Source organism: Ictalurus punctatus, chromosome 18, assembly GCF_001660625.3.
Source record: "Ictalurus punctatus breed USDA103 chromosome 18, Coco_2.0, whole genome shotgun sequence".
NCBI classification, from domain to species: Eukaryota; Metazoa; Chordata; class Actinopteri; order Siluriformes; family Ictaluridae; genus Ictalurus; species Ictalurus punctatus.
This window is the reverse complement of record NC_030433.2, coordinates 13,290,664-13,421,029: the sequence shown is the minus strand read 5'-3', so window position 1 is coordinate 13,421,029 and position 130,366 is coordinate 13,290,664. Positions and strand designations below refer to the sequence as shown.

Below are 130,366 nucleotides of genomic sequence, written 5' to 3'. Positions count from 1 at the left end.
TTTAAAATTATTTATTTATTTATTTTTGTGTTTTTAATCATTACAAAGTAAATGGTACTAGATGGATGCCATTGATTTGACAGCATTTTTAAACAACCTTAATCATCTTTGTAGGCATTAAAGAAAAGTATCGTCAAACTCAGTTTAACGTTTTTTGTTTGATTATTTTAATAGTGTTTTGCACACCGTTTATTAGCTTAATAATATATTGTGATACGCACCATGTATCATAGAAATGTCCTCAAGTATCATGATATATTTTTGTCATATTGCCAGCCCTATGCTGTTATAGGAAAATCATCAAAGGTAGAGTGGTGAGATGCGGCCATTCATAAGTGGAGTTACTGTATACCTCACTGTAACCGCTCATCTTGAAGTGCTTTATTCCTCTTGCATCACAGCAATTCGCCAGCACAAAGTTTTCATTTATTAGCAAATGAGTCATTGTACTATCATTATTTTATAGTCACAGTTAATGTTGTGTAAAATCCATGAAACAAGTTTCTTTTATGACCTATAGCAGATGTCAGGAAACTTTTCAGCTGGTAGAGCCATAAAAGCCAAAAGAAAGTTGTGATTTTTGTTTTCTTTAATGAGCCAAAAAAAAATTAGTTTTTATGTTTTCTTATTATTCTAGTTATTATCTTTACTATTATTGCATAATTATAAAAAGTGATGTAATAAACACCATTTCACATTTTGCGTGTTCTTGACCTAAGAGCCTGCACTTCACCTAATAGGCCTGTAGATGGCACTTAGACGTCATTTAAATAACTGATTGTTTCATCGACTGGTAAATCAATATAAGATGTATTTATGTAAGACCAATTTTTTTTTTTTTACTTTAAGCTGTTTCATCTTTGTTTAAAAAAAAAATGAAAAAACTGGCTATAATTTTCAACCGTTCTATGAATTAGAGTGCTCTGCTCCTCATTGTCCAATGAAATGTGAGCTTGTTGTGCCACATCACAATTAGTTGGTGTATACATGACAAACAGGTATTGATTATGAATGATATAATTTTTTTAAATGTGTAAGATGTAGAGTTTAGATGGAATTGGCAAATGAGCTTTCGTGATAGGTTTTTTTTTCTTGCTGTTGAGCCATAGGCAATCACTGAAAGAGCCATATAGCTCACGAGCCATATGTTCTAGACCCCTGACTTACAGTATAGCAGTTACAAACAGTCCTCTCTCTCTCTCTCTCTCTCTCTCTCTCTCTCTCTCTCTCTCTCTCTCTCTCTCTCTCTCTCTCTCTCTCTCTCTCTCTCTCTCTCTCTCTCTCTCTCTCTCTCTCTCTCTCTCTCTCTCTCTCTCTCTCTCTCTCTCTCTCTCTCTCTCTCTCTCTCTCTCAGTTAAGAAGACAATAATAGCTTGTCATGTTACTGAGAAACCAGAAAGTACAAAGTCCACAATCTTAAAGACTTTCCTGAGTCGGAAGATATAGTTACATTCTTACCTCTGTTCCTGACAATGGAGACTCCTTCCATAAATATTTGATCAATGTCTCCATTCAGAAAGCTTCACATTGTTAATGAATGCATGTTCTTTCTTGATTCTAGTTTCTTTATTAGTCTTGTGTGGAGAATCCCTGTGAAACAGTTGTTACTCTGCAAATGATGTGTTACAACGAACACGTTCATATAAACCTGTGAATTGAATTACAGGCAGCACTATTGTTAGAGCTATGGTTATAGAAAATGGATCAATACCTTCTGACCAATCAGATTTGAGAATTCAACAGAACACATGCATAGTCTTGTGCTTACTCTCAACATTTCTTTTATGTTGAGTAAAAAAAGGTCCCTTTAGAAAAGTCCTGTATTTAATCCTGACTTTTGAATACTGCTACAATACAAATACTATTGGATTATATATTTATGTTTTAATTTTAGTACACTGCTCAGGAGCTGTATGAACAAGACTACTGTAGCATGTTAGGGAGTAACATTAAAGAGGAGTTTCTTTGTCTCTGAGCTTTGTCATACCAAGGTTGCTGGGAAAAATGGTACTTCAATTAATGGTTATGTGAACTGCAATATCTTAACAGCTTTCTTTAAGTCCCTTTCATTTTAAGATTGAGCTTACAATTGCTTAAATACACTCCCACAAACTTTCATCAGCTGCAGTCTTTTAATTGTGAAAGTAATATTTAATTTAGCAGTGTTTAAATGTGAGTTTCTAATATGGTGTGAGTGAATGATGGTAGAGGCTATGTTAAGTCTTTGATTGTGTAATTTAGAAGCAAAGAGCAGGAACATGGCAAAAAAAAAAAAAAAGAAATTTCTTTTTTTTTTTATCTAATGTCCTTAGTTTTGGAAACCAAAATAACTACAGAAAATGTATGCAATTTACAGTGTTTTAAGTAAATTTCATTTTGGAAAAAATCAAAAATCCAAACAAAAACCTATTAAGGTCTTGAAGCAATAAGTTTGACATAAAAAATTATTAATATGCTCAGTATTTTACTGAGCAACAGTAGTATAGCATAAAAGATAAATGAATCTGGGAAATCCCAGTCCATCAAACTATACATCATTAATTGACCTCTTTAATCAACTTCACTGACAGTCAGGCCGAGTACATTTCTGACTTATTCACACAGCAGCAAGGAGTATGCTCTACACTACAGAAGGTACAGTAAATATTCTGTATTTTAATGAGACCAACTGTAGCACCCCTATGATGCAGATCAAAAAACATCTAAAAACCTTGATTCAAATGCAGTCCCAATCCAAAAATCTCAGACAAATGAGCGCTTGATTAGAGAGGGAGTGTATATGATCTCGTTGTAGCACTCCTCTACACGGCCATCCGTCCATTTGCTTTCCTGAGCCGAGCGGTGGAGCCACAGCACCAGTGCCAACAGGGTCAGCAGCACCAGGCCCATGGAGAGTGTGATTAGCACCCCCTGCAGGAGGCCTGGGGCATTCTCTGTCGCTGCACAAGGAGAGAGACTGGCTACAACAACATACTGTTCTTACAGGCATGTTATAATCATGAATAGGGTAAGATGGTCGTGGCTAAAATGACATTATTGATTCAGCTACATTCTTCAGAAAAGGTGCCAGAAGAGGCTGATTAGAATTGTTCTATAATCAGTTCTGTTGGAGCACCCCCCCCCCCCCCCTCCCCCTCCCCGCACTAAGTACTTTAAACTAAAGTGATTACAAGCACTGGAGTGAATTCTAACAATGCACCAGAATTAAATACTCTGATTTATTCTGAAATACATGGACTGGGCAAAGCGATCTGGTGGAAACTCACGGGTGTACACTGAGAGGTTCACATAGCAGTTTTGTGTGCCCAGAGCGTTGGTCACAGAGCAGCGATACACACCAGAGTCCTGTGCAGACATGTTTGTAATTTGCACCAAGCCCATTAACTCCCCTAAAGAAAAGACACGAATACATAGAAATGGCTTTGATATCTTAGGGGCCTTTAAGTTCATGTCAAATTTTGCATCACATATTTAATCTGATAATGGAAATGTACTTGTTACCCCCCATACTGATGGGTAAGGTTATGTGATCTGGCTCCAGCTTCTCCCAGCTCATTTGTGGAGTGGGGACACCCTCCATCACAAGGCATGTCAATGTCATAGCGCCACCTACATCAGTCTCTCCCTCCCATATACACACAGGCAGTGATGGGGGTACTATAGCAGACACAACACCATCCAGTAAGCCAGATATATTGTACATTTATATAGCATGCACAGTACTGTGCAAGTCTAAGTCTTAGGCACCCTATTTCTTTATTTTTTAGTACAAATTTTGTTATAGATTATTTAATGACTTCTACATTATCAAGTCAGTACAAAAACATTTTAGATTTCCAAATGTTGATTTTACAGAATAAAATGAAATGTTACAGAAATATATTTGTATGTCAGTAAAGAAAGCAGCATGTCACGTAAGAGACCACTTTTCCAAGTCTCCAGAAGAACTGTGGCTGGTTCTGCAAGATGCTCAATAAAACTTACAGCTAATTTCCTACAAATTGTACTTGAGACTACAATTTTTTTTTGTCTTTGTTTAATTTCTTACTGTTTACTACTCTTTATAATATGTTTTTAAATGTAGAAACATTTCATTTCATTATTTTTGAAGGCATCTTTGCTCTATAGCATTTCTTTGCAAGACTTTTACACAGTACTGTATTTATGTATATGACTGTTAAAGGTGCAATTTGCAAAGATTAAAAATGTTTACAGACTTATGATAATCATAGAATTTCAAAGATACTTTAGAAATAATATATCTGGCTGTTTGTTTGTTTGTTTCGTTTTTTTAGGTTTGATCTTTTTTTCTGGCACAGAAATATGTCCCCACATGCAAAATCTGCTCAGGCAGCAGAGGGCTGTAAAAATGACAAACTGCTCCTTTAATCAGTCCTTTGATAAAGGATATAAGCAGGCACTCACTACAAAAGAAACTAAGACAGCTCTAGTGAGTCAGTGTAGAACCCTAAAACTAATATTTATCTAAAAGTGGACATTTTTGTTGACAGCCATCAGACTCTCAGAAGCCATGCCAAATTAGTGCTCAAGTAACAACATGCAGAGACACATGACCACATAAAGCAGTTTAGTTTCAGATTTAGTGCCACCTTCATAGGAGCTGAGGATTAAATGGTTCTTACCCAGGACTCTGAGGCTGAGTTCTCCGATTCCAGGGTCTCCTGTCTCTGGTGGATTGCTCACCACGCAACGATAGATGCCAGCATCAGAAACACGTGTATCATTTAGGATGATATCAGCGCTCCAGGGCATGTCAACAAACTCCACCCTGCTGGTGAAGGAGGGGCTTTCGATCACCTGCCCTTGATCATACGCGATCACCTGGTGTACACATGTAAACAATTCATCACTAACAAATACATGCGAAGAATGCATACTCCTCTTTTCTGGAAATTAGAGTGTAACAGTAACAGTAAGGTTAAGTAGCACCTAAAAAAAATCTAAATGTCCAACAAAGTAAAATTTCTTTCTGTAGATGATTAAACATAATTTTAAAAACCTTCATAACTTTATAATGTGTGACTGTTTTAGTACTTTTGCTGGTTTTGAGCTACACAAGTGACCAGGATAAATTGCTTACTGAAAATGACCGTGTCTATACATGATGGTGGAAAATTGTAGATTGATTTATGGTCTCTTTAATGTCATAAATACTAAAGAACAACATATTTGTAATACAAAGCTGTGATTGTTGATAACAGTAAGGTAATTAAGGAAATTTGTTTTTGATCTAAATGGAGTGTAATACCTGTGTGGGATTGTCTTGGTCAGAAAAAGGAGTCAGGGTCCAGATGATACTGAGGCGGATCAGGGGGCTCATGGTGAAAAATGAGCAGGGTAAAGTGATTGAGTCGCCCTGCACCACCTCCACAGTGGACTCCCTCACTGTGACACGCACTGTGTCTAGACATGGGAAAGAGAGACACTGTTACACTCCTCCAGTTAATTACCAATACTGAGCCAGCACAGGAAATTCAGGAGCCAAATGTTTTTCTCAACAGATATTAAAAAGTAGGATAAAAAGTTAGATTGGACCATAAAATTCATAGAATGCTACTATTACCAATCACTCAGTTACACAGAAACACACGTTTACATCTAACAAAAAATAAGTATGCATAAAGGTATTCAAAGGTAACTAAAAATCTTTTTCTTCATTTTCTTTCTTTATTTAATATTTGTAATACCTGTGTGGGCTTGTCTTGGTCAGAAAAAGGAGTCAGGGTCCAGATGATGCTGAGTATTATTTAGAGGTATTAAATAAAGGTATTATTTTTTTTATTTACAGCCCCCTAATACCAGTGACTGCACGGCCAAACATAGCTCCAACAAGCTGGTGAAGTTTGCCGATGTCACAGTGGTGGTAGGCCTCATCACTAACAACAATGAGAAACCTACCTAGAGGAAGTAGACGTCCTCTCCACATGGCTCTGCAATAACAATCTCTCCCTGAATGTCAACAAAACTAAGGAGATGGTTATTGATTATTAGAGGAAGCAGGTGAGGAATTACAGCCCCCTGATGATCAATGGGGCTACAGTAGAGAGCGTGAGCAGCGTCCAATACCTAGGAGTCCTACACCTCTCATGGACAACAAACATGAACTGCTTAGTGAGAAAGTCATGTCAGCGCCTCTACCATCTATGATGCCTGGCCAGGTTCAAGGTCTCCTACAAAGTGTTGAGGGCTTTCTACACTGGGACTGTGGAGAGTCTTCTCACAAGGAGCATCACCGTGGCCCAGGACTGACAGACACTATCAAGAGTGGTGAGGGCAGCAGAGAACACCATCAAGACTTCTCTCCCCTTCAAATCCTACTTCTCTCCTACTTCAAATGCATAATTCAAAAATAAATATGCATTCTGATAGGTCTGTGAAGCATTAGTAAACATTTAAGAGGTCAGTAAAGAAACATCTGCAAGACATAACAGCTCTGAAAAGATTACATTCTTACAACTTATATAAGAAATCAATGGGGGGAAAAAACCCCACAAAGACAAATGTGCGAAGGTAAAAATGCACAATAAAAAAAAACTACACACTCAACAGAGAAGTGTAAGGTATGAAAGGTATGGAAAATGTGAACTGATATTCATGCTCAATATATACTTGCACTTTTAACTTTCTTAAAATAAGTGTGCATCATTCACAACAGAGTGTTCCTAGAAAATATCTTCTGGGTACTTCAGTATAGGGTTTGCTTTAGTTTTTAATATATTTCCTTCAAAAAAAAAAAGAGGTGCAAATGGTTCTCCTAGAAATATAATATGCCTAGGGGCCATGTAAATAAATGGATATTATGACGTAAATAGTAAACCATGCCAGAGTTTAAAAAAAAAAAAAAAAAGCCAAATCTACATTATTAAGCATGCATCCTAAACAAAAACAGCTTTGCATACTCAGAAACAAGCATGGAAAATAAGTCAAAGCCTAAAGTGTGATTTGAATGTAGTTCAGAAACACAAAAGATAATGGATGAACAAATATGAATGTCTTTTCTTTCAGCAATCATGCCCTGACCTTCACCCTCACGCATGCCCAAGTCTCATTACAATAATAATGTGCCCCACCCCCACCACTGTACCATCTCCAGGCTCTCTCTTTGTGTGTGTGTGTGTGGGAGAACACATTGTGAATATCAAGCCATAATTACAGTTGACAGCTCAAGCTAGAAAATGCACACTGCATTACAAATAACAAGGTCCTTGTTTCGTGAAAATATCACAAATATTCTCTTAATAATATACACTGCCCTCCACTAATGTTGGTGCTCTTGGTAAATATGAGTAAAGAAGGCTGTGAAAAAGTCTTTATTGTTTAACATTTTGATCTTTGTTTAAAAAAAAAAATTACTAAAATACTCTGCTCTCATTGATATCAAACAATTACAAACACAAAACAGGTTTATCAAAAAAAATCTTTGTTAAATATACAACAATTATTGGCACCCTTTTAATCAATAGTTTGTGCTACCTCCCTTTGCCAAGATAACAGCTCTGAGTCTTCTATAATGCCTGATGAGATTGGAGAATACATGGCAAGGAATCTGAGACCATTCCTCCATACAGAATCTCTCCACATCCTTCAAATTTTGAGGACCATGCTGGTGGATTCTCTTCTTCAGTTCACCCCACAGGTTTTCTATGGGTTTCAAGTCAGGGGATTGGGATGGCTGTGGCAGGTCCTTGATTTTGAGGTCAGTAAACCATTTTTGTGTTGATTTTGATGTATGTTTTGGATCATTGTCGTGGTGGAAGATCCAACCACGGCCCATTTTAAGCTTTCTAGCAGAGGCAGTCAGGTTTTCATTTAATATCTGTTGATATTTGATAGTCCATGATGCCATGTATCCTAACAAAATGTCCAGGTCCTCTGGCAGAAAAATAGCCCCCAAACATTAAAGAGCCACCACCATATTTAACCGTGGGCATGAGGTACTTTTCCATGTGGCTACCTCACTGTGTGCACCAAAACCACCTCTGGCGTTTATTGCCAAAACACTCTATTGAGGTTTCATCTGACCATAAAACCCGATCCCATTTGAAGTTCCAGTAGTGTCTGACAAACTGAAGACGCTTGAGTTTGTTTTTGGATGAGAGTAGAGGCTTTTTCTTGAACCCCAAACAATTTGTGGTGATGTAGGTGATCATTTTCATTGCTTGTGCTATTTTCTTATAACCACTTCACATTTTGTGAAGCTCAACAATCTTTTGCAGCACATCACAGCTATCTTCTTTGGTCTTACCCATTGTTATGAATGACTAAAGGAATTTGCCGATGTGTTATCTCATATTTATACCCCTGTGAAACAGGAAGTCATGGTTGAAAAATTTCCTGTTCCTACTCACCCAGGTGCACTAAAAATGTAAAATATCAATGGGAATATATTTCAAATATATTTTTCTCATGTGAATGTATAGGGGTGCTAATAATTGTTGCACACCTATATTTAACTTTATTTATTTATTTATTTGATAAACCTGTGTTGTGTTTGCAATTGTTTGATGAGAGCAGAGTACTCGTAAATTATTTGAACAAAAGATCAAAAGGTTAAACAATAAAGACAATTTTTCACAGCCTTCTTTGCTCATATTTACCAAGCGTGCCAATATTAGTGGAGGGCATTGTATGCAAATACATAAATAAAGAAATACAAAACTAGTTTAAATAACAAATATGTCATAAATTACACAAAATTCGATCAAAACCAGTCTCTAAATCATTCTTTGTAGGTAGTAGATAGTTGTGTTCTTATAACATCAAAAAAGTTAACGTCAAGTTGATTAAAACTTGACTAACTTGATCAAGTTTATCACTGAATTCATTATTGCTGTATATACTATATATTTATCTAAAATTCTTTCAAGGACTTTGTTGATGTACACATGCAAATTGCTACATGTCGATTTTCATTAAATGACAATTATTTGAATGAACAGATACAAAAATGGACACTAAAATTTTACTCACCATACTGTAGAAATTCAAACACCAAGCAGGTGATCCTAAAGAGCCACTGTCTTGAGCCGTGCATCATTATGAGGATAAGAGTGAGAGTGAGTGAGAGTGAGAATGTGTGTGTGTGTGATCTATCCAGGTCTTTGCTCCTCACCCACTGCACAAACATAATCAAGTGATTAAGGGACAAACAAAGGAATGCTCCATTACCCCTCTGGCTGCAAAGTTGCAAACACTGATTTCCACTAAAGCTTTGTAGAAACTTTGAAGAGCAAATTAGCTAATTGGTTACAAAATATGATCAACTTGTCTAAAAGAAAAGAAAAGGTGTCATTTCCAGGGTTCAAGCACTGGTGGTCAAAGAAACTATTCCCACAGGTTTTTCTCCTTAATGAGATGTGCTGCTACTAGTTGGTGGTGAGCAAAGACACAACATCAAACTTGATCACATATCTTGAAAAGTATGTTCATCTATTTTCTCTTCAGTATCCTGTGTAACATGGCAATAACTGGTCACTGGTGCCCTACTTGTGAAGGGTGTTTGGCCCCCAAAAATTCCACTTGCAGCTGTATTTTGGAATTATACAGGGTGTCCAAAAAGTCTCCATACATAGGGAAAATTAACACTTTTTAGCAAAACATCCTCTACATGATTGCAATTTCTTTGTAAACACACACAGAGTCATCCCTCCCACTCATGATGAACTTGTGTCAACACATTTGGTGTTATTCATGTAACCGCATGTCCACTGCAACCTTGAGACAGCATCCCGATCTATCCACGAAAATGCTTTCAATACATTCTTATGTCAAAGGCATTCTTAAAGCCTATCTGAAAAAAGATATATAATATAAACCAAGCATGAAAAATTTTGGAAGACATTTTGCTAAAAAAAAAAGTGTTAATTTCCCATTTATGGAGATTTGTTCAAGACATTCATGTCTTCCGTACAAAAACAGCCAGATGAACATAAGTCAGGTAGGATGCATTTATTATCAGTGCACATGACTGGTGTAAATGTGAAAAGATAATTTTAAATTATAAAGACTTATGAATACATACCAACCACTACACCAGAATATTACAAAATTACTGCATGCAAAATATTTATTTGCATACAACAATATATATCAAAGGCAACAAGGGTTCACTACACATTTTTGACACCTGGATGTAAGTTCTTGATGGGTTTTGTAGGCTGTGTGTAGATTTCATCTTCAATCATCCTGAATTGTCACATTAGTAATGTGTTGGGGTAGGCTACACACGGACTTTTCACATTTAGATATAATTTTTTACTGTACAAAGAACATCTATAATCAACATCACAGAAGGAATGAAAGCAGCCAGGTCCAACCGTCCTGAAAGATCACTAAGTCAATGTACATTGTACACAATTAATATCTTCATTTCCTTTGCACTCTTCCATACACACACACATGCAAAGTATAATAACTTATGGCCTATTTTCAACATATAATACTATTTTGTGATAAAATATGTTTTACCCATTTTTACAAAATATTTGAGAAGCATCAGATATCTATAATATTGCAAAATTACTCTTATACTATACATATATATTAATATACTCAATTATACTTTGATATAAAATAACCACAAATGCTGAGCATGATCACTAAATTTCAGAACAAGTGAAAACAATGTATTCTTAAATTACTAATATTCTTAAAATCACTAATATTTAAAGGTGACAAAATAATTGCACAACCATACAGGATACAGGAGGAGGTTATTGCATTGTTAACTGCACGGCACAGCAGAAAATAACAGCACACAAGAATATTACCTTTGGAGTAGACCCATTCTTGGTCTCAGAACACTATAATTGCTTTTCCTTAATAAATCCTTCAGATGTTTGGTTTTTTTTAACCTACATACACCAACATCCAAAAGAAAAAAAAAAGGGGGGGGGGGGGATTTGTCCTTGTATATTGCCTGGAAGAGTGTTTGGAAATGACAGCTCCTGCAGTTTTCTTCAGGTAAAACACCATTAGGAGGCAATTTTACTGTAGCTGAACAGACCAACTGGCAGATATTTCACATGAGTGGGCCACTGGGATGCCAACTGAAAAAACTTGACATCATTCCACTCCATCCCATCAACAGACACTGTAATATAGGCAAAAAAAAAAAAGAGAAAAGATTACCTCATGTATTTGTGGTAACCAATTGTAGCTAAACATGTATTATCAAGTTTGCCAAGTATTAGGTTCATCTCAATATTGTGAGAAATATTGTTTTTAAACATATTAGGAAAGTGTGTTGGAACATTTACTCAGATGTCTCTTTACTAATAATAAGGTTCCATATAGTCTGTTATTTGAGTTGAAGAGTGCACCTAAGGGCTTTTACCTCTAAGACTTGTTTGCTGATGCTTAGCAGAACAGATGAGTCTGGTTATCCCCTCGATCACCTGGCTCTTGGATTCTGTGTCCCTCTCCTTTGGCTTCTTCCCCAGAAAAATAGTAGGGACTGGTGATAGACAAATGTTTGTGTGCTGTTTTTAATCAGAGTTTATAGGCTGACTGAGGCAAACAATAATTTTCACAGATGTCAAATTTAAAATATAATAAAAAGCTTGACTAAAAATATCACCAAGTGTAAACTGCCAAATCCAAAAAAATTAAAGAGAAGTAACTTAGCCCCGTTAAAAACCCCTTAAATATAATTACAGTTCCAAACAGCTAGCCAAAGTGTTCACCTTTCTTGTTCTTCTCCTTGGTGACCACAGTCATGGCCATGGTGCAGGAGCTGGGCTGGAGCTCGCCAATGGACGAATTGGGCAGTCGGCTGACCTGCAAGGATCTGAAAGCACTCTTAAGGGTGTTCTTGGTGTCCCTCCTCTCACCATCTTTACGCTTTTCAGCCACCCAGTAATCCACCTGTAGCCCTATGGTGTCTGTTCCATGAGACATGCTGGGACTCCTGGCCAAAAACAATGATATGTCTATTCGTCATTGTGTATGTGTGAACAACAAAACAATCCAGAAACCACGTTTTTTTCAGGCTCCATCTCTGTTTGAAGGTTTGTAAGCATTATTTCTAAACGTCATAATGAATGCAATACCCAGTAGTCAATTAATTAATTATAAATGCTTATACCACAGCACTGTGGTATAAAATATGAAGACGTTTTCTCTGAGCAAATACTTATTTAGCATTTCTGGAAGGAGTCGCCAGTGTCCGTACTTTGCAATAGTCAGAGGCATAGTACACTAAAGTCTTCAGGACAGAGAGTTTTTGGTTTCTCAGTAATCTAACAAGCTCCATTATTTTGTCTTACTAACTTAAAGAAGAGGCTGTTTATAGCAGTTATAACCCAAGTAATAACAGGAACAAAGACTGTTAGATCATCATCAAACCTACCCATGAACACCACTGAGAGATGGTGAAGGAGGAGGCGTGGCAGATTCTTTTATCATCCCAGTGGACATTGCATGAGCAGGAGGAGAGGTCGAAGGAACTATCAGACTCAAAGCCACTCCCTCTTCACAGTCTCCGCCTACTGTGGAAAAGAAAAGGACATCAATTTAAGAAATTTTACTTTCATGTTTTAGTGCAGGTTATGATGGTAATGCATCAGCAAAAAGCATTTATACCTGTCAATCCAAACATGGGCTCAATCAAACCGACTTTAACCACCTGATTAACATAAAACAAAACAAGAATTTAACAGTGCACATGACAAGGAATGGGTATTGTTAAGCACGCAGCGATGCTAATTAAAAATTTACTTACACCCACAAAGGGGACAAAATTTTGAAAGGAATCATCTTCTTGCCTGTAAAAGGAGGAAACAAGAACATAACATGCACTATATATGATTATGTCATACACAACACTGTGTGGACCAATAATAACCGATGTTGTACAGTATAAGCCATACATGACTGTGGTTCCACTCACATTTTGTGCTTGCAGGTTAGCATAGCCTCAGCAATAGGCAGCTGATGAGTGACTATGGCTCCATCAATATACTGACCGATACGTCCGGCCACGTCCACACCCTCTGCAGATGATAAACCTGGACACATACACAACCACATTCAGAAACAGAAATAAAGAAGCTGCTGTCGGACATAAGACTACTGAAAGCAAAGCAGCAACAGCAGTTACGTACCAGGTTGAGGAGGATCTGTACGACTGAAGAACTCCCGCCATGCACTGTCAAGGAAAGCTGAACGGTAGCGGTTATCTAGGGAGCCGAGGTACTTAGCTACTGGGTGAGAACCTGCACAGAAGTCGTCATTTAGTAAGCTTGACTTCCCAGTCAAAAGCAAGCCAATGTCTATTATTTTTTTATAGACCTTGAAAAACCATTCACCTAGTGGAACCACCAGAAACTTTAAATGCCCAAGCCAATCAGATGTCTTGTTGGCTAGCTGAGATACGAAGAAACGCAAGATGGCTCCCAGATAGTTGTGCGCTCCCACAGCCACCACTTTCACAGGTTTAGGTGTGACAGAGTTACAATTACAGCTGCAGAGAGCAGGAGCACAGAGGACATAAGAGTGGAGGTGCAGGAAAACTGTATTTTGTGTTTACTCAGGTTGCCTTTGTTTTATCTTAGATTTTGTTATAATTTCTGAAACAATTATGAGTATAGAACTGTATGTACAATTAATTACAAAATATGTGACTATATCTGGGTAAATGACTATATAAATGACTATATCTGGGTCATTCTACAGAAACGTCCACTTTTCTGTCTCCAGGGTTTGTGTAAAGTATGCACTTAAAATAGATTGTATAGTCACAACTAAGTTACATATTGAATTATAGAAAATGTTATTTGAACAATTATACCTATTTGAGCCATAAATTAGGTATCATTTCTTTTTAAACAATTATACAAAATTCCAAGTGCCAGAAAAGTGCTTGTCTACATGGTCAAGTCTGAAGCTTTAGGGGCATATTCGGAGTTTAAAAAATTAAAAAAAGTAAAAAAAAAGTATTTCTGGTCTCATTTTATATGCAATAATGTATATGTCACTATCAAATTTATGATATATGGCATAAAAACTAAAATGGCAAGTAAATATTATAAATAATATGATGAAAACGGCTGTCTCCTGGAGTCATGTCACTGGTGTTACCACTCAGTAAACATGTCTTATTCTGGAAAACAAAAATACAGACTTTTGACATTACTTTGTATTTCCTACATCCTACTTGATGTAGATCCTGGTATAACCAATTTAATTATAAGGAAATAAATAATAATAATAATAATAATAATAATAATAATACAAATTCATTAAATTACATACTTTCGAGAGTATAGCAAGATTAGCAACATGTGGTTTGAGGTATTGTAGCCGTCATTTAGTAAAATGCATTTTTAATGAAAATTGTCACTGGTTTTACAGTCAATGGTGTTTCTGCTCCTCATGTGAACACCATTCTTTGGTGTTCTTTGTCTCACTGGTATTACTGGGTTTTCTTTTTGATCACAATAAATCAAAAGGGTCCCATTTTACATATATTATTTCATATTAATTGACTGTTGCTTCATTCTAGAGTTAGGATTTTAACGATTGAATCATTACATTTTTAGACATGACCAAAAAAAAAGTATCATTATAGCAAAGATATGATTGTGCAAATGAGCGAACATCATGCAATCATACATTTCACCAACTTGATTGAAATAAATAAAAGCTTAATCTCCTAATTTTCTGCATTATCATTATACCTCTATGCCTGTGACTACATGTGCAGAATAGTTTGAGACATAACATATGTAAAATGCCTCTATTATTGGCAAAAGTATAAGGTAACATGAACAGTGTTGGGTAAGTTACTCAAAGAATATAATCCACTACAGATTGCTAATTACTACTTTTAAATTGCAATTTGATTACATTACTGATTACTGCATGTAAAAAGTAATCAGATTACTAATTACTTTCACGTTATTTTCTAAAACTTTTCAAACCTACAAAAAGACACTACAAAGTGTAAACTCATAGCTCTTTTAGCATGCAATGTACTACATGATCAGGAAAAGTTGGATTTATCATAAAACTTGCCTGGGGTGTTGTCTCTGTTTGACTACCAGACCGATAAAATATAAAACTTTTCTAACTAGGCTAGTTTGTCAAGGGTGTCGCTAGCCAAGGGGAGGCAAAGCTAAGCTATCATTGTCTAAAGAGCCATTCAAAGTACATTATCTTTTCTTATTCTCTGCTCATATCATGTTCACGTAAACTAGACCTCATATAGACATTTACACATCTTGTTTTCCTGCTCAGCATCAGAGAATATCCTCACACTGACTGTGAGCTAGCAGAATTGTGAGCTTTCAGCCAATAAGACAGAGTGTTCCCACGCATTTTCCTGTAAACCCTGTCTGATTGGTCTCTCCTCCGTTCATTGAGGACATAAAATTACAGGTGGTCTTCTTTTACTGACGTTCAGTTACGTAGTGACAAACAGCTCCAAGTGGAGAATTATTTGGGGCTAAAGAAAAAAAAATCTTTGGGGGAAAACGTGATTTATTTTTAAAAAATTAATTTTACTTAATATTATTTTCTTAACAATAAATTTGTAATTCAAGTAATGTAATATTATTGACATCAGTAACTGTAATCAAATTACATAAATTTAAAATGTAATGAATTACATTACTGCATTATCAGAAAAGTCATTATATTACAATGAGTCATTATATAGTAACGAGTTACACCAAACTCTGAACACGAGTGACAAGAAGATGGCATAAGTGTTCTTTAAATCAACGTAAAAACAAAATAATAAAATCCAATAAGCTGCCATTTATGTGGATTCCTAAAGTCAAAGGGTTAACCAATATTGTAGCTCAAGTTTAAATGTTTAAAAATTAAATAGATTTTAAGACATATTGCTACTCCAAAAGTGGACGTTTCTATAGAATGACCCATCTCCGTTTCTCCATGGTCTATCAACACCAGACAATAGACGAGGCAAAGAACCACTCAACGAAAAGTGGAGTGCATTAAAATCAGGTAATGCACCCTTGGCCATGGATTATCCCACTTATACCGTGGTCACTTGCCAGCATTGACAAGTTAAAGCTGGCATTGATGTTTACAGTCCAAAATTTGACCGAAAGGATAAAAAGAACGGTCAATTTTTATTTTATATTTTATTTTATATTTGTGTTGGTAGAGCTAGAATTCTACCCGCTCTAAATCATACACAGAGATAAAATAGAGTGATAAGATTATGTTTACTTGAATTAATTATAATAAATAGTCATGAGAGAGAGAGAGATTGTGTGTGTGTGTGTGTGTGTGTGTGTGTGTGTGTGTGCATGAATTACCTGCATCTGCGCTGCGTCTCTACATAATAATAAGCTGTGAGTTTAACTACTGTATGCAACTGTAATTGTATGCAACTATGGTTACTATTGTTTATAGGCAGAACATTAATTCAGAACAGTGATTAAACTGACTGGAACTACCTGTGTATTATAAAGTTTGAATGCACAACTTCCATCCAATCAGATTAGAGTATTCAGACAGAATATGGTATAAAATAATTTATGCATGAGAGGGTTTATACCTAAAATAAATAAATTAATAAATAAACAAATAAATAAACAAAAAAGACAAAATTACAAATGGTCTTGTCCAGTGCTTATACAGTGTCTAATAGTAATGCTGGTTTAGTGATGGGTATAATTTTTTTTTAGCCCTCCCTTGCAATATTGTGACTAGCTGAATATGAACATTAGCTAGACTAGCTAGCTGGGTAGTTCACATCCACTAGGACTGAACTTGAACTGAACTTGAACTGAACCACTTACAACTTCTGAATACGAGTGAGCAGAGCTGAGAGCACAGCCTGAATCTCGGACACTGAGCAGGTACACACCACTGGATGCTTCTGTGCCTGCAGGGAGTCTGCCACATACTACACACACACACACACACACACACTCAGTATAACTACATTAAAAGACCAGTATACATTGCCCTAAACAGATTTTGCTTTTTTTCCCCCTTCTTTAAAGCAGGTTTTCTTTAAACCTAATTTTATTTGGTTATGTTTCTAGAAGTTACCAGGACTGATATGGTTCCAGTTAACATAGCTTACATACAGTGCCCTCCACAAATATTGGCACCCTTGGTAAATATAAGCAAAGAAGGCTTTGAAAATGTGTCTATTTTTTAACCTTTTGATCTTTTGTTCAAAAAATTCATATCAAACAATTGCAAACAAAACACAGGTTTATCAAAACAGGTTAATAATACAACTTTCTTAAATATAGGTGTGCAACAATTATTGGCACCCTTTTAGTCAATAGTTTGTGCTTCTTCCCTTTGCCAAGATAACAGCTCTGAGTCTTCTCCTATAATGCCTGATGAGGTTTGAGAATACATGGCAAGCGACTAGAGACCATTCCGCCATACAAAATCTCTCCAGATCCTTAAAATTTTGAGGACCACGCTGGTAGACTCTCCTGTTCAGTTCAGCCCACAGGTTTTTTTTTTATGGGTTTCAAGCCAGGGGACTGGGATGTTCATGGCAGGACCTTGATTTTGTGGTCAGTAAACCATTTTTGTGTTGATTTTGATGTATGTTTTGGATCACTGTCCTGCTAGAAGATCCAACCACGGCCCATTTTAAACTTTCTGGCAGAGGCAGTCAGGTTTTCATTTAATATCTGGTGATATTTGATAGTCCATGATGCCATGTATCCTAACAAAATGTCCAGGTCCTCTGGCAGAACAGCCCCAAACATTAAAGAGCCACCACCATATTTAACCGTGGGCATGAGGTATTGCAAAAATGCTCTATTTTGGTTTCATCTGACCACAGAACCCGATCCCATTTGAAGCTCCAGTAATTTCTGGCAATCCGAATACCCCCGGGTTTGTTTTTGGATGACAGTAGTGGCTTTTTTCTTGAAACCCTTCCAAACAACTTGTGGTGATGTAGGTGACTTCGGATTGTAGTTTTGGAGACTTCTACAGTTCTCCAGCCGTGATTATTTGGCCACTCAAACCATCCACTTCACAGTGCGTTGAGACAATATAGACAGACATTTCCAGTTGACTGGAACTTCTTAATTACTGCCCTAATGGTGGAAATGAGCATTTTCAATGCTTTTGCTATTTTCTTATAGCCACTTCCTATTTTGTGAAGTTCCATTGTTATGAATGACTAAGGGAATTTGGCGTGTGTGTTACCACATATTTATACCCCTGTGAAACAGGAAGTCATGGTTGAACAATTTCCTATTCCTAGTCACCCAGGTGCACTAAAAAAAATTTAAAAATATCAATTGGAATACATCAGTTTCTCTTATGAATTCATATGGGTGCCAATAATTGCTGCTCACCTATATTTAACAGAGATTATATATTTTTTGATAAAACTGTGGTGTGTTTGCAATTGTTTGATATCCATGAGTGCAGAGTATTTTTGTGATTTTTTTTAACAAAAGATCAAAAGGTTAAACAATAAAGACAATATTTCATAGCCTTCTTTGCTCATATTTACTAAGTGCGCCAATATTAGTGGAGAGCACTGTATGTATAAAAAATATAATAAATATAGAGGACAAAGCTTAAGGCTTAAAATGAAGTGCCCATCGAAACACATTTCTAAAAGGTATATTGCTGAGAAAATCATTGGTTTGTTTGGTTTAAACATAAGACGCCATAGAAAATCTTATTAGCTAGTTCTGAGACACAGTATTTAGTCACTACCTGTCCTTGCCAGTCACTGCTATTAATGAGGATGAGACTGTCGGGCAGGGTCGTGTCAGACACCAGGATCTGGTTCAGCTGGTCATACACTATCTTCCTTGGCATCTACACATATTCGCAAGAGAAAAGGAGAGTTCAGTTTATTTAGAATAAGCACACAGCACTTATGATTCTGCTGATACTGGTTTGTCGGCTAAACCTGCTGACAGTTTCAAACATGCACCATTACAAGGCAGTTTTATGAATGCAGAAAACAACATTCGACATTCCAAATGCTGCTATTTATATATTTATAGCTGACAAATTGACAAACACATCAGGCACACCACCACAGTGGGAATTAAAACATAGCACTTCACCCTAACAAACATCATACACGCCAGAGAGGCATTTGGATATTTCTGTGCAACAATAGTGGCAATGTTAGCCAATTACTGACTCACTGCAGAGCCAATGTGCTGTTATATAAGCAGATTGAGCGCCCACTCTGCTCCACGCTCTGCATCTCTGCTCCTAACACACCCACTCAGAGTGTCCCGCGCTCAAATCCACAGCCCAAATGAATCACCATGTTTACTGTGGACCCTCCAGTGCTGTTTATTCTGCAGCGCTTTAGCGAGATTCTTTGGCACAGTGAAGGAACGCACAGTTTAAAGTGAAAATAAATTCTTAATGAACAAATATATAATATTTATTAATAAGTCAAATATATAATCATACTTTAACATATATATATTATTTACAGAATATATTAATAGTATAATACAAAACAGGTCTACATGATTAAATGTGATCACCTTTTTAACTTCCTCAATTAATCAATCATCAACTATGTACATAGCTAATGTCAGCCAATAATAATAATAATAATAATAATAATAATTATAATTATTATTATTATTATTATTATTTTTTTAATCCTAAATATGCATGCTGTATATCTTAATAAAGTAATTTGATTAATTTCTTGTGTTTGAATTTAGCATGCAAAATATTCATTTGTTTAAAGCAACATGTTTTGATTCAAAGTATTATGTGAAGAAAATTTTTTTTTCTATAATTGTATGCATCACTTTTGCCATTAAACCCCATATCACATTAAAAAAAACAACAACACATTAATGTAATGGTTTTGTAATGGTTTTGTTTGAATTGTGAATTTAACTAAAGCACCACAGGCAAAATTCTGATTTTGCTTGCAATGTGTTTAGATTCTGAATATTATCCATCTCTAACTTTCATACTTCCACAATATGTAAAAAGTCATTAACAGTTATTGATTAAAAAATACTTTATTTTTATTCTTCTGTCACAATGAAAAACGCAAGATTGATAACATAAGTAGGCATGTCAATAGATAACATACTGAAAAAGACTGTTTGCATGCATCACCTCTGTGATAATCCATCGAGAACTTTAATGCATGTGAGGAGGGGAATGAGCTCACCTGTGGAGTGAGGCTGAGCTCAGGTGAGCGCTCACTGTCTGAGCTGTTTGTCCGCTCGCTGAGAGGTTTAGACAGCTGCCTCTCTTTCATGGGTGTTCCTCGCTTATGCTTAGGAGTGTGACCACCATCTAACCTGGGAATGAGTTACAGTAGTATGTCACACAGGAGGTATTATACAGTGCATTTTTTTGTGTTTGTGTGTGTGTGTGTGTGTGTGGTACCAGCCTTGGGGAGGGCATGGTCTGGCTGCTGCTCCTCTGTGGGGTTCGTGGTCTCTCTGCCACAGAAACAGTGATGCTGGGGGTTCCATCGCTCAAAACCTCCACCTCATTCAGCTCCTACAGTACCAAATACACATTACTTACCAGCTATATGACACATGATCCAAAAGACAGACTAAACAGAAGTGGAAGATAAAAACAACAAAGACAGCCATTAAAGGAAAGAGGGATGAAAAGGTTATGATCCCACCACTGTGTCTGTTTCAGAGCAGGCGTCATCCAGGTGTGCACTACTGGAGCGTTGAATTTTACTTGATGCAGTCTGTTCCCCCTGCTTTTGGAGAGATGGACATACTTCGATTTAGATTTTTGATTTTTGGATGGGTACATAACTGAAAGTATGAATGGACAGATAGTTAAAGAGTTAGTTGTAGGTATGAATAAATTAATGAATGCTAGATAGCTACTTAGTTGGAAGTGTGGATGGATGAATAGATAGTTGGTTGGATGCTTGAATAAAAGATCAAATGGATGAAAGGTAACAGACAGATAGTTGGAGGATTAGATTGATAAATGGATAGTTGTTGGAGGTGTAGATGGAATGTTGGATAGTTGGACAGACTGAAACAGTAGATGGATAACAAATAGATGCATGGATGGATAGATACTTGCAGGGATAAAGGGAGGGATTCAATGGCTATTAGATAAATGGACATGAATGGATGATGTGTTGGTTGGATGAATGAATAAAAGATAAATGAATGAAGGGTAGCAGACAGATACAACCCCTGGTAAAAATTATGGAATCATCACACTTAGAGGATGCTCACCTGGCTTTTTTGCTTTGTGGCAAATAAACAAAAGAAATCTGACACAAATTTTTGTTTAATAGCTGAACATTCTGGTTTGTGAAACCTATTTCAAAGTTAAATGAAATTATTTTAATTACTGGCATATTTTTTCCAGATCAAGTAGAGGAAAGAAATTCCAGCACAAGTCTAAAATGCAATTAGTGCTTACAGACTTTAACCTGGGACTTATTGAAAGGAAACATGGCCTCAACAAGAGAGTTGTCAATTGAACCAATGAAAATGATTATAAAACTCCTTCAAGAAGAAAATCCAACACAAAGTATGGCAAAAGATGTTGGTTGTTCCCAGTGAGCGGTGTCTAAATTTGGTGCAAGTATAAACAAAATGAGAAAGTTATGAAAGGAAAATATACGGGTAGAACATTGAAGATGGCAAAGCGTCAGGATAGAAATCTCAAAGAGATATGCCTTGAAAATAGAAAATACACAACAAAACAAATGAAAAACAAATGAATGAAATTCTTAATTTTGAATGAAATGGGATTTACATACAGAAAAGCTAAACGAAAACCAGAACTAACACCTAAAGAGAAGAAAACAAGTTTACAGTGGGATAAAGAGAAGCATTCATGGAGTGTGGATGATTGGATGAAAGTGATATTCAGTGATGAATCAGGAATCTGCATTGGCCATTGAGATGATGCTGGAACTTTTGTCTTTTGACAGGTGTACATTGAAATTTTGGACACTTTTCTCATTTCATCGATAGAAAATAGGTCTGGGGATGAAGAAGTCATTTTTCAGGATGACAATGCATCTTGCCACAGAGCAAAGAGTGTTAAAGCATTTCTTCAGGAAAGGCAAATCAACTCAATGACATGACCAGCAAACAGTCCGGATCTCAATCCCATTGAAAATTTATGGTGGAAATTAAAAAAACTGGTCCATGACAGGGCGCCATCCTGCACAGCTGATCTTTCAACCGCTATTCGAGAAAGTTTGAACCAGTTTAATGGAGAATATTGTTTTTCCATTAGTGAAGTCCATGCCTCAAAGAATTCAGGCCGTTATAAAAACTTGTAACAAAGTACTAATTGTGATTTTTTTTTTTATAGAAGATTCCATATTTTATTCCTCAACATGCGTGATTCCATTTTTTTTTTTCCCCTCTACTTGATCTGGGAAAAAAAATGCCATTAATTAAAAACAATTTAATTTCTTTGTGGTATGTTTCACGAAGCCAGAATGTTCAGCTATTACACAAAAATTGTTGTGCATCATATCTGGGATTCGTTTATTTGCTACAAAGTAAAAATCCAGGTGAACATCCTCAGAGCGTGGTGATTCCATCATTTTTGAGGGATAGATGGATGGGTGGATGTATGGATGAACAAATAGATCGGTAGATAGTTGATAGATGGAGGATATATAGTTGGGTGGATAATAGCTGAAGATTTGGATGGATGGATAGATAGAGCAATGGAAATATTGACCTATAATGAAAGAAAACCTGATATAAATTTAGGTGAGATTTGCTGTTATCCTCCCTAAATATAACACTTACGGGATTCAGTGTGTCTCTGCCTAGAGAACATCTGCTGTTCAGACTGCCAAACTCATTGTGAGAGCTGGATTGAGACATAGCTTCGAAGAATGGCCTAAACAGACAGATAGACACAGACACACACACACACACACACACACACACACACACACGCACACACACACAGACACAGAAAATGGATGCTCAGTCAGAGGCAGTGGAATAATGTGTAACGCAACAGACACTTCTGAGAAGCCGGTGATTGGTATTTTTATCTTTGACTTTAGGACAGAAAAGCAAAACTGTACTCTGATCATGGTATAAGTTACACCTCCACATAGTGCAGGGGCCTCACAAGGGATCATCTAGAAAAATACTTGTATAAGATTTGTACAACAGCTTTAGTAGATTCTTGTTACATAAGACTTCTCGGAGCTGTGAAGTAGTGTGGGTGTGGTTTACTAAGGGTTGAGGTTAAGAGAACTGCTTGGTCAGTCTGTGAGATTCCATTTTCAACAATCTCACATTAATAGGGTGATTCTACAATTGCACTTACATTTAGCACTTTGTACTTTCAAAGTAACCTCATCAGTCAGTATCACAATCCCATGCCTTTGTTATTATGAGTTTGACAAAACTTTCTCTTCCCCACGTTGTCCAATTGATCATGAAGGTGAACAAAAGTATCATACATCAGAACCAGTGAATGTTATATCACACCTTATGTCTGATAACATTCTTTGTTTTCTATAATCTCATTTTATATACCTGAATGCCTTTAACTACACCATTTCATCACCATCTGTTCAGTTTTAATCCTCTATTCTTCCTAAACTATTGCAAGGCCTGTGTGATGTATGGGGTATTCCTACTGTCTTAAGGTTTTTATGTTGTATGGCTTTAATTAAATTTTATTTGTATAGGCTTTACTGTGCTTTTGTTCTTTTATTCTCTGCCAATGCAGCGTGATGTCTGGATTGTCTTCCTATTGTCTTTAAGCTGCAATAAGTGTTCACTTAATTCTGAGTGTGCATTTAAGAGTGTTATTGTATGTTACGGGAGTTTGGGCTTGGGCATGCTGAGGACACTGTCGGTCTCCTCCATGTCTGGTCCACTGTCACTGGGGTTGTACATCTCCAGACTGTTGTACAGCTCATCCAGGTCTTCCTCTACATCACGAATCTGCTCCTGAGACACATGGTCCAGGCCAAATCCCACCTACACATACCACATCAGCAATCAAACATTGCCATGCAAACTCCACAAAAAAAAACACTGAATAAAGGCAACGATTGTACAGATGTGAGATAAAGATTTTCAATAAAGATTTGCAAGTCTCATGTTTAGGGACGAACAAATCTCATACACGACAAATTAACAAGTTGGGTAGAGGATAGTACAGGAAATGGAGAAAGAGACACAGAGAGGGGCATGGAGTAAGATTAATATGGGTTTACCTCATCAGAAACCTTGAACCTTTTCAGCAGTGCCACAAACTTCTGCTTGATGTTAGGCTGCTGAACATAAAAGACTTTACGTCAGGCAGAAAAGTGTGAAAAGCAATTCCACACGAATTACGCTGTAGGACACAAGCAGCAAAAATAGCAGCGAGCAGAGGAGGAGGATAAAGAACAGTAACAGGCAGAATGCTTACAGAATTGGCAGACAATCCAGCACATCACCAGCTAGTAGACAGATCGTGCAGCTAATCAAAACAGCAAGCTGATACAAGCATGTGAAGAGAGATATCCCAACCTCGCACTTCAACAGAGTCAGTACATATTGACCTCCTTATGTCTCAGCACATTTCAAAGCACTCTAGCCATTCGAATGATCAGGCTCTGCTGAAAGGCCAACATGGACCTTAAGCTATCATAAACACGCAGGCCTGTTCCCTGGGATTAGAGTCAATTTGAAGAAATGGAGCCCTTCAAGTAGAGAAACAAACGCTGATGGGCATGTTTCCCAAGCTGTAATAGATGGGTGTTCAGCGAACAGCTTTGTAGTTGTGTGTCTTTGATAAGATTAACATTAAGCAGGTGAAAGCTTGCTGTAAACAAGCATAAAAAGGCCATCTAGAGCCAGAAACAGTAACCTGCTCCTTTAACTCACATTAGCTCTTGTAATGGAAGCAGCAGAGGTAAGTTTACGACGTGGCTTCTTCTTCCTTACTTCATCCTCATCGTCATAAAGGTACTGCCAAAGGAGAATAAAATAGATGGTCTCCATAATTTCACTAATAATCTCATGATTTTAATTGTTATGGTATGTTTTAATAGGTTTTATGACCACTAAGAACATGACAATGCAAACCAAAAAATTTTCAACCTATAACAACTTCAATTATACTGAGATAAATACAAGCTTGAATATTAGCAGTTTATTAGCTTGCCGACTAGCTAACTTATCTCATCATCCAAATTGCGTATGCATATTTAGAGACTGTGGTATTTTTAAAAATGAGGGGGTAGGGATGTTCCGAGGAAATTTTAGCAGTTTTTTGATAAGTAGGGTTTTTTAAAATTGTGAATGCATACTTTTACTGTTTTGAAATAAACATTCAGGTGTACTTTAAACCGGACCCTATTACCTCCTTTTACATATTTACATCTCTTTTTTTCTAACCTGTCCATGTAATGGGTCATCACTGCCATCCTGCTCAGATGAGTAGCTCTCTTCCTCCTCCTCAGAGTAGTTATCAATGTCAGGGGATCGATCTATATAGGGCGCATATAATATATTACATATGTATGTAATATATATAAATGCATATAGCATAAATAGATTAGAATCCATCAGCTTTTGAAATTGAAATATTGTGAAGGATTAAAAAATATTATGCAGACTTGGTATGACCACATTTACATATAGTCAATTAAATTATTTTATCACACAAGCTTACCCAAAGCCAGCAATGTAACATTATTATTCTTAATAGTTTTACATTTACATCTGCATGAAGGTGAAACTCCCTTACCAGACAGTTTGGCCTTTGGTCCTTCTGGGTCTATAGGTTGACTGGACATTGAGTAAACCCTGATCTCAGCCACGGGCACGGCCATGTCCTTTATTTTAGTGTGCAGACGCAATACCTGAGCACCTTCAGTGGGATGCTGCATCACCTTTTGCCAAACAGACATACAAAAAATTTCAATATAAAAGATGATGCATATGTATCTTTTAGGATGGTCAGGAAGAATTTCAGTGTTCAAATACCAGAAAATGTACATATTATAAGGCAAATTTCCAGATTTTAATTAGTCTACTTTACATGTGTAAGTTTATTGAAACATATTTTCTATTGAAACACATTTCAACTTAAAACCTTCTCATGGCCTTTGTAAAAAAAACAACAACAAACAAACAAACAAAAACAAAACTAACTACTGTTAGTGAATAAAATTTTGTTAACTGGTATGGGACATTTTAATAAGTTTGGCTAACACTAAGAATATGACCTTGCAAAATGAGACAGTGAAATCCCACTTGTGTCTACCTGTGCGAAATAAGAGCTAGTTTATTAGCAGTTAGCTTACTGACTAGCTAAACAGCTAGCTAAATTACCCGATTATGGACAAAACTTTGTTGTTGTCATTTATTTTAAAAGGTTTGGAGAGTGTTATAGAAATAATTGAGAATACCACAGTGCAAAGACTCCATTTCATTTGTATTGACAAAAAAAAAGCAAGTTAATAGCTGTTAACTAGCCGGCTAGCTATTAGGGATGGTAATTTTGTGAACAAACTTAGTGAAGTGTGTTGACTGTAGTATTTTTTGTAGTAGCCTTTTTGCTAATATAGTATCTAATGTTTACAGTAGACTGTGATAATATTGCTCACCTCTGCCATATTAATCAGGCCCACTGCTAGTGTCTTGTAGCCCAGGATTGTACGATTCTTGTACCTTTTCCTTCGCTGGAGCATGATCTGCAGCCTGTTGGCATCTCTCTTCAAAAAGTGTGGATACTTTAGGAATAAATAAGGAAAAAAATGTTAAGAAATGCTACAAAAATTGTTGTCTAGCAAAAACATAAACATACCTGCAAAACGACAAAGAAAACCGATTGATACAAACACACAAAGACGCACTAGAACAAACCTGAAGGGAGAAAGTGAGCTGTAAATCTGTCTCTGTGAGCCCAGGAGATGGCAGAAGGATTTCATTAGAGCGCAGAATCCGCTTTGATCCCTGCAAGGTCACGCATTAAGTAATGAGTTAATGCCTTAAGATTTTGAGGTGGTACCTTCAGTGGGATGCTGCATTACTGTTGTTAGGAATGATGGAATGGATTTGACTATTCAATATTCCATTTGAATTTTTGTACATTTTACATGTTAGAAGGCAAATTTCCACATTCAAATGTTTATGATAGTCTGTGTTATGTCTAATGTACACTACCAGTCAAAAGTTTGGAGACACTTAGCAGAAATGTTTCTCATGATCTTAAAAATCTTTTGATCTGAAGGTGTATGATTAAATGTTTGAAATCACTGTTGTATATAATATATAATATAAGTGTGCCAACATATTAATTTCTTTCATTAGAAAAGTAACATTTTATTTACAAAAAAATATTTTTTAATGGATGCAAAATATTCAGAAAAGCAGCCAGTAATTTGTCCAGCATAGGCGGGAACTCCTTTAATACTGTTTAAAAAGCATCTAAGGGTGATTCCTCAAGAAAGTGGTTGAGAAAATGCCAACAATACATTTCTGGAAATGCAGTCATCTGGAAAAGGGTGTCTACTTTGAAGATGCTAAAATACTAAATTATTTTGATTTATTTTGGATTTTTTATCACAACATAACTCCCATAGTTCCATTAGTGTTATTCCACCGTTTTGATAACCTTACTGTTATAAAAAATAATAATAATAAAAAAAAAATAGTGTGTCTAAAGTTTTGACTGGAAGTGTAAATCTACTGATACTGAAGATTCTAGTTTTATGTATGAACAGGATTGCAAATAAATACTTTATGTTTGAATTAAAATAAATAAATAAAAATAAACAAATTGTGTCCTCAAGTGAGATCCCAACATACAAGTAAATCATTTTCAGTGCACTTATTAAGGTCACACTGTTTCTGTGGTTGAATTTCAAATGGTGTTCTAGAGGAAAAGAGGAAAAAAAAAGTGCACTATGCCCTACAACTTCATTATGTTATATCCTATGAGGGGAGCACATAGTAAATAGTTAGCCATTTGGGAACTACTTAAATTAAAAAAGTATTCCTGATGGCAGATTTTGTAGAGCATGTGTTGCTTAAGAAATGCAAACTAAGCTAAATATTAGCAACAAAAGTTGTGTACGTATTTACTGTATGTAAATACATAAAAATAAAGTTTAAGCAAAAAAGAATTGAATCATTTCAACACAAACATAGACCAAGTACAACCACAAAAAATTGAATCAATTAAAAAAGAAATATTCTGGGGTTTACCTGAAGTTTGACTGCAATGACCACTGAGGTGAGGTCTTGGTCAAGGTCCTTTAACATCACCAGTTTCTTAAGAGTCAAACTGAGGAGCCTGAGAGAGAGAGTTGCAAAGTTGCTCTAAGAACATAAGAGCATTCTGGCAGCAGAAACAATCTTCTGTATTTTTAACATATACAAGGGTTACTCTGAACTCATTACTTTCTATATATGCATGGCTGACCCTGCGCTCTGACCCCAGATTCTTGACATGCTGGTATGCGAAGAAAATAATTTTACTGTGCTGTAATGTATATATGTGACCAATAATGACTCAATCATTATATACATACAGTGGGGGAAATAAGTATTGAACACGTCAACATTTTTTTCAGTAAATATATTTCTGATGAGTGTATTCACATGAAATGCGTCCCAGACATCAGTATTTAATCAAGAAATCTGGAAATATAAAGAATTCACAACATTAAGGTCTATAAATAAAGTTATGTGTAATAAAGTGGAATGACACAGGAAAAAAGTATTGAACACGCTAAGAAAAAGCAGTTCTCCTAGGCAAGGTAAGGCAAGGAACCAGCTGAAATCTGTAAGTAATTATACACCCTATCTGTGCAAATTAATATCAGTTGGGTTGGTAAATTGATGGTCTATAAAAAGGCTTTTTGTTACCAAGGTGTCACACAAGCGACATCTAATGATGGGTAAAAGCAAAGAGCTCTCCCAAGACATTAGCAACCTTATTTTTGCGAAACATATTGATGGAATCAAATACAGACATATTTCAAAACTTCTGAATCCTCCAGTAAGCACCATTGGGGCCATTAACCGCAAGTGGAAGCAACATCACTCCATCATCAACCGACCAGGCACAGGAACTCCTCACAAAATTTCTGACCAGGGAGTAGGATAGTCAGAAGAGTTTGGACAAGCCTATGAAATACTGGGAGAGTATAGTCTGGTCAGACGAGAGCAAAATTGAACTTTTTGGCTGTCATACTACACACCATGTTTGGAGATGAAATGGCACTGCACATCACCCTTAAAACACTATACCAACAGTGAAGTTTGGAGGTAGAAGTATCATGGTGTAGGGCTGTTTTTCATCATATGGTACTGGCAGACTTCATATAATTGAAAGAATGATGAATGGAGCCCTTTACCGGGAGATTCTTCTGCTGCCATCCACCAGAATGATGAAGATGAGACGTGGGTGGACCACATCATGTCAAAAAGCAGGTATAGCCGAGTATTCATGCAAACACAGTCGGTTATGTCTTAAGTGAATTTAAACAGTTGGGAAGAATCTGAGGTGTGTCAATAAAGTATACTGAATCTGTGCATTAGGTCTTAAAGTTAGAGATGCACCGAATGTTCAGCAACCGAAATTATTCGTCCGAAAATAGCAAAAAAATAAAAAATAAAAAATAAAAAATTTTTTTAAAAAAGGCACTTTCGGTGTTCGGCCGAATGAGTGAAAAGGCAGAATAAATTTGACCGAACAATGACGTGTTTGATGACGCGACCAAATAGCCTAGCAACCAGAGTGAGACGCACGAATGTCACGACTCGATGAGGGGGCGCGTGCATGCACAAGCTACGTGCACAAGCTACGTGATCTTCGGATGTTTACTGTGCGTTTGTTTTGTTTCCGTCACGTCGCAAGACGTAAAGGAGTAGAGTACGGAAGCAGATAAAAACGTATTTAATTAAGGGCAGGCAGACAAATCCAAATCATAATCCAAAAAAACATAGAACATAACATTAACAACGTATCTAACTATATCTACTATAATACTCCGCGAGGTGTACAGGGACGCGAGCGGTATATATCCCCAATATAATCAGCCACGTATAACCGAATAGAACCATTTTTTGCACTTTTTAATGCACTTTTTGTTGTAGGCTACAGAGTGTTACATTCATTCAGCAGTCAGTTATAGGCCCAACATAGGCTATTCAAGGGGGGCTCAAAGATGACCACATAAAAATATTTTTATTTTACTAATTTATTTATTTACTTAAAGTTACATTGTGCCTTGTTGGTAGGCTATGCCTGCTGGAATGAAAAAAAATGTTCAGTGTTAAATATTTTGAAATTGTAGTTTTTGTAATTGATTTTTTTCTTTGAAAAGCAAGACAAAATAGTAAAAAGCACATTTTGACTATTTAATTTATGCAGTGGTGAAAAAAATGGCAAAATAAATGGAAAAAACACGAAAAAACGTGTTCGGTATTCGGCCTAGTTTTTCATTATATTCGGTTTCGGCTTCGGCCAAGAATTTTCATTTCGGTGCATCCCTACATAAAGGGACAGCAGTCTAATAAACCTGCTGCTGTCAGGGTCATTAATGTTAATCAAACAACAAAAGACAAAGAGAAAATCAATCACTCACTCATTTGACTGAATAACTTCAGTAAATTTAATAAGAATCACTGTATATGTCATACAGTGAAGTCTATTTTATTTTACATTTAATTGAATTATTCAATTTCCGTAGTATTTCTTACTGATAGACCTACCTGAGAAAACTTATCGTTATCATGAAATATCATGAAAGATTGTAGTCATATCGCCCAGCCCTAAACATGAGCATCTGGTGACTCCAGTCTTGAATTTCACGTAAAATGTGAAATGTACTTATTAATGTAAATATCATAAACCTTGCTGATAGAGGGTTTTTTCCCTTTTAGGAATTAAAATGGAAAAAAGTTACAAGAACAGATCTGTGTTCAGAAATGAGTTTGTTGTCATGTATAGACAGATTAAAAGCAGTAATAAAGCATGAAGCTTGTTGTTATGACATGCTGCTAAATGTAACTCTACTCTGTACTCTCTCAGCCTATATAACTTTGGGGAGAGGCATCAATTACTGAAATGTCATCTCGAAATGGAGAACACAATATAGTGTGAAACAATAACAAAAGAGGTTCATTTGTATTTGTACACTTGTAATATAATAAAAGTTCTACATATACCTCTATATCACTTTTTTTAAAATAGGAAACAAGTTGAGGTACTGATGACATGGAATAAAAATATTAAATGGCAATTTGTGAAGGTTAAAATATTAATTGAACAGCTCAGGTGTTGAGTTTACAATTGTAATTTAAAATTTTTCTCAATTTAATTACTTTCTGGACTCGGCCTGACTCAACTCGGACTCAGTCATTAAGGACTCGGACTTGAGTCCAACTCAGCCCCTTTTGGATGCGGACTCGGTTGGTTAAGGACTTGCTCTCAACTCAAACTCAACAATGGTGGACTCAGACCAAACACTAGCAATATACCAGGGATGCACTGAAATGTCATCCGCAGAAAATGGTATTTACGGTTTTTGGCCAAAAGAGAAAAAAGGCCAAAAATATGAGCCGAAAATATATGCCGCCACGCCTCGCCCCTCAGTGCTCGGCGCTCAGATTTCACTTTCGATCTAGCCAATGGTTATCGTTGCATTGCAACATTACTAGAGCCTCAATTTACTGAACAATACTTTGACGGGAAGAAAGAGCAGTGTGCACGTGAAATGAAACAGGCAGAGCTGGAGGTAATGAATGCATCTGCTGAAGAATGGATGCACAGCACAGAGTAAAGTGAATTGATTAAACTCAAAAAAGTCTAATATTAATACAATTATGCAAAAAAACTATTTTAAAATGGGTTTTTATTTATGAAATTCGTTTTCGGTTTCAGAACAGAAATTTCCTTTCGGTGCATCACTAATATATACAGTATTTAACTTGACATCTCACCAACATACTACCATGAAACAGTTATAACTTTCTTTGAAGTTTTAGACCTTTACAGACTGGATAATTAGAGACATCTCTAACAAATGCAATGTGAAGTGTTTACAAAATCAGAAGAATGCCCTGATGAACCCTCAGCAGCTTCAAGCAAAGTATATGCAAGATGACCTGACTTGAAGCCATGAACATCTTCAATTTCAACACCTCCTCAGATCATGAACCAGAGTGTTTCCTCTGCATCATATTGTTGCCACACCACTTATAGGGCAAAAAGTAAGCATCATCCCAGCTAACAGAGAATATTGTCAGAGCATTCAGTAAGTATTCGACAGCTTCTAAAATTAGCTTGTTACCTTTCAAAAATGATGTCCCAGTATCTGATATAATTATGGTTTGCATTAAAATGTTATTAGAATATTGCTCACAGATCATTCTCAGTTAAACAACAAAAAAAAACATTATAGAAATGTTAGTGCTCTACAACTAATAACATTGCAGTAACTTTGTAGTAACATTTATAAATATTACATAAAAAAAATTTCAGAACACTAGGAAACCTGGCAGATTTTAAATTCTTGGAACCAAAAGAAGAACCAAAATGTTCAGAAAATGTTCTAAGCTAAAATTGTAAGGATGTGGGATGTGTCAGGAAATGGAGTACGAGTCTGGATTTTAGTACTACAAGATAGAAAGATTGTGACACCTACATAAACCATCCCAAACAAACAGCTTGTCAATATAAAGTAGCAAACATTGCCACATATCATCTTCTACACCTGCCTGTGTCTTCCAACATCAAAGGATTTTAACCATCACATCACAGTTGCCACAGATTTGACTAGGCCTAACCGGCTTCTCAAACTGAGGTGCTCACAGCCACCCCTCCTGGATCATTCATGTACATGACTGCCCCTCTCTCACTGAAGTATAACTCCAGAGTCAGAAGGCTTGGGAGAGAGTACACTTGACCAATAGTAAGGTTAGCAAAATAAATCTTATCCTTCCAAAAAACACACACACACTATTTTTTATTTTTTTATATATATATATATATATATATATATATATATATATATATATATATATATATATATATATATATATATATGGTCAGCTTGTTCTGTTATATAAGGGTCCATTCCATTCTAATTTACACACACACCAATTTGCATTACTACAGGGTTAAGTACTAAGCGTGGAAAGGTCTCTACTGTTTTTGTAATGACTCAATATCATTATTCATATTGTATTTCTATTTTAACTTTTTTGCTGTTAAAGCAAACTTTGACTGTTTTCTATGCTTAAAACAAAACAAAATATAGCAGATATGTTAAATAATATTTTTTAAAAATGGCACAGACTTCAGAGATTTTATAGTATCACCTACAAAATGAAAAACATAAAGATATTATTATGGCTATGCTGATTGATCTTGCACAAGATTCTCTATAGTCTAATTAGTTTTGTTTTTTTTGGAACACTTTTGCATTCTTGTTCTGTATCTACTTTTGGTTAGAACTGCAACATCTTAAAGAATATATTTTATTAAAATATTTTTGTTTCTTATAATACAATGCTGTTAAATTGGCCAGTTGGTGATTCGTTTTCTATAATAGCACACCTCTGACAGTATTCCCATTTGAAAAACAAATCAATAATTTATTATTGTTTCTATAGTAATAAATAATTCATGGGGACTTGTACAGTAGATGAGCATATAATCTAATCTAATAATACATATATTAAAAATATGCTGTTATTTAATGACGAAAAACATTTAATATTTGATATGGTTAAGCTTTCTGTCAAGAGGTGTTTAATATAAACATCAAAATAATATTTGTGAAAGAAGTCTCCAATGTGAGGAAAAGGTTTTCAGAACAGGACTTTCTGGTTTTCCTGTAGCATGACAAGCTGCATTTTCCTGACTTATTAACTTCTAGCTCCTATAACCCACGTGAACTTGTTTCGTGAATGTTCCCCAACAGAAAAGTATTTGCCCTGTCGTCTGGAGATTGCAATTTCAAATCCTGACGTTGCTACAGTGATCCATGACAGGGAACCAAGAGAATAAAAACTATCCATGCTCTCCAGGTGGGAGAAGTGGTATACTTGCTCTCCCCTGCCAATCATGGGCATCTGTGAGCTCATGCATGCAGAAGGGGGTAGATACCGCTTTCTTCTGTATTACGCAGCCCAGTGCCTCAGCATGAGCAGCAATTGCAAAAAATGCGTTTGGCTGGTTTCACGTATCTCAGAGGAAGCACGTTTTAGCATTCACTCTCTACAATTGGTAGCTGTTGTATTATAGGGAAGAGAATGCTTTGCCAAATATATACAGGAGGAAAGGATTAAAATATGGACTGAAGAATGCTTTATGTGGAAAACTTCCTTCATTTTGCATGTGTGCTCTGTATCAAAATTTACAGTCACACTAACCTCACCTTTTCCCTCCACGGGGCATTTAAACAAATTGTACATAAATCTCTATTTTGATAGTATTAATAATTATGAGTGTTATTCCTCTAGACACAATTTACAGAGATATGTTCTATGTCTGTCAGAAAATATGCTGCAAAAGGCTTTAACAGTTTTCTGTTCTCCTTTTAGTCAGTCATTTACCTGCTTCAGTTGCAACTCATGTCTAGTTGCTTCTGTTGAATGTTTTAAGAGGAGACTGCCTGAGTAACCTACTGCACCGTATTTTCTTTAAAACTTAACATGTAACACATGCTACATGTTAAGTAAAAATCCACAACACATCCCAGATCTTCAGTACATGCTGGTACTGCTATGTAGAAGTTTACATTTATTATCTCAATAGAGAGGATGAAACTGTGGAGCTGCAGTCTTGTTTGTGCATAAACATTGATCCATATTACATTACATTACTTATTCATTTGACAGATGCTTTTATCCAAAGAGAGGCAGAATACAGTCCAAGCATAGAGCTGATAAAGGAGCTGACAGGGACACAAATGCTGCAACATCAATTTACCAGAAACAATTGTATGAAGAAGAGATTTACAACTAAAAACAAGGGTTACACTAAGTGCAAGTATTCAATTCTAGTAAACCCTAGTAATGAATCACTCAGACAGCATATAAATGTTACATAGACTAATTTACAGTAATCTATACATGTAACCATGAGCAACTATGTACAGGTAACTCACAGCACATGTGCACATATGGGGACCTGTAAGTGAAGCGAATAATGGTACTTCACAGCCAAATAAACACAGTGTGTGAAAATTAGCTTGTGGCCCACATGGGAATTACTGGCCTCTTTGATGAAAATGTAGATAACTGTAAACCCACACTAAGTGGGTCAATAAAAAGAAGAAAAAGAAAAGAGAAGCCAGAGGATGTTGGGTCAGATTAAAACTGAACTAAACTAAAAATGGCGAAAGAAGACTCAACGTGCTGTCATTAAAGAGCTTGTTAAAGAGCTGTACTTGGTTTGGTGGATGAATTTGCAAGGAGAAAGCAAGAAAGAAGCCATTCACCTATGACAGCAATGTATGTGTGTTTGGTTAGTTGGTTTTTTCCATGTGTGGTGTGGTTGGGATGGGGTTCCTGGGATTCAGGGAACTCTAGGGGGAGGGGGGGAAAAAAAGCCATATTTCCCCACAGTTGAGGGTTCATGCTAACTTAGCCATCTGAAGTCAGAAATAAAAGCAATACTCACTGTAAACTGTCTACAAAAACTGGAACTGAAGTCATTTGGTTAGTGCTTCATTTATTTAAATGGATGTGCTAAATCACTGTTAAAAGTGCCAAAAATTACATGAAAGAACATTTTTATCAAAAAATCTTCTCAAATCTCGAATTGACATTTCACTGAGGATTTCAAAGTATCAGCCAGTATTTAGCAATTTCAAATATACAGTCCACAGAAACTGTGAAGACTGCTTAAAAACCTTAAATCATGTTATTTCTTGTTCTTGTAACTATAAGCACCACTTTCTTGAAGTGAATCACAGAATCACAACTCCAAGAAGAATTACAAGTTGGAGATCTGTTCAAACTGATCTTTCCTACTGGGATGTCAGAAATTTCCCAGTTATTATGCTGCATTCAACTTTCCTTGTAAGTGGTAATGTGAAGTTCTGTGAGCATTTTAATTTTGACGTCACTCAAAACAGGGAAACAACGAGTAGTTGAGAAGACTACCGCAAGCTGACGAGGTGAAATTGCAAGTTGAGGAGGGGTGTTTTCGGTGGTTTTTACCAGGTGTAGGCAGGGAATTACAAGGTGCAACTTTGCCTCCAACGCAGCATTAGTTCAGAAGAATTTGACGAGATGGAACTTCAGGTTGAGATGGTGTTTTCATTGGCTTTTACTAGCTGGAGGTGGGGAAATACAAGCTGCAACCTCCATTCAAAAGCGGCATTATTAATTCACCTGGGTAACTATATTAGCTATTTCCCCCTGTGACGTCAGAGGGGAACACGAGCAGGACTTCTCAGGGAAATAACAAAAATTCAGGACCAACCAACATGTTAGTACCAAAATTGCCAATCACATCAGGAATATTTTAATATAAACGTATTTAATGTGTTCCAGGGTGGAGTTTTCCTTTACGTCCAGAGCTTTACTTTATTCAACATTGAAACAATGTTTGGGGGAAATTGTACATCATGTAGGCTAAGGAAGGACTTCTCATGCGAAGTTTCAAAAGAGTGATGGCGTCCCACATTATATGACTAGTTAAAATGTGGCAAGGCGGCAATGCTGCAACCTGTAACTCCGCGCGCGCGCGCGCGCGCGCACACACACACACACACACACACACACATACATACCTTGGAACACAGCTGGGAGACGAGCGGTCAATTTCCCATGTCGCAAACAGGTTCATCTGAACCGGGCGATTTGATGAAATGCTGACCGATTTGAAGGGCTGCAGGTGGGGAGACGCAACTCCCGCTCGCTGAACAGCTCCTCGCTCCGACATGCTAATGGTGTAGAGGGGAAATCACAGTACAAGTCTTCTTGATCAAGCTTCACTCTCAGTTCCCCGCATCTTGTGGGGAAAAATCGTTGCGCGTGTCACGATGCGCGTCCCTGTCTCCCGCACCGCCTCCTTCCCAACGCCGCTCATCTTATACTACAGTGTATAGAGTCTCTCTACTGAACACGCTGCATTCCAGCGGACAAACTGCTCCAGTCTTTGACAAGTGAAGCTTTTTTAGCCGCAGGAAGGCGGAAATCTGTCTATCTGCGATCACACAGAACAGCGCCGCCTCTGGTTAAAGGAGCGCGAGAGCTTCTTTAAAGAATCCTCAAAAGCTCGAGCATGAAGCGGTGCAGATGCGCGCGCCTGCGCGTTTGCCTTGCGTTTCTCACGCAGAGCACGATGCTTCCTGGAACATTTACACAAGCAGGTTGCAGTGTGCCTTATTTTGAACGAATTTGAATTTTCAAAATTATTCTCATATATAGCCAAAAGTTTGTGGAAACCTGACCATCATACCCATGTGTGCCTGTTGAACATCCCTTTCCAGATTTAGGCGTCCACGCTTCTGGGAAGAATTTCCACTAGATTTTGGACGGTGGATGTGGCAGTTTGCCCATTCAGCTCCAAGACCCTGCTGGGGGAAAAAACAATAGAAACCATCTAAAGGTTTCCACTACAAACCACTATAAACCATCAGCTAACCATTATGTCTAGTGGTAGGCACTAAACACAGCATGCAACCAATAGAAGGCAACAAATTACCAGTAAAGGGACCATTACAATTTCCATTAAAACCAAAACAATTCCCATTATAACTTTTAAAACCATTACAAATTCGATGAGGGCTTGCTTTGGGCAAAAGGGCATTGCAACATGCTGGAACAGGTTTGGGCTCAGCCCTGTAATTATAGTGAAGGTAAATCTTAATGTTACAGCATACAAAGACATTGTAGACAATTCTGTGTTTCTACCTTTGTGGAAACAGTTTTGGTAAGGCCCACATATGGGTGTGAAAGTCTGGTGTCCGCATACTTTTGGCCTTATTGTGTACATATAAATCATTAAATACTATGCATACTTATGCACATAACAGCAGGAAAGCTCAGATGAAATACAGTCTGAGAGTCCCACCCCACTCTCTCTCTCTCTCTCTCTCTCTCTCTCTCTCTCTCTCTCTCTCTCTCTCTCTCTACTGATGTGTCTCTAATGGCTACAGCAACCAGAATGCTGTTTCCATCTCTTTATCTCTTGCTCACACTCTGTAACGAGAAAAGCAGAGGAAGTTACATCATGTCTGAAAAACATTTTGTGTTTCAGGGATACAATTTTCATCTTTACAGAATACAATCCAAACTGTCCATTAGGGATCAATAAAGTCCATCCATCATATATAGAGATGAGCGATAAATGAAAGAAAATAAAACAACATAGTGGGTTAGTAAGGTATCAGGCCACCAGAAGCTGTGATGGATCTGTACTGGATGGTTAAACATCATTCTTCCAAAAGATATTCTGTAAATTGATGTGTTGACTATGGTGATCGAGAGCGCTGTCTAACACATCAGTCCAAAATCTCCCATAGGTGCTCGACTGGGTTGAGATCTGGTAACTGTGAAGGCCATAACAGATAAGTTATATAATTTTCATCCTCATCAAGCCATTCAGTGAGATCTTGTGCCCTGTGGATGGGGGTGGAGCCATCCTGGAAGGGACCATTCCCATCAGGATAGAAATGTTTTTGTATTTGTATTGCTTTGTAGTGATCCTGCTCACTAAGATAACATGTGGACCAAAACCATTCCAGCACAATGCCTCCCACAGCATAACATAGCCACCGAACCCCCTCACTGTAAGGATCAAGCATTCACGCCTGGTGGACACCACACATGTATAATCATCCACTTGTCAAGCTTATGAAGAGTGACTCAGCTGGCCAGATTACTTTTCCCCCCACATCTCTATACCACTGCTTGTGGTTGTGCACCAACTTCTAAATCTCCATCTGTCTATGTAATGGCAAATATAATATCTCTCTACATGTTGTTGTCAGTGGATTGTTTTTGCTGAATGTCTGATCACATCCTGCATTGACATTCTCAGTTATTTGTTCAGTTAACGCTTCTGTTTTCCTTTACATGTCACACTTTTGCACAAGCTTTATGTTAATTTAATGTGCACTACAGATTCCAGCCCTGATGTCTTTTCCATAGATCTAAATACAGATGTCATTTTAGTCATTGTTTTATTGAAACACTTGCTAGTTGAGCAGTCTTTGCGCCTGAAGCTCCTGCCATCCATGCCCTCTTCAAAGAGCAATAAATAACCCTCTTTCAAGTTCACTTATTGCCACTTATTTTATATTCAACTAATAACAGTATGGGATTTCTGATGGCAACTGGTTACACTAGAATTAATTTAGGGTATTCACACCTAACAGTCACACTTTTACTATTTTTATGTGTAAATAATTTAGCAAATTATATCAATTTCTCCTCCCACAGCAGTATTATAAGCTATTTCCTGTATATTCATGCCATCTAATCACAATTAGGCCCATTTCAGTTCCAGGTTGTAACACTACAAAATGTGAAAATGGTCAAGGAGGAGATTAGTTATAAAAGGCACTGTATTATGTATTTATTTACTTACTTACTTATTTATTTATTTGTTTGTTTGTTTCAAAAAAGGACAGTGTACATTAACCACCATTTATAAATGTCAATTTATGAAAATTATCCTAAGCTAAATTTCATTTTTTAGTCAACAGGGCCTGCTCAGCCATTTTACACATTTCAAAGAGCATGTTAGGATGTTGTCTAGAAAACTGCCTAGAAACATTTTCACTCATTATGTTTCTCCAGCATACCTCATATAAATGTTCATGTGGTCTGAGGTCAGAAAACTGCTCTTGACAAACCCTAACTATGGTAGGCTTTCAGGTACTCTTTTGTTGTTGTTGTCACTGTTGTTGTTGCTCTTGCTGCTGCTGCTATATGGCTAAGTATCTGGGTTTCTGATCAGAAGATTAGGGGTTTCAAGCTTTGAGCCCTTGAGCAAGGCAAAGAAATTAATTTCATTGTACTGTAATGTATATGTGACAAATAAAGAGTTCTTCTTCTTCTCCTTCTTCTTCTTCTATACAACCCCAATTCCAAAAAAGTTGGGACACTGTGTAAAGTGTAAATAAAAACAGAATGCAATGATTTGCAAATCTCATAAACCCACATGTTATTCACAATAGAACACAGAAAACATATCATCCACAAATGCTGGTTAAAACTCTATCATGCAAAGAAGAAGCCATATGTGAACATGATCCAGAAATGCCGCCGACTTCTCTGGGACAAAGCTCATTTAAAATGGACTGAGGCAAAGTGGAAAACTGTTCTCTGGTCAGATGAATTGAAATTTGAAATTATTTTTAGAAACCATGGGTGCCTCATCCTCTATACCAGTGATTTTCAACCACTGTGCCGCAGCACACTAGTGTACCGTGAGAGATCGTCAGGTGTGTCATGAGAAATTATCCAATTTCACTTAATTAGTCTTAAAATTCTTTCTTTTTAAAAAAAATTAACATTTATTAACTATTTTCTGCAAATAATATGCCATTGTCTATTGTCATCTGTGCTGTAATATAGTGACTGGCAGAGTAATGTAATATTCTTTTAGGTGGCAGCAGGTAGCTAATTGCCTCGTTCCTTCTTAGAGACAAGAGAATTAGTGATGCATGCAACAGGTCGTGGTGACAGTGATGGAGAAGTTTTTAAAAAGGAAAAAAGCAAACTCCGAACTGGGCCCTGGACAAGATTCTGACCCAGGTGAAGGCCCTAGTACGAGTGGTGGTAAAAAGAAAGCAAAGATGGTGAGCTCGAGGCAATACAGCGAAAGCTATCTTTCGTTCGGATTTACTTTCACCGGGGATGAGACGACACTGACTCCATTATGCTTGGTGTGTGGCGAGAAGCTGTCCAACAGCGCCATGGTGCCAAGCAAGCTTAAATGCCATCTCCAAACGAAACACCTGTCGCTTCAAAACAAGCCGATGGACTATTTTATTCACCTGCGTGAAAACACAGAAACAGCCAATGTGCGTTTTATGGATGGAGATGCCATTAGAGAAAACTTCCTATTTTGCAAGGCACTGCCAGAAAAAACAACAGGAGAGGAAATTTTTCGGGTCACATCGGAATATCTTGACCAGGGAGGACTTACGTGGGAAAATTGCACAAGTGTTTGCACTGATGGAGCTGCAGCCCTGGTCGGGCATACCACAGGCTTCGATAGCAGAGTGAAGGAAAGAAACCCAGATCTTATTGTTATGCACTGTTTTTAGCACCGTGCGCAGTGGCATAACCATGGTATGGACATTGGGGGGGTCCACTTAGTTGTCCTTAGCCCAAATGTAGTGTAAAGGAACGAAATGCTGTGCAATTTTCTCCAGTTTCACTCACATTTATAATAGTCTGTCACAATGTGAGGGTTCACAGCGAACTCGGCGGGAGGACATACAAGTGAATGTAACGTTAATGGTCAAAAACTGGAACTGACGTTAGATTAGCCTACTTCATGGGTGTGCAAATATCAAACGTTAATTGACGATCTTAAGAACAAACCAAGCCATGGTATGATGCCTTCAATACTAATATCTAGTTACTTACTGTCTGAAAAAAGCTTGTATGTTCTGCTGCACTTTTCTACACATGGCTGCTGTCTCCATTTCTTACAGACTGAGCTGCTAAAATATATCAATGAATTTACGTTGAGTATGGGCGCAACCAAGTGTACAATTGGAGGGGGGCACACACCGATTTTCCTTAACAAACGGAAATATATTAAAAAGGAATAGACATAAATAAATAGAATAGATGAAGAAAATACAGATCAGTTGGCAGGGTTCATTAAAGGGGGACTTATAGAAAATATTTTACACGGTATATTGGCAGGGACAGATTGGTATTTCCTCAATATTGGGGGGGTCACGATCCCATCCCCCCCACCCCCCACCCGAAATGAAGGCCGAAATTAAAACCTGCTTACAAGCACAGATAAAATAAATGGATTCAGTTTAAAGGTGCACCTCTGGAAACAACATGTGCAAAGTGCCAACCTTGAGATGTTCCCATTCATAGAGAAATGGCAAGATCACACTGCTGCAGCCTTGTGCCCGATGCTCCCTGGTATAGGCTGCAGGTTTCCCCGTGACCCTGAAGGAAGGATAAGTGGTATAGAAGATGGATGGACATTGCTGCAGATGGAAAGGACATGACTTTACAGGAGCAGGAGGAACTAACTGAACTGAAACAAGATCGTGGTTTAAAGCTAAGATTTGCTGATCTTCCTTTGGACAGTTTTTGGTTGACTGCTGGCAAGGAGTTCAACATTCTGGCCAACAAAGCTGTTTTGACCTTGCTCCCATTTTCCACAACATATCTGTGTGAGCTGAGCTTTTCTAGCCTAACTGCAATAAAAACTAAAAACAGAGAGACTGAGAGCTGTTGAAGAAGAGCTTTGTGTGTGTCTTTCTTCAATTCCTGCCAGGATATCGGTTTTGTGTTCATCTAAACAGGCCCAGGTTGCACACTGAGCGAGTATAAATAAATTGAGAAACTATATTGTAATTATATATACTGTATTAGGCTATAGAGTGTCATTTTGTAACATTTTTGGTTGGTGGTGTGCCGCAAGATTTTTCCAATGTAAAAAATGATGCCGTGGCTCAAAAAAGGTTGAAAAACACTTCTCTATACTAAAGAGGAATAAAGAAGAGAGGGACCATCCGGCTTTTTATCAGCACTCAGTTCAAAAGCCTGCATATCTGATGGTATGGGGGTGAATTAGTGCCTATGGAATGGGCAGCTTGCACATCTGGAAAGGTACCATCAATGCTGAAAGGTATATACAGGTTTTATAGCAACATATGCTTCTATCCAGATTCCATCCCATCTTTACTTCTGAGAGACTCTGCCTCTATAAGATAGTCTTTTTATACCCAAGCATGTTACTGATGTGTTGCCAATTAACCTAATTAGTTGCAAAATGTTCCTCCAGCTGTTTCTTTTTAGTAACACTTACTTGTCCAGCCTTTTGTTGCCCCGTCCCAACTTTTTTGAGACGTGTTGCAGCCATCAAATTCAAAATTACCTTATTTTTCCTTAAAATGGTACATTTCCTCGGTTTAAACATTTTATGTTTTCTATGTTCTATTGAGAATAACATACGGGTTTATGAGATTTGCAAATCATTGCATTGTGTTTTTATTTACATTTTACAAAGCGTCCCAACTTTTTCAGAATCGGGGTTGTAATAGTGCCTATGCATATGACAGCAAACAAAGCACAACCTACACATACAAAGTGCATGGGCTGAGTAGGCTATGTAAATTATAGGTTGGGAGTTCACATTGACAGTATACAATTTACATATTAAATTGCACATTGCACTACTTTTAGCAGTTGCACAGAGCAGCAATCACACAATGTGTAGAGGTAGATAAATTTTGCATGTCGACATAGTGTGGGTGCAATTACGGAATGTGTGCAAAATTGCAACTTAGAGATTAGAGTTATCAAGTGTGCAGGTGTTTCAAAGGAAAGGCGATTAAACTAGGCTGATTAACGAGGAATATAACAATGGGGGGGAAATATGTTCAACCATTCTTACTCTCACCACAACAGACCTACTTGACAGCATAAGTACATATTTGTTCTGTTTGGCAAAACGTATCTAGGTATTTTTAGTACAGGGCTTTAAGCAGCACATGAACTGAATAACCCAGGAGAGTAGTCAAGCAGTACAGTACTGTGTTCATGTTGACCTGTTCAGTAACAGATGGGGAATATTTGATCCTTAGTGTAGTAGATGTGCTGGTTATTCCACTTTGTTCTAATCTGGCATGTTTTTGACTTTCATGGTATGGCATTTAATCTCAATGACATGTGCCACAGACATTGACACCTACTCAGGTAAGGACGTGATCCTTAAAGTTATGGAATATCAGAAACCACTTCACTATCTCTTTCTCTCTGTACTCTCCTGGTTGTACTCAGAGATTTGTGAGATTTCGGTCACATGGGGCTATACTGTCAGGTGACCGTCACACTATAATGTAGCCTACTATTGCCCCCTAGTGGGGAAAAATCTGAAATGAGCCTGTTTTCCAAACCATAAGTTTTGATGCCCAGCCTATCTATTTATACGCCCAGCCATTATCTCATAGGCCCATCAATGACTGATACCATTACTTCTATAATAACCTGCACCACAACTAATCTAATCTTCAGAACACTTCACATTATACACACTGCAGTTTTTTTCTCTTCTGAGCATTCCATGTCTTCAGGGGAACAGCTTTCCTTCAATTTCCAGTCATTTGGTGTTAGGTGGAAACAAAACATATAAATGAACTCTGTGATGCTCTGTTCTCACATTCTACACCCGGAGGTGAGGCTAAAGGACTTAAGGGAGCCGCTGAAGCCCCTTGAATGTAAAATGTCAAAATTTTGGAACCTTAGATATCAGATGGACAATGTGCAGACGTCTCATGAAACCATTTCATTAGCATATCTGTGGCCTGGGTGATTTTGTTGAAATAGATGTTTGCATTGTTGTGTTACAATAAATATAATTTACATTAAATCATAAATCATAAAGTATATTACAATTAATCAAGAATAAAATGCATACTCTAAGCAAAAGTAATTTAAATAAAGTAATGATAGGTTCCAACATTTTACATTTCTCCTAATAATTGCTAATGAACATACATTTTCACTGTCTGTAACATTGGCTATACACAGGCCATGTCACAGATTTACAATTTACTCTTGCCTTCTTCTAACCCAGTTCTAACCAGGATACATGTTATGCACATGTTTCAGAACCAGAGAGGGTACAAAGAAAAAAATGTAGTATGCAGAGACTTTACTTATTGTTCTGTGTTCATATAAGAGATTGTTTTTATCTTTATTTTTTAAAAATACTGTGTAATAATGTAGTTACTACTGGAGATCCATCCATTTTCTGTACTACTTATCGTACACACACACAATCGCACACTACAGACAGTTTGGAGATGCCATTCAGCCTACAACGCATGTCTTTGGACTGGAGGAGGAAACCAGAGTATCTGGAGGAAACCCCCAAAGCATGGGGAGAACACCCAAACTTTGTGCACACAGGGCAGAGGCGGGTTTTGAGCCCTCAACCCTGGAGGTGCTAACCACTAAGCCACCGTGCCCTACAAGAGATCAAAAAATAGAATCTTACTTACTATTTAGTGCTAATATGCAGCATATTATATAACTATATACTATATACACTAAATGGACAAAAGTTTGTGAACACCTGAGTGTCACATCCATATGTGTTTCTTATCCAAACTGTTGCCCCTGTGTACAAAGCGAGCTCAGTGAATGTATTGTTAGTGTGGAAGAATTGGAGTGGCCTGCACAGAGCCCTAACCGCAATTCCACTGAACACTCTTGGGATGAATTGGAACACCATATGCACCCCTCTTCATTCGACATCATTCGACCTCACTAATGCTCTCGTTGCTGAATGGGTAAATTCCAACAGCCACGCTCCAAACTCTCGTGGAAAGCCTTCCCAGAAGAGAGGAGGTTATTATAAAAGCAAAGGGGGACTAGGGTTGGGATGGGATGGGATGTGTTCATATAGTATTAGAATATGTTGATGATGAGTTTGGAGAAGATTATATCAAATCTTGCCAGTGAAATTAGATTTTTTTAATGTCATAAATTTTTTTGTCACTAATAATATCAAACTTTTAAACATGTAATTGAAAATGAAAGTACAGACCTACACCATTGGAAATATGTGTACCAAATCCCCAAACATGTCATTAAAAATTAGTCTCAGTCAGTTTTTCACAAATGGGTAAACCATGCTTCTTTTAAATATGGTGTAAACATTTATTTTTCCACATAGAGTGTGGGGGAAAAAGTATTTTTTTTCTTTTCAATTTTTTTTTCAGTAAATATATTTCCAATGAGGCATTCATATGAAATTTTCACCAGACATCAATATTAAATGAAGAAATCTGAAAATATAAAGAATTCACAACATTGTGAATTCACAACAAGTCCATAAATAAAGTTATGTGCAATAAAGTGGAATAACACAGGAAAAAAGTATTGAACACACTAAGAAAAAGAAGTTCTCCAAGGCAAGGTAAGGCAAGGAACCAGCTGAAATCCATAAATAATTAATGTCACTTGGGTTAGTAAATTGATGGTCTATAAAAAGGTTTTTCGTTACCAAGGTGTCATACAAGAAACATCTCATGATGGGTAAAAGCAAACAGCTCTCCCAAGACCTTCGCAACCTTATTGTTGCAAAACATATTGATGGAATCAGGTACAGACGTATTTCAAAACTTCTGAATCTTCCAGTAAGCACCATTGGGGCCATTAACCACAAGTGGAAGCAACATCACTCTGCCATCAACCGGCCATGTACAGGAGCTTCTTGCAAGATTTCTGACCAGGGAGTCAGAAGAATAGTCAGAGGAGTAGCCCAAGAACCAAGGACCACTCAGAAAGAGCTCCAGAAACACTTGGAGGCAGCAGGTGCCATCTTCACAGAGAAAACAATAGGCGATGCACTCCACTGCTCACGCTCACCCAGAAAGACTCCATTACTAAAGAAAAGGCATGTCAAAGCTCATTTAAAGCTTGCTACAACTCATTTGGACAAGCCTATGAAATACTGGGAGAGTGTAGTCTGGTCAGATGAGAGCAAAATTGAACTTTTTGGTTGTCATACTACACACCATGTTTGGTGAAGAAGTGGCACTGCACATCACCCTAAAAACACTATACCAACAGTGAAGTTTGGGGGTGGGAGTATCATGGTGTGGGGCTGTTTTTCATCGCATAGTACTGGCAGACTTCATATAATTGAAGGAACGATGAATGGAGCCCTTTACCAGGAGATTCTTGAGAAGAATCTGCTGCCATCCATGAAAATGGGTGGACCTTCCAGCAGGACAATGATCCAAAGAATTCCAGTGTATCCAAAGCATACAGCAAAGGAAATTCTCAGTTGGTTTCAGAGAAAAGAAATCAAGGCATTAGAATGGCCCAGTCAATCACCTGACTTGAATCCAGTTGAACAAGATTTAAAGACAATATGTTTAGAAGAATGAGTCAAAATCACACCTGAATACTGCGGCCGATTAATTTCCTCATACAGGAAGCATCTTGAAGCTGTCATTACAAACAAAGGCTTCTTCACTAAGTATTAAATAAATTTCACTTAGCTTGTTCAATACTTTTTTTCCTGTCATTCCACTTTATTACACATAACGTCATTCATGGACTTTAATGTTTGGATTTCTTTATATGTGTGGATTTCTTGAGTGAATATCAAAGTCTGGTGAAAATTTCATGTGAATAGCCTCATTGGAAATATATTTACTGAAAAAAATGTTGATGCAATACTTATTTCCTCCACTGTAGGTAGATAACACCTTAAGAATTTCAGAAATGCATCATGTGCTGGGAATTTGTTTTATTATCAGCAAGAAAGCTTACACACTGTGGAAATAATAATAATAATAAAAAACCTCAATATATGAATTCATCCTACTGTTGTGCATGTTTGAAAGATTACTCGCAGTGACTTTACTTTAATTACTTTTGTGAGATAGAAGAACTGAAGAGGAAACCTACCCGCTGGAGCTTACCCAGAATAGTCTGAAGGGTGTGTCTAAACGGCTGCTGAAAGACACGCCCACTGGCCTGCAGTCTGCTCACAGCTCCTCCTCACTGCAGTTGCCCAACCCATGAAGTGCAGAGCTGACTGCTTGCATAATGATGCCAGATTGAAACATACAGCTCAGTTAGATATTTTTTTAAAAAAATTAAACGGATTACAAATAGTAATGGGCTGTAGAAAACAAAACTGTAACTTGGGTTGCAATTAAAACTGAATTAGGAGGCTTTAAACATAAATCACAGAAAGGGAGTTGATCAAATCTGGCAACCCAACAACTCACTCAGGCTTGTTTTTTTTAGCACCACTGGTACAGGACACAGCGGGCTTGGCATTTGGGACAGCTCTGGCTATACAGAAAATAAACTAACCTAATTAAAGATAAGCAACATCCATGCTTTTTAATGTCAACTGGAGAGTGCTATCAAGAATATCAGAACTAGAGATCTAAAGGTAGGCATTTTTCAACTAAGTAGTATTAGTTATGTCTACTAGTTAATTTTTCATTTCTGAGAGAGTATCCATTAATGTCCTATTTACTGTAAACAATATTTTATCCACATATCTGTTTTAACACTCCAATATTTTTTTTTATTGTAAATTCTTCCTGGAATTATTCCAAATAAATGTGACATACATAACAAAAGGAAATCATATTGAGGTTATGCATGAGATTGTGCATTGAATTTATTATTAGTAATAATAATTTGTTTACTTATATCAATGTTAAGACATTAAATTCCTGAATCTCTAATCAGTTTCCATGCTATTCTCAGAATTACTAGCTACTGACCCATGGAGCCTATATATGCCACCGGAGTAGCTGCTCGACTGAGGAGTGAGTGGGACCGCAATGAAGGTCTTGGTCAGAATGATAGGGCTCTGAAGTTCCTCGGTCAAGACTTTGAGTCTTTGCGTGCCAGCTGCCTTCAGAGTGGCCGTTTATATGAGGATGAAACCTTCCCAGCCCAACCTTCCGCACTAGGATTCAAGGAGTTGGCACCCGGCTCTGCCAAAACCAAAGGGGTTTGTTGGATGAGACCCACGGTGAGAGTCTGTAGTATGCAAGCCTCTCACAAGCTGCTTACCTGTGGAGGCTCTATTGCCATCTTCCCTAGTTTACATCCAAACACCTACAAACCTCATAGATATTCCAGTCACTTCTGTGCCCTGTCTGACCCATAGGTCTTCTCTGTGCACTCCAGGAGTTCTGTACTGACCCACACTTCATTGTAGATGGAGCCACTCGCACGGACATCTGCCAAGGAGCTCTAGGTACAACCCTGCACTCAGTAGGGACGGAAAGAATGTTTTAGCTGAACAATATGATTAGAAAGAAGTGGAAGATTTTTTTTCTTAAGGCAAAAATGCAAAAATTACTTAATTCACAGCTGTAACAGTTAAAGGAATCGTTTGTCTTTTTTTGCTGTATGAAAGGTGTACTGCAATAACATTGAAAAAACTGACTAACTTTCTTTTCCAGTTCAACTAATACCACTTCGTCTGTTGAAACTCTGCCATATAAGTTGCCTTTTAATGAAAAGGGGCAAAGATGAGCAGCTCTATGGGAGTGGAGATAATTTCTGGACCAGAAAAATTAAGAAACAAACTACATCCATTGTATAACAATATCTAAAAATTGGCTTTTGACTCCCAAGTGGCACAAGAGAAAAATGTTTATCCCTATCATCTGGAGATTGCAAGTTTGACTCCAGGTGAGGCCACAGCAAGACTGGCCATAGTGGGTAGGAGGGTTAGCATATTCTCTTCACTGTCAATCACAATTATACTAGCCAATCATGGGCATCTGTGAGCTCATGTATGCAGAAGAGGGAAGATACTGCTTTTCTCCGAGTGTGTTATGGTGCCCTGTGACTCAACATGAGCAGCAGTGTTTGTTTTTGTAACATATCTTTATTAGTAACTAGACAAAAATATCTCTTTCATTCTTGCTAACTATCACTTTCTGACTCAGGGGACTGTTGGCTGCTGGCGGCCATTGCATGTCTTACTTTGAATGAGCCACTGCTTCGCCGTGTGGTACCTCACGGCCAGAGCTTCCATCAACAATATGCTGGAATCTTTCACTTCCAGGTATCATGACACAATTTGTCACATTAAAAGTCAGCAAGACCTCTATTACTAATGTGAATATGCGATAATTTCTGGTCCCTCTGCTAACATCAGGGCAAAAAATTACTGCTTTACTGCATGGCCTTTTCCTTCCCATCCCCCAGAGCAGCATTCAGTGGAACTGCATATACAGCATTTCAAACCACCCCCCTCACTGTTGGCTATATTTACAGGGATTATTTATGGGGAAAACAGATACCCAATTGCCTACAACTCAACAGGGCCGGGCAGAGCTTGCGCCCTCCTGTCAAATTCCACTAGCATACATGGGTCTGTTTCACAAACCTGTTCAGCCTATTTAGACTCAGTCATCTGAATAAAACAGCATGGATTGTTCACTGAGACTTGTGGCAAAGCCAATCATGTGGGGATCAGCAGTTGTTGAAGAAATTATGGTCTACTATGTTTTACTGTGTTCTATGATAGTATACTGTGTTTGACTAACAGCACTGGATGATTATTGAATTGGGGAGTAATGTTGTATTGTGTGGTGTTAGCTGTTTGTAGACCTCATCTAGTCTTTAGCAACAAAGCCTGAGATCTTCTGGAACTACAAACCCTGCAGTGATATACAACCTGTGCTGTGAAATAATATTGTTGTGAAAAATTGCCAAAGCAATCCAGTGAATTTATGGCATGCTTTCCAAACCCATGAGTTATCTCTGAGACTGTCTGGACAGGATGCATTAGAAATACTTCAATATTTTCTTTAGAAATATGCGTTAGAAATAATACAATATTTTCATTAGGGTTATGAATATACGCAGATGTTAATCTACAGTTAATCATGGGAGCCTACTTATCTCCCAAAGCATATAACGTGTTATTTTTGGTTAATATGTTTGTTTGTTTTTTACAGTTTTTTTTTTTATTGAACCAATTGAAGCTATCTTGAAAAAAGTCACATCATGACTGTCACGTTCTCCCCTTTAAGCAGCGCGCTGGAGAGCATGTGGGCGCGCGTGCACGAGCAAGGTGCGCGAGCACCTGCTTCCCGTTTGTTGACAATCGTGACATTGTGTACATTGGACACGTGCTTTTGGTATGTTTCTGTTATGTCTCCTCCCTGTTCTGTCATTGGCTGTTGTTTTACGTGTGTCTAGATTGGTGTCAGCTGTCAGCAATTGACGCTGATTAGGTTTGTATATATACTGCGCGCCTCTCAGCACACGGCGCGGAATAGTAGATAAGTTTAGTTTAGTTTAGTTTAGTTTAGTTTAGTTTAGTTTAGTTTAGTTTCGTTACCATAGATAGTCATAGTCCTAGTCAATATCCATGTTAGGTTCCTTGTTAGAGTTATTTAAGTTAAACATTAGATTTAGTTCACGCTGGTTTCTCCGCTCCCAGTCCCTAGCTATTGTTTATGTTTCTTGTTTTGTATCTCGACCCTGTTTTCCGTGACCACGACATTGATTCCTGCCTTCCCCAGTTTATGCTTGTTTGCCGATCGCCTGACCTTTGCATGTTTCTGGATTATGTTTGTGGATTACGATTTGGATTTACCTGCCTGTGTCTCTCTTCAATAAAACTATAAAACTGCATTTGCATCCGTCCCTATCTTCGTTACGTCTCGAGACGTGACAATGACCTAGAAAGAGTATGTGATGCATTGCAGTATGTGGAAAGTAGCATGTTTTAAAGTAGTGAATGAAAGTATTGTTTAAAAAAGCTCAAACTTCCCACCTGACAGAAGCAATGATATGCAATATGTTGAATGTCCTATGTACAGTACCTCCTATTAACTGAGCTAGTATAATTGTTCCTGCTGTACATGATATTGTTTTTCTATGCAGTGATCTGTCATTTATATGGCATTGTATGAATGTGATTTATACCATGTACCACAGCAGCAACATCATGCACTGGCTTTTCAAATAAAGTGTCTTCTGATTTGCATATGAATGATTATGAACTAACAGGATAAAAAGGACTATTAGTTTTACTCTGGTTGACCTGATGTAATAATCAGTGTTCTCACTCCTCTCTTGCAGTTTTGGCAGTTTGGGGAATGGGTAGATGTAGTGATTGATGACCGGCTGCCAGTCAGAGATGGGAAGCTTCTGTTTGTCCACTCAGCTGAAGGGGCGGAGTTCTGGAGTGCACTAGTCGAGAAGGCATATGCCAAGTAAGAGGGATTAAGATTTGTATAGTTCACGCTGTTCACTTCAAACGTCAGAATTGGGGAAAATGGGATATCGGTGACTTTGACAATGGCATGGTTTGTTAGGGCCAGATGAGTTGGAGTCTACACAGATTTGTGGGTGGAAATGCTTTGTTGATGAAAGAGGTCAGATGACAATGGCCAGACTCTTTGGAACTGACAGAAAGGCTACTGTAACTCAAATAAACACTCTTTACAACTGTGGTGAGCAGAAAAGCATCCCAGTATTCACAGCACATGAAACCTTGAGATGGATGGCCTACAACAGCAAAAGACCACATCTGGCTACACTCCACTGTCAACCAAAAGCAGAAATCAGTCTAGGCATAGGCTCACTGTAACTGGATAGTTAAAGATGATTTTTTTAATTGTTTTTTTTTTTTTTTTTTTAATTTTCAGCTATACAGTTCTGGTGAGCTTGCTGATTGGATAATTGCATGAATAAGCAGGGGTAGAGGTGTTCCTATTAAAGTGTATATTAAATATGTACATGTGTGTGACAGGTTAAATGGTTGTTATGAGGCACTCTCTGGAGGCTGCACCTCTGAAGGCTTTGAGGATTTTACTGGTGGTGTTACAGAAATGTATGAACTAAAGATAGCTCCAGCCAACCTCTTCAGCATCATCCGAAGAGCTGTAGAAAGAGGATCTCTAATGGGTTGCTCTATAGATGTGAGTATATACATGCATTACTTTACATACAGTGTACATGAGATTCTGTATTAATAATGATTTCTAAAGACATTCTCACATTTAGATCACAGGTTTCTTTGACATGGAGGCAGTCACCTTCAAAAAGCTTGTGAAAGGCCATGCCTATTCTGTTACAGGAGTGGAAGAGGTGAGCAAGGTAATTGTTTTCTGGTATAACCAAAGCTTACTGGTTACTTATCTCTGAATTCCCTTTGGTTAGGTGGAATTTAAAGGAAAGCTTGTAAAGCTGCTTCGCATCCGAAACCCCTGGGGAGAGGTGGAATGGACTGGATCCTGGAGTGACACGTGAGAATGCAGAATAAATTAATACATTAAGATACATAAAGTGCAATAAAAAGTGAAGAAGCTGGTGTTACAGAAAAATAGATAATGATGTCATTAACTCTGCTTTGTCCCATTTAGTTCCAAGGAGTGGAATGGGATTGACCCTTCCTTAAGGGAACGTATGCATAATTGCTGCGAAGATGGAGAGTTCTGGTGCAGTATCAGTGTTTAATTATGCTATAGTAAATTAAGGCATTGTCAATTTGAAGTTAAATCGGTGGTCTTGTTGGAAGATACAATTTACACCTTACAATTTAAAGTTCACCCACCATAAAAAGGTTAAATCAGTAAGTAGGGAATAAAACATGACTGGGCATGTTATTATAGGAAAAAATATATATATATTTTGTTATTAATGAACATCATGCTTTTTGTCCATCTTTAGTTACATTTATGTTGTGGAATGGCCATGAGAAGTGTCAGTTCCTGTTATCACTTACATTATAGCAGCTATAATGTATCATGCACTTCTCTTTTTTTCTCTTCCTTGAAGTTACTAAGAAAACAATGCAGCTTGTCATGTTACTGCGAAACCTGAGAAATAACAAAGTCCTCTGTCCTGAAGACCTTCCCACGAAAGAAAATTTACTGACTGTTAGAAAGCACTGACATTGGAGACTCCTTTCATAAATGTTAAACTCCTAACATAAAACTTCACAATATGAACAATTATATGGTTTTCTTGTTAAGTAGCAGCACATATTTAATCTGCTTTTTATTAGTGTTAATTTACGTAGTTCGTTCACCATACAAGCCCCAGTGAATTAGTTGTTACTATAGAAAGGATAAAGCTACGTTCAACACGTTCTGACAAATCAGATTTGATCATTCAACAGCACTGTGGAATATGTGCAAACAGCATTTTATTTCACATTTCACAAATAGATACTGTATTAAAATAATATCAAATTAGCTTTTTCAGACGTCACTGTTTTTATTTGGATAGTTTCTCTTTCTCGCCCCTCATACCACAGGATGTCATTCAATGATTTCATGAAGGAGTTCAGCAGGTTGGAGATCTGTAATCTGACAGCAGATGCGCTGCAAAGCAGTGAGCTGAAGAAGTGGAATTCGGCCCTGTACCCAGGAGAGTGGAGGAGAGGCAGCACGGCTGGAGGCTGCAGGAACTACCCAGGTACTAAGGCTTAACTATGTCCATTATTTTAGTTTATCCATATATCGCTTTATTCTCACGCTTCTTATGTAGATTCTAAAACATAGAGTATTTAGCCCTTGTATTTCATATTTTATTATGCATGCAGCAACATTTTGGATCAACCCCCAGTATAAAATCGCACTAAAAAACCCAGACACTGAGGGCCAAGATGGCTGCAGCTTTCTGGTGGCACTAATGCAGAAGGATCGGCGGCTGTTACGACGACAGGGCAAAGACATGGAAACGATTGGATATGCCATTTATGAGGTAAGAAGCTAATTTGGATCTTGTAATATAACATATGGGAGATTAGAGGGATTTTCTTTGCCAAGGCTTTGGTATGATTCTCAATACCACAGTTGCCTACCCCTAGTCTTGGAAGATCACAGTTCCTAAAAGAATACTTCAGTGTGTTTTTCAACCTAATGTTTATCTAACGCAACTGTAGATAATCGCTTACCGAGAGATGAATAGAAAATTCTAATGTCCTTCTCAGTGGTTGTAGTAATTCATTTTAGTGACATAGTCATATATTTTGAGTGACTGAGTGAGTTTCAAGAAGTGAGTTTCAAGTCAACATGGTTTCTGTTCTTTGCACAAATTGTTTCCTGTGATAATAAAGATGAAAACTATATATACTTGTGATGTGATGTGCTTTAGGGGTAGCCCAAAACATTTTGAGATAAGTTAATGATTGTTGGAATAGAAATGGTCTAGTTCCTGTAAGTGTAAATTTATACTTTTTATAGTCCAATGTGGTGGCATGGTAGAACAGTGGTTAGCCTCACAGCTCCAAGCTCCCTGGTTTGATCCCCTATGTACAGTATACAGTATCTCACAAAAGTGAGTACACCCCTCACATTTTTGTAAATATTTGATTATATCTTTTCATGTGACAACACTGAAGAAATGACACTTTGCTACAATGTAAAGTAGTGAGTGTACAGCTTGTGTAACAGTGTAAATTTGCTGTCCCCTCAAAATAACTCAACACACAGCCATTAATGTCTAAACCGCTGGCAACAAAAGTGAGTACACCCCTAAGTGAAAATGTACAAATTGGGCCCAATTAGCCATTTTCCCTCCCTGGTGTCATGTGACTTGTTAGTGTTACAAGGTCTTCAGTGTGAATGGGGAGCAGGTGTGTTAAATTTGGTGTCATTGCTCTCACACTCCCTCATACTGGTCACTGGAAGTTCAACATGGCACCTCATGGCAAAAAACTCTGAGGATCTGAAAAAAAGAATTGTTGCTCTATATGAAGATGGCCTAGGCTATAAGAAGATTGCCAAGACCCTGACACTGAGTTGCAGCATGGTGGCCAAGACCATACAGCGGTTTAACAGGACAGGTTCCACTCAGAACAGGCCTCGCCATGGTCAACCAAAGTAGTTGAGTGCACGTGCTCAGCGTCATATCCAGAGGTTGTGTTTGGGAAATAGACGTATGAGTGCTGTCAGCATTGCTGCAGAGGTTAAAGGGGTGGGGGGTCAGCCTGTCAGTGCTCAGACCATACGCCGCACACTGCATCAAATTGGTCTGCATGGCTGTCGTCCCAGAAGGAAGCCTCTTCTACAGATGATGCACAAGAAAGCCCACAAACAGTTTGCTGAAGACAAGCAGACTAAGGACATGGATTACTGGAACCATGTCCTGTGGTCTGATGAGACCAAGATAAACTTATTTGGTTCAGATGGTGTCAAGCATGTGTGGCGGCAACCAGGTAAGAAAGGTAAGAAACCAGGTACAAAGACAAGTGTGTCTTGCCTACAGTCAAGCATGGTGGTGGGAGTGTCATGGTCTGGGGCTGCATGGGTGCTGCCGGCACTGGGGAGCTACAGTTCACTGAGGGAACTTATTTACAAAAATGTGAGGGGTGTACTCACTTTTGTGAGATACTGTATCAGTGCTTATTTACCTGATGATTATAGATTCAGGCATGTTCTGAGATTGAACAGTTGCTGTTGAGATCAGGGGTTAGATAATAATTATGCATTTGTATACGTTTTTGTTTTTATCTTGCTAATTTTCATTTTTGAATCATTTACAGGTTCCCAAAGAGGTATGGGGTTTGATGCACATCTAACAATAATGAAACTATATCTGATCTAGAGTAATCCATGAGATGTTCTTACTGTTGTCAGGTCAGTGCCTGTTCTGCTCTGGTGCAGTTCTCTGGTTTAAGTTTTGCTAAGGTTGATACTTGAAAAGGAGGAATCTATTTGCATGAAATAATAAAATCCTCAGAGAGATCTGTATGTCCTTGGCAGTTTCTGGGCAGCACAGGTGTGCATCTGAAGCGTGACTTCTTTCTCAAGAACACGTCCAATGCTCGCTCTGAGCTGTTCATCAACCTTCGGGAGGTGAGCTCACGCTTCTGTCTGCCTGCAGGGGAGTACATCATTATTCCCTCCACCTTCGAACCAAACAAAGAGGGCAATTTTGTGTTGAGGGTTTTCTCTGAAAAAGCCACAGAATCTGAGTGAGTGATTTCATTTATCATTTCTGCCAGTGTTAAATACACAATTACAAAATATGTGATCTATATCAACATGATATTCATTGAAGAACATGCAGAAGAACCAAGTGTTAACCATAACTATGGGCCTCATTTATCAAGCATTTAGTAAAATTGTGCTTAAAGTTATTAGTAAAAAATTGCAGCAATGTAGCTCAGCTACTGTGGCAAGTCATCTACAAAAGACAAATGCTGACTTCCTTCTTTTATATACAGGGGGTCATTTATTTTATCCTAATTAAATGGCTAGTTATTATTTGTCTTAATTTATTGATTTGTTTTAGATTGCATTATTTCAAGTAAATATAAAACATTGCAGTTACTAAAGCCAGTTATTTGATTTGAAGCAGCTCAATCAAGGTTTACATTAGTGAGTCTTATGTGTCAATTTACACAAACTGAGGAGCTCTCAAATGTTTGAGAATAATTTGTATTTTCATAAATAATATAATAACACATATCTTGTGTAAATACTTCCACAAACTATTACATTTGGTTGGTCCAGCTTCATAAATGAAGTCCAATATTTGCAAAGAGGAATAATTATTTATCTTATAAATGGAGGGAAAAGATTCTAATAAAAAAGTGCTGTCTTTCTTTTGAAGGGAACTTGATGATGAGCTTTCTGCAGATCTACCAGAGGAGGTAACGCACACAAAGCCTGCTAACCTTCTCAAAATGTACTTAAAAAAAAAAAAAAGTTTTATATTGACTACTAAGCTCTGCTTAAGATGATTGAAGCCCATCTTGATGATATGTTAATATTCTGGATTATGCTAACTGTTAATATTAACCCATCCCAAGCACTTGATTAACTAACTACTTTTAATCACCTGATTAGTTGGTGGAACAGTTTCTAATATTGCCTCTAATCTATGATTTACAAACATTGGTGCTAAATAAAAATATATACTTCAATAGTTGGGCCTGAGCATAGTCATATTGGGTCTTTTATAAGATTTTTGTATTTAAAAAAACAGCTTGTTAATTTTTTAAATAGATTTACAAATATTTCATTAATGACTGTAGAATGTTTCATAAATTTGTTTTATCGTATCTACTTGGTTTCACCTTTTTATCTGTACTATGTAAAGCAATTTGAGATTTTGGACTCAAAATGATAAATAAAAAAACAACACAACTGCTATATAATTCATAATGACTACTTTTGACTACTGTAGCCCGTACTACAGGAGAGTGAGATTGATGAAGGATTTAAAAGTCTTTTCTTCAAGCTTGCTGGAATGGTAAGGAGAGGAAAGTATACTTCTGTCTTTGAGTCATGAATTTACTAAGACGTTATAACCCCTTTTCAATAGTCCTCTCTTGGCCTGTAGGAAATGGAGATTGATATACCAAAGCTGCAGATGATTCTAAACCGCGTTGTAAACAAACGTAAGCAACATTAAGTGTATCCTTCGGCATGCATTGTAGGACACTGTTTTACATTAGCGCCTCTTTAACTGTGGCTAGCAGCATTTACCAAGCTCTAAATATATAGTCAATTTACATACAATTTAAATTTTCCAATACAGAACTAAAGAAAATACCAAACAAATATATTCTTGTACCAACTCGCACGAAAATCCTTGTCCCTGACCTATTTGTACTATCTTCAGAATAATTTTTTGATAGAGGCTATAGCTCAGGAACTGCACATAATTAAACCCAGGAATATATTGTATATGCTTATATTGTCTTTTCTCTTGAGAGGTGCTAGTGATTGTGAATTTGGTGGTATATATTGGATTTCAGGAAATCCTAATGAGATTAATTTTTGAATTAATAACTGAGTGGAGCTTCTTACTTCTCTTTATAGACAAGGACATAAAAACAAATGGCTTTGAGAAGGAGGCCTGCAGAAGCATGATTAATCTCCTGGATGTATCCTTTCACTTCTCAACATCCAAGTATGCTTTTATATTTATTACTTTGAGTATTTCACCACTGTAGAAGCTCTACTGTAGTGCAAAAATTCTACACATAGCCTTGACATGGTCTGTGCAGACAACTGGCAAAGGAAGGTTGGGCTTAAGAGATTTTCATGTGCTTTGGGAGAAGATTAAACAATATCTTGTTAGTAATTATTATTCCTTGTATGAAAACTCAAACCGATTTTCCATCTTGTACTGAACATGCACTTATCCACTTTGTTTAAATGTTTTCTTCTCTTGCATATGACTACACTGAAAAATATTAGACAGTGTTTAGAGAATTTGACTTGGACAAGTCGGGCACTATGAACTCCTATGAAATGCGTCTGGCTTTAGAAGCCGCAGGTACAAACAACTCATTATAGAGAATTGCATAATAATTGTAATTATTGGAAAACTGAACAGTGCTTAGATGTCTGTTTCATTTGTCAGGTTTCAAGCTGAACAACCACATTTTCCAGTTAATAATCTTGCGTTATGCTAAGCAGGACATGAATGTGGACTTTGACAGCTTTGTGACTTGTCTGATCCGCCTGGAGAGCATGTTCAGTGAGTGGTCATACACATATAACAATACGTTTTATTCCTCTTACATAACAGCAATCTGCCTGATTACAATGATTTATTTATTAAAGGACGACACATCATACTTTTTTATCCATTCACAATTAAATACAACGTTGTGGAATGTCAGGCTCACAATATAGCAGCATTGTAACAGTTGTTCCCTCACCAGCCTCACTTTTTTTTTTTAATTGAAGTTAATAAGACAAGTAATACAGCTTGCATTGTTATAGATTAACTGGAAAGTTACAGTTTTACTGTTCAAAACACTGACACTAGACAATCCTACCCAAAATGCTAAATAAATGTCTCCTCACAGAAAAATCCACCATATTGATGGTTAGAAGTTATCATCTGCCATACAAGTATCTATGTTACTACATAAATTAATACCTTGTGATCAGTTACATTTAAGCATTCAAGTGCGCTGTAGTATAAGACAGTTATCAAATATGGTAACATTATTTAATATGTCAAAATGTATCCATGTTTTATTACATATAGGTTAGTATATCTATCTATCTATCTATCTATCTATCTATCTATCTATGTAGATAGATCGATACATAGAGTCCTCTATTGATGTTTTTTTCCGGCACTATATTCTCCCAACAGAGACATTTAAAACCATGGACACAGATGCAGATGGAGTGGTGTCCTTCAGTTTCTCCCAGGTTTGTCCACTTGGTCATTAGTAAATTACATTGCAGTTTAATTACAATTATCACACAAAACTTACATCTTTTCTATGTCTCTCTTCTTTCAGTGGATCTCACTTACCATGTTTACATAAATCTATGTTTTTCTTTTTCACTGCACTTAAATCTTAAGCATGTCAAAGATTGTGCTTTTGAAACTTTAAGCAGTTATGTGGAAAAACTTGCTGCCTGTATTACAAAATGCTTGTTCACTGAGCTACCTTAACTTGAACCGATTCTTCTGTGACACTCTGGCCTCATTTGCATTTATTTTTACCTAATCAAATCTAGTTTTACAACATTTATGATGCATTTTTTGACTTTCACTGTATAGTAACTATTCCTCTGAATTAATAAAACAAAGTATATTATTGTTTTATTTTCTGATGTCCAAGTCACACACTGATGAATCTGTAAAGGCTGGATATTCTGTATTAACAAATCTGTGTTTACAAATTTATATTCTGTGGCTAGTTGTCGTGTGTAATATAGCTAATTTGGGATTATGGCTATACTCAGAAGTTAGTTCGCTACCATAACATGGTTTGCAAAAGTCATGTCAGCCTCCATTGGTCTTTTTTGTAACACAACATATTGTATTCCAGCCAACAGTGCACCCAATAGTCAGATGTTGTATCAGAAGTTCCCTATTCACACTTGTGTGTCAGTCTGCAAAAACCCATAAGATGTCGCTCTGGCTAAGTTCTGGAAATCAACCAGCACACACACGCATTAAAACATAGATTCACACCTAGGTGAAAGTAAACTGGAGATTTAATTTTCTTTCAATTTATTCCTTTAAACATGACAGCAAGACTTAAAATAACAATACCATACATACTATTAGGAATAAGAAATAATATACACTCCTCAACTACTTTATTTGGAAAACCTGCTCATTCATGCAAATATCCAATCAGGCAATCATGTTGCAGTAGCACAATGAATAAAACCATGCACATACAAGTCAAGCGTTTTGGTTAATATTTACATTAAACAGTATGGGAGGGGAAATGTGATCTCCGTTACTGTGATTGTGGCATGGTTGTTGATGCCAGAGAGGTTGGATTGATTATTTCAGACACTACTGGGATCTGGGATGGTCACATACTGTGAGGACCACATTGGGTTCCACTTCTGTCAGCCAGGATAAAGAAAGTGGGTTACAGGCTCACCAAAACTGGACAGCTGAAGATTAGATAAGATTTTTTCCTATTTGTCCATGAATGAATTACATGAATGAGCAGATGCATAGGTTTTCCTAATAAAGTGGCCAGTGAATGCACTTACAAATACACATTGTAACTACAACACTATATTAAAAAAAGCAAATAGACTTGTGAGCACACACACATGCGCGCACACACACCAAACTATGTGGCCTTTAACAATAAAACATCTGTGACTGCAGCAATCACATCAAGACACTTCTTTCGGATTTAACCTAAAGTTCGGCTTCTATGGCCAGCACAAGCTTCTCTGATCACCTGCAGGAAGTGGCTCTTCAGTCTCTGTGGCATAATGGCTAAGCCCTGCTGCTACAATGCCACAGCGACAATCTCATCCAGTACTAGTGCACATACAGGCCATCTTGGCCATGTTTCCTAGTTGAGTGCCAGTCCTTCACTTATAGGCATGTTAATATGCGCGGTGAGCAGTGGGGTGCTCTTCCCTTCTCTCAGCACAAACACCTGCAGCATATAAAGATGGCAGCATTTTAAAAAGGACATGTACTGTATTTATCAGAAGACATACATAAAATTAAAATCTCACTTTGATGATGTCTGAAATCCCTTTATCACTCAGACACTCCACAAAGGTGTCAATGGGGTAATTTAGCCCTGGAACCAGCAGAGGGATCTACAGACACACAGCATAATAAGACATGACCCAATTCCTACTCATTCACCTCATTACACATTACTTAAGAATAATTTGAGCAAAAAATTAAGCTTGCCTTAAAGAAGGCTGTCCTCATGCTGTACAAATTCTCATCATACAGGAAACTGATGGCTAGGTTCATCACAGGGCGGCATGCTGCTGTGTTCTGGATGTTCAGAGTGAGTTTGAAGGACGGGCCTAAGCCTTGAACCTAACTCAAAGGGGAAAAACATCTGTCATATCAAGTGTTTCAATTACAGTTTACATACTATTCATGAAACTAGTGTTCCACCAAAGATGTAAATATTTGTATTAACTGTCAGATCATAATTGAAGGCAGGTGGAGGGTAAATTGGCTAGGCCTATAGACCATGTCAGTTAAAAGACAAATATACAAAAAGATGACAAATTAAAGGAAAAACCACAGGCTTTGTTATACTATGGAAGTCATTTTGCTGCAATGGTTTGAGTCCACCTGTCACTTTATAGAGTAGGGTCACTGCAAATCAATACAAAGCTCTTCTGACTGATCTCCTTTATCCTATTATGGAATATTTCAATCCTGATATCAATAGTCTCTTCCAGGGTGACCCCACCCCCATCATAAGGGCACGAGGGCTTATTGAACGGTTTGATGAGAATGAAAGTTATGTAAATGAAACACTATTGCCTTTATAGTCATGAGATTTCAAGACCTATGCAAGATTTTGGACGGGTTTGTTAGACATCGTTCATCACCACCATCATCATCAAAACACCAACAAAGGGAATATCGTTTTGGGAGAATGGCACTCATTGCTACGGTCCCAGAGACTTGTAGAACCTGTGCCATGGTTCACTTGAGCTTTTCCAGTGTCTTGTGGTGACCAAACACCTTACCACCACACACGAACATCTTGTTTTTGCCTTCAATTTGTCTTGCATCTGGATGTTAAAAAGGCCTCGTCTCCATTAGATCTAAACGGTTTCCAATAAAAGGTTACAAACCTCTCTCTATTTACTTGTATATATACATTCAGTGGGCAAACGTACAAAATCAGCAGGGGATCAAATACTTTTTTCCCCTCACAGTATTTACTAAAGTCTTCTAATTTCAATGTGATTAAAATGCTTGTTTAAATGGAAATTAGGGAAGTGATGGTGAGGAAATATTCCTACTGGTTAAGCGACGTGTGACGACACTGGTAATACTGGTACCACGAGGGAGGGGTGTTTCCCTCTTTTCACACTTGCTTTTAAATCGCTTATGAATGCCCGTGCGGCCTTGCACATTTTACTTTCACTTTCAAATTAGCAGCAATTCGGGGCAGCAGTTGCTTGAATGGTAGGTTCATTATTATTCTTAAAGAAAAACACAACAACAACAACAACAACAACAACAACAAAACAGTACAATGACAAACTCACTTATATTAAACACAGAACTTTTGAAACCAAATATTCTGCTGTCGTCTCATCAGTCAGCTCGCCTCAATCTCATCATGTGATAAATGAAATCTGACTCCGGCTGATCTGTGCTGCGACTCGGACTCATTCAGCTCAGGCTGAATTGAGCAGATGCGTTCAGTTTTTAATTGTAGCATCCATTCTCTAACTGAACTCAGTCATTTTTATTACTATACAAAAGCAGAACTATAGTTGGGGCGGTGCCGCGATGGGCAAGTTATGTAATCAGTGTGTGGCCGAACACCGTGTAACACCGGCTATCACAGTAACCCTAATGAAAATGCGTTCTAAAATGTTTGAAGTCAATTTCCACAGGCATAGATAATTAAGATACATTTACAGGTAACTAAAATAAAGGCCACCATGAACACATTTATACTCACCACTGCATTCATCTTTAGAGGTTCTGTCAAGCTGGCCGACATAGGAGTTAGGCTGGACTCCAGGGCTTTGACATAGGCCCTGGCTGCAGCTAGTCGCAGCCTGCTCAGGTCCATTTGGAAGGCTCTGTGCATGGCTACACAACATTACAAAGACAATATAATTTCAAAAATACCCAGCATGAAAAATCATAGTGAATTTTGATAAAGCTCTTCTATCAATTGTTTCTGATAACTATGTAGATGTGTATGCTTTGGGTGGCTGTACATACCCACAGCATTCTCCCTTTCTCTCATGGTCTGGTCCACATAAAGTTTGGTTTTCTTGGGCACATTTAGTCGGATGCTCTGGGCAATTGGAGGACCAGAGATGGAGTCCCGGTCATCAAACACAGCTGTTCTCTTCAGGATCTTAATGATCAGACCCCCTCCTGCACAACATTAAAGGAATTAATTCAAAGCAGTAGATGAATTTAAAGCCACTATACTATCCACATACTGAAACCAGATGTTTTACACCAAGACTTATGTCTAACTTATTTCATGGAAGTCACACAACGTTAAATGTAACTATAAACTGATCAAATGTACGCATCATTTTTTAATAAATAAAACTTTGTTAGGGTTAAGATTGCTATGGTATAAAAGGAATAAAACACATGTCGACAAGCTGTTATAGGAAAGTAATGTCAGCGTGGTAATGGCATCACATCAACCTGCTGTTAATTATTTTCCTCTTACAGCACACCCTATTGTGTTTAATCCCTTACATACAAATCACTGTTTTGGTGTTTTTTGAACGGAACAAAAGTTTTTTACCAGTACCTTTGGTGGTCATGATTAGGGTGCCATCTTCACGACCATAACGGCCAAAACAAATGCTGGTCACCACGTCCTGTAACACAAAGATGTAATACACAAAAGATATTCAATTGAGAGTAATTCAGCTTATTTAAACATGAAATTGGGCAAAAAAGAAAATCAAAAATTCAGTCTGATAAATGAGGTTGCATTATGCTGTCAATTGCAATATGCTGCAACATAAAAACGAGAAACTTAAAAACAATATTTAGAATAATTCAATAATATACAGTAGATCCGAATAATAATGGGGAACAGTCAATTTTTTTACACACTGAGATCTCTAGAAAGCATGTAGTACTATTTAGTACCAACAGTACCAGAAAGCAGGAAGCATATGAAAGGATGCAAAACGCTGGGGTGCCCAGTCCATGGATTATTGTGTGTATTTACATTGCTTGAAATATTTTAAAGTGAAATATTGTGTTTACAACAAATAGTCAAACAAGACCATTTCACTTACTATAGCTTCTTACAATGTACACTTATCTCAGCTCTCACTATGGCTCTGTGCATTTTACCTGCGTTTTGATGGTGCTGACTACATTCTTGTCCCGGTACACATGGACCTCACAGTTGGCCAGGGCCACCAGTATGGCCTGGAAGCCCCGTGTGGGCAAGTCCAGAAGGGCCATAGTGGTGACTGGAGCAGGCAGATAAGTCGTCCATAGTTTCTTCCCCTTCAAAAGACAAAACAAAAATTAAGTCAAATTGTTGGTATAGTTAAACACTAGTACCACAGTTTTAACATTTACAATTATTACAATTACATTTTAAGGAAAAGCTGCAGTGGTTGAATAATTTTTTAAAAGAAGCTCTGTGTGACATAGATTAATCTATCAATCTGTGTGTTCAGGTGAGATAGCGAGACCTTCTGAGTGAAACTCTGCATAGTCTCTTGAGCACAGCCCACCACCACATTCTTCCCCATCCTGATCAGCCCAACAGGGTGAGAGGACAGCTCGATGCAGTACTTGGGCTTCTGCGAGTCCCTGCAACAAAAACATGTCCAATGCAGGATGTGATCAACTTGATATAATGTTTTCTGGTGCACTGCAATGCTTCTGATCACAATAATGCAAGTTTATTCAAGTTAGATTCAGTAATCGGTCACTGCAACTGAACAACATGGTTGGCTTGGCTGGGAACTGTTTGGATGCTCACACACCTGCGCAGTATATAGATGTTCCCATTTCGACAGGCTACGATGATTCTGAACTCGACGTCAAACTGACCAGTCACATCCATGAGTGTAGGTACACTGGGAAGGGACATCTGCAGATGCAAATATAATTTTAAAATTCTGTCAAGACCTTGGAAATACTGGTGGAATAAAACTGAACTACTGACCTTTGAGAGAATAGTAAAGGCTTCCGGGTCCAAGATATAAACATCTTGACTTTCTGTGCCAATGACCAGACAGCTGACTGCATCATCATCCGCCATGTTCTTCTTCAGTGTCCCTATGCATGTAATGATCGTCTAAGGGCAGACAAAAAGATTGCCCTTGTTCATCAAAGTTGCATATGGTCAAATCTGATCATAAAACGATTGTACACAAATTCCGTAGTCTGTTTCCTTATTCATAACTTCCTTATTCACATTCATAACAAATGTGAAAAATTCTTGATTTGCTTTTAAATAATCACAATCAAGAACATTAATAAGTATAGCAAGTTTAGTAGGTAGAGTAGTTCAAATAACATTAATCACAGGAATTTTACAGCAAATTATGGGTAATGGGGTTTAGTTTTGATGTCAGCCAACAGCTTCATGACAGATTTATTCAAAGATTTTTTAAGCCTTATGCTCAAATCTACACTTATTTCTAGACAACTTTAATAAAATAAGGACCAATGTCTCTATTTACTGTACATATACAACTGTGAGAGTGAGTGAGTGAGTGAGTGAGTGAGTGAGTGAGAAAGACAAGACCCGTCACCTGTCTGCGTATGGGCTGCTCTTTTTGGAGGTTAACATAAGACTCCATTTCCTGTGGTTCAAGCATGAGAAACCTACAATATAATGCAATATTAAACAGTGAAATGTCTGATGAAAACAGTCCAATGTCCATAGGCAGTTGAAGAAACTGTGAAATTGTTCTTGCGTTACCGTAGCGATCTGACTGATAGTGGAATTTCAGCCTTATCTCTAAAGAACAGAAGGGAAATGCTTAAGAAACATTTTTCACAATCATGTCTCTTTTCAGCAATGTAATGACAATGTGCAAATCTGTACAGTTTGCACCTTACCTTATACCCTCTAACATTTCTTTTAGTGTCATTGGGTCAATCATATCCTTGAGAGACGGTATAACACACGATTAGATGTAAAAACACACACACACACACACACACACACACACACACACACACACACACACACACACACACACACACACACACACACACGCAATCACAAAAATCAATCAATGAATGACAAAGTTTCTTAATGACAAAGAATTCTTAAAATAAGTCTAGGAGTGAGCACATGCATCAAACCTTGATCCTGAAAAATGTCAAGAAATTCAAAAAACTTGCCAAAGATTTGACACTACATGCAACTATATCATATTTTAATAGATATTACCACATAATTAGAGAACACATAAATGTGAGGCATGCAGTACTAATTCACTATTCATTCAACTAACAACAGTCAGTAGCAGTTCTCTACTGCAAAGCTTCCCCTGTTTAAATATCACATGCAACACAAAAGCAGTGTGTATAAACACAGCTAGACAGATCAGAGGTGCCGGAAGGCTCGCTCACCCCTCTAGCCTGATTCCATACATCCTGCTCCAGGGGGTTGACCTCCAGAGTGGGCAGAGTGAACTTGAAATAGGGCCGCAGGTTCTTGTAGATGTAGATGAAGGGGCCTGAGGCCACAGCGATGGCGGGGGTACGTGGCTCATGTTGGTCCATGAGGAAAGACACCAGACCGGTGGGCAAGTCCAGCAGGGTGTTCTCACTGAGCAGCCCAGTGCCACGATATACCTTCAGCTTCATGTTGCCTGCTCCTGTACCCAAATCACCCACCACTAGCTATCATGCATGTACACACACAAACAACAAATGAAATAAGAAAAGCCTGTGTGAGATAAATGTGACAAACATTACACCAGAATCAGTCGGTGCACTTTAAAGGCTTTACTCAACTGTGAGAGTGACCGAGATCACCCCCCCCCAAGCCAAATAACATCTCTCCGATCCTCTAGCACTGCTAGACTGGTGCCAACTCTCAGGGTACAAGGAAAGCATGCATCAAGACTGTTCTCTGTTCTGGCACATAGTTGGTAGAATGAACTTCCCCTAGATGTCTGAACAGCTGAGTCACTGGCAGTCTTCAAACATCATCTAAAGACTTACCTCTTGCTATAGTACTTACATTAGCATTTAAAAATTAAATAAAATGGAAAAAATAAATATTGTGTTGTCTGTGTTTTTCTTACTATATTTCCTCCCAACAGAGTTTTAAGACTTATGGTATTCTTAGTCTGTGACCTAGTGAACCAGTATCAGGATGCATTTATTAATAGAGACTTCAAAGCACTTCTGCAAGTCGCTCTGGATAAGAGCATCTGCCATATGCCATAAATGTAAATATAACATCCATAAGAATGCAAGGACCCAATGTTTCCCAGCAAAACATTGCCCAGAATATCACACTATCTCTGCCGACAAGCCTCCTTCTTCCCCTAGTGCATCCTGGTGCCATCTTTTCCCCCAGGTAAGCGACACACACACACCCGGTCATCCACATGATGTAAAAGAAAACGTGATGAATTTGTGAAACGTGAAGTAGGCACTCTGACAGGTTTGCAGCTATGCAGTAAGCTGCAATGCACTTCGTTCTGAGACCTTTCTGTCAGAATCAGCATTAACTTTTTCAGCAATTTGTATTACAAATTGCAACATTTGATTCTTTGTGCATCACTAAGCTTATGGTTGCTCATAATCCTGTTGCTGGTTCACCGGTTGTCCTTCCTTGGACCACTTTTAGGTACTAACCACTGCATACCGATAACACCCCAAAAGACCTGCCGTTTTGGAGATGCTCGAACACAGTTGTCTAGAAATCACAATTTGGCCCTCGTCAAAGTCGCTCAGATCCTAACGCTTGCCCATTTTTCCTGCTTCAAACACATCATCAAGAACTGACTGTTCACTTGCTGTCTAATATGTTCCATCCTTTCACAGGTGGCATTGGAACGAGATAATCAATGTTATTCACTTCACCCGCCAGTGGTTTTAATGTTAAGGCTGAACAGTGTATAATAGTATATCTAAGGGCATGCACATGAAAATAAATTAAGACAAAATCTCACCTTGTTCTCACCATCTCCATGCAAGTCTGCCAGAGCTAAGAAGGAGATATAAAACTTCAATCATGTTTGGTTCTAGATTTTGATGTGTTTAAGTGTTTAAGTGAAATTACACACACCAAGGATTTTATGAGCCTATGAATGATTAGTTAGTTGAATGAAAACTTACTGATGCATGAAGAAAAAGTATATAAATTGGCAACTGGATCATAGTGTGCATCAAGCCATTTGGAACTGGACACCGCACTGAAGGGGGAAAGCGGAAAAGAGCATGCAACATTCCCACAGCACTTCAATATTGGATGAATTTACACAGCACCACCACATTATTCACCTGTAGACGGTTTGATAACTTTACTTGCACATCTAAATGCAGGAAAATGGTTGCACTCCTGACTCACAGCATGCAGCTAACATTAAGTGAAGTGCATAACAGTTCAGATACTTTAAACAAAACTGCTCATCAAATTATTAACTATGCTTAGCTAGCTATTTTCCTAATCAGAAATACTGACAGTACTATTTCTGATATGTAATAACTATTCACCTATGGATATCAAGGAGAGAAGTAATCTGATTTCTCTAGGTAAAATATGATAATCGAGGTAGCCATCTAGCAGCTGCAATTTAGCATGTAGCCTAGATTAGCTAGCCAGCTACTAACCTGTCTTTTATCTCGATAGGAACTGACGACATGCTAGCTTTTTTATTTTTATTTTAAGCGCTAGCTGTGATATATGAACGTCGACAGAGGTGTTGTCAATAATATAATGACAATAACAAGCGAGCTAAAAGCATGACTGTAATCCTTAGATCGGCTTTCCACGTTTCCATAGTAACAGCAAGCGAGGCGCTTGAGGAGAGAAATCCTATCAGTAGAGTAGCAGCGCAACGAAAATAGTTGACGCAGTGAAAAGTTCACGCACTTTAAGCTTAAACTCGCATGCGCATAGTACTGCGCATGCGCTGTGTACTTATGCGACACGATTCCTCACTGTGCAAACTCTCGCGTTTCGCTTGGAATTATAACGTGACTCATGACGTATGAATCACTTGGCTGCTTCATTAGGGCAGTGAATCATCTGGTCGGTTCGGTTAAAAGGCGCCTTCACATTTCTTGAGAGTCATACTGTGGGGTGCTGTTTAGCGACTTTGTTTACATTATTTTTAGAACGGTATTGTTTATTACTTGTCTATAAAATTCTATTATTGAATGAAAGAATTAGGCAGGAAAAAATCCCAACTCTGCACTTATTATGAAGTCCATAACCCCAAATAATATAATGCAATGCAATATAATAGTTTAAATTGTCACTGCCACTGATGGACTGTAATTGATTCATTATGAAAAATAAGACTGTCATTGCAAAGGCCACAAAACACTCAAGCATTGCAGTTAATAATCAAAACATGAATTATTAACATTGCAGTTTGGTTGTACAGGTGCATTGATTGGTTTGTCCTCAGCACCTGGTGTGTAAGAAATGAAACACTTTAGGGCATGCTGTAATAGGAACATTACTGTTACTGCCTCAAAGTTGATGCTTTTCCTATACTAGCACAGAGTTTTAAACTAGTGTTTAATTTGTCTTATACCAGTTTGCCATGACATGCGTGCGGTTTCTTAGAGGTTAGCATGTTCGCCTTACACCTCCACTTTTGGGGGTTCGATTACCACCCATGGGGAGGAAACCCTCGTACCTCTGGGATTGGGGGTTCGAATCCTGCCGCTGCCCTGTGTGCACGGCGTTTGCATGGTCTCCCTGTGCTGTGGGGGTTTCCTCCTGGTACTCTGGTTTCCTCCCCATAGGTGATAATCGAACCCCCAAAATTGGAGGTGTGAGGTGAACGTGCTAACTTCTAAGCCACTGCGTGATTAATATGGTTCAGCTGACAAGAATTCTTTTAACATTAACTGATGCAGTGTGTAGCTTCTCGTTTCTTTAACAACCGTGTTGGAAGACGTATCCCATGGTCATGGAAAAGATGTTACTGTGTTTCAGAAGAGGCAAATAATTGGCCTGCATCAAGCAAAGAAAACAACTAAGGGGGTTGCTGAAATCACTGGAATTGGATTAAGAACTGTCCGTTATTAAAACCTGGAAGGAGAGTGGTGAACTATCAACTTTGATGAAGAAATGTGGTTGGAAAAATGAATGTTCACACTTGGTGGTCACATCGTAAAATATCAACAGAAGAACTTGTGACAAGAACTTACAAGATTGGGACTAAACAGCTGTTTGGCCTAATCAGTGTGAGGCTAATCAGATAAAAGCGACTTCACTTTGCTAGGGAGCATAAAGATTGGACTGTGGAGCAAAGGAAAAAGTCATGTGGTCCAGTTCAGATTTACCCTATTACAAAGCTATAGGTGCGTCAGGGTATAAAGGGAAGCACATGAAGCGATGTACCCATCATGCATAGTGCCTACTGTACAAGCCTCTGGAGGCAGTGTTATGATCTGGGGTAGCTTCAGTTGGTCAGGTCTAGTCTCAGCAACGTTATACAGCAATAAAATGAAGTCAGCCGAGTACCTGAATGGACAGAATGACCAGGTTATCCAATAAATGGATTTTTTTTTCTTCCCTGAAAGCACAGGCATACTCCAGGATGACAATGCCAAGACCCATTGGGCTCAAATTGTGAAAGAGTGGTTCAGGGAACATGACGAATAATTTTCACTTATGAATTGGCCACCACAGCATCCTGACATTAACCCCACTGAAAATCTTTGGGTTGTGCTGGAGAAGTCTTTACAGCGTTGTTCCACTCTCCAGTCCTCAATACAAAATCTCGGCCAAAAATGTATGCTCTGGATGGAGATAAATGTCACATTGCACAAGGTTGTCGAAGCAATGTCATGATGAATGCACAATGTAATCAAAGCTAAAGGTGGTGCAACACAATTGTGTGTGCAACTTTTTTTGGGCCAGGCAGTGTATTTTTCTGAAATAAAATTATTTAAAGTACATCTTGACTCATCAAGAAACATGTGTAGTGGGGTGTGTGTCGTGGTTAAAACGTCACCCTTATTAACTACGTGGCCAATGGGCTCGCTCCCTACCACAGTACAATGGTCGTTGAGGCTTCTAAGAATGCGTCATGGTCGAAAACCTGCCCCTTTCCTTTCGTTGCTACGGACTACAGCGGTATGTGGTTTTAGCGGTGTTGCTTAGCTGTGTGATGCTAGCGTTGTCTATTTACCATGCGCTTTATTTGTCTAGTGTGACGTTGGGCTACTGAGACTGTGTGCAGGTGTGATGTGCTGCTCACAATCAGTGCGCTGTGACGTCAAGGCTCCCAGCTGTGTAGCATGGTAACTTAACGTAGCTCCGGTCGGAGCGCCAGCTGTCGTCGTCACAACTATTAAAGACGCTATCATGACTTTCGTATGTACCATCGTGAGTATCATGTCCTCGGACCACGGTAGGTAAATCGTTTAGTTCTGTTATTTGAGCTAAACTATCTTGCATGCTTTCCAAATTGAGGTTGTAATACCTGTTTGTTCTTAGGTCCTTGATTTTGCATGCGTTAAGGCGGGCTGTGTGAGACTTGCGTGAAGTTGCCCCCCACGCAAAACGTCAGCAAAATCTTTTTTTTTTTTTTTTAAATAGACATCTAATTACGGTGCGGTGACGTCACCACCCCCACACATGCTCCAAGTTCACTCCAAATAGGCTCGTTTGTTTGTGCTGATAAACGCTTCGTTTGTGCTGCTTCGGATTTGGAGATATTAAAAGAATATTTATAGGTCATTCTGGGGTCGTTTGTGCTGCTTCCGTTTATAAAATATTAGGCATTAAGTTCTATGAGCTTACGTCACCAGCCCCACACATGCTCCAAATTAACCCGAAATGGCCTCAATCGTTTGTGCCGGTTTTTGCCGACTGTCTTACTTTAACACAGTTGAAGTAACAAGGTAAAATCCAAACGACAAATCACATTAAATAGTCCCATTCACGTAATTGTTACCCATCCATTGTGCCTTTTCAACTTTTAAGGGCCACAGCGGATCACAGGATGTGTGAAACGTAACGAACTCCAAGGTAAGTGTTTTTACTTGTTACTGTATGTTATGAGTAAGTCATAATATTAACATTGTCATGAATAAATACATGCCCCATAATCTGTTTGCTGTAGCTGTTTATACATAGGCTGTGTATGTGGAAATTTAATGACTTAAATGACTCAATAAATTAAGGGAGGACGTGCATAGTATCACCATTAGCAATGGCAAGTGACCTGCTCTCCTCATGTCACCCACTCCCGTAGGTCTGTCTGTGTTTGGTCAAATGGATGCACTTCTTCCAGGTCCTCATTCTCTGCATCTGGAATGACTACACACCCTTCTGCAATTCAGGCTTTCAGGTATTTCTTGCATCTTGATATAAGGGGGGGCTCCAGAGCTATTATTGCCCTCAGCTTTGCTGAGAGCTGCAACACTAATACTGCGTAGTAGTGCTCTTCCATTGTCCATGGATTGTGACTTGAGAAGCTATGCCATTGACTTCACAAATCTTTTATTTTTATTCCCCCTCCCCCCCTTCCCTCAAGCAGTCCCACTGGCAGATCATCTTGATGCAGTGTGCAACATCAACCTGAACAAAACAAGGTGGCACTTGTTAACACTTTACCAAGTAAGACAACACTCATTGATGTAGGTCTTCAGATCAGGATGAGGAGTAAATGCCTTGACCAGAGCTCTAAGCAAAGCCAGAGAAAAGTCACTCACAACCTCTTTTGGAATTGGTGCACCTGCACGTATCCATTCTGTAAGCCAATGTGTTATTGCATTAACATCGTGTCTCTCTGACAGCATTTGCACCACTGGGACACTTGAATTCTCATCCCCTGCCAGAACACCCTGATAAGATATGGCCAGACATGCCATTAGGTCTCAGTTTCCTCACCACTGAGCCAGTTGCATCAAAACTCAGTGGGGTTAGTAGACTTCTTTGATAATGACTTGCTGAGTGACCCCAGAATGACCTTTGGAATATCCTTTTAATACCCCCTGAACCATTGCAGCACAAATTAAACTTTTTACAGCACAAACATTGCTGCTTGGTTCTTGCCTGCTGCTGTTTGGTTATGTGTTGGTTACTGTCACTGAGATCTGTTTTCTTTCATTCAACTGTGTTGTATCAGTTATGCTGATTCTTCTATAGGGTAGTGGTTTTGGTCAGCTTTGGTAAACTTGCTACTTGTAATCAGTGTGTGTGTGTGTGTGGGGGGGTGGGGGGGGTTATCTGTGGTTTTTTTGTTTTATTCTTTTGTTTGTCTGTCTTGTGTATATTGTAATTGTGTGGGGTTGTCTTCCTCCCTTGTAGGAGCTGAGTTTCCTGAGGGGGGGTTCTTTGCTGCACCTTTCAGGCTTTTGTTGTGGATAAAAATGACATGAAATAAACACGAGGGAGATTGAGTATGAGTAAAAATGTAATTTTATTGGTAATTCACAGGACGGGTGGGTGCGTAGTCTGGAGGAGAGTAAGAGGGGGAGGAAAATGGGGTGCGTCCTGGGGACATGGGGAAATCAGGGTGGGTGAAGTGAGCGGACCACTGAGAGTCGGGCGGACTGGTGGGTGAGAAGAGGGACGGATGGTCGGGGCCCGGATCGGAGAAGACAACATCATCATCCTCGGATTGGAAGCTGGAGGGGGGTTCTGGGTCTGACTGTGTAGAAGCGTCAACACGCACGTTCGTGGGGCAGATTCTGTACCGAAGAAGAGGGGGGAACCCCGGATCTCCATTCTTAGGGGGGGTGCTGCGAAGATAGTTAAGTAGCATCATGATATCAGCAGTGAGATGCACAAGCTGGTAATGAGTGTCCAGATCCAGGTCCAAACCCTGATCCAGGTCCAGTAACGGAGAGAGAGGGGACTGACGACGGGCACCGGCACCTAGACACATAGAAGCGGGATTAGGCGGATTGGAATTACGAGCAATTTAAGAGCAGTAATAGTAAAAAAAGTCAAAAAGAAATGTACGAGCTGAGGAGTGCTAAAAACACACACACTCGTACCGTCAAGGGCGGGCAGGTAGACACAACATACATACACACACATGAATAACTTTAATAGAATCTTATAGTAATAGAGAAACTCTATAAAAAACAGAATAGTAGGATATGCAGGACAGTAGAACTGTAATGATATTAAGAAGTTGGAAGTACAGTAAACCGCTTTTCAAGTAGTATAAATATATATAAACTAAAATATAGTGCAAATATGAAAATAAATTATAAATGAGAAGTACAGGAAAAAAAAGGAAAATATAACTTACTCATGATTCAGATGGTGAAGATTCTCGTCTCGCAAGGAAAGCCTTAATTTTTAGAGAACCATGAAGAAAGCCAGTTATAAGGGTGGCTGCCCCCCCCCTCGAGATAACGATAAGACCAAGGTCCCTCCCGGTTGTTTAGTCGTCTTGCTTACGTCATTTTTTTAACCTAGGGAAATGGGAATCTTGGTTTTTGAAAACCTAGGTAAAAGAGAACCCTGGTTTTTGAAAACCTAGGTAAAAGAGAACCCTGGTTTTTGAAAACCTAGGTAAATAGAAACACTGGGTTTTTGTTTCCTGGGTTGTTGGAAATGCCTGGGTTCTGATTTTATGTGTAAAGTAAAACCCCTGGTTTCAATTCTATGGGTGAGTGAAATAGGCCTTTTCTGGAAACCTATGGGTTATCTAGTGTGTAAATACAGTATAAATACTGGAGCTTAAGCTCAGGGTATGGGGGATCACTTCTGAGAATTCTCATCGGTGTGGATCTCGTGTGGTGGAATGAAACAATAAAGCTGGACCCTTGCTTCTTCTCACTCACGGCTGGTGTATTTTTTTCTATCTCCAACTGGTCTCAGAGGTAGATGTGAGTATTGGCTTCTAAGTTGAATTTTAAATGTTTTTGGGTAATAGGCTAAATTCGAGCCAACACTTTACTTAATTAAGGGTCATTATTGCTGTTTTATTTGCTGTGAATTTTGTGGGTATGATTCTGATTAGTGGGGTGCTTTTCCCTCTTTGTATAGCTGGTGCTGTCGTACTACCCTGCCCTTCATACAGGAAGCCTCAGCCCTCCTATGATTAGTGTTAACTTTCTCTTGTGACTGTTTTTTTATTTGACCAATGCCTGACTGTGATGGCTGCTTCTTTTAAAATAGTTCTTGGCCAGTCTTTAACTTCAAAATAAAATGTATTTTTATATGGAAACCTATGCCTCTTGCCTGTTCTAAGTGGAACATACTTGCATGTCCTTATTTGGGTTATTTTCCCCATTTTCTTGGGGTGTAGTAGTTCGTATATTTATGAAATGAACGAGCTGCATAGCTACACGTGTTGTAGAGTGAAACAAGCCACATGTGGCGTAGTTCTTATTTTCCCCGTTTTCTCAGGGTGGTGTAGTTGGTACAAAACGAAACAAGCCACATTGCTACACATGCATAAATTCAATCTTAATGAAATAACATTGGTTAAAGGGTCAGGTTTTACTAGGATCATATGATGAATATTGGCATTTCTATTGGTTCCTACTGAGTTCTCCACTCTTGAAGAATCAACTCAATGTTGGATGTAGAATTTGTCATGTTTCCTGGAGGCAACAGGGTACCAGAAGTCTTGCTACATGCTAAAAGGATTCAGTATAATTCATAAAACTCCTATGAGCAAACACTTTTGTATGTTGTGGTATTCCATGAGGAACACACTGTGGCTGTAAGATGAAAGTTATAGAAATTACCAATTATAAGTGGACAAGCATATCACAAACAATTTAACTCCAGAGACCCATGTTGTCTTTCTCAGGTTACTGTAAATGAGGCAACAAACAGGAAATATTTCCATGGCAGGAGTCAGCTTATAAGACATAACTTACCCTATTTAGTCACTGTTTAACAGAGATCATTGACCAACAACTCAGTGACGTTACTAATTGATTAGCAGCACTGTTTACCCCTGTGTTACAGGACAAAACAGTGAAATGGGAGAAAATCACATCCAAAATTCTATTCCAATTATAGTTGAAAACTGATGCTAGTTATGGGAAAACAAAATTATTGGAAAATAGGTTTCTAGTGAGTTTACAGTGGAAATGAGTTCTTGCTTGTATCTCTGTTCACTATATTGGTCTCCCAAAAACAAAACACCAGTTACCTATCTCTGTGGGGTATTTCCATTCTAATGCATGTAGCAATCTATTAAAGTATCCATGTAGGTGACAGAATTCAATAATGAGTGATTAACTACACTAGGCTGCATCTTTTTTTTTTTTTTTATTGAAGACAAAAGAATTTCTCTCTCGTGCTCTCTTACACACACAAAGTTTAAGTAACTACATGAACTCTCTTGATTGGACGAAGAAGGTATTTGAAGAACCCTTCAGTTGTCACATAAATTACAGCACAGCTTGTTAGGAAGCTGGGGTCAAAGTATAAGGTCAGCTGGTACCCCCGGAGCAGATGGGTTAAGGGGCTTGCTCAAGGGCCCAGCAGTAGCAGCTTGGCAGTTGTGGGGCTTGAATCCCAACCTCCTGATCAATAGCCCAAAGCTTTAACCAATGAGCTGCCCTTGTTGAGCCACTCCTGCCCATGTTGAGATACTCCTGCCTTTGGAGGTTGTGACTCAGAATTCAGAAGTCATTTTATTCTTATATATATATGTGTGTGTGTGTGTGTGTGTTATATTACTTTATTATTACTAGTTGTAGTATTATATGTATTACTATTAAAACCTGAACTTTTATGCTATCTTAAAAAGGGTCTTTTTAGGAGACTACAGTTGAACCCTGTAAGTACAAAAAATTTGAGTGGCCTGCACAGTGCCCTGACCTCAACCATAATGAACACTTTTGGGATTAACTGGAACGCTGACTGCACCCCAGATGTTCTCGCCTGACATCAGTGCCTGAGATCAGTAATCCTTAAATATGTATCATCGTTGTCTGTACAATGAATACATTATATGTATATTAAAATATGTTGTTTGGTATATTATATGTATTCCAGTACATTGTAATCCATTTTAGTTTTGTTCATTAATTCATTCATTCATCATCTCTAAGCGCTTAGGGGTGCGGTGGAGCCAGAGCCTATCCCAGGAACACTGGTTGTGAAGGGGGAGTAGACCCAAAATGGGATGCCAGTCCGTCAGAAGGCACAATGCACACACATTCACACGTTCATTACCAGCTAGGGACAATTACTGTAAGTGAAGCCAATCTACCTAATTCTATGCCTTTGGGACGTGGTAGGATACCTAGAGTAAATCCAGGCAAACACCCAGGTAGAATATGTGAAACTGTTCATGTGAACCCGAGCTCAAACTGGGGTACAATGGGGTACAATGCTATACTATTTCTTTTGTTTGCTTTATAAGAGTAAAATATCTTACAATACAAAAAAATTTTAATTTTAAAACTGGTAAATGGCTGAAGGAATTGATTTGCATGGTTCATGCATATGGTTTAGTTTGGAGATTAGTAATACAAGTTTAAAATTCACTTATGCACTCCATTTAGGTCTGATAATCTCTAGATGTGGTTCTCAATATCGGTCTTCGGTACAGTAAGCCAGTGGTTCTCAAAGTGGGGTCCATGAATAAAAAAAAAATGTTACAGAAAATCACAATTCAAAATGATGTTATTATTAAGATATCATTTATAATTTAGCTGTTATAGTTATTAAAATGTCTGGCTTTAATTGAATGAGTTTAATTCAAATCTTGATCGATCAAAAATAAATCAGCCTAAATAATATAAATAATGGCAACACATTAATCTACAGTTAAAGCGTTCTGTGACTGCAAAATGTTTGAGAAACCCTGCATTAGCATTAAGTAAAACAGCTTTTAATGTTTTCCTGCTCAAAGGCTTTTCTGGTAATCATCAAGCCCTTTATGAACTGTCTATGAAACTGTTTCCATGATGTGCCTAATCAGGGAAAACCCCATTTTATACAGGGGTCATCAACTGGTAGACTGCTGTCCCCTTTCAGACACAGCAAAGTATAACCAAGAGGGGGGAGGGGAGGGGGTATATTTGTAATGCTAACTAATTTATCACATTTGTTAGAATGTTCTTTAATTAACAGATTCATAACCAATGTCATACTGTAGGTATACTTAAATTAACATAAATTAATGAGTAACCTGACACATTCGTAATTCAGTAAGTACTTTGTTATTTGGAAATTCAAGTAACTTTTTTAAATGTAGTTTTTATACTGTCTTTGGTCATTGTTTTCTACACTGAATAAAATGGTAACGAAATTTTCTTGATGTGTACATCAGTCCCACATGAATGAATTGACTTGCAAAAACAGAGTTTGTTTTTGTACAGCCCACATATTTTGATAATGTATATGGTCAAGAAGGAGAGAGCATTCATAGTATTTTATAGACGTTTTTACATTTTACTTACTTTATTTATTAAAACTGATGACATCTCCATGAGAAAAATACACTGCTTAAAATAAAATGGAGAGAATTATGTGTTTATTCTCCCAACATTAAGCCGAAAAAGTTGTCTCTTCAGAGTTTATGGCGCTAGTCCAAAATGATAACAGGAAGCACCACTACGAATCAAAACATAACCACTTCCAACTGTCTAATTTACAGCCATAAACTAATTATGGTTATTAAAGGGCAAATGTTGTCGCCATTCAGTCATGTTGCTGATCCGGAATTTTGTAAGGATTTTCACAAATTTTAGTTGAATTCCCTTGGTTTAGATGAACACCAGGACAGGGTTCATTTTAATCACTAACTGTTCTACAGTGTTCTATTGGTAAACAGTTTTTTAAATAAGTAATTTAAAAAAAATTTGAGACGTGACATTAATAAACCTACAAAATTTTATTGTCATACTGTCCTTAATGTTGAATACTTTGATAAGAAAATCTGTAATGGCATTAAGTAGCTGTTAAGTAGATAAACAAAAAGTAACTAATTAAATGTTTACAGAAAATGTAAATAGTCCCCATCGTCCAGGTATAGTTTAAGGAAGTCTTGCACAATTGGACTGAAGAGGTTTGTGTGGAAGTCTCTGGTATCTTTAGGATCCACATTAGTAGCACATGTATCGTTCAGACCCCAGCTGATGACTCCAACCTGTTTATGATTAAGCAATATTGTTATAAAACTTTTCTCTTTTTCCAATTTGTTATATTGCTATTCTGAGCCATTTGCACTTAAATAATAAGCTAGATCAAACAGAAAATTGAAGAGGAGAGATTTAACTCTGACCTGGATCAAACGATTTGTTTCCACAAATGTAGGACCACCAGAGTCACCTGTTGAAAAATGTCATTTAAGTAAGGTCATAATTTGATAAACTGATGTGAATTCATTTTGGAATTTAAAGATACCTTATATTCATGTAAGAAAGATTCAATGTAATTAATATAAAGGGAACATGAAGAAGGATCTTCTGTTGTGCACACTAATATATTCCAAGTCCACAGTATATTTCATCTGCATATTGCAAGTTGTCCCTGAGTTGTGTGCTAATAAAAAAATCACGGCATATTACCTTTGCAAGTAACATCATCTATGTAATTTTGTGAAGGTCCACCTGTGCACAACATGTTCTCTGTAATCATCTCCTTTGCAGTTTCTGGTTTGATATTAAATATCGTTTTGGTCTGATGAATGCATTCATCTTTCTGAAGAAATGAGGAACCACAACATGACATTAGCAATCTTTTACTGTGCGGTGACATGTAAAAGTCATGATATTTGTGGCAAAATTTGAAACATGAATTAGCTTTGTATACAGTTGAGGCCAAAATGTTAAGTCAATTAGGGTATCTACTTTATTTTCATAATACTTAGTTTAAAATAATAGCTAAGGGGCAGTTTTATTTAACCTTTTATTTATTTTATCAGATTATCAGTGGGTCAAATATTTACATTTTTTTGTGTTTGCAGGCACTGACTTTTAACTGCTTGAAATTGGATCACTTGATGTAGCCCTCCCCGAGCTTCTCACAATACTTTGCTGGAATTTTTGCTCATTGTTCCTCAGGTTTTTGGGCCTTCAATATACAAATTTTCTATGGGATCCAGGTCAGGGCTTTGTGATGACCATTCCAGTACTTTCACTTTGTTGTCATTAAGCAATTTTGTTACAACATTAGAGGAATGCTTAAGATCAATCCTGTGTCTCTGCAGTCACAAGATTTTTATATTTGCATACAATTGTTGTGGTAACTTCAGTTTTTTGGGAATAGCATTTTCCCATAGTATCAGGAGCAAAAAGTCACTGGCTGTAAATGATCTAGCCCTTAAATACGGTCACAGGTGCACTCCTAATTATGACAATAGCTTCTAAAAGTCCTTACATAATTTTCTGTCAAACTATTTTAAGAGGCAGTCAACGTGGTGTATGCCAACTGTTGACCGACTGGAATTTTAATAAAGTGAATAAATATACTTTTAAAACTTACCTGTAAACAAAGTAGATGCCCCAATTGACTTGCCAAAATAAATATATGATAAAAATAAATGTGTGGAAATGTGTAAAAAAAACTGAGATTTAATATCTTTAGCCTAAGTGTAAGTTAATTTTTTGCCTCAACTATACAAAACACTGGCCCAAATATGGTGCATTTCATAATCTTAAGCAACAGCCCCTGGTATATTATTCATATAATATGAGGATTGTTCAATTATTACAACAAATATTTAAAAGGTTATTTTAAACCAAGAGAATTAAAGATAATCAGCCATATATTTTAAAATGAACAAAAAAGAACACAAATCTAGAAATGACAACAATAGCTAAAGTGAAAATGTTGGTCACTGTAATCTTGTAATCGCCTGAAAATAAAATGTATAGGCCCACATCCTCCATTACCAAATATCTTCCATTTTTTAAATCTCTTACAGTTAAAACATTACATACCATCTTTGTAAATTTCAGACATGCATAACTACGTATTTACCTGTTGCCCCTGTCTGATTAGGACAGTCTTTTTTGGCTTTTTGCTATTTTCAACTTTATGTTCTATGAAATGTGCCGTCACAAGATCACTGTTCAACAGAACTTCCTCTGTAAGAGAACAAATGGAAAATTAATATTGACCTGCAGTTGCCTAAAGTGATTAAGTGATATGTTGACTGCAATGCCTGTTTACACTTCCATGCATTTTCTTCATAATACATCGTTATATAGACCTGGTTTATTTAAGCTTTTCTGCCTGTCTCTAAATGTATAATATACAGTATGTACATCAGCAAGAATAGTGGTGCACTGAAAGATTAAAGGGTTTTTAACTCACTTTGTTTTTCACATGTAACACTGGCAGGCAGTTGTAGAGCCCCATTTGTCTCCTGAGTGCAGGGAATACAGATAGTTCTAGCATACACAGAGAAAAAGGAGTTATGCGAACTGTAGTCTCTTAACCTTAAGAGTTATATTTGATAAAATGCTGTGTATTTTTTTTACATTTATTTGTAATACTGCGTGCATCATAGTCTCTCGCATAAGTCTCTGTCATAAGAGTCAGCTGTTAAATTTCTGTAAGTCGATTAAATAAGTTGTTTAGGAGTTGTGTGTGTTTATTTCTCATTTTCAAGGATTAATGGGTGAAATTGCCTTTATCCAATAAGATGCTGGATTAGCATAAACTCCTCACCTGATGTCAGGACTGACTTTCACACCTTTCTTTAATTCAATGAGAGCCACATCATATTCATAATACTCTGGTATTCCCAGGTTCCTCTTCTTAGTGGTATTGTATTCAGGATGAAGTAAGTACCTCTTCACCGCTAGTAATCCAGTATCTAATCAGAAAAAAAAGAAACAATTACTGAACATTACATAGTTCTTCTATATTCATCCAATTCTCTTGAAAAGCACTATATGTGTGAAAGCCAGGGAAACCCTTAATATGGTATGTTTGCCACTTTCTACAATATATAGTTCTGACAACTACAGGCATTACTGTCCTGAAATATGATATTCTTTTGCATCTTATCTCAACCACAAGGAAGTTTTAGTATTAAAGTCTAGTCACCCCAAATTATGAAAATGGAGAAAACAATATTTAAAGTTTCCATTCAGTCTGTGGAGCAAAAACATTACAGATATATTATATTTATGCTTTCTTAAAGTGAGGTGTCAAGCCAGAACCTGATTTGCCAGAATTCAGGTATAGTGACATGTGACAAGTTTTCCCAGACCACCATATATGTGTTAGCTGTGTATGATACCTTTAGCATCGGTTGCCACAAGTCCAATTCTTTCAGGATCATCGTTAAACCTGAAGCAATGGGCAGCAGTTAGAATAAACTTGGGAGAGACTAATGATCCTATACAGTTTGCTGTGCCACCCTCATGCTGTTAAGAACAGAAAAATAAGAATCATTCTTACATTTTTTCAGCTATGATATCATTATAAATGTAGTGATGCCAAGATATAAAAGACTGACAACAACTGAACTGCAAACCATTGATGCTAAGACATTTATGTTTATTATAAGACAATAATCAGTAATTTGCTGCAGCAAATTAGAACACATCATTAAAAATATCTTGATAGCAGTTATGTGATAGGGGAGAGCTGGCTAATGAGGGGGAAATGGCAGGTGACCATTTTGGGGAGAAAATGGGTGGGGTGGTGTGTGTGTGTGTGTGTGTGTATGTGTATGTATATGTATGTGTATATGTATGTGTGTGTATGTATGTGTGTGTATATATATATATATATATATATATATATATATATATATATATATATATATATATACACACACACACACAAATCTTACAGTTATAGATATCTTTATCAGCCAGGGGTATGTGAGGCGCAGGCTTGCTCTACTCTCAGGGTCACTGTAGTCTTTGTAGAGTCCACATAGAGACACACTAGTGCCCTCATCTAAGGAGACACACACACACACACACACTCTGACGCACACTACTTAAAAAACTTAAAAATATAATGACTCTGGATCAAATTCACAGATAGAAAGAGCTGAGGGGGAAAAAACATCATGTACATTTAGCTAATTTCAGATACCAATAAGTAAAAAAAAATTTTAATACCAATCATTTCATCTAATGTCTCTCCAACTTTGTCCATGTCTGGAAGTATGAAAAAATACTTCTCGTTATTTCTTTTTGTCACCCACTCATCAATTATCTCTTTCTCAACATCTTGACCAACTCCAAATGCATAAAGATCTGTAACATAATCATGTGTGTATTAGAATACATATATAGAATTTCAATTGCTTATATTTTTATCAAGGTCGCCTATTGATATTTAACTTTAAAAATACATTTAGCTGCCTCTTGGTCCAGGTTACTGCTCATGTATGAAGAAGAAGAAGCCAATACAAAAATTCTACTTTGCGACTTGAATTAAATAATATCAGGATTGGATATAGCAGGAAAGATCAGAGATGACAAATTTGCTTATTTTGGTCATGTACATATCTTTACTATTAGTATAAATGAATCTTAATAAATATTTATGTTTTACTCACCAAGATATTGCTCCTGATTTTTTACTTTTTGCTTAATTTCGTCAATAACAGATTTGGGGCTTCCTCCCATATTGGCTATACCTGTATAGATAGTGAAATATGGAGCACTGTAAATAATAATAATATTAATAATAATAATAATGAATGTGGACTGTAAGACTGAATGATCGTGGAATGTTCTTACAAAGATAGGATAAATACCATCAGTAAACATGATTATGACGTGCTGTGTCATGTCAAAGGCTGTCTCATTTTGCTCCTTCTCAAAACTCATGCTCCTTAGTATAGCATCATAAGCTTTGCGAATGTTGGTTCCTGTTTTCTGTCCTTTCGCTGCCGATTTTAAACAAACATCATATTAAACGAGGATGACACAGTACACAATTTTCAAGTTGTTGTTTGTTTGTTTTTGCAATGAATAAAAAAAATCACTTAATGATTAACAAATTACTTACATACTTGCAAAAAATTGGTAACACTTCATTTGGTTATTTGTCTATAGACTGTCATAAAGTAGCCTTCTTAACAACATGTCACATAATGTTTATCTGTCTGTTACAATGTATCAATGAGTCCACATGAACTGAATTTGAAATTGTGATAGGACCAGGGATGAATTGGTACTACACATTAAAAGCTATATACTGGATCATCCAAATAAAGTAAAGAGCAAAGAGACAAGTTAAAAATTTATAGATCATCTACTAAACAACAAGCAACCATAAACTGTTGACATATAGTTAAGGATTTGTTAATAGGCTGGTTTATGACAGTACTATTTATATAGAGGATGCATTAGATTGATTATTAAATAATGAATGTAAACTAATTAGAACTATCTTCATTTAGTTTAAATTTAGGCTCAGAGCAAACTCCATCCATTTAAAGACCATGTATGTGAGACGCATTACACAGATTTTTAGTAATACTTCTCCAGGTCAAAACTCACCATCATATTTGTAATCCTCTAGCAATGTAAGAAGGTTCTTTAACCTTGTTTCAGGACCCTTCTTGTAATCAGTAATACTAACAATTTTTGTCACATCCGTGGCAAAAATTAGGAGTTCATAATTTGGATTGACCTCATAATAGCTTATCTGTTGAAAAATTAAAAAATATTAAATAAAAGAGCAGTCAAGATCAAACACTGAGGTACAGACATTCAGACCTGGAATGGTCTGATATTGAGCCATACAGTATAAAATGTGACTATTAGTAGATCACAAGGTGCTTTAAAACATAAAATCACAGGCGCAGAGTTGATTATTTGAATAATGGGATCTGGGCTTCACAGTTTGCAGACATTTCCTTACCATTTATTATCCAGTTGGAGAGAAGTGATAGAAAATTGCAGCAAAAATATTGGCACAGTAATACTATACTGAGTAAAAAATAAATAATTCATAAAACAAATATTAAAAAATAAACACTGATCTCTTTTCATTATGCACCAATACCATTTAAAAATACTTTTAAATTATACTCTTAACTCCATCTCAATTGTTAAAACCTCTTTTATTCTAATATACCTTTGTTATGAGCTTCTTAATGACCTCCTTTGCTTTATTAAAATCATTTTCATCAATGCTGTCAGATGCGTCCAGGGCAATGTAGATGTCAAGTTTTCCTTCCTGCGTCAAACGTATTTTCTTTCCTTCTTTACCTGGAATTTTTAAAATTAACTTCTATTTATTACTCAGAATAAAACCAAGTTATTTACAGTCACTTACTAAAATGGAAATGAAATTGTGACTTGTGGAGTCTTACTGTACCTGATTCCTCATGCAGAGTTAGAGTAGTCTTTAGAGAACTGCCGAAAGCCTCTGCTACTTCTTCAGGAGTGTCGTATGTAAAATCAGCTAAAATTAAGAAAAGAGGACTATATCCAAATACCACCAAGCTGACATCAGGCAAATGAAACATGATCCCTGTATTACAGTATTTCTATGCTGTAGAACTTTCGAGTGAGAATGCTCACCATAGCACTCCGGCTCTTTCCCTGACCACTGGCCACCATCTTGACACACACGCTCTTTGGAACCTATTAGTTTTAGATTCTTAGCACAGGTATAGGTAACTTTGTCATCAATGTTGAAAATGTGACCACCTCTGCTGGCACCAGGTGGAGTGCCAGGATCTGGGCAGTGATCAGCTGTGGGATGGGTATATATTATTACAAGATCTGGTTGTCATTTTTGTAATGATTTCATCAGAACTGTATAATGTATTAATTAATTAATAGTGATAAAGCTCATTGCTTACTGTTACGACTACAAATTGGTGTGCCACCACTCCACTTCCCATTGGCCTGACACACACGGGTGGCAGATCCTCGAAATGTGTAATCAGAATGACACCTATAGGTGGTTGTGTCATTCACGTAGTACACTGGTTTATAAGGTTGCACAACTCCATTCTCCAGAACAATTGGATAAGGACATGTGACCTCTGAAAGAGTCAGAAAGATACTAATGCAACTGTGTGTAAAGGACAATTTGGTGAAGGTGGGCTGTTGCAGAATGGTTTGTTACTTACTCTTGCATACTGGAAGCTTTGTGCCGGGTATAGGATCCCACTGGCCTCCGTCACATTTACGACTTTTTATAGGATGTGGATAAAAACCCTCTCTGCAGATGTATCTCAGTATACTACCATCATTATGCAACTTGGAGAGGGTGTATCTTCCCCCACTGATACTCAGATTACTGTCAGAGCACTGAGATAAAGACGGAGCACCTACAGAGGAACAGACAATTGGGTCTAATACGTGATTGGAAGATACTCAAAAAAAAAACGTGTGTTTTGATTAATTTTTCTATATGTAAAATTCAGGCTTCGAAAGAGGTTTAATCTGACATGGCTCAACAACAAAGTAAATTTTAGTAAAGGTAAGCAGGGCAGTACGGTATTTATAGACCATTTTACATTTTTGTACTATTCTTTATTATACATTTAGATACTTTTATTTCACTACAATTAAAAGAACTCAACTCTTTTTTTAACCTCCTTTTATATGTCAACTAGTTTACAAATGTTCAATATTTGTAAACTAGTTGCAGTAAACATAGAGAAATCCATCTATAATTCATTTCTGATTGTAATTTTTAAAGTAGTAATTTTTAAAGATTACTTATACTGTAGACTGAATATCTCTACTCACTTTAATTTTTAATGTTTATCTCCTTTAGTGTAAATATTTGTATATGTTATTCCAAGTAAACTTTTGAGTGCTGGACAATAACATTTCCTTAAGTTACAACCCCAATTCCACAAAAGTTTGGACGCTGTGTAAAATGTAAATACATGTAAATAAAAACAGAATGCAATGATTTGCAAATCTCAAACGCATATGTTATTCACAATAGAACATAGAAAACATCAAATGTTTAAACTGAGTAGATGTACCACTTTAAGAAAAAAATAAGGTAATTTTGAATTTCGTGGCCACAACACATCTCAAAAAAGTACGGACGGGGAAACAAAAGGCTGGAAAAATAAGTGTAATATATGATGAATAGAATATATTTGCCCATCTAGAAGGGAATGGGTGTAAATATAAAATAAGCATGAAAACACTCAGATTGTAAAGACAGACTCAATAAACGTACCATCTAGAAAGGAGCAATGGCTGAAAATCACCAAAAGGAATGAACTCCACAGAAGCACAGACTGCATGTTGCCGTTTCAACCTTATTGTAAATGAGATGAAAAATAAGGAACTAGCAGTAACTAGTTTACTTATAACTTATAAAGCGAGGCTAGATGAGTCATTTGGAGGGTGGAACAAATATCATGTGGTCACTGTTTAACCTTAAGTCAAATAAAGAGGGTCGTTGGCCAACAATGTATAAAGTGATCATTAGTATTTTTTTCCCAAATCATGTCAGGGAGCAAAATGCTTTGGAAAGTGGTATGACTGAGGTGCAACACAGCAAATAAAACTTCAATGAAAATAAAAAACTTTCAGAAAATTTGTATTTTATATTACAAGGCAGGGCACTTCCCACCAGACCTTCCCTGGGGGCACAACATGTCTTCTAAAAAATGACAGGTTGCGCTGAGGTTTTGGAGCATTGGGAGTCTAAGGACTGTCACTGAATATCAGGGGTGGAAAATACTTGAGTAATTGAACTTACATACTATACTTTAGTTACTATATTTTTGGTGTATTTACCTGAGTATTATTAATTCCATTAGACAACAAAAAATGAGGTGTCTACTTTGCCTCCCTAAATGGCCTGAACTCCATCCAATTTTAAAAAGTGTATTGAGATAACTTTTACTAATTTGCTAACATTAACTATGTTTAACTTAAGTTAGCCTGTTTTCTTTGCTAATACCAGGTTCGACAAGCATCAATTCCAGTAAGTATAAAATAAATTAACTAAGCAGCAATTCAAATTGTAGCTAATGGTAAATATTGAGGGTGCACAGTGGCTTAGTGGTTAGTACATTTGCCTCACACCTCCAGGGTCAGGGGTTCGAGTCCCATCGTGGCCCTGTGTGTGTGGAGTTTGCATGTTCTCCCCATGCTGCGGGGGTTTCCTCTGGGTACTCCGGTGTCCTCCCCCAGTCCAAAGTCATGCATGGTAGGCTGATTCGCATGTCTAAAGTGTCTGTAGTGTATTTATGGGTGTGTGAGGGTGTACCCCACCTTGTGCCCGATGCTCACTGGGATAGCCTCCAGGTTCCCCATGACCCTGAAAAGGATAAGCAGTATAGAAGATGGATGGATGGTTGGTAAATATTGGTTATTTACAGGATATTTTACTTCAGATTAATTCTTTAGCAAATTACAGTGTGTTAGTCAGAGCAAGTGTGTATAAGTGTATAATTGGCCTTATGTTTAATTAAGGTAGTCCTCGTCATAAAACATGACTGGCTCAGATAGTAAGCAGGTGAAAATTAAGTCATACCTATAATAAAATGTAGAGCAGTATGGGTATTGTCATAAACCTATACTCCTCAAAACATGTCTCGTGATGGCTATTCCCAATGCAGCCCCATTTTTAGGGGCTTTTTACAGATTACAGATCTCAGACAAAGTTGTCACAATTTGATGAGAATTACTGTGGCTTACAGGATCTTATATAAGACTTTATTGTGGGTGGATATGTAAACAAACCTTAAATGTGACAGTATGTAAATAGAAGAGTACCTAGAAAAGTGGGTTGTTTTAGGTACACTACATCCTGATTCATGCACCTGAAGACCACATTTAAGGCTGACAACTATATGCTTTTCTAGGACATTTTAATGTAATTATATATTACAGAGGTTGGATTACTATCTGTGCATGTTTGCATGTTCTCCCTCAATCCATGTGGGTTTCCTGCAGGTTTTCCATTTTCCTTCCACCTTCCAAAAACAGGTGCAGGTAGGTGGAATGGCTATGCTAAATTGCCTCTAGGTGTGAATGTGTGTGTAATTTGTGCTTGGTGCCATGTGACGGAATCTATGCTGTATTCCAACCTTGCATTTTCCTGGGATTGGCTCCAGATTCACAGAGACCCTGACCAGGATGAAGAGGTTAATGAAGATGAATGAATAAATAATCAGTTCACTAATCTGAATTCAGCAACATTCATCCGGTACTCAGATCCTGTGTCAAGGAAGACTGTAATTTGGAGGATAGGAATCCTTTAAAGTTAAGCTCCTTCAAGGGTCTCTGGTAGTAGTTGTGTAAGAAATGTAATTATGTTAATTTGATTTCTGCTTTTAAAAAAAAACAACAAAAAAAACAGTTTTAGGCAGTGACCTTTCACCTTGTGTATGATTTGCTGAGTGGCCCTAGTTATAACGTGCCTGCATGCAATTTTGTCAGGCTCTTAAAATCGTGTCAACGTAGATAAATGCACCTGCACCTTGTAGTTCATATGAATAAACACTTATTTTTAGGAAGTTACTTATTACATGCTGACAACATGCAACCTAAAGTTACCGCAACAAAATATGCAGAGTTGACTGAGTTGGTTTAGCAAAATAATGGGACTTCCACCTCTTCAATTCAAAATGAAATTCTTTCTTTTTTTACAAAACAGTACTTGTTATACATCAACACAGTTTGACACACTGAACTACCTACCAAATAGTGAATAAAAAAAATTACTAACAGCAAAGACATCCTAAATATCTAAATAAACTCTTGAGAAAAATAAACACAGGAAAGAGTCCAAACACACTTTCATGAATGCACGCACGCACACATACACACTCACACACACACACCTAATCCTAATTCCCATAATCCACGCAAGCCTGTGCCAATTTTTGATAAAGAGTACTGATAAGTTTGTTGTGCAGACTGAAGTACAAAGTCCAGAAAACTTTGGGGTTACAAAATTTAACTCACAGAGATACAGAGTGCATTTGAATACTCAAAAAGCAAAAGGTGACTTACCTATATAAAAAAAAAACCCTAGTTGAGCAACATAGAGCATAGAGCATTCAATTTTATTATCAAATCGTATTTATTCATTACTTAGGGAATTTACTGAGAACTTTTTATTTAGAAGAAAAAATATTATGCCCTTCACTACATTTCGAAACGTGGCATTCAGCCAAAAGAGCATTAGTGAGGTCAGGCACTGATGTCAGGCGAGGAGGCTTGACACACAGTCAGCATTCCAGTTTATCTCAAAAGTGATCAGTGGGGATTGAGGTCAAACAATTGCAAACAAAACACAGGTCTATCCTAAAAATAAATATATAAATAAATATATATATATTTTTAATGTAGGTGAGCAACAATTATTGTCACCCTTTTAGTCAATACTTTGTGCTCTTTTGCCAAGATAACAGCTCTGAGTTTTCTCCTATAATGCCTGATGAGGTTGGAGAATACATGGCAAGGGATCTGAGACCATTCCAAACTATAGAATCTCTCCAGATCCTTCAAATTTTGAAGCCCACGCTGGTGGACTCTCTTCTTCAGTTCACCACACATGTTTCCTATGGGTTTCAATTCAGGAGACTGGGATGGCCATGGCAGGACCTTGATTTTGTGGTCAGTAAACCATTTTTGTGTTGATTTTGATGTATGTTTTGGATCAATGTCCTGCTGGAAGATCCAACCACAGGCCAGTTTAAGCTTTCTGGCAGAGGCAGTCAGGTCCATGATGCCATGTATCCTAAGAAAATGTCCAGGTCCTCTGGCAGGAAAACAGCCCCAAAAAATTAAAGAGCCACCACCATATTTAACCATGGGCATGAGGTACTTTTCCATATGGCTACCTGTCTGTGCGCCAAAACCACCTCTGGTTTTTATTGCCAAAAAGCTCTATTTTGGTTTCATCTGACCATAGAACCTGATCCCATTTGAAATTCCAGTAGTGTCTGGCAAACTGAAGATGCTTGAGTTTGTTTTTGGATGAGAGTAGAGGCTTTTTCTTGAAACCCTTCCAAACAACTTGTGGTGAGGTAGGTGACTTCTTGACTCCACCTTGACAGGCAGCAACCACCTTCATGCCACAGCTTGTTGAGGCCGCCTCCACAATTAAGATCAATTGTGAATTGAATTGATGTCCATTCGGGGACTCAGTGTGCTTGGCCTCACTTGGGATACAGGAGAAATTTGTCCAGAGGTGGGAGTTGAATTCTTTCCTCACAGCATCGTCAGTCAGACATTCCCAGCATACCCTCACTACTCATTTGTGTTTCCTGGGTCTATCCAGCCGGAGTCCTGTTTGTCGGATCCAACTCACCACCAAGTGATGATCAATTGACAGCTCTGCCCCCCTCTTCACCCAAGTGTCCAAAACATACAGCCTTAGATTCGATGATATAATTATGAAATCAATCATCGACCTTCGGCCCAAGGTGCTCTGGTATCAAGTACACTTATGAACTTCATTGTGGTCGAACATGGTGTTTGAAATGGACAATCCATGACTAGCACAGAAGTCCAATTACAACTCACTGCTCAGGTTCAGATCGGAGAGGCCATTCCTCCCAATCACCCCCCCCCCCCCTCCAAGTATCTCCATCATTCCCTACATGCACATTGAATTCTCCTAGTAAGACTACAGAGTTGGTAGGCTGCACCCTATCGAGCACCATACCCACCTTCTCGAGAAGTTTGGTTCCAGAGCCAATGCTATGCATGGAGGTGAGACCAACTATATCTAGTCTGTACCTTTCCACCTCCTCCACAAGCTCCAGCTCTTTCCCCACTGACAACGTGACATTCCAAGTCCCACAAGCCAGTCTCCATTGCCAAGGTCCAGTCTGTCTATGTCCATCCCTACGGCTGCCAATCTGGCATCACACCTGACCTCCACCCTTTGCCTTATGGGTGGTGGGCCCACAAGGAGACTCTGGCAGCCATTTTTACGTAGTTTGCCCAGCCACCAGGTGCTCGCCGACAAACACCATCCCCAGGCCTGGCTCCAGGGGTGGGTCCCAGTATCCCTGTTCCGGGCGAGGGTCTTTCGGTCTTTCTGTCTTTTTAGTCACCATCATGGGGCTCGTCAGGTGGATCTTTATTTGTGTGGAGCCTTGCCTCATACCTTTTTCCCAAGGGAAACCCTACCAGGAGTACTAGCCTACAGACAACATAGCTCCAAGGTTCACAGGCTCACACAAGCCTTTCCACCACAACAAGGTTATGATCTAATAGAGAAATTATTATTATTATTATTATTATTATTATTATTATTATTATTAAATCCTACAGTAAAATTTCTTCTTGTTGAGTATTTTGATAGTGTGTTACATTGTGTCTCATATGTGTCTGTTGGGATCAAATTTGTGAGATGCTTTGAGAATGAGATCTTTTGACATTTTTATTCAGAGTTTATAGTCTTGTGCGAGCGATAGTGCACTTTATGGCGCCATCTACAGGCGACAGACTGTAATTACTGAACCGTTTAGGGTGAAAAGGAAAAAAGAAAGTGGTTGAGAAGGTCCTGGCTGCAGTCTGCAGAACGGGGCGGGAATGCACTTTTGGCGGGGCTACTTGCCAGTCTCATTGGTTAGTGGCAATGTAATGACGTCGACGCCTCAGCATGTTCTCATTGGACTCTATGCAAGTCACTTCCGCTTTGAGTCTCAGTGGCTAGCACAACCTTTGGTGCTTTGGAAGTGATTATTGCCGAGGCAAAATTCGAACCCCCAATACTATTTGGGTATTGTGGGGAACTTGGAGTGGGGTTATCGACTGATGACCTGTATAGGTCCGGAACGATAATATCACAAAGTTCATTGCAAACCTAGAAGAAAATGGCAGGGAAAGAGATGGATAGTGAGAGTGATCGCATGATTTTAGTGAGGAAGATGAGAGAAGGGCAAGTGAGTGGGAAAGCATAGGGAAGGGAAAGAAAGGGAAAAGTCTGAAAAAGAAAGATAAAAGAGGGAAGTGAAAAGGGGGGAAAGAAGGAAAGTCTATATAGCCTAGTTGTTAGATTTGAAGGAGAGGGAGGAATTAAGAAAGTAGACCTGATTAAATTTTTTTTTTAATCATCAGGGGACAGATAGGGGAAGTGAAATATGCAAGTATTCTAGGAGATGGAAATTTGCTAATTGGACGTAATAATGAAGATCAAATTGAGAAAGGTGGGAAAATGATAAACGTTGGCGAAGTTAAGGTCCATAAGGTCGTAAAAGTTGGGGAAATGAGGTTTAATGGTTGCAAAGGAGTGATATATGGGGTTCCCATAAATGTTAATAGTAGAGAAATAATGGAAAACCTGAGAGTGAAAAATGGTACAGTATAAAGTGTAAACAGAATGACAAAAGAAATAGAGAAAAAGGAGACAGAGGCTGTGTTGATTGAATTTGAGGGAAAAGAGATACCTAAGGAGGTATATTTTTGATTTGTAAGGTATAATGTAAGAGAGTATGTAGTCAAACCAATGAGATGTTATAACTGCAAGAGTTTGGACATACAGCCAAAATGTGCAAAGGCAAGAGAAGGTGTGCCAGATGTGGAGGGGAACATGATTATGGGCAGTGTGGTGAGGGAACAAAGCCAAAGTGTTGTAATTGTGGAGGGAATCACAGTGTAGCTTACTGGGGATGTGAGGCAGAAGTGAAGGTGCAGCAGATTAGGGTTAAAGAAAAGGTGTCATATGCTGAAGCAGTTCGGTTGGCTGGTCAGGAAAATCAGAATAAGGAGGGAAGAGGTAATAAACAGAATAAATAAATAGAAATGGGGGAATACATTAACGGAAAGATAATAGGAATACATGGATAGAGAAGAAGAAACTGGTTACTTTCACTGCATGAGTAATAAATGCAATGTATGAAATTAAATAAAAAACAGAAAGGATTCAGGTGATTGTGAAAGCACCGGAACACCATTTGGACATGATAGGATTGAAGTGGGAAGAAGTAAATGAAGAATTTAGGATGCATGCAAGTCAGGAGACATCATGTGTCGGGTGATAATACTAATAATGATAATCTTGCAGTGGAATTCGAGAAGTTTGATAACTATTGGGCAAGATTTTAAACAATTTGTAGCTGGTAGGGGAGGAAAACCAGGGATTGTTTGCATTCAAGAGACTTGGTTAAAACCTCAATTGGATTTTGTTTTGTATGATTATGTGGTGGTAAGATATGATAGAGAGTGGGGAGGAGGAGGAGGAGGAGGATTTGCTACATTTATATATATATATATATATATATATATATATATATATATATATATATATATATATATATATATATATATATATATACATATATACACATATATATACATATATATACATATATATAAAAGGAATACCGTACCACAATTAGGTGTAGGAAATGAGCAAGAATATGTGATAGTAAAGATGTTGGTTGAAAAGAAAGAGTTGGTGATTGTAAATTATTATAATCCTTGTAAAAGACTAGAGTTAAGGAAATTTGATGAGATAGAGGGACAAAATTGTAGCAACATAGTGTGGTGTGGGGATTTTATTGGTCATAATACATTGTGGGGGAGTGATAGAATAGACAATAACAGTCAAATAGTAGAGGAAATGTTAGATGAGAAGAATTTAGTGTGCTTAAATAATGGGGAATGCACAATAATAGATATTAATACAGGGAAATAATCAGTATTGGATCTTATATTAGTATCAAACAACATTGCAGCAATATGTGATTGGTGAGTGTATCAAGAAGGAACAATAGGCAGTGATCATTATCCACTGTGGTGTAAAATAAATATAGAGTTAGCATGGAATACAGAGAACGTAAGTGAGAAATGGAATCTTGGGAAAGCAGACTGGGGAAAATTTCAGGAGGAAAGTAGTAACTATTTAAAACAAATTAAAGTTGAAATGAACATTGAAACATTAAACAACAAAATAAAGCAAGATAAAATATTGGCAGCAGCAGAGTCAATATCCAAGAGTAAAGTAACAATTAAAAATAAAGTAGTATCATGGTGGGATGACAAATGTAAGGAAGTAGTAAAAATAGGAATAACGCATTTAGGATAGTTAAAAGAACACAATTTTCAACACATTCAGTATAAGTAAGCTCAGTATAAGCAAGCTCAGGCAGAAGTAAGGAGGACAATAAGACAAACAAAGAGAACATTCTGGAAAACATATTGTGATTCAATTGGAAACAACTCAGATTGAAGAAATATGGGGTATGATTAAAAATGGGGAGGGGGGGGGCGGTGATAGGAGAGAATGGAGCTATCCAGATATGATTGATGAAAATGAAACTGCAGTAACAAATAAGGAAAAAGCAGAGATTATGGCAAAAGCCTTTGTTAAGATAAACAGTATCTTAAGTACTAATAATTTATCAGAAGAAGTTAGAAGATAGAAGGTGGAGAAAGAACAAAAGTATAGAATGAGGATGCGTTATGTAGGGAAAAGATTGGTGATGGAGAACAAGATGTCCCTTTTAGTATGGCAGAACTGCAAAGAGCATTGAATAATACAGGGAAAACTGCACCGGGAAAAGACAAAATATGTTACAGTATGTTAAAAAATTTAAGTCCAGAAACCCAGGAGAAACTATTGATGTTTTATAATAGAGAATGGGAGGAGGGAAAATTGCCAAAAAGCTGGAAAGAAGCAGTAATTATTCCAATAAGTAAGCCTAGGAAAGATGTGAGTAGACGTTAAGATGCATTAACATCACATACATGTAAAATAATGGACACGTGATAAGTGAAAGTCATTTAGAAGAAACACAATGGATCCTGTGATAAACTTGGAAGAGGAAATCAGGACAGCTCAAATAAACAAAGAAACAGTAATAGCAATGTTCTTTGATGTGGAGAAGGCATACAATATACTATGGAAAGAGGGACTTCTAATAAAATTGCACTTGATTGGAGTTGGGGGGAAAATTTTCAACTAGATCATGGATTTCTTAAATGGAAGGAATATACAGGTGAAGATAGGGTTAAATATATCAAGGCAATATAATGTAGAAAACGGAACACCAGAAGGGAGTGTAATTAGTCCACTTCATTCTCCATAATGATTAATGATATTTACTTAAACTTACCAATAGATATGGGAAGGTCCTTGTTTACAGACGATGGAGCAATTCTGAAAATAAATGAAAGTTTGGTAATTATGATTAGAACTGATGCTGGTAAAAAAAAAAAATTACGTCAATGAAAGTGGAAACAAATCATATATAATAGTTTTATGACAGTTTTTGGACAAAGGTCCATAGAAGACAAAAATGTCTATGTGTAACTTTTTTTAATTAATGCACAAGGGTTAAGAATATGCTTAGGGGCAATCAGAACTTCCCCAGTATGTGTACTGCAGGTTGAAGCAGATGAAATGAAGTTGTGGTTACGACGAAGGCAATTAACAACCAACTATTGGATCAATTTATGGGGACATGCAGATAACCATCCAGTGAAAAAGGTATTACAGAAATGTTGGGAGAAGTAGAAGAGAAAGAAAGAAAGTAGTAAATAGACAGGTGATTTAATATCAAAGGAAATGGAAGTGTATGATAAAGAATTTGTTGAGATGTTCTGGTGTGGTCTGATAAATCAATTTGGTTACTGGAAAACTCAAAGGTTGATCTAGAGCTTTTAAAAAATAAAGGAAGTAGAAGACGTGTATATATATATATATATATATATATATATATATATATATATATATATATATATATATATATATATAAAAACCAGTGAATATTATAAATACAAACATTATAAATACAAAGACAGCATTCAAATATTTACAGATGGGTCAAAGGATCTACAAACAAATGCAGCAGGATCTGCAATATTCGTCCATAGATATGAAACGGGAGTCTGTTTCGGGAACATCTGACAGCTTAAATGTATATACAGTTCAATTTTATGCTATATTAATAGCATAAGAATGTATTGAACAGACCAGGGATAACAACATTTTAATATGTAGTGACTCTGCATCAGCCCTTCTGAGTATTAAGTATGGAATAACTCAAAATCATCAAGAAATATTGTATGAAATTTTGTTTACAAACTCAAGAATATGCAGACTATAGGGAGAAGTATTACATTCATGTGGGTCCCAGCACATGTGGGAACACAGGGAAATGAGAAAGCTGACAGATTGGCAAAAGACACAACAAAAAAGGGGCATGTTGACGTCAAAATTAAGTTATCAAAGTCAGAAGGGAAGAATCTAGTATGGAAAAAGATAATGGAAAAACATCAGTGGGAGCATGAAAAGAAAGGGAGACATCTGTACAGGGTTCAAAATAAAACAGGTATGGTAAGAGAGTGGGGAAATAAAAGGAAAGAAAAAGTTATAATAAGTAGACTAAGCAAGCTAAATAAAACTCTACATGTCATAGGAAAACATCCTACATGTTTATGCTATGAATTTCAGAAGGAGGAGACAGTTAAACAGATCTTTATGTCATGCAAGAGATATTCACAAGAAAGGCAAGAGATGAAGGAACAGCTAAGGAGAATGGTTATAAGAGTTTACAATATTAAAAGTATAATAGAATGTGGAAATGTAGATTTCTGATTTCCATCAGCTGTAAGCCGTAATCATCAAGATTAAAACAAAACAAAAAAACGCTTGAAATATTTCACTTTATGTGTAATGAATCTAGAATATATGAAAGTTCCACTTTTTTAATTAAATTACAGAAAAAATGAACCTTTCCGTGATATTCAAATTTTTTGAGATGCACCTGTATTAAAAAAAAACAAAAAAAAAAAACAGCCAGAGATAAACAACTATATGAATTTGTACATCGACAATATTCACTTACATCGAGATTTATAGTTCTTAATGCCCATGTGACATGACATGACACATAAGCCTAAGTCACAATCAGGCAAGTAAAGCAGTAAGTGGATTCTTGCCTGGAAATGTACTTATGAATGAAGCTTTTATCTTTTTTAATAACAAACAACTTAATATCAAAAATGAGTCCTAAGCATTTCCTTGCCACTAACCAATGAGACCAGTTATGGGCGGAGCGACACATTCTACAGGCTGTATGCACGCGCCAATATTTTGAAACAGAGCGCGGGCTGAGGCTGTGGCAGGTCTCACTACTTCACACTGTCCACCTTTCAAACGTGAGTATTATTCATATCATATATGTTAACCTAGGCTAAAGTAACAGTGCCGATTATGTCAGTTGGAATCTTTATAACAGCCTTCATAGCATTTTATGAGTAAAATTAAATTGCTTGTTCTATGATTTTTTAAAGCCTAAGGTGAAATTATTATGTTTGTGCGTCATAATAATAGTAATACAAGTTGAAACAAAATAACCGCATGGATAGTTTATTATGCTTGCTGAAGTGTTGTATGTGTTGCATTGGTGTTGAAGATTAGCGTAATAAACATTTTAAAAAATGGGTTTCCTTTTGAGGAAAATTTATTTGGCGGCAAAATTTGCGTAAAACAGCGCGCGTTTTCACGCACAACCTCCAACGCTTTAAAAATAAAATAAAACTTCAAAAGTAGAACTAAATGTACGGTCATATCCAGATAAGCTGTCTATGTGCCTATTGACCAAATTTTGACACATTAACATATTTGCCTATAGGCAACTGCATAAAATTAAACTATGGTTATGTATATATAGGATATTCCATACAGGTTATTGCCTGTTTAGTGCATATATGGTGTGTGTGTGTGTGTGTGTGTGTGTATTATTATTATTATTATTATTATATAAAAGATTACATTTAGGTTAAGAAAGAACAAAAACAGGAAGTACGTTTCTGCTTTATGGAAGGCCACTGGAGTCAATACAGGGCCCTATACTGTATCTGTTAAGAAAGCTTGTCGTTATACCATATATGTTGGCTATAAAGATGAGTAGTGACTCCAAGGTAATGTTTGTGTAACAGATTTGTACATAATGTTGCTGATTCATAATTTCTTCATGTAGCCTTATGTTTTTGTCTTACTGATTGTGCTTTATATAATGTCTTTCGATAACGACTAGGTTACTTTGTTATTTCAACTATAATACAATCAAAATTCAGAAAAAGTGGGACAAAATGAGATGCGGAGTTGCATGTTCTCCATGAATTGCACTGTTTGAACACCAGAGGTCCCAATTTGCACAACCCATGGAGTTACAAAAAAAATAAAAATAGAGAGAGCACGCTGGTACCGATAGCTCTGGATGACAGTGACTGACATGCATTTCATGTAATACAGTTACACAACCATGTTATAGCAGTTAAAGAGAGATCTTTATTAATGACAAAATGACAACAACCCCTCGCCACTGCAATCTATGGTGCCCAAGAAAGAGGTTTTGGAACTTGGGCATTTTAGCTGACTTTGGAGCTCTATTTCCGGTTAACCTCAGGTGCTGCTTTGGAGCTCACTATGTTTCAATCGATCATCTTCTCCAGATCAGAGACTTTGTTTATTCAATCAAATTTTGGGAGAATTTATAAATGCATTTATTTTTAAGAGATGGTGAACCTGTAGAACATTTTGTTTATAATATTAAACCTCTGTTTGTAGGTATTTTGGATTTAATTAGTTTTATACAGACATAAATGCACATTGTTCTGCATTGTATATGATTCAGAAATAAAATCATTTTATTTCATCATGATGATCATCAGTCATCATTTTACTTCATTCAAAGTTTGTTCAAAATATTCAGAAAATCTAATTGAATTGAATCAAATGTATTATTACACCCAATAGAATACCTCCTAAAAACATGCCAGCAGGTCGATTGGCTATGCTAAACTGCTGAGTGTGTGTGGGTGTGCATGGTCTTCTGTGATAGACCGGTGTCGCTTTCAGAATGTGCTTCCACCTTGCAAACATTGTTCCTGGGATAGGTTCCCTGGGCAAATAAAAGATTTTTATATATTTATTATCAGACTTATGTACAAAAATAAATTTAGCTTAAGAAAGTAATGCATTGAGTTAAGCTCCAAAATTTGCACATGTATAGACCCCATTGGCATATTGCCGCATCGTCCTGATGCGCATGTCTTGTACTTAAATTGAAACAACCTTGCCATGTTTCAGCACACGTGTTTTACCCAGACAGAGGCAACTTGAATTAACCAAACTGACATCCGAATCTCTTACCCAAGGTAAGATACTATTTTAGACAGCATGACCTACACACACTATTCTTATCATACACATTCTTATCTATATTTCGATTTGAATACTTAAACTGTAGTTTAACTTGCTTGGACAGTTGAAATGGTAAAAAAAAAAAAAAAATTAATGGGGGGGCTTTTCCTTTTTTTTGTAGTGATTTTATTGAGTTTATTTTGGTGTGTATCTCATTTTTTCTGCTTGTTTTTGGTAATGAATTGCTTTTTGTGTTAGGTTAGGGTTTATCTTAGAGTTTAATCTATCAGAAATGTTAATACAGTTGCTCTATTTACAAATCATCGCAGAATTTTCATCACAATGTAGTTAAATAAAACATAGAATTGGTCTGATTATTGGTAAATATTTAAGCTCTCTTTTAGAACACGCTGGTCTCAAGATTAACAGGCAGTGCATGAATCACTAACACGTGGTGCCAGGAAGTGAGGAAGTACAAGCAGTGTTAAAAGTTCCTCGTAGCAATGTGGTTCTTATAGAATTGTCTTAAAGAAATGGTAGTCAGGCATGTGCGAATTGCTTATGCTGGTTTAGTAGTGAAAAATGTCTATGTATTAGAAGAGGCAGTTGGTCTATATGCTACAGTGAAAAAGACAGGTAATACATTTGAAGTAAACATTTCAGTGGATCTTAATACAAATGGCAAGGAGCTGAACTACAGTATCTAACCTGTAACAAATGGCTCAACGTCTGAACTACAATGGACAAAAATTGGATTACTCGTTTATTCATTTGTTTATCTTATCTTATGGGCTACAATGGCATTTGTTTGAATATACTGCAATGGCGTGTAAACAGAAATAATAGAAAGAGAATATCTTTGGGAAGGTGGGATTGGGATTGTATTTTTATATAGTCTAAAAGCATGTTTTTATTTTTTATTTTGTCAGTGCATTGTTATAGTAAGTTTTCCAAAAATGGAATATATTCAGGGTAGAGGAATTTGTTCTTTATGATGACATATTGAGTTGTCTTACTAACTTCCAGAGAGAGAGAGAGAAAAGGCTTAGGAGAGAACTGTTTATAGCTGTTATAAGCGATAACAGGAAACAACTTGTTTCGCCGGCGCTGGACATTATAAAATATAACTGTAATAAAAATGGATTTAAAAAATGACATTTCTTTAATAAATAAAAATATGAAACTGAAAATAATCAACTTCAGGGTAGTTGATAGTTTTCCTATAGCAGCTTATGATCTATTGTGTTTTACTCCTTCCTTAGCCTACTATAAGATTTTATATGGGCAATGAGAATTTAATAAACATCTAGATCCATAATTCTGAATTAATTACCTCATTCATATCATTCTATTTATTAGTGAAGGTTCCTTTTCTCTCTTTGTCTTTTTGTCTTTAGGCAGAACTGAGGGATAAAAATGGTATTTGCATCAGATAACAGGTGGGTCTTTTGCTTATACTCACAACCCAAGTTTTGGTTTTAGAATTTATTACTAAGTAAAACTACCTACCCTAATACCAAACTAAGTTGCTTTTTCTTTGACAGAGGCTTTGTGACCATCATCTTTTTCATACTGGGCATGGGAACACTTCTTCCATGGAATTTCTTCATCACTGCCTTCGATGTAAGAAGCATTATGATTTTTTAGGTGTGCATTTTCCCCCAGAAATCTATATCACTCATTTGCTGTCTTTCACAGTATTTTAATGAAAGGCTAAACACAACAACGTCAAGCAATGTTTCGGAATCTCACAAGACCGATCCGTACATGTTCGACAACATGTGTGTGCTGCTTTCCCAGCTACCTTTGCTGTTGTTCACATTCCTGAACTCATTTCTCTACCAGCAGTAAGTACATATTGATTTGTTTATATTCAGTTTTAAGGACAATAGAGATAAATAAAAATAAAAAGTCAAACTATGTCTCTGACTGCTTTGGGGGGTGTGTGATGTGATGTCTCTTTATTTTGCTTTGTAGTATTCCAGAAAGGATGAGGATAGCTGGCAGTATGGTCTTCATTTTACTGCTGTTTATCCTCACAGCCACTTTAGTGAAAGTCAAAATGGAACAGGATCTTTTCTTCTCCATCACAATGTCAACCATCTGGTTCATCAACAGTATGTCTGGCCACATTATGGCTTAATGCAAATAAATAGACACAGTCTGATCAGTTGTGATCATTGTAAACTTCTCTGCTTCTAGTGTTCGGGGCGGTGCTTCAGGGCAGTCTGTTTGGTCTTGTTGGGAAATTTCCTCCAAAATATAGCTCGTGGTTTATGAGTGGCCAGGCCATGGCTGGCATCTTCTCTGCGGCTGCCATGTTGATGTCAAAGATCTGTGAGTATCAGTGAGCTCCAATTGCACAATATGAATTTATTTTCCACTCTAAACGATTAATGTGTTATTGTGGATCCTTAATGAAAGTTGCCTTTGACTGTGTTTGCTTTGTATCTCTAGCTAAAACAGACAACGAGAGTGCAGCTTTAGGCTACTTCATCACTCCCTGTGCTGCGACACTCCTCACACTGTGCTGTTACTCGGTGCTGCCCCACCTGGTACATTCCTTCATTATGGCTTTCTTAGTTCATAAAAACACTCAGTGTTATAAGACAGTGGTTGTCAAAATTGGGTCTGGGGATCCCAGAAGTCTGTGAAGCATAGCCAGGGATAGTGTGAGGTTACCCCGATCAGCCGTAACATGAAAAAAATTGACAGGTGAATAACATTGATTGTCTTGTTACAATGGCAGCTGTCAAGGGGTGGGATATATTAGGCAGCAAGAAAAAGCTGATGTGTTGGAAGCAGGAAAAATGGACAAGCATAAGGACTTAGACAAGGGCCAAAATGTGATCACTAGATGACTTGGTCAGAGCATCTAAAAAACGGTAGGTCTTGTGGGGTGGTCACGGTTTGCAGTGGTTAGTACCTAACAAACGTGGTCCAAGAAAGGACAACTGGTGAACAAGCAACAGGGGCATGGGCACCAAAGGCTCACTGATGCGTGTGAGGAATAAAGGCTAGACCATCTGGTCTGATCCCACAGAAGAGATACAGTAGCACAAATAGCTGAAAAAGGTTAATGCTGGCTATGATAGAAAGGAGTCAGAACACAGTGCATCGCTGCTTGCTGCGTATGGGGCTGTGTAGCCACAAATCGGTTAGAGTGCCCATGCTGACCTCGTCCACCGCTGAAAGCACCTACAATGGGCACGTGAGCATCAGAACTAGACAATGGAGCAATGGAAGATGGCGGCCTGGTCTGATGAATCATGTTTTCTTTTACACCATATGGACGGCCAGGTGCATGTGTGTTGCTTGATTGGGTAAGAGATGACACCAGGATGCACTATGGGAAGAAGGCAAGCTGGCAGAGGCAGGGAGATGCTCTGGGCAATGTTGTGCTGGGAATATATATACATATAGATATATGACATGAATAATGTTATTTATATTAGGCAACAAGTGAACAGTCAGTTCAGACTAATATGAGATGTTGGATTATATTTAGAGGAGTTTTGTATTTAATTTTACAGTTATAGGGCTGGATCCAAAGCACTTGAGAACCTATGTTGTAAGATGTAATCCAATCATGTTTATCTTAATAAGTGCTATGTTTTACAGTACAGACACCTTAGTCCCATCCATAATATTTGAAAGAATTTTATTATTACATCATACTAGATGTCAGCAAATGATTCATTCTAAACTTAGTTACTATGCTATGCATGTATTTTATTTATGAACTTTTTTTCAGAAATTTGCTGGACTATATTTAGAAGCTGGAATTAGAAACAAAGAGACTAAGCTAGATTTGGATCTCAAACAAAAGGGTTGGTCTCAGACATTGAATTTTTAATAAAAGTTACTTTTAGTAAATTTTGAGACTTGAGTAACTTTCATGTTTTAAAGGTTTTTGTCTGTTGCTGCAGAGAATGTGGCCTTGGTCAAAGTGAAGCCCACTGATTTTGACTATACTCCAGAATGCAATGGTCAAAGTATGTTAACTCACCCTGATGCTGAAGCCTTCAAGACTGTGGCTGGAGTAGAGAAGCAAGAAGAAAAGTTGCCAGTGTTGGCAGTTTTTAAAAAGGTACATTTAAAAAACAACAATGTTTTATAATGATACACAAGTGGTGGTCTGGGAAACCTGTTGGAAACTTTGATTTTCTGCTGATAATACACTTTGACACGTCTCTTTTAAGAAATCCTTTATAATCTTGCCTATACTTTCTGCAAAGATTTTCGGTAAAGAGCCAGTTTAACAAACACGGTGGTAACAACAGTCTGCCTGAAGATGTCTAATACCTAGCTAGTCAAGTGTAATTTCCACACAGTTAATGTCACACTTTGATCAAGTTGTTGGAGATATGTGTCATAGTGAAATGGACAAAAGTCTAATCAACTCATTTTGTAATCAAATACTGGCTGCGATGATACTCCTGTGCCATCACACCATCATCAAAACATAGAAACATTCTGACACACCGCACAGATGAGACAGATCTTTGTGACTTTGATTGTGGCAGGATGTTGGTACCAGATGGGTGGTTTGATTATTATTTTATTGACTGTTTTTGAGTATTATTTTGTTACCATTGGCAGTCATGAATCTGATAAGATCACAGTGACATGTGGAATCGAACAGGAATAAATTTTTGGACCCATTTTATTCAATCTCTATATGCTCCAATTAGATCAAGTCATAGAGAAGAACATTGTTTACTCACCAAGCTCTCTCACCAAATGATCACAAACCAATATCTGTGTCTGTATACCAGTCCTTCCAGGATTTTGCGATCACAGAAATTAACCCAAAATCAAGGAAATGCCGCAATATTCAGAGGAGCTTGCAATTTTTTCAAAATTACCACAGCTTTTTCGAGATTTGGGCCAAGGCACGTGATGTCATCACAACAGGCATTCAGTCAAATCCCACTTGGATTCACGTGCTTTGAACATGAGTACAGCTAGGTGTCATTTACCAACAAACATCACTGCGAAAGACCGTGTAAAACAATTTTGTGCAATTGCAATTTTGCCAATTCAAGTAGTTTTCCGAAAAAAGCACAAAAGAATTAAAAAATCCGCAGCAAAATCGAGCATTTATGGTCGAAAAAAAATCCACAAAAAAATTCCACAAAATCCTGTATGGACTAGTGTATGGAGCAGATAAATAGAATGTGTCAAAATGTCCCTCAAGTAAATAATGACAAAACAGAGGTTATGGTATATAGCAAAGAGAACCTCAGAATTAGTGCAGATTTCGAATCCAGGGGGGCTAAAAACCAAAGACCATGTCCAAAATCTTGGTGTTCTAATAGACTCCAATCTGACCGTTATGAGCCATAATTTAAGCAGTCCACATCCTGCTCAGCACCCTTCTATATCGATACATACACACCAAAGTCCACTTACACACAACAAATCCATTAATCATACAAATGATTAGGTAACTGTCAGGTAAATGAATGCATATTTTATTTCCACATCTCTGTTGTAAAGGGTTTTTCCAGGCTACCACACATTCACATTTTGTATTTGTAATATTCCATATGGATAATATTCTTAATCATCAATCATTTTTTTTCTTTTTAGATTTGGGTGATGGCCTTGTGTGTGACCTGTGTTTTCAGTGTCACATTGTCTGTTTTTCCAGCAATCACGGGGTTGGTAAAGCCAAACGGCCTGTTTACAGGAACATTGGGTAGGTCAACACAAACACATTCTTTTCCAGCTGCTAAAGAAGAAACCAGAATAAAGCGTGAATTTGATTTCTCTTTTCATTTCTCTCCCTCAGCCGACATTTTTACACCCCTCTGTTGTTTCATGGTCTTCAATGTGATGGATTGGATTGGCCGAAGTGCCACCTCCATTTTTCAGTGGGTAAGGTTTCGGGATATATTTTTTTCTGACAAAAACATCTGGGCCTTTAAGGCTATGCATACATTTTGCATACAATTATATTTCAATATTCACCACTCATGTCAGAGACAACTAGTTTAAAAGAGTAGTAAAGGAGGTCATCTGTCTCAAACTGGAGCAAACATCTTTGATTATAATATCATGACGTCATTGCTGTTTAATACGAGGGATTCCCCAACAACCAGTAGAACTAATGAGTGGTGAAATGTGAAAAGTCCAATCATCAAGAGTTACTGTTATTAGATAAGTAAGGAACAAGACCGTGTTTTATATATTGTTATAATATATTAATACTAATAATAATTGCACATATCTTGTATTCACTGTTGCACCAGAGTAGTAGTCTGATAGTGTTTCATTATACTGTACAACCCTTGTATTGGTGTGACAATAAAATTGAAATGAATAGAATAAACCTGTGATTTCAATTAGTCTGAATTGCTGCTATTCCAATCAGATTAACATCACAGTGGTATAATGTTAGTTTGTGTACACTTAACCATTTATTTCCTGTTGTTAGTAATACTTGCTATCTGTTGTCATAGCCCAGAAAGGACAGCTGTCTGTTCCCCATCCTTGTGGCAGCTCGTGTGATCTTCATTCCTGCACTCATGCTGTGCAACATTAAAACCCGCACCTATCTATCAAGTCTTTTCAAACATGAATTTGCCTACATAACCATCATGTCATTGTTTGCCATGACAAATGGATATTTTGCCTGTCTCTCCATGTCCTATGCACCACAGTAAGTAATACTACACATCACAGTACTCTCTTAAAGCCTAATTTGTTAGAATCCATAATTGAATAGGTTGCCATGGCACACCAGAGTTTAAAAGAACTTTGTTACTGTTGTCTAAAATGAAATATATTCTATAATTTACACAATATGCTCAAATATTTGTGGACATCTGACGATCATATCCATATGTGGTTCTTCATCAAACTGTTGCCATAAAGTTGGAAGCACACACTTTTAAAGGATGTCTTTGTATGTTTTAGCGTTAAGATTTGCCTGCACTAAAACTAAGAGGTATAGATCTGTTCCACTATTACAATGCTATTGTGCACAAAGTGAAATCCATGAGGACATGGTTTGTCAAGGTCAGAGTGGAAGAACTTGAGTGTCCTGCACAGTGCCCTGACCTCAACCCCAATTAACACCTTTGCGATGAATTGAAACACTGACTGCACCCAGGCCTCCTCGCTCTACATAAGTGCCTGATCTGTCTAACAATCTTGTGGCTGAATGGACACATCCCCATAACCATGCTCCAAAATCTAGAGGAAAGCCTTCCCAGAAGAGTGGAGGTTATTATAACAGAAATGAGAGAACTAAATCTGGAATGGGATGTTTAAAAAACAACAACAACAAAAAAAAACACATATGGGTGTGATGGTCAGGTGCCCACAAACTTTTGGTCATCGTAGTGCATCTTTTATGGATTGAGTTTTACACAGAATACGAGTAGTGTACATTCATTATTAGTATAATGCTCATTCATTTATTGCTCACTAGGTTAGTCAGGCCTAAGGATGCAGAGACTGCTGGGGCTTTGATGACCTTTTTCCTGGCTTTGGGACTGTCACTTGGAGGAGTGAGCTCATTTGTCTTGAAAATACTGCTATAGTTTTCAACAATCGTTCACTGGTCATGTTACTGCTATTCAAAGAGCTGTTCTACTTTCGTGTTATTCCTTAGTAAAGTATAGATGTACATGTTGCTGTGGTTTGATTAGATTTTGATGACATTTTAGTCATTGTTCGAAGTGACTCAATTTTTGTAATAAATTTCTTCAAATTGATGATTATACTTCTCCCAGGTGTATCATCGTGATGTTGGTCAAGATTAATCAGATAATATATGCTGGTGTAACAATTAAATTAACTTTGTGATTTTTTTTTATTCTTTGTTATGCGTTTATTTTATATTGACAACTGCATTTTTATGGGGTTTTTTTTTTTTTTTTTTACAAAAAAATGTTTTGAACTATTGTTGCACTGTATAACTATCGCATTTCTTTTCAAAGCAGCAATGCTGTTTTATGCTTTTAATGATTTATACTTCATGTGGGTCAGGTCAGTTTTATGGTTTTTCATGTTTTTCTAATAAAATTGTTGTATTTTGGTGTCGTGTCTGTCGGGTCATGCATTCACGGTGTTGCTGTTGTCCAGAAGCATGTTAGATCTCCTTCTAACTCTAAAGTTTCTTTAAGTTTCTTTGTCTTCACTCCAGCAGAGTCTATGTGCACATTATAACCTTAGATCACTCCAGTGTAATAGTTAAATAATAAACAAATATTGTTTTGTACAAGAATCTTAAGGAGACCATCAGCATAGCTGTCACCTGTCTTTTTATGAGAAATGACCGATACTGCACTAGCCATTTGTCCTCTGACCCACTCCATGATCTCAGACAGCTTTGTTTATACTCTGCACTCCATTGCATTCCTAACAGAAACATGTTCAAATGTATTTATAACATGGCTATGGAAAATAGTTGTTTCTGTTTGGCTTGCAAGTAAATAAAGTTAAATAATTGTATTGCAGTATCTCTGAGTTTGGGTGTAATGTGTTACTGTAATCTAATGACTTTTTTGATTACACAGTAACGCAATGTATTACATTTTAAATTTATGTAATAAAATTACGTTACTTGCGTTACAAATATATTGTTAAGAAAACAATAAGTCAATTTTTCAAATAAATCACATTTTCCCTCGAAGATTTTTTCTTTAGCCCCGAATAATTCTCCACTTGGAGCAATTTGTCACTACGTAACTGAACGTCAGTAAAAGAAGACTGCCTTTAATTTTATATCTACAGTGAACGGAGGCAAGACCAATCAGACAGGAAAAATATGTGGAAACACTCATGTCTTATTGGATGAAAGCTCTCAATTCTGCCAAATGTTCACTCAGTCAGTGTGACGAAAAATGGATATGTAGTTGTTTTTTTTTAATCAGTAAAGGGGTTGAAACTGAAACACTAACATTCTCTGATGCTGAGCAGGAAAACAAGGTGTGTAAATGTCTATATGAGTTCAAGTTTATGTGAACATGATATGAGCAGAGCATAAAGAAAGATAATGTACTTTGCATGGCTCTGTAGTAACTAAACCTATACAATGATGGCTTAGTTGTGCCTCCCCTTGACTAGCAACACCAAACTAGTCTAGCTTAGAGAAGTTTTATATTTTAGCAGTCTGGTAGTCCTACAAACAGTGACAACACCCGAGGCACGTTTTATGATAAATCCAACTTTTTCTGATCATGTCATACATTGACGTGTGCTAAAATTATTGAAAGAACAGAGTTTCACTTTGTAGCGTATTTTTGTAGGTTTGATAGGCTTTGAAAGAAACGTGAAAGTAAAGTAATTAATCATCTGATTACTTTTCACATACAGAAATCAGTAATGTAATCAGATTATAATTTTAAAGTAGTCATTAGTAATCTGTAGTGGATTACTTTTTTGAGTAACTACCCAAAACTGGTCTCGAATACAGAATCAGTCCAAAATGTAATCACTACTCACTTCTAAATGTGCCTGATTACTATTCATGATAGGATGCCACCATGACAAGCATAAATAGTGATTTAGGGCAGGCATGTATTTATTACTGTACTTAACTTTACAACTAAACTTGCTGAAAATCAAAACTTAATGACTTTGAGCATTTTTAATTTGATTAGCACAAAACCTGGGAAGAATGCTTTGCTTCACCTGTGCCACAATGGAAAAAAATCAACTGGGCCTGTTTTTGTTGTGTGTGTGTTTAAAAAAAAAAAAGAAGAAGAAGAAGAACAAAAAAGTTAAACTACATTGGATAAACTGCTAAATTTTAAAATATATATTTAGAAATATACAGCATTGGTTATTTTTACATAAATAACTATATACACTCAGCATCCACTTTATTCAGAACACCTGCACATTCATGCCACTATCTAATCAGCCAATCATAGGGCAGCAGCACAATGCATAAAATCATGCAGATACAGGTAAAGAGCTTCAGTTAATGTTCACATCAAACATGAGAATGAAGAAAAAGTGTGATCTCTGTGACCCTGATTGTGGCATGGATACTGATACCAGATGGACTGGTTTGAGTATTTCAGAAACGGCTGATGTCCTGGGAGAGCTTACTGCATGAATGTGCAGGTGTACCAGTGTTCCTAATAATGTGAACAGTGTGTGTACATTTTTATCTAAATTATTTGGACTAAAACTTACATTTCCTTATGGTTTTCTTCCATTCCTTATAAATTGTCATGAAAAGCTACTTGATACATGTTTCAAAGATTCTGATCAAGGTGTGTTCCTTATTTTAGGTAGTAGACATCAGACCAGCTTCCCCAGCAGAATGGACGCTGTTCGCATGCCTCCTTCTTTACACCCTGCTTGTACAGCAGACCTTTGTCAAAAATATCCTCTGGAAATAGTGTACAATGCACTAATGGTTATGACCTCTCTACAAATGAAAAACACAGCAATGTGGTTTTTATAAATGCATTTAATTTAGTTTTACAAGATTAGAGAAGGACTACAAAGACTTGACATTATTTTTGCTGGGACAGTAGCAAAAGAATAAAACCAATCTCAGTAAAAGTGGTAGCATTTAGCTCAACTAAAGCATACTCCCTGAATAATTATTTTGTGACCTAAATTAATCAAAAGCAATGCTTTACGTGTGCAAACCACACTCAGAAAATGGCGCATGTTGTTCAAATCACAGCATATATACACACACACACACACGTCATCAGTGAAAGAAATACGAAGTAGAAGCTGCAAATACATCATGGACAATGAGGAAACACAAATTTTAACTATCAAAACTGACATCAAGCTTCACTCATGTACTGTTAAACTGTAAAATCAAGAGAGGTTGGACATGATCTATTTAACGACGAGTTACAAGGTCTAAACTCTGGTCCAGTCAGAACTCCAGGTACCCAACCGAATCCTTTTCAAAAGGTTTTTAAACAAATCTTTTTAAGTCATTTAAATTTCTGCATCAGTCTTCACACGCAACTCTGGTCATGACTACTTTCTGTAGGTGAACTCGTTCCCTGAGGCATGTGCTTGAAGTTGGAGATGTACAGAACATTTAAAGGGTGGCGTGATGGGGCATGTGAAGTGTTTGGGTTTGAGGGCAGGGATAGGTTTGAGTGGGACAGTGGCGCACTGGTTACTCACCTACCAGGCGACAGCCCCACCTCTTTCCTTTTGGATTGCACTGCACCCCCTTAAAGCTGTGCTGTCTTCTTAACAGTTCAAAGCACAGCCAAGGAACCTCAGTTGTGAGCGTGTGCACGCTTCTCGTCTCGTCTTACTGAAAATGCTTAAAAGAAACACGAAATGCCACAGAACAAGCCAACAATTCAATTTACCCTGATCTCACATGTTCCCATGTTCTTTATAAAGGATTTCTGTGAGCAGGTGTCTTGTAAGACACGGTCATAAATTCTGAACTCAAAAACAATACAACGGTTATGATAACTTCTGAATGGATGTGCCACTGGGGCTTTAACCATGTAAAATTGTATGTTTTAAAAAAAAAAAAAATTAAAAAAAAGGAACATTTGCAGACAACCAAACCAAGATCATGTGGGGTACTTTGTGTGCCTGAGCTAAATGACTTGGTTTCTCTGCTTGTAAAAAACTGCCATTTTATTTAACCCTAAGCTGTGGCACTGTTACAGCCCCATCATTTTTTTTTGTTCCAGTTCTTCAGCCAGAAGATGGATCTGAGCTGAGTTGGAGCAGATGATTTAGGGGAAGTGGTGTATGGTCAAGGTGCAAGCGTGATTGGGGCCAGAGGGCTTTACCTTTCTGGGGAGTGCATCCATGCCACTGTGGGACTCTAATTCTCTTCCCCCGTCATGTGCAACTTGGCGTCCTGAGGCCCGGGAGCCATTTTAGCTGTAGTTAGCGAAAAGGGAAAATGTGGCTGGAAGAACAGTACGAGTAACCAGTCATGCACTATTTCTAGCAAAAATTTACAGACATTTAGCGTTAATGTGTGGAAGCCTGATGCACTATAAAGAGCTACCCTTCCATCACCATTCCACTAAAGGTTATGAGTGAAAACAATGACCACTCCAATATAATATCTGCCTTTTGAGTCTTGTAAACATCAGGGCCTGGATACACTTAGGAGGCACTGCAAGCTTTCTATCAGGTGTCTTTCAGAAATGTGTTAATTACACACAACAAAAGCAACCCCCTAACATAATAAACTGAAAAATACAAATGGTAATCCTTAATCGAATTACTACAGGTCATTTCAATCTGTTGCCTATTATGTTACAAAAGGTTTGCTGTATCCAGGCCAATAGAGGTCAGTGAGACCATGTTGTGCATGTGTGTGTTTGTGTTTGTGCGAGTACCCCACCATCTCTCAGCGTTGGAATGAAAGACTGAAGACAGTCTGAGGTGCATTCTAAAGGAAAGAGGACATAAAATCATTAAATAAAGAGAGCTTTCTCTGCCTTTTTTTTTTTCATTACAATAATTTTACTGAGGTCTGTAAAGCACACTGAAGGAATGCTACAACACTCTCCATAACATCTGAGCCCAAAACCCTACAGTAATAACCAATGAGCTCTTGACTGCAATTTATGCAGAAATTGAAAGAAAATGCACTGGCAGAGTTGAACTCATTTATTAAAACATTACATGTCAGATGTTATGAAAACCTCATGTAGACTCCTTCCTCTAGTCGCTAGGTTAAATAGGCAGGTTTGAATCAAATGAGAACAAATCACTTAACCAAAAAGTATCAAATACACTGCTTTTTAGGGAACCTGATTTGAAAGGAGGGAAGCCAATTAAATTTTGAATTGAACAGAGTTTAATTCAAACTGCCTGAAACCTTTATCCAATGGTTTATCACATTTTCTTTTGAACAAAAATACATCAGATATTTATATTCACTGTATTTTATTCTCAAACTCAAAATCAACTGGAGGCCTAATGCAATAGACCTTACAGCCTCAAAATCATACCAACTAAATGAGCAGTCTAAAATGTACTGTGATGAAAAAAAGTGGGGACTCAAGATGTAGAGGAATGAATAATAATCGCAAGGGGCAGGAAAGAGGAGGGGCTTTGCTGTCTTTCACAATAAAAAAACAAACAAAAAAAAAAACAAAAAACAAAAGTCATGAGATTAACCATCACTAACCGCCTGAACACATTATAAGGGATAGAAAGCTAGGAATGGCAGTTGATTCCTTTATAGTCCTGAAGATATGGAAATAACAGGAAAACAACTAAATATTATGCATGAGTATACACTAGTCAAAAGTCTTGTTTTTTTGGCTGATGAATGCTAGATAGACTAACAAACACTAGCTGTCCGTTTTTGTAGCCTAGCCTTATTCCAACAGATGAATTTTATAATCAGAGTTGAGGTTCATGCTGAGAGCAGGTCATGCTCTTATGTGCCCTCAGGCTGTGTGTAATGGGCTGAAATACATCAAGTTCTACTGTGTTATTTAGCTGATATTGATGGAGCACGTCTTTGCCCAAAACCAAATCCCACCCATTTGGAACAGAAGGTGATCTGATGTGTGAATGTGTGGCGCTGTGGCAAGTGAAAATGTTTTCTCTCAACAATCTGGCATATTAAAAGACACACACACACACACACACACACACACACACACACACACACAACCATCATCCACGCAGGTCCCCTTTGTATTTCAAATTCCCACTACTGCCTTCATGCAAACGTTAATGTTGGTTCCTTAAAATGAAAATGTACTTACTTACAACTACAGCACATAGATCTTGGAGAGGCATCTCTAAATAATTAGCCTTTCCTCCACCAGTCAGCCAAATGTTAAGCTCTGTGCTCAAAACTGTATCATCTGCTGTTTATCAGAGATTCACAAGGCTCCTGGAATAGGCTGGTGTCAGATTAGGCACAACAAATTTGTTTAAACTTATAAGATGTCTAATTAATAGACTAATCAAACAATAACACAAGTTTGGTGCATAAAGCTAATGAAAAGATTTAAATGCATCCCTCTCCTTATCACTTATAAAGAAGGACCAACACTGCCACACACATTCAGCACCATCAACCACACAACAGACACGCACGCGCACACACACACACAGGCACTCTCTCTCTCGCGCACACACACACAAACACGCGCGCACACACACACACTCACTATCTCTCTCTCATGCACGCGCGCGCGCACACACACACACACACACACTATCGGTATGTGGGCTCTGGCATGTGGTGGTGGGAGTAGTCAGGATTGCGGAGGTGGGGATCCTTGTGTGGTGGAGGTGGCTCATACGCTCTTGGAGATGCGCCGGTTCCAGGAGCCGCCAAGTGATTGGCATCCATCGGCCCTGTAGGTGGCATGGGCATGGTGGGCATCTGGGGTGGTGGGGGCGGCGGCGGTGGTGGATAGTAGTACTGGTACTGTTGATACTGATGGTACTGATGGTATTGCTGGTACTGTTGGTACTGCTGGACATACTCTGCATAGCACCTAGTATAAAAAGACAGGGAAAAAATCTGCTTAGTGTGCAGAAGAAAACAGTGGATTGTTATTGTTGGTAAATTATCTTCTACACATCTTCATTACAATTTTCATGTCCTGAAAGTTGCTCAAGACCGAGATGGAAATTACAACATATTTTGTGGGAAGTTTCTATGATGAAATCTATGAGCAAGAATTCATGGAGTCAGGATTGGCATTTAAGGTATACAATTATTTTAACTCCCCCTTTTTTTCCCGAATAAGCCTCGGGACTAAACTTAAGATATACTATACTACCATATATGCAAGAACACTCGTATGTGCTTTTTAAAAATTCCATTCCAGATTTAGCCCCTCATTGCTGTTATAATAATCTCCACTCTTCTGGGAAGGCTTTCCTCTAGATTTTGGAGCGTGGGTGTGGGGACTTGCCCATTCAGCCACAAGAGCATTAGTGAGATCAGGCAGTGACGTTCGGCGAGGAGACCTGGTGCACAGTCTGCGTTCCAGTTCATCTTAAAAGTGTGGGGTTGAAGTCAGGACTCTGTGCGAACTACTTGAGTTCTTCCACTCCAAACTTGGCAAACCATCATGGAGCTACAGGGGTAGGGTCATACTGGAACAGGTTTGGGCCTTTTGGGTGTTCTTGCAACTGTGCGGGAACAGTTTGGGGAAGAACCACATACAGGTGTAATGGTCAGGTGTCCACAAACATTCGGTCATAATGTATTTTTCTAATATAATACCTTATTCACTAATCATGAGCTTGACTTTTTGCATTCTGGTTTTGATTTCTATTGACAAGTTCCATATTTATTTAATGGCTATTTGCGTCCATGATCTGGTGGCATATTAACTTTCGTTTATATTCAGCATTTTAAAATTTTTATTCAAAGATTTAGAAATGTGAAAGAAGTGTGTAACATTAAATGGACTAACAGCGATGTAAGAAAAGGCTACTGATTTTCTGATGTATGTAGAACAAAAATGTAGATTTCTAAATTGGCAAACTAATGAAAGTAATATTAATTACAATTTTATCCAGAGTACAACACTAAAACGAACCCTATTGTCAAAAGCATTACTTTAAAAGAGATGCCATGTATCCCAGTCCCACACTTTCCATGCAAAGAGTATACTGTACCTCGCAATAGGGTCTCCCTCTTTAATAGCAGGCAGTTCGGGTCCTCCAGGCGGTGTGGGCAGCAGAGCACGGCGTTTGGGTCTCGCCGCACTGATCGGCTGAGGAACAGGGTCGGGTAACAGTGCAGAACGTCTCACTGGGCTCCGGTCCCGGTCTGATTTGGTAATGGCCTGCTGCTCAGCCAACACTTGCTGGCCCTGCTCGATGAATCGCTGCCGAGCGGCTTCAAATACGGCTTGCGGGTCAGGCTCCGCCCCACCCATGGTCCCATAGGCAGGGCCTGCATATGCCGAGGAGTTTGTTCCATAGGCAGGGTTCATGGTTGCGGTGGCTGATGGTGTCTCTCCTGCAGCTGGGTAGCCTGAATCATCTGTTCCCTGGCTAACGACCTGATCAGCCACAGCCCCGTACACTTGACTTGCCAGGGCGCCATAAACTGCAGCGCTGACTGGCTTACCACTTGACCCACTGGCTTCAGTCAGACCCTTTAGGGCTGCGTATGTCGGATCAGAGGTGTTGGTGTTAAAGAAAGAGTTGTGCACGCTCTGTTGTACTTGAATCGGAAGTCCAGCAGCGGCGGCGGCAGCAGCAGCAAGCACGGCTGCCTGACTCTGGTGGTGCTCCATGGGCGGCCTGGTGGGACACTCACCTGCGAAATGTCCCTGTGTCCCGCAACGTGCACACGGCACCTTGGACATGGCGGCTGGCTTAGCTTGCTGGACTTTTGAGAGTTCCACAGAGAGTGGACGGCCCATGTAGGAGGTTCCGTGGAGGGCCTCGATGGCGCTCTCTGCATTTTCTTGATGCTCCATGTGTATAAAAGTATAACCTACTGAGGAGTTGGGTTTGGCTGCAACGGAGAACACAGAAGAAAAAAAAAATGCAATATTAGAAAAACAGCATGCTGAAGGTTCACACCCGGTAAGCATGTGAGACAAAATCAAGTCATATGAGAAAACAAATGAAACAAAACATTTCAATGAAGGCAGCATACTTTTCACTTTTTCACACTCCAAGACGTTGCCGAAACGAGAGAACAGTTCGTGCAGTTCATCAGTAGTGCACAGAGCACTCAGGTTCCCCACATATACTTTGATAGAGTTCTGAGGCCTTCCTCGAGACTCTTCGACAACAAGGGTGCGACCACGAAACTCTATACCGTTCAGACCACGGATGGCATAGTCAGCAGCCCCTTCTCCCTGCAGATGGACAAAGGCAAACTGCCTCAGTAAAGTAATGGTCTCCAGCTTTCCATAAGGGGCAAAAAGTGCTATTAGGTCATCTTGTGTTGTTTCCAATGCCAGATTCCCAACAAAGAGCTTCACCACACTGCTGTCGTCCATTGGGCCAAGCAAAAAAAACCTAGAAATGGGGAACATGGCTCATTTTCTACTTATTTGTACAGAACAACCTAGCTCTAATACAAAATTTTATAAGAGAGATATTAGCCTGGAATTTCTGTTTTGCAACCAGTAATAAAGAGAACCTAAGAGCACTTTGGTATCATTGGAGACGTAGAACCTACAAGAGGAGCAGATTATTAATATCTTTTAGATAAACAGCTCATATAGCAAAGAACACAGGAAGATTCTCACATCAACGTAAAATCAAACAAAATCATCATTGGTTATTTTATGCAGCTGTGTAGTGTGGCAGGAGCCGGGATTTCTGGGAGGTTATTTTTTGTGATAGCAGCAATCAAAAAAGCTTGATTTTGCTGCAGCTTTTTTCAAAATATGCAATACAAAATTGCAGATTTTTTGGTGTTTTGTTTTTATTGCGGAAAACTACTTAAATTGGCGAAATTGCAATTGCACAAAATTGTTTTGCATACACACCAATCAAAGGGGGCTTTGGCTCAAAAAGCATCGTGATGACAGAACAACGTGTCATGGCCCAAATCTGTGGCAATTTTGAAAAATAGGAAGCTCCTGCAAATACTGCAGAGTTTCTTTGATTTTGCATTACTTTCTACGATCACAAAATTCCTAATGCCTGGATGGACTGGGCAACAGAATCACTACAGAGGTGAGCAAAACTAATTAAGGCTCAGTACTCTGGTTCAGACTGGACACAGTGGAGCTGATGGTGAAAGGGAGGAATTTTGGCCAAGCTGTGACGACATGAGAAAACACACTCCCACCCAGTCCATGAAACGATCAACACTGAGAAACAGACTACTCCAGCTTCTGCATAGAAAGGGGCACGTTCACAGGTAGTGTCTGCATGCAGGTCTAACACGTTTTAAAGTTTACGTCACCAATATAAACATGGATGGTATACCTGCATTGATCCTATACTATCCTCAGACATTAATGTACAAATGCCACCCCACTGATTTATATCCGCACTATACACTGAATGAAGTATGCTTTCTGCATACATGCACAACTTCCCGTTTTAGTTTTTCAGTTACTTTACATGTTTTGTATGTATTATACATTAATCTCACACATACATATATTTAAAAACACATTTATATATATATATATATATATATATATATATATATATATATATATATATATATATATATATATATATACATATATATACATATATATACACACACACATTTTTATATATATAAAAAACACACATATATACACAATTATATATATATATATACACACACGCGCACAATTTTATTTATATATATATATATATATATATATATATATATATATATATACACACACACGCGCACAATTTTATTTATATATATATATATATATATATATATATATATACATACATATATATATATACATATATATATACATACATATACATACACACACACACACATATATATATAAAAATAATTTTATAATTTATCTATATTTCGGTTAAATATTTGGTTATTTCAAGAATTACATTTGAACAACATATACGACGCAGAAAATAAATAAGGCAGCTGATTCCTGGCTCGCACGCTAACGTCATAGCAGTAAACCCGCCACGACAAACCTTCAAATTAGCTTCAAGCTAACAGGCTACTATAGGCTACCTAGCTTGGTTGTCTTTTTCTGGTAATTCACGAAAAGGACTCGGTCGCTGAAATTATTTTTAGCTAACTTAAAACATTCTTCAAGAACAAGAGTCATATGGTTTTAAAAAGCTATTTAAAAAAACAAAACAAAACAAACAAAACAAAGAAACAAAAAAGAATTAAACAATGTAAGACCGCTCGACGCGCCACGGTTTATTAGCAATCCCTAGCTAGCATTTCTAGCAATTTCCATGAAGGAAACGTTACATAAAAATGGCCACCAAAGCAAAGTACCACACCGATTCTATGAACTCCAATGAATAAAAATCACCCAAAACGACGTACAATCCAAAAATATCACACCGAAATACAAACAAACACCACAAACAGCACAGAAATGTGCTAGCTAATTAGCTTCCATCTTACCTAACTCCGCACGAAATGATTCATATCCGATATCCGGTTGGCGGATGTTGCTCCTCATACAAGTTCGTGTTGAAACAAATAACAGTAAGTGAAGGGCCGGCTCTGACTGACATGGCGTTGATAGCTCCTGTGTTTTTAAGCTCACTAAGTTATCGAATCCTTATGACATTTTCTCAGTATTATCTTTAATAATACTTGTGATGATTTAGTCTGGGCGTCAGAAAAGCTAGTAGTTTCAAATAGTTGCTAGTACTAACTTTCTGACTAGTAGAAGGCATAAAGCTAGTACGCAGTAGATTAATTAAACTACGTTAATCATATTTTACACTGGCTTAATCAATATGGTGTACACACTTTTTAAAGTGGCAGGATTGCAATTCCATTATTATAACCATATGTGTAACTTAAACTGTAGACACGGTTGCAAGGTCTCAGCAAAAACCTCCCGGCGAACTACATCTTAAAAACACACCCAAAAAGACTTGAAAATAGCCACCCAAAAATTTCAGGCATTGGAACAAAGAGTTTGTGTGGAAAACAAATGGTACAAATGAATTTTTTTTATCTGCAATATGGCTATGACTTTTCGACATTGCCAATTATGGCTATTATCCAGTGGCTTTCTTGAGTTAATACCAAAGCCTGGTGAAAATTTCATGTGAATAGTCTCATTAGAAATATATATTCACTGAAAAAAAATGTAGCCCGTTCAATACTTATTTCCCCCACTGTAAGCCACAACTCTAACCTGCTCTTACGACCCAATTACACTGATTGCATTACTGAGTTATACCTAACACAATACACAAATAATCTCGTTCCCCTAAAGGTGTCTCAATGAACTCAATAATGAACTGTTGTTTCAGACTTCCTGTCCATAAATGTTTTTATTTTAGATGACAAGACCTTTATTATAATTTTGACTCTATTTCACAACTCCACATAGGAATTGATCAGTTTTAGGTAGAAATCTTCGAGTTTCTAACACAGCTCCAGAGGCTTAAGATTTCTGGTGTGTGTGTATTAATTATTCAGGATACACCTGTTATCACATGCAGCCATTTAACATTATCTGTAATCTAGTTAACAGGCAATTAGCTAGTAATCTTTAACAAAAAATCTATTAAGTTACACACAAAACAGTGCTCGTTTAATATGTAATTAACACTTACACAGACTTCAGCTAGTTCGAAGGTAGCTAACCAGTTATTCGGTTACTTTATTTAGTACAAAGTATAAAATAAAGTATAAAGTTATCACAACGTAAAACATCCTCAGCTCAAACATGAGTTTATTACAAGTCATAGTTTATTACATGTCAAACCCCCAAGGTTCACAACCGATAATAACTCTGGGTGAAATACAAATGGCTCAACATTTAGCATCAGGTTCACTACATACAAGATTATTTATTATTTGGTATTATTTGAGGGCGCATGGTGGCTTAGTGGTTAGTATGTTCGCATCACCCTGCTGAAAAAAAACAGCTAAAACCAGCCTAAGCTGGTTGGCTGGTCTTAGCTGGTCTCCCAGCCTGGTCATAGCTGGTAGAGCAGGCTGGTTTTAGAGGGGTTTTGGCCACTTTTTTTAGCTGGTCAAGCTGGTTTGAGATGGATAGGCTGGTCTTAGATGGCCAGTGTTGGTCAAGCTGGTCTTAGCTGGTCAATGTTGGTCAGGCTGGTCTTAGCTAATCAGACTTAACTGCTGATGTTGGCTGGGTAACATATAGACTAGTTCATTGTATTTAAAAAAACAACAAAAAAATTTCTAAAGAATCACTAATTGATCTGATTGACAGTCTGTTTGATTAACTGATCACACACAGCAAATTTTAAAGTGTTATTTTCACACTCGGTGTGAAAATTAACACATCCAGATTTTATATAGGTCCACACTAAATAGAGTTAAATTGACACTTTAAGTAGTGCTATTTTTTCTACACTCACAGTGCTTTTTCAACACTATGAAATTGATCACTGGTAACACCATTGGTGTAGTTTTTTACTCCTCTGAACATAGACAATTAAATTTATTTGTTCATATTTAAGTCAAATCTAAAAGGGGGTCATGACATGAGAAATCTAAATCTAAAATAAAATTGTCCTTAATCTTTTAACATATCATAGTACCATTGAAACGTCCTGCAGGTTTCATAGCTTAATACATTCTTTTTAGTACAAAAAGAGCATTTATTTAACCAAGCTCCAAAAATAGCTCATTTGGATGTGGCAGGATTTGTGACATCATACGGGGAAATACATTTGTATATGACTGACCCTACAGCAAGAGTTGGTGTAGCGACTACCAATGGGAGTGAAGACAGTAGAGTGCACGTGATCCGTAGCCGTGGATGTTTACATTGAAGTCTTAACAGTAAAGGACAAAAAAATTGTCGTTTCAGTCAGAGGGTCAGAGACAGCGTAGAAAAAAGTTATAAATTACTACATTTTGTATATTTTTTGTGCAAAAAACTTTACTAATATTATAATTACATCTCAGGGAAGATTTTAAAAAATTATGTCATGATCCCTTTAATAACTTATCAAGTACAAACAGCACAGCTTTGAAACATGGAGACAAGCCATGTGGACTTTTGATGTCAGCTTATGTCTCAAGCATAGTTGATACATGACTATCTACAGCACATTTCTAAGCAGTAGCACAAGCTTACCTTCAGTGAGAAAGTCTTGGAATGTAAAATCGGTTATCAATTTTACAAATTTCTTCACACCTTGATATTGAACTTTCACCAAAATTACGAAAGATGCTAAGGAAGAAAATTTTAAATTCTAACATTAGGCAATGTTAAAGAAAGCCCCACATTCCAAAGAAGAGTGTGAGTTGGCAAAGTCGTTGCTTGGTCTTTACAAGGTCATTGCAGCTGCTCTTAGATACTCCATAAAAACATGTTCAAACATGTTCATAACATGAGAAGTGAACATGAACAGTTAATATACCTGGCCTAGAAATAAACGTTCAAAGCGCTTCTTCCCAGCTGTTTCTTGCTGTGTTGGCTGATATTTTCTCTGTACTGTCTTCATTTAGATAAAAGTGGAACATGCGCGTCACGGAAATTCCGCACGAGATTAGTTATGTTCACTTACACTTAAACTGTCAGAGAATATTTGAGAACATAATAATGCATGACTCAATTAAAATATAAAACAAATTGCATTTCATGGCCATAATCTGCCAGCGTCGCAGGAAGTGGGGAAAATGATATGCTTTATTTGCGTTAATATGATTTAATATGTTTTAACGCATTAAACATTAATCACATAAATTAACAAGTTATTTTTTCCTGGCAAAAAATTCCAAAAATATAACAAAACCCAGGTCGAGTGAGAAAACTGATAAAAGTATTTAAAATACTTTTAAAAGCCTTACCTCAATTTGCCAGATAATTAGCTATCTAGCTAGCTGGCCTCGTGGCTCCTCTCGGTTCTCTGCCGTATTATCTAAAAGGAAACAATATTAGCAATCTGGCAAATTTGGAAAACTTACATGAGTTATTAGAAATTGAGAAACTTAAATCAAATATTAAAATTGATAGAATTAAGTGGTCCAAGAAGTATTACGCTTACATTGCACTAAAATATCATATAGATATTTCCGCACAGAAAGTCTATCAAATGCAAACTTTTAAGTAGTTTTACTCACCAGAAATCAACACATGAATTTGCTGTGCATGATGTCTTCTATTTTTCCTGAGAAAAAAGATTGAACTAAACTTGTGTGTATAGGAAAAAATAAAATTAAAAAATAAAATTTAAGAATTCATTTCTGTTCTGGCGCACGGTGGCTTAATGGTTAGCATGTTCGCCTCACACCTCCAGGAGCTGGGGTTCGATTCCCGCTGGGGCCCTGTGTGTGCGGAGTTTGCATGTTCTCCCCATGCTGCGGGGGTTTCCTCCCCCAGTCCAAAGACTAAGCATGGTAGGCTGATTGGTGTGTCTAAAGTGTCTGTAGTGTATGAGTGGGTGTGTGACTGGCACCCTGTCCAGGGTGTACCCCGCCTTGTTGCCTCCTAGGATAGGTTCCAGGTTCCCCTGTGACCCTGAAAAGGAGTGAGCCGTTGAAGATGGATGGGTCAGTTTTGAAAGTACTTCACATTCACATATGATAGTAATGTTGTTAGTTATTATTATATAAAGACTATGTCTGGTTCACTTGTAATTTGTGTACAAGTCTATTGAATACTGAAATTTTCAAAATAAAAAAGCTGACTATATTTGGTCAGACAATTTATGGTGAATGTATTTGTTCAGACAATATTTTAATCTGGTATGACTCACAGCATGCTACAGATTATATGTTCTAATTTATTTGTGCATCCAGTTTAATCATTTTGTTGTAGAATTTTCAGATATAATTTAGATTATTAACAACTGAAATAAGTATTTAAGCTATGCTACCAAGCCTGCCTGACTACAGGCTGGGAGACCAGCTGACCCATCCACCATCTAAAACATCTGAACACCAGCTTTGCCAGGCTGGGAGACCAGCTTGACCAACATCCAGCTTAAACCAGCAAAGACCAGCCAACCAGCCTAGTCTGGCTTTAGCTAGGTTTTTTAGTAGGGCACACCACCAGAGTTGAGGTTTTGATTCCCGCTGTGGCCCTGTGTGTGTGCAGTTTGCATGTTCTCCCTGTGCTGCATGGGTTCCTCCAGGTACTTCGGTTTCCTCCCCCAGTCCAAAGACATGCATGGTAGGTTGAGTGGCATGTCCAAAGTTTCTGTAGTGTATGAATGGGTATGTGTATGTGATTGGCACCCCATCCAGGGTGTACCCTGCCTTGTTCCCAATGCTCCATGGGATGGGCTCCAGGTTCCCCGTGACCCTGTAGGATAAGCGGTATAGAAAATGGATCGATGTAATAAGTCACAATAAGTGACTTATTACATAAGTTACAATAAAAATGTAAATGGATCGATTTGATAAGGTCAGTTCACAATCAACCTTGCTTTATACAAATGGAGCAATTGGATATACAGAAGGGGTTTGTGGGAAATAACAACAACAACAATAATAATAATAATAATAATAATAATAATAATAATAATAATAATAATAATAATAAAGCATCATGGCCAATTAACAGCAAGGTCATAGACTGTTGAAACACTTCTTATCCACAGAACAGAGTCACTGAATGTATTATAAGTGGGAATTATTGCAGCTTGTCCTGTTCAGTTTTTTGTGTACAGAAGATTAAAAATGAAATTTTTCTATACTGATTGTTCAAGCTATTTAGTTTTGGAGTGTGAACTTGTGCTTAATTTATTTAAGTTACTTGGGACTCCTGCTGCCAGATGGTCAAGCGTAAAAGTGCCATGTTCACTGGATTGGTTAGAACATTTGGACAGAATTTAGAATCTGGTGAAACAACAGGGTCACCAGGGAACAAGCTTCTATTATTCTGTCACATTCTGTTCCAAATTCTGTACCTTCACATTCAAATGACTCTCTTCAGATCATCAATATCCAGTGACATAGCGAGAAGCACTGTTTAGCAGCTATAAACAGCAGTAAACTGCATGAACATTTGTACTTTACATCTGTGGTAAGAAGCCTTTTAATAATTTATTGATTTATAATGTTTATATATATATATATATATATATATATATATATATATATATATATATATATATATATATATACAGTGCATCTGGAAAGTATTGACAGTGCTTCACTTTTCCCACATTTTGTTATGTTATAGCCTTATTCCAAAATTTTCCTCAAAATTCTACAAACAATACCCCATAATGACAACATGAAAGAAGTTTGTTTGAAATCTTTGCAAATTTATTAAAAATAAAAAACAAAAAAGCACATTTACATAAGTAATCAGAGCCTTTGCTCAATACTTTGTTGAAGCACCTTTGGCACCAATTACAGCCTCAAGTCTTTTTGAGTATGATGCTACAAGCTTGGCACACCTATTTTTGGGAAGTTTCTACCATTCTTCTTTTCAGGACCTCTCAAGCTCCATCAGGTTGGATGGGGACCGTGGGTGCACAGCCATTTTCAGATCTCTCCAGAAATGTTCAATCGAGTTCAAGTCTGGGCTCCTGCTGGGCCACTCAAGGACATTCACAGAGTTGTCCTGTAGCTACTCCTTTGTTATCTTGGCTGTATGCTTAGGGTCGTTGTCCTGTTGGAAGATGAACCTTCGCCCCAGTCTGAGGTCCAGAGCACTCTGGAGCAGGTTTTCATCAAGGATGTCTCTGTACATTGCTGCATTCATCTTTTCCTTGATCCTGACTAGTCTCCCAGTTCCTGTCGCTCAAAAATATCCCCACAGCATGATGCTGCCACCACTATACTTCACTGTAGGGTTGGCATTGGCCAGATGATGAGTGGTGCCTGGTTTCCTCCAGACATGACGCTTGCCATTCAGGTCAAAGTGTTCAATCTTTGTTCAATCTTTGGTCTGAGAGTCCTTCAGGTGCCTTTTGGCAATCTCCAGGTGGGCTGTCATGTGCCTTTTACTGAGGAGTGGCTTCTATCTGGCCACTCTACCATTCAGGCCTGATTGATGGGGTTCTGCAGAGATGGTTGTTCTTCTGGTAGGTTCTCCTCTCTCCACAGAGACATGCTGGAGCTCTGTCAGAGTGACCATCGGGTTTTTGGTCATCTCCCTGACTAAGGCCCTTCTCCCCTGATCGCTTAGTTTGGCAGGGCGGCCAGCTCTAGGAAGAGTCCTGCTGGTTCCAAACTTCTTCCATTTACGGATGATGGAGGCCACTGTGCTCATTGGGACCTTCAATGCTGCAGAAATGTTTCTGTACCCTTCCCCAGATCTGTGCCTCGATACAATCGTGTCTCGGAGGTCTACAGACAATTCCTTGGACTTCATGGCTTGGTTTGTGCTCTGACTTGCATTGTTAACTGTGGGACCTTATATAGACAGGTGTGTGCCTTTCCAAATCATATCCAATCAACTGAATTTACCACAGGTGGACTCCAATCATGTTGTAGAAACATCTCAAGGATGATCAGTGGTAACAGGATGCACCTGAGCTCAATTTTGAGTGTCATGGCAAAGGCTGTGAATATTTATGTACATGTGCTTTTTTTTCTTTCTTTCTTTTTTTTTAAATAAATTTGCAAAGATTTCAAACAAACTTCTTTCATGTTGTCATTATGGGGTATTGTTTGTAGAATTTTGAAGAAAATATTGAATTTAATAAATTTTGGAATAAGACTGTAACATAACAAAATGTGGGAAAAGTGAAGCGCTGTGAATACTTTCTGGATGCACTGTATATATTTAATGCAAATATTACACATAATAACAGCCTGACTGTTTATTATTGTTATTCCTTAATATAATATTCTTTCATTTTCTTAACATACTGATAAGATTAAGAATTTCTAGGCCTTTAGGTTTTAAGGTTCCTCCGATTTCTGTGGAGAAATGTACTTTTTAAGTGTACTTATTCTAAGGTTTTCTGTTTAAAACAGTAGGTTTGTGTTTTGGTAGGCCTGCTAAATATTCTGCAGTTCAGTTGGTGTTATTACTTTTCTCCATCACTGAAAATCAATTTTTTTTATTGTTTACTTTTTTGCTTTAGGTGAAATGAACACGAATTTTGTGATGGCCACACTGTATGTGGGGGATCTGCACTCCAATGTGACAGAGCCCATGCTTGTGGAGACGTTCAGTCCTGCAGGACCTATTCACTCCATCCAGCTCTGCAGAGACAAGAAGACGGGCTCCTCACTCGGCTATGCATATGTAAACTTTCAGCATCCGGCTGACGGTAATACAAATCATACAGAACAAAGCAGAACACTATTCCATACATTACTTCTGCATTTTCACCTTTTACTGTTTTATTAGACTGATAAGGACAAGTTATGTGCCTTATATGACATGCAGTTTTGTTCAAAACTTTATATATTTTTTTATAAATACTACAGTTAAAGGTTAGACTTCTATCGTATTTTTAATGTGACACTAATTAACCACAAAGACATTTTTCCATAACCTTTTTCACTCATCTTTACAAAGAGTGCCAATAATTCTAGATGTGACTGTACATGTAATAGACTCCTAGCCTTTTTATTGATATTAATTCACTTTTGTTTCCTCAGCTGAGCGAGCACTGGAAATGCTCAATTTTGAGCTCCTTATGGGACAGCCCTTGCGCATCATGCAGTTTCAAAGGGATTCATCCCTGAGGAAAACCAGTATCGGAAACTTGTTCATAAAGGACCTAGACAAGTCAATTGACAACATGGCCCTTTTTGACACCTTCTCCTTATTTGGAAAGATTCTGTCATGCAAGGTTCGGGCTTTGAACTGTTTGGATCTGAATAGCATCTGTGTAGCATGACTAATGATTTTTAAATAAATAAAAATAAAGTCCTGTGTTAGCTCTGTTTGATATTAATTGTGTGTGATGAGATGACATGTCTCTCCTGAAGGTTGTAGCTGATGAGAAGGGGTCGAAACGGTATGGCTATGTCCACTTCGAGTCTGCCGAGGCAGCGGATTTTGCCATGGAGAGGCTCAATGGCAAATTCCTGAATGGCCGTAAAGTGTAAGCCATGTGTAAATTATTACTTTTTACCAGCCTGGGTTGAAATGTCAGGGTTCTTTTAACATTTGCTCTTTTGATGGTCATATGAGGATATTGCAGTCAACATCAAGTTGCAATTTTGGTGGCGTAGGCATAAAGACTAACAGCAGTGTTTAGATAAAGACTCTAAGAGCAGTGGCTCTGCTGTGTTACAGGTTTATCGAACACTTTAAGTCACGTGAGGAGCGCAAGGCTGAGACGGGCCCTCGTCAACAAGTCATCACCAACATCTACGTCAAAAACTTTGGTTACGACATGGACAACAAGATGCTAAAAGACATCTTCAGCAAGTTCGGTGATGATCCCTGATAAAGCGTGATGAGTTATACTCATTAACGTGAACATAATGAGTTCATGCAAAAAACACAATGAACCAGTTGTTAGAACATATTCTAGAGATCAGACGGAGCCTTAAATTGTTTGTGTGTGTGTGTGGTGTTCCAGGTCCTGTGGCAAGTGTTCAAGTTATGACAGATGAGAACGGGAAGTCCAGAAGATTTGGCTTCGTTAGATTTGAGAGGCACGAAGATGCACAGAGGGTGAGTGTACACTACAGTCAAGTGTAGTTGTGTACAACCTTTTAAGTTTCCTTACAGCAGGAAAAACAGTGATTAATGTGGTGTTTCTCTCTCTCTCTGTGTGTGTGTGTGTGTGTGTGTGTGTGTGTGTGTGTGTTTGTGAACATGTTCAGGCTGTGGATGAGATGAACGGGAAAGAGCTGAACGGCAAGAAGGTGTATGTGGGCCCAGCACAGAATAAAGTAGAGAGACAGACTGAACTCAAGCACAAGTATGAGCAGGTAAAACACTCACAGACACAGACACAGATACACATACACAGACACACACACAGACACACACACAGGCACACACACACACACACACACACCAAGGATGCTGACTCTCTGCTCTCTCCTCTCTGCTGTAGGGTATGAACCTCTACGTGAAGAACCTGGATGATAGTGTGGATGACGAGTGTCTACACACTGCTTTCTCAGCATTTGGAAACATTGTGAACGCAAAGGTCACTTACAACTAATAATCCCTACATTTTATTCCTTTCCCAATAACCGGTCCACTTCCACTTATTTACTCACTTACTTACTTACTTACTTAAGTGTGTATCTAGTATAAAATGTTTCTGTAGCTGGGCACTGCTATATGTGTGGGGATTCAAAAACAGAATTATGATGCTAAAAAAACATAGCTGTCCTCTTCCAGTTTTCTGATATTCATTGATATTTGTGTATACACTCTGTGCTGGTTTTCCGTCATGGTTGCCACGTTAGCATGTTTATCCTAATGTGTCTCCTCACTGTCTACTACAGGTGATGATGGAGAATGGCTGCTCCAAAGGCTTTGGCTTCGTGCGCTTCTGGTCTCCTGAGGAAGCCATGAATGCCATAAAGGGGCTGAATGGCAGGATGTGGGGCAGGAGGCAGATATACGTGGGCGTGGCTCAGCGCAAAAAGGAGCGCCAGGCTTACCTTGCCCATCAGAACATCCAGAGGTTGGCAAGAATGCAGGTCGGTGTTAATGCAGTACAGAACATCTACCAACATCTGAAATGATTCAAAATTGTAGTTAAAGGGTCTCTGGCTGGAAAAGGTTGAAGAATTCTGGCTTTAAGCTACTCTAGCTAATACTTATATGCTACCACATGAGGATAGCATAGCTAACAGTAACCTGTGATTCTGATCTGTGAGGAACAAGATGAAGTAATGTGTGCTAATGGTTCTGTGTATGTGTGTGTTACAGACCCAGTACCTGGCTCCCTATTATGCCAGCTGGCAGCAGGTTGAGATGACTTTTCCTCATTATACTGCACAGACCATCCAACCTCAATGTAAGCCACAGCTGTCTGATAGTATATCAGTGTTACACAGGCTTGGGAAGTAACAGAATACATGTAATGGTGTTACGTAATCAGGATACTAAAAACTAGTGACCATAATCTGTTACAGTTACGCCAAAAAAAATAAGTAATCAGATTATAGGTACATTTTGTAAATAAAATGGGAATACTATCAGAATTGCATTTTTAAAAAAAATTATCTGTTGACATAACACAATATAGACAGCTGCTTGATTAT

At 37.7% G+C, this 130,366-nt stretch overlaps 8 protein-coding genes and 1 long non-coding RNA gene across 25 annotated transcripts in view; 4 read left to right on the top strand and 5 right to left on the bottom strand.

Annotated features, from left to right (window-relative positions):
• Positions 1-2,313: 2,313 nt before the first annotated feature.
• On the bottom strand, positions 2,314-9,139 carry zgc:165604 (immunoglobulin domain-containing protein). Its single transcript, XM_017492019.3, has 6 exons — positions 8,992-9,139; positions 5,270-5,424; positions 4,644-4,842; positions 3,502-3,657; positions 3,267-3,389; positions 2,314-2,939 (listed from the first exon to the last, which is right to left on the bottom strand). The coding sequence occupies exons 1-6, from the start codon at positions 9,056-9,058 to the stop codon at positions 2,743-2,745; spliced, it is 897 nt and encodes a 298-aa protein (XP_017347508.3). The 5' UTR covers positions 9,059-9,139; the 3' UTR covers positions 2,314-2,742.
• Positions 9,140-9,954: 815 nt separating this feature from the next.
• pacs1a (phosphofurin acidic cluster sorting protein 1a) lies at positions 9,955-37,155 on the bottom strand. 3 transcript variants are annotated; one of them, XM_017492782.3, is made up of 24 exons: positions 36,716-37,155; positions 28,167-28,254; positions 26,823-26,912; positions 26,564-26,689; positions 25,702-25,846; positions 25,350-25,441; positions 24,837-24,920; positions 24,182-24,241; positions 23,782-23,942; positions 22,746-22,839; positions 20,624-20,704; positions 20,375-20,487; positions 20,150-20,282; positions 18,703-18,807; positions 16,794-16,900; positions 13,329-13,483; positions 13,125-13,235; positions 12,911-13,028; positions 12,743-12,785; positions 12,604-12,646; positions 12,371-12,509; positions 11,706-11,929; positions 11,357-11,476; positions 9,955-11,113 (listed from the first exon to the last, which is right to left on the bottom strand). In XM_017492782.3, exons 1-24 carry the CDS (start codon positions 36,865-36,867, stop codon positions 10,995-10,997), a joined length of 2,703 nt encoding a protein of 900 aa, XP_017348271.1. In that variant the 5' UTR covers positions 36,868-37,155; the 3' UTR covers positions 9,955-10,994. The 3 variants fall into 3 exon arrangements, with proteins under 3 accessions (XP_017348271.1, XP_017348270.1, XP_017348269.1); XM_017492781.3 differs by having other exon boundaries at positions 20,621-20,704; positions 24,182-24,238; XM_017492780.3 differs by having other exon boundaries at positions 20,621-20,704; positions 36,716-37,154.
• A 10,513-nt stretch (positions 37,156-47,668) lies between these two features.
• Positions 47,669-60,183, top strand: si:dkeyp-50d11.2 (calpain-1 catalytic subunit). 2 transcript variants are annotated; one of them, XM_017492774.3, is made up of 22 exons: positions 47,669-48,060; positions 48,384-48,654; positions 48,813-48,882; positions 49,583-49,701; positions 51,732-51,865; positions 52,405-52,573; positions 52,659-52,742; positions 52,815-52,900; positions 53,018-53,092; positions 53,914-54,074; positions 54,202-54,362; positions 56,146-56,157; positions 56,366-56,577; positions 57,219-57,258; positions 57,795-57,860; positions 57,951-58,008; positions 58,433-58,497; positions 58,621-58,689; positions 58,814-58,892; positions 58,980-59,096; positions 59,727-59,785; positions 59,878-60,183. In XM_017492774.3, exons 2-22 carry the CDS (start codon positions 48,403-48,405, stop codon positions 59,902-59,904), a joined length of 2,115 nt encoding a protein of 704 aa, XP_017348263.1. In that variant the 5' UTR covers positions 47,669-48,060; positions 48,384-48,402; the 3' UTR covers positions 59,905-60,183. The 2 variants fall into 2 exon arrangements, with proteins under 2 accessions (XP_017348263.1, XP_053543918.1); XM_053687943.1 differs by lacking the exons at positions 47,669-48,060; positions 48,384-48,654; positions 48,813-48,882; ... (5 more) ...; positions 53,018-53,092; positions 53,914-54,074 and having other exon boundaries at positions 54,225-54,362; positions 56,146-56,239.
• A 382-nt stretch (positions 60,184-60,565) lies between these two features.
• bbs1 (Bardet-Biedl syndrome 1) lies at positions 60,566-69,632 on the bottom strand. 2 transcript variants are annotated; one of them, XM_017492777.3, is made up of 18 exons: positions 69,366-69,630; positions 69,036-69,111; positions 68,871-68,947; positions 68,705-68,739; positions 67,149-67,421; positions 66,630-66,676; positions 66,490-66,528; positions 66,320-66,392; positions 65,728-65,859; positions 65,546-65,652; positions 65,249-65,369; positions 64,899-65,057; positions 64,342-64,411; positions 63,789-63,947; positions 63,520-63,653; positions 61,767-61,901; positions 61,583-61,669; positions 60,566-61,500 (listed from the first exon to the last, which is right to left on the bottom strand). In XM_017492777.3, the coding sequence occupies exons 5-18, from the start codon at positions 67,383-67,385 to the stop codon at positions 61,414-61,416; spliced, it is 1,587 nt and encodes a 528-aa protein (XP_017348266.1). In that variant the 5' UTR covers positions 67,386-67,421; positions 68,705-68,739; positions 68,871-68,947; positions 69,036-69,111; positions 69,366-69,630; the 3' UTR covers positions 60,566-61,413. The 2 variants fall into 2 exon arrangements, with proteins under 2 accessions (XP_017348266.1, XP_017348265.1); XM_017492776.3 differs by lacking the exon at positions 69,036-69,111 and having other exon boundaries at positions 69,366-69,632.
• A 2,131-nt stretch (positions 69,633-71,763) lies between these two features.
• On the top strand, positions 71,764-73,758 carry LOC108278961 (uncharacterized). 2 transcript variants are annotated; one of them, XR_001815429.3, is made up of 5 exons: positions 71,764-71,850; positions 71,926-72,127; positions 72,703-72,747; positions 72,974-73,069; positions 73,259-73,758. It is a non-coding gene; the product is annotated as an uncharacterized LOC108278961 (long non-coding RNA). The 2 variants fall into 2 exon arrangements; XR_001815430.3 differs by lacking the exon at positions 71,764-71,850 and having other exon boundaries at positions 71,859-72,127; positions 73,256-73,758.
• Positions 73,759-79,108: 5,350 nt separating this feature from the next.
• Positions 79,109-87,903, bottom strand: LOC100862742 (complement factor B/C2A). Its single transcript, NM_001257114.1, has 18 exons — positions 87,790-87,903; positions 86,717-86,917; positions 86,444-86,629; positions 86,160-86,333; positions 85,954-86,040; positions 85,711-85,844; positions 85,131-85,278; positions 84,383-84,514; positions 84,182-84,262; positions 83,739-83,876; positions 83,462-83,571; positions 82,904-83,030; positions 82,327-82,474; positions 81,970-82,046; positions 81,634-81,740; positions 80,220-80,352; positions 79,934-79,980; positions 79,109-79,798 (listed from the first exon to the last, which is right to left on the bottom strand). Exons 1-18 carry the CDS (start codon positions 87,854-87,856, stop codon positions 79,646-79,648), a joined length of 2,250 nt encoding a protein of 749 aa, NP_001244043.1. The 5' UTR covers positions 87,857-87,903; the 3' UTR covers positions 79,109-79,645.
• A 1,462-nt stretch (positions 87,904-89,365) lies between these two features.
• On the top strand, positions 89,366-108,731 carry slc29a2 (solute carrier family 29 member 2). 5 transcript variants are annotated; one of them, XM_047161953.2, is made up of 14 exons: positions 89,367-89,558; positions 100,627-100,694; positions 102,078-102,119; positions 102,225-102,303; positions 102,379-102,527; positions 102,658-102,797; positions 102,883-103,017; positions 103,138-103,235; positions 104,435-104,510; positions 104,610-104,770; positions 106,276-106,384; positions 106,478-106,563; positions 107,148-107,347; positions 108,122-108,731. In XM_047161953.2, the coding sequence occupies exons 3-14, from the start codon at positions 102,097-102,099 to the stop codon at positions 108,231-108,233; spliced, it is 1,368 nt and encodes a 455-aa protein (XP_047017909.1). In that variant the 5' UTR covers positions 89,367-89,558; positions 100,627-100,694; positions 102,078-102,096; the 3' UTR covers positions 108,234-108,731. The 5 variants fall into 5 exon arrangements, with proteins under 5 accessions (XP_053543917.1, XP_047017909.1, XP_017348943.1 ...); XM_017493454.3 differs by lacking the exon at positions 89,367-89,558 and adding an exon at positions 97,357-98,690; XM_053687942.1 differs by lacking the exon at positions 100,627-100,694 and having other exon boundaries at positions 89,366-89,558.
• A 2,369-nt stretch (positions 108,732-111,100) lies between these two features.
• Positions 111,101-119,767, bottom strand: rbm14a (RNA binding motif protein 14a). 8 transcript variants are annotated; one of them, XR_006984071.2, is made up of 7 exons: positions 119,681-119,765; positions 117,257-117,624; positions 116,263-117,112; positions 114,930-115,127; positions 113,003-113,050; positions 112,437-112,530; positions 111,101-111,949 (listed from the first exon to the last, which is right to left on the bottom strand). XR_006984071.2 is itself a non-coding variant. In XM_017492545.3 (6 exons), the coding sequence occupies exons 2-6, from the start codon at positions 117,603-117,605 to the stop codon at positions 112,527-112,529; spliced, it is 1,449 nt and encodes a 482-aa protein (XP_017348034.1). In that variant the 5' UTR covers positions 117,606-117,624; positions 119,681-119,765; the 3' UTR covers positions 111,101-112,526. The 8 variants fall into 8 exon arrangements, 4 of the variants coding, with proteins under 4 accessions (XP_017348034.1, XP_017348030.1, XP_017348033.1 ...); XR_001815416.3 differs by having other exon boundaries at positions 112,437-113,050; XM_017492545.3 differs by having other exon boundaries at positions 111,101-112,530.
• Positions 119,768-125,070: 5,303 nt separating this feature from the next.
• LOC108278870 (uncharacterized) overlaps positions 125,071-130,366 on the top strand; it is a 7,805-nt gene continuing 2,509 nt past the window's right edge. Inside the window, exons 1-10 of the mRNA XM_017492540.3 lie at positions 125,071-125,246; positions 127,264-127,452; positions 127,787-127,980; positions 128,120-128,235; positions 128,430-128,569; positions 128,719-128,813; positions 128,966-129,073; positions 129,202-129,297; positions 129,602-129,799; positions 130,032-130,119. Of these exons, the coding sequence (XP_017348029.2) occupies positions 127,269-127,452; positions 127,787-127,980; positions 128,120-128,235; positions 128,430-128,569; positions 128,719-128,813; positions 128,966-129,073; positions 129,202-129,297; positions 129,602-129,799; positions 130,032-130,119 (1,219 nt within the window). The 5' untranslated portion in view covers positions 125,071-125,246; positions 127,264-127,268. The remainder of the gene's footprint in view (positions 125,247-127,263; positions 127,453-127,786; positions 127,981-128,119; positions 128,236-128,429; positions 128,570-128,718; positions 128,814-128,965; positions 129,074-129,201; positions 129,298-129,601; positions 129,800-130,031; positions 130,120-130,366) is intronic.

Coding starts and splice junctions, on each gene's coding strand:
- rbm14a (XM_017492541.3), bottom strand. CDS start 117,605: ATGGACGACAGCAGTGTGGTGAAGCTCTTTGTTGGGAATCTGGCATTG. Junction 117,113..117,256: donor GGAGTGTGAAAAAGTGAAAA/GTATGCTGCCTT, acceptor TCTCCGTTGCAG/CCAAACCCAACTCCTCAGTA. Junction 113,051..114,929: donor ACCGGCGCATCTCCAAGAGC/GTATGAGCCACC, acceptor TCTTTCCTTTAG/AATGCACCTCAGACTGTCTT.
- si:dkeyp-50d11.2 (XM_017492774.3), top strand. CDS start 48,403: ATGGAGCCTATATATGCCACCGGAGTAGCTGCTCGACTGAGGAGTGAG. Junction 58,498..58,620: donor GCATGATTAATCTCCTGGAT/GTATCCTTTCAC, acceptor TGGTCTGTGCAG/ACAACTGGCAAAGGAAGGTT. Junction 58,690..58,813: donor AGAAGATTAAACAATATCTT/GTTAGTAATTAT, acceptor GAAAAATATTAG/ACAGTGTTTAGAGAATTTGA.
- zgc:165604 (XM_017492019.3), bottom strand. CDS start 9,058: ATGATGCACGGCTCAAGACAGTGGCTCTTTAGGATCACCTGCTTGGTG. Junction 4,843..5,269: donor ACCAAGACAATCCCACACAG/GTATTACACTCC, acceptor TGTGTACACCAG/GTGATCGCGTATGATCAAGG. Junction 3,658..4,643: donor ACTCAGCCTCAGAGTCCTGG/GTAAGAACCATT, acceptor TGTCTGCTATAG/TACCCCCATCACTGCCTGTG.
- bbs1 (XM_017492776.3), bottom strand. CDS start 69,397: ATGTCGTCAGTTCCTATCGAGATAAAAGACAG. Junction 68,948..69,365: donor CCTATCGAGATAAAAGACAG/GTTAGTAGCTGG, acceptor TTCCCCCTTCAG/TGCGGTGTCCAGTTCCAAAT. Junction 61,670..61,766: donor TGAGGACAGCCTTCTTTAAG/GCAAGCTTAATT, acceptor GTGTGTCTGTAG/ATCCCTCTGCTGGTTCCAGG.
- pacs1a (XM_017492780.3), bottom strand. CDS start 36,867: ATGTCGGAGCGAGGAGCTGTTCAGCGAGCGGGAGTTGCGTCTCCCCAC. Junction 28,255..36,715: donor TCTCCCAGCTGTGTTCCAAG/GTATGTATGTGT, acceptor TCTCTCTCTCAG/GCTCCTCAGTTTGACTCTTA. Junction 13,484..16,793: donor CTCACTCGTATTCAGAAGTT/GTAAGTGGTTCA, acceptor TGCTCTCTGCAG/CTGTAATTGTAACTCTGTCA.
- LOC100862742 (NM_001257114.1), bottom strand. CDS start 87,856: ATGCAGTCTGTGCTTCTGTGGAGTTCATTCCTTTTGGTGATTTTCAGC. Junction 86,630..86,716: donor AAAGCTTCCAGTATGCAAGA/GTAAGTAACAAA, acceptor TGACTCTTTCAG/AGGTCACATGTCCTTATCCA. Junction 86,041..86,159: donor GAAAGAGCCGGAGTGCTATG/GTGAGCATTCTC, acceptor TCTTAATTTTAG/CTGATTTTACATACGACACT.
- slc29a2 (XM_053687942.1), top strand. CDS start 102,097: ATGGTATTTGCATCAGATAACAG. Junction 103,236..104,434: donor ACTCGGTGCTGCCCCACCTG/GTACATTCCTTC, acceptor ACTTTTTTTCAG/AAATTTGCTGGACTATATTT. Junction 107,348..108,121: donor TCCATGTCCTATGCACCACA/GTAAGTAATACT, acceptor ATTGCTCACTAG/GTTAGTCAGGCCTAAGGATG.